The sequence below is a fragment of the Pelodiscus sinensis genome, chromosome 20 (genome assembly GCF_049634645.1).
Source record: "Pelodiscus sinensis isolate JC-2024 chromosome 20, ASM4963464v1, whole genome shotgun sequence".
NCBI lineage: Eukaryota > Metazoa > Chordata > Testudines > Trionychidae > Pelodiscus > Pelodiscus sinensis.
Genome location: NC_134730.1, coordinates 29,750,162 through 29,868,255, shown reverse-complemented (window position 1 = coordinate 29,868,255; position 118,094 = coordinate 29,750,162). Strand labels below are relative to the sequence as shown.

At 58.5% G+C, this 118,094-nt stretch overlaps 5 protein-coding genes and 3 long non-coding RNA genes across 8 annotated transcripts; 5 read left to right on the top strand and 3 right to left on the bottom strand.

Moving 5' to 3' along the window:
* Positions 1 to 5,170: 5,170 nt before the first annotated feature.
* On the top strand, positions 5,171 to 12,092 carry LOC142819157 (uncharacterized). Its single transcript, XR_012896940.1, has 3 exons — positions 5,171 to 5,309; positions 9,264 to 9,464; positions 11,991 to 12,092. It is a non-coding gene; the product is annotated as an uncharacterized LOC142819157 (long non-coding RNA).
* A 683-nt stretch (positions 12,093 to 12,775) lies between these two features.
* Positions 12,776 to 19,408, top strand: PYCR1 (pyrroline-5-carboxylate reductase 1). Its single transcript, XM_075904207.1, has 7 exons — positions 12,776 to 12,968; positions 13,895 to 13,965; positions 15,167 to 15,346; positions 16,314 to 16,535; positions 17,102 to 17,194; positions 17,557 to 17,720; positions 17,843 to 19,408. The coding sequence occupies exons 1-7, from the start codon at positions 12,902 to 12,904 to the stop codon at positions 18,003 to 18,005; spliced, it is 960 nt and encodes a 319-aa protein (XP_075760322.1). The 5' UTR covers positions 12,776 to 12,901; the 3' UTR covers positions 18,006 to 19,408.
* Positions 19,409 to 30,581: 11,173 nt separating this feature from the next.
* On the top strand, positions 30,582 to 41,300 carry MAFG (MAF bZIP transcription factor G). The gene is made up of 3 exons (XM_075904206.1): positions 30,582 to 30,748; positions 37,203 to 37,264; positions 37,345 to 41,300. The coding sequence occupies exons 2-3, from the start codon at positions 37,229 to 37,231 to the stop codon at positions 37,795 to 37,797; spliced, it is 489 nt and encodes a 162-aa protein (XP_075760321.1). The 5' UTR covers positions 30,582 to 30,748; positions 37,203 to 37,228; the 3' UTR covers positions 37,798 to 41,300.
* A 9,640-nt stretch (positions 41,301 to 50,940) lies between these two features.
* LOC112545074 (uncharacterized) lies at positions 50,941 to 53,406 on the bottom strand. Its single transcript, XR_012896938.1, has 2 exons — positions 53,278 to 53,406; positions 50,941 to 51,224 (listed from the first exon to the last, which is right to left on the bottom strand). It is a non-coding gene; the product is annotated as an uncharacterized LOC112545074 (long non-coding RNA).
* Positions 53,407 to 53,466: 60 nt separating this feature from the next.
* On the top strand, positions 53,467 to 61,571 carry SIRT7 (sirtuin 7). Its single transcript, XM_075904204.1, has 10 exons — positions 53,467 to 53,629; positions 53,719 to 53,856; positions 56,985 to 57,089; positions 58,238 to 58,308; positions 58,456 to 58,528; positions 58,987 to 59,085; positions 59,543 to 59,779; positions 60,032 to 60,112; positions 60,366 to 60,472; positions 60,997 to 61,571. Exons 1-10 carry the CDS (start codon positions 53,534 to 53,536, stop codon positions 61,217 to 61,219), a joined length of 1,230 nt encoding a protein of 409 aa, XP_075760319.1. The 5' UTR covers positions 53,467 to 53,533; the 3' UTR covers positions 61,220 to 61,571.
* An 852-nt stretch (positions 61,572 to 62,423) lies between these two features.
* On the bottom strand, positions 62,424 to 65,896 carry LOC142819156 (uncharacterized). The gene is made up of 2 exons (XR_012896939.1): positions 62,758 to 65,896; positions 62,424 to 62,662 (listed from the first exon to the last, which is right to left on the bottom strand). It is a non-coding gene; the product is annotated as an uncharacterized LOC142819156 (long non-coding RNA).
* A 1,454-nt stretch (positions 65,897 to 67,350) lies between these two features.
* On the top strand, positions 67,351 to 93,441 carry PCYT2 (phosphate cytidylyltransferase 2, ethanolamine). Its single transcript, XM_075904205.1, has 13 exons — positions 67,351 to 67,508; positions 81,404 to 81,492; positions 83,352 to 83,513; positions 85,495 to 85,561; positions 86,235 to 86,319; positions 87,060 to 87,104; positions 88,041 to 88,179; positions 88,764 to 88,846; positions 89,038 to 89,115; positions 90,204 to 90,269; positions 90,538 to 90,603; positions 91,028 to 91,116; positions 92,399 to 93,441. Exons 1-13 carry the CDS (start codon positions 67,441 to 67,443, stop codon positions 92,514 to 92,516), a joined length of 1,155 nt encoding a protein of 384 aa, XP_075760320.1. The 5' UTR covers positions 67,351 to 67,440; the 3' UTR covers positions 92,517 to 93,441.
* A 21,318-nt stretch (positions 93,442 to 114,759) lies between these two features.
* NPB (neuropeptide B) lies at positions 114,760 to 117,605 on the bottom strand. The gene is made up of 2 exons (XM_075904203.1): positions 117,073 to 117,605; positions 114,760 to 115,790 (listed from the first exon to the last, which is right to left on the bottom strand). Exons 1-2 carry the CDS (start codon positions 117,286 to 117,288, stop codon positions 115,665 to 115,667), a joined length of 342 nt encoding a protein of 113 aa, XP_075760318.1. The 5' UTR covers positions 117,289 to 117,605; the 3' UTR covers positions 114,760 to 115,664.
* Positions 117,606 to 118,094: the final 489 nt, after the last annotated feature.

The following is a 118,094-nucleotide window of genomic DNA, read 5'->3' as shown; positions in this document are numbered from 1 at the left end:
GAGTTCTGCACTGAGTTCAGAGCTGTTAAGTAGCCTTCCTTCTCTTTTCTATGCTACATACATACCGAGGTAAGAGAAGAAAAACTGATCGGTTGAGAGAAGAGTTGGAACAATAGAGAACAAAGCATCAAAAGAGGCATTGAGGGACACTACTAAGTCATCTGGCACAGAAATGGTGGAGATTAGAGCTGCCTAATAACATCTGTGGTACCAAAAGAGCCTGGCTCAGGCACTGGTGTGCTGAGAACAGTGCTGGGGCCTGAGCACCACTGAACTGGCCTACAGAAGCACCAACATGCAGAGGAAAGCACCAATTCATGAAAAAAGAACAGATATCAAAGTGTGAAAACAGTGCAGAGCACCACAATAGTGACATCAGAAACACCATACACTGAATCAAGGCATTTTCCAAATTAACTGCAAACATCACCCAAACATTTCATATTGAGGAGTAACCCAGCATCAATGCAACAAAGATTCATTTATAATTAATGTATAAATAGCAGATTAAAAGATGGATAATAGAGGCTTTTACAGCTACATACAGCCAGCGTTCCCTCTAATATTTTCCATCCGTGTAGAATAAATGTTATGTGCACCACCAGTAGAAACACGTTACCAGCTGTGGGTGCTCTGCTAATTAGCTAGGCAGCGTTTAAATCTCTCATAGGTGGTTGTCCACGCTCTCAGCTTCCAGAGAAGCTGGCAAGTAGCACATCTTTTACAGATTTTTGTCCCTAGATAGTCAGTGAACTAGACAAAGTAAATTTTTCTAACATTGTCAGTAAAGAAGAATCCAAAATGTCCATTAATGTCTAAAATACACTTTACACTTTTTAAATATTCAACTCATATTAAAAGTCCATGTTTAATCTAAAATTAAATTAAAAATGTGTTGCTAATTTCCAGGAGGTCCCCAACATGATTTGGGGGTCAGTTCCGGCAGATCCAGCCCTGAGGTACAGTTATTCCTTTTAGTACATTGCAAAATCTCCACAGTATAGCTCTGACATATCAGTATCAAGGATTTGATGTATTTAAGGCTCTGAGATCAGATCTGGTTCACATCTGATCTGTCATGGGGAGAGTTTTGTAAATAGATAAGTCAAATTAAGGTTAAAACATGGTTTTCTCTCCAAATTGTTTTGTGAAATCTGAGCTGGAGGAAATGTGCTTCATATGACTGGAAGACAGGATGGCATGTAGAAAGAATGAACAGGTTTTCTAACACATACAATTTCTTCATCTGTTTCCTTTACAAAGGTCTCACCTTTCATCATGTAGCCACATTCTAAAAAACTGACAGCTGAGTAAAAAGATTCCACTAGATTAAAATATTCCTGGAATGTGGAGCATGAACACATGGAGCTGACTCCTAAATTGCCTCTGCTCAATCCAGAAAACCACCACAATGTGCCGGAACATTCCGAACTGTTTTCAGCCCTCTACTGACTAACTGCAAATCTCCACAACCAATTTCTACTCATCCTGGAGAAACTCCCAGAGATAGGGCAAATTTAGTGGGAGACTTTCAAAAGAGCTCATTTCCTCGGGATGCCTAGAGGAGTGCTGAGTTCTTCTGAAACTCTGTTTCTGTGGAATAACACCCAGATTCCAACCCTACACTTCTCTCCTATTTCAACATATGCACAGTCTCCCGCAACACAAAAGCCACAGGCCAGGAAGTGAGAAACTCCTAGACCAAGAGTAGTCATGTAGCTGTATAAGATGCTGTTATTAACAGGACTTGATTTACACAATCAAGCAACTGTTTGGAGCAAACACAAAAACAGCTTAATCACAATGGTTCCCTTCATCCATGTGAGTCCAACGTGATGTTATGGACTAGGGCAGAGGTGGGGAATCTTTTTTGAGTCAGGAGCCTCTGACCTACAAAATAATTAGTTGAGGGCTGCACACAAGTGAGAAGCCCCTGACCGAGAAGGAAAAAGACACTCCTCACATTCCCCTCGCACATCAGAGCCTGGGGGGGCCAGGCTACTAGATTTTGTGTGCTCCAGCCCTGTGGGTAGGTGGCAGGGGATGCTGGAGCACCAGTGCAGGCTCCCTAAGGTGGAGGATCCTAAGCCTCGGGGGTCAGATCAAGGCAAGCTGGGGGCTGCATCTGGCCCCTAGGCCTGAGGTTCCCCACCCCTGGACTAGGGGTTCTCAACCATTTTCTTTTTGAGGGCCTCCGAACATGCCATAAAACTCCATGGCTCACCTGCGCCAAAACTGCCTGTGTATAAAAGCCAAGGCCTGCATTAGACAGTAGCAAGTAGGGCAATTGTCTGGGCCTCACACCACAAGGGGCCCTGCAAAGGCTATGTTGCTCAGCCCAGTGCGACTGGGCATGGGGCCCTGGGCTGCAGTTCTACATAGAGAGGCTTTGGCTTCTGCACTAGGCCCCGTGCTTGGAGGACCCCCAAACCTGCCCACAAGGGTCCCAGCCACTGGCTGAGAATCACTGCCATGGACCAAACACTCTTCCATTTCAGAGACTATATTTAGTCCATTTTCATTCTCAACTGGAAGTGTCATCCTGCTCACCTCCAGGCCAATACAGACTCGACTCCCTCCCCTCCCCTCCCCACGCTGTCCCCTGAGCAACCCACAGCAGGCATCTGTCTGCTGCTCTGACAGTTTGTCTGAGCCCATATTTACACTCACCTGATCAAACGACCCTGCGTGGGCAGGTGAAAAGGCAAATGGCCGCTGTAGTCAGCTGCGCTTTAGGAGGGGTAATTAGTTCAACATGCAAAAATCGTTCTTTTAAAGAATGCATACAGCTCACTCTGATTAAGGCCTCTGATGGGAGGGACAAAGGGGGGCAGCTGCCTCAGGGACTGGCAATTTAAAAGGGCCCAGGGCTCCCAGCCACCATGCTTGCAATCTCAGTAGCGGCAGCAGCAGCCAGAGCCTCAGGGCCTTGACATTGCTGTCAGAGCCCCAGCAGTGGTACAGGAGGGCGGGCTGGCAGCCCCCACCCCTTCTGCCTGAGGCCCTGCCCCTTCTGGGGGCCGAGTTGCCTCCTTCTTCCCCCCTTTCCCAGCGAAGTCTGTCCTCAGCCTTGCTTCTGGCAGTGGCCAACGCTGCATGTGTTGGAAAGGGCACGACCCCTCCCGGTGACCCAGATATAAACACTACCCTTTCTATGAGGAGGAGGACGCCTGTGCAGGGAGGTTCCTCACCTGGCTCTGACAAAGCTGCTGACGAGCTCATTCCCTGGTGCACAGGGTTGGGAAGCCACTGTATCGATGTCCTCAGCTGTGAGACCCTTGTGCCTCCTGAGCCTGACCCACAAGGACACAACCCCTTACTTCTTCAGCTCCCAGGCCCACCCATGCTGCGAGACCAGGCCCCTTCCCGTGTGCTAGCAGAGCACCCCGCGCAACGGGGCTCCCATCTCGACTGGGGCCCGCCAGCTCTGCCGCGACACGCTACCCGTCACACTGTGCTTTCCTAAAGGGGCGCAATGCACATGTTGCTCTTAGCTGCATACGCGTCTAATGGTATTTGGTAAGCCTGCCCAGCTCTCGCCTTGTCGCGCTGCATGCTCTGATCCGCAGCCTCCTCAGACTCGCCCCATACCGCTCTCTCCTGCTAAAGAGAAGTCAGACAAATGTTCGTGGCAGCAACTTCGACTGTACAGTCACAGAGAAGGTGTCTTAAGCATCTGAGGGTGTCAAGGGTAAGATCCCTACGGAGATAAACGCTTGGTTTGCAAGGTCTGATATTATAGGGGATCTCTGCTAAAATCAAAATGGAGGAACTGTCATCCATTTTGTGAAACAAAATGAAAGACAAGCCACATGCCCTGGGTCTGTCAGATCATGATTTTCCCGCCTTTGGCAGAAAACAGGTAAACAAGTTCCAGTTTAAACTGGATTTACCAGGGGCCCACGCTGCGGGGTCTCCCTAGAGGGCGGGGCTGCAGGGTCTCCCTAGAGGGCGGGGCTGCAGGGTCTCCCTAGAGGGGCGGATGCTGCGGGGTCTCCCTAGAGGGCAGGGCTGCAGGGTCTCCCTAGAGGGGCGGGTACTGCGGGGTCTCCCTAGAGGGCAGGGCTGCAGGGTCTCCCTGCAGGGGCCCACGCTGCGGGGTCTCCCTAGAGGGCGGGGCTGCAGGGTCTCCCTAGAGGGGCGGGCACTGCAGGGTCTCCCTAGAGGGCGGGGCTGCAGGGTCTCCCTAGAGGGGCGGATGCTGCGGGGTCTCCCTACAGGGCAGGGCTGCAGGGTCTCCCTAGAGGGGCGGGCACTGCGGGATCTCCCTAGAGGGGCGGGTACTGCGGGGTCTCCCTAGAGGGCAGGGCTGCAGGGTCTCCCTGCAGGGGCCCACGCTGCGGGGTCTCCCTAGAGGGCGGGGCTGCAGGGTCTCCCTAGAGGGGCGGGCACTGCAGGGTCTCCCTAGAGGGCGGGGCTGCAGGGTCTCCCTAGAGGGGCGGATGCTGCGGGGTCTCCCTACAGGGCAGGGCTGCAGGGTCTCCCTAGAGGGGCGGGCACTGTGGGATCTCCCTAGAGGGGCGGGTACTGCGGGGTCTCCCTAGAGGGCGGGGCTGCAGGGTCTCCCTAGAGGGGCGGGCACTGCGGGGTCTCCCTAGAGGGCGGGGCTGCAGGGTCTCCCTAGAGGGGCGGGTACTGCGGGGTCTCCCTAGAGGGCGGGGCTGCAGGGTCTCCCTAGAGGGGCGGGCACTGCAGGGTCTCCCTAGAGGGCAGGGCTGCAGGGTCTCCCTAGAGGGCGGGGCTGCAGGGTCTCCCTAGAGGGGCGGATGCTGCGGGGTCTCCCTAGAGGGCAGGGCTGCAGGGTCTCCCTAGAGGGGCGGGCACTGCGGGATCTCCCTAGAGGGGCGGGTACTGCGGGGTCTCCCTAGAGGGCGGGGCTGCAGGGTCTCCCTAGAGGGGCGGGCACTGCAGGGTCTCCCTAGAGGGCAGGGCTGCAGGGTCTCCCTGGAGGGGCGGGCACTGCAGGGTCTCCCTAGAGGGCGGGGCTGCAGGGTCTCCCTAGAGGGGCGGATGCTGCGGGGTCTCCCTAGAGGGGCGGGCACTGCAGGGTCTCCCTAGAGGGCGGGGCTGCAGGGTCTCCCTAGAGGGCGGGGCTGCAGGGTCTCCCTAGAGGGGCGGATGCTGTGGGGTCTCCCTAGAGGGGCGGGCACTGCAGGGTCTCCCTAGAGGGCGGGGCTGCAGGGTCTCCCTAGAGGGCGGGGCTGCAGGGTCTCCCTAGAGGGGCGGATGCTGCGGGGTCTCCCTAGAGGGCGGGCACTGCAGGGTCTCCTTAGAGGGGCGGGCACTGCGGGATCTCCCTAGAGGGGCGGGTACTGCGGGGTCTCCCTAGAGGGCGGGGCTGCAGGGTCTCCCTAGAGGGGCGGGCACTGCGGGGTCTCCCAGGCAGGGGCGGGGCTGCGGGGTCTCCCTGGCAGGGGTGGGCACTGCGGGGTCTCCCTAGAGGGGCGGATGCTGCCGGGTCTCCCTAGAGGGCAGGCGCTGTGGGGTTTCCCTAGGGGGCAGGCGCTGTGGGGTCTCCCTACAGGGGCAGATGCTGAGGGGTCTCCCTAGAGGGGCCGACAGTGCGGGGTCTCCCTAGAGGGGCCGCTGCTGTGGGGTGTCCCTAGAGGGGCAGACGCTGTGGGGTTTCCCTAGGGGGCAGGTGCTGTGGGGTCTCCCTAGAGGGGCGGATGCTGTGGGGTCTCCCTACAGGGGCGGGCGCTGCGGGGTCTCCCTAGAGGGGCGGGCGCTGCGGGGTCTCCCTAGAGGGGCGGATGCTGCGGGGTCTCCCTACAGGGGCGGATGCTGCGGGGTCTCCCTACAGGGGCGGGCGCTGCAGGGTCTCCCAAGAGGGACGGACACTGCGGGGTCTCCCTAGAGGGGCGGGCGCTGCAGGGTCTCCCTAGAGGGGCGGGCGCTGCGGGGTCTCCCTAGAGGGGCGGGCGCTGCGGGGTCTCCCTAGAGGGGCGGGCGCTGCGGGGTCTCCCTAGAGGGGCGGATGCTGCGGGGTCTCCCTAGAGGGGCGGATGCTGCGGGGTCTCCCTAAAGGGGCGGATGCTGCGGGGTCTCCCTAGAGGGGCGGGCACTGCGGGGTCTCCCTAGAGGGGCGGATGCTGCGGGGTCTCCCTAGAGGGGCGGATGCTGCGGGGTCTCCCTAGAGGGGCGGGCACTGCAGGGTCTCCCTAGAGGGGCAGGCGCTGCAGGGTCTCCCTAGAGGGACGGACACTGCGGGGTCTCCCTAGAGGGGCGGGCACTGCGGGGTCTCCCTACAGGGGCGGGCGCTGCAGGGTCTCCCTAGAGGGACGGACACTGCGGGGTCTCCCTAGAGGGGCGGGCACTGCGGGGTCTCCCTAGAGGGGCAGGCGCTGCAGGGTCTCCCTAGAGGGGCGGATGCTGCGGGGTCTCCCTACAGGGGCGGGCGCTGCAGGGTCTCCCAAGAGGGACGGACACTGCGGGGTCTCCCTAGAGGGGCGGATGCTGCGGGGTCTCCCTAGAGGGGCGGATGCTGCGGGGTCTCCCTACAGGGGTGGACGCTGCAGGGTCTCCCTAGAGGGACGGACACTGCGGGGTCTCCCTAGAGGGACGGACACTGCGGGGTCTCCCTAGAGGGGCGGATGCTGCCGGGTCTCCCTAGAGGGCAGGCGCTGTGGGGTTTCCCTAGGGGGCAGGCGCTGTGGGGTCTCCCTACAGGGGCAGATGCTGAGGGGTCTCCCTAGAGGGGCGGATGCTGCGGGGTCTCCCTAAAGGGGCGGATGCTGCGGGGTCTCCCTAGAGGGGCGGGCACTGCGGGGTCTCCCTAGAGGGGCGGATGCTGCGGGGTCTCCCTAGAGGGGCGGATGCTGCGGGGTCTCCCTAGAGGGGCGGGCACTGCAGGGTCTCCCTAGAGGGGCAGGCGCTGCAGGGTCTCCCTAGAGGGACGGACACTGCGGGGTCTCCCTAGAGGGGCGGGCACTGCGGGGTCTCCCTACAGGGGCGGGCGCTGCAGGGTCTCCCTAGAGGGACGGACACTGCGGGGTCTCCCTAGAGGGGCGGGCACTGCGGGGTCTCCCTAGAGGGGCAGGCGCTGCAGGGTCTCCCTAGAGGGGCGGATGCTGCGGGGTCTCCCTACAGGGGCGGGCGCTGCAGGGTCTCCCAAGAGGGACGGACACTGCGGGGTCTCCCTAGAGGGGCGGATGCTGCGGGGTCTCCCTAGAGGGGCGGATGCTGCGGGGTCTCCCTACAGGGGTGGACGCTGCAGGGTCTCCCTAGAGGGACGGACACTGCGGGGTCTCCCTAGAGGGACGGACACTGCGGGGTCTCCCTAGAGGGGCGGATGCTGCCGGGTCTCCCTAGAGGGCAGGCGCTGTGGGGTTTCCCTAGGGGGCAGGCGCTGTGGGGTCTCCCTACAGGGGCAGATGCTGAGGGGTCTCCCTAGAGGGGCCGACAGTGCGGGGTCTCCCTAGAGGGGCCGCTGCTGTGGGGTGTCCCTAGAGGGGCAGACGCTGTGGGGTTTCCCTAGGGGGCAGGTGCTGTGGGGTCTCCCTAGAGGGGCGGATGCTGTGGGGTCTCCCTACAGGGGCGGGCGCTGCGGGGTCTCCCTAGAGGGGCGGGCGCTGCGGGGTCTCCCTAGAGGGGCGGATGCTGCGGGGTCTCCCTACAGGGGCGGATGCTGCGGGGTCTCCCTACAGGGGCGGGCGCTGCAGGGTCTCCCAAGAGGGACGGACACTGCGGGGTCTCCCTAGAGGGGCGGGCGCTGCAGGGTCTCCCTAGAGGGGTGGGCGCTGCGGGGTCTCCCTAGAGGGGCGGGCGCTGCGGGGTCTCCCTAGAGGGGCGGGCGCTGCGGGATCTCCCTAGAGGGGCGGATGCTGCGGGGTCTCCCTAGAGGGGCGGGCGCTGCGGGGTCTCCCTAGAGGGGCGGATGCTGCGGGGTCTCCCTAGAGGGGCGGATGCTGCGGGGTCTCCCTAAAGGGGCGGATGCTGCGGGGTCTCCCTAGAGGGGCGGATGCTGCGGGGTCTCCCTAGAGGGGCGGATGCTGCGGGGTCTCCCTAGAGGGGCGGGCACTGCGGGGTCTCCCTACAGGGGCGGGCGCTGCAGGGTCTCCCTAGAGGGACGGACACTGCGGGGTCTCCCTAGAGGGGCGGGCACTGCGGGGTCTCCCTAGAGGGGCAGGCGCTGCAGGGTCTCCCTAGAGGGGCGGATGCTGCGGGGTCTCCCTACAGGGGCGGGCGCTGCAGGGTCTCCCAAGAGGGACGGACACTGCGGGGTCTCCCTAGAGGGGCGGATGCTGCGGGGTCTCCCTAGAGGGGCGGATGCTGCGGGGTCTCCCTACAGGGGTGGACGCTGCAGGGTCTCCCTAGAGGGACGGACACTGCGGGGTCTCCCTAGAGGGACGGACACTGCGGGGTCTCCCAAGAGGGACGGACACTGCGGGGTCTCCCTAGAGGGGCAGGCGCTGCAGGGTCTCCCTAGAGGGGTGGGCACTGCGGGGTCTCCCTAGAGGGGCGGATGCTGCGGGGTCTCCCTACAGGGGCGGGCGCTGCAGGGTCTCCCAAGAGGGACGGACACTGCGGGGTCTCCCTAGAGGGGCGGGCGCTGCGGGGTCTCCCTAGAGGGACGGACACTGCGGGGTCTCCCTAGAGGGACGGACACTGCGGGGTCTCCCTAGAGGGGCAGGCGCTGCAGGGTCTCCCAAGAGGGACGGACACTGCGGGGTCTCCCTAGAGGGGCGGGCGCTGCGGGGTCTCCCTACAGGGGCGGGCGCTGCAGGGTCTCCCAAGAGGGACGGACACTGCGGGGTCTCCCTAGAGGGGCGGATGCTGCGGGGTCTCCCTAGAGGGGCGGGCGCTGCGGGGTCTCCCTAGAGGGACGGACACTGCGGGGTCTCCCTAGAGGGACGGACACTGCGGGGTCTCCCTAGAGGGGCGGGCGCTGCGGGGTCTCCCTACAGGGGTGGGCGCTGCAGGGTCTCCCAAGAGGGACGGACACTGCGGGGTCTCCCTAGAGGGGCGGATGCTGCGGGGTCTCCCTAGAGGGGCGGGCGCTGCGGGGTCTCCCTAGAGGGACGGACACTGCGGGGTCTCCCTAGAGGGACGGACACTGCGGGGTCTCCCTAGAGGGGTGGGCGCTGCGGGATGCTGCGGGATCTCCCTACAGAGGCGGGCGCTCTGGAGTTTCCCTAGGGGGCGGACTCCTTAGAGGGGCGGACGCTGCAGGATCTCCTACCTAAGAGGGCATAAAAGTCCAATAGCCAGACAGTTCGGGGCTGCCCATCCTAGTGGCTGTGTGCGCGGGGTTTTCCTTACAGATCATCGGACTCCAGAACAAGACAGCTGCTGCAGCCATACAGAAGACTCCACTGAAGACCATCGCCAGCCTCCCTGGCTGCTACTCACCATCATCACACAGAAGAGGACTCCAAGGGCTCTCCTCAGTGCTCCTCTCTCAAAGCTCTCGGTGAGCCGCAAGATTTGAGGTCCTGAGCAACCGTCTGGGAACTATCAAGAAGGTTGCTATAAACTTTTGTTATTATACGTACCATACCAATTGGACTCAGCCAAAATGTTGCTTTTCCTTGTGGGTTTTGGGCAATTGATTACTGTACCATTTATTGTGTGTTTTTTTTAATTACTATTACCCCCCTGCCCCAAAATCCCCTAATTTGTAAATTTACCCTTCATAAATTGGTTATTGTTTGGTTCACCTAAACTGGGTCCTTTGATTAATTAAAACATGCCACCAGACAATAGATGCTGGCTGTCACAGGACTCAAACAGAAGGTCTAGTATCCTTAGGGAACCCCTCTGCAGCCTTATCATTTCTCCCACTTAACAAGGGCACTGTATATAAGTGGTAGGATCTGGGTGAATGACTAGCAGGTTCTTCCTCCTCTAGTGTTTCAGCAAGTGATGGGGTGAACATATTGAGGATCCTTCTGGCACTAGCTCCCTGCCAAGCAAAATTGCCAAAGTGCTCCCAAGAAAGATAATGTCCAAACAGGGTGTCAACAATCTCCTTTCAAAACTGCTAATCACAACGAATTCCCGAGTGTCCAAATATGAGATGACATGAGTCCTGGTGTGGGCCCTTGCCCTCATCATAGTAAGAGTCTGGGCTGCTGCTCTGACCAAGTGTAGCTATCCCATATTTACACTCACCTGATCTGCCTAACGGTTGACCTTTTCTCTGTCACATATTACAGCATCACCCTGATAGCTGTGTTCAACTGTCCCTCTCGGTCTGAGGTGCCCTGAGCCAGGCCCTCCCTGCATCCGTCTGTCTAGACCCACAGTGGCCTGAGCAAGGCACTGCCTGCATCCATCCATCCATCTAGACCAGAGGTGCCCTGAGTCAACTGTCCTTGTGTTCATCTGTCTGTCTAGACCTGAGGTGCCCTAAGCAAGGCCCTCTCTTCACCTGTCTGTAGGGTTGCCAGGTGTCTGGTATTGTACTGGACAGTCCGGTATTTGCACGCTCTAGCCGGTAAAAAAAAAATCAGAAAATACTGGACATGTGTAATTTTCTGATTGGCTCCCCGCCGGCCAATTTGCTCAGCCCCACCCTTCCCGGCCGGCCGGTTCTCCCCAACTTCCCCTCCTGATCTTCCCTGGCCAGCCCTCCTGCACTGCCCCCCCAGCTCGGCTTTCCGCCGGCCTGTTCCTCTTCCTTGTCTCCCCTGGCCAGCGCCGCTGCATCTCTCCCCACCCCCGCCAGCTGTGCTTCCCACTCCCCCTTCCTCCCGGCCACCCTCACGGCCCCCGATCCCACCCAGCTGTGCTTCCCACCCCTCCTTACTCCCGGCCAGCCCCCCCCTTCCAGCTACTCCCCCCATATCCCACGGCCAGCCCCATTCCACCCAACAAGCCCTGCTTCCTGTTGGCCCCCCCATCTCTCCCGGCCAGCCCTGTTGCTGCCCCCCCGTAGCTGTTTCCAGGCCCCCCCCCTTCCTGGCTAGCACAGCTCCCTTCCTGGATGCCCCCCCCAATGAAGCATGTTCGGGGTTTTTTTTAACGATTACCTGGTAACCGCTAGCAGTGATCCAGGTTCTTGGAGATTGTTGGGTTTTTTTTTCTCAACAACTTTGGTCCCCCCCCCCCCCCCGGGGTGGGTTGGTTTTTTGGTGGAGGGGGAGGGTGTTTGGTATTTTTCTTTCAGCCATCTGGCAACCCTACCCATCTGTCCGTCTAGACCCAAGGCACCCTGAGGCAGGCCCTCCCTGCACCTGTCTGTCTATCTAGACCAGTGTTTCCCAAAGTGATCCAGAAAATTACTTTGAGAAACCTGCTAACTGGCCGCTCCGGTGTGTTTACTTACTGACACTGCAGCCACAGAGCCCCACAGCTCCCATTGGCTCAGTTTTGCCATTTGTGACCAAGGGGAGCCACAGGAAGCAGTGGCCCGTCTCAAGTCGCTCCCTTTGACCACAATGGGAGCTGTGAGGCTCTGTGGCTGCAGTGTCAGTAAGTAAACGCACCGGAGCAGCCAGTTAGCAGGTTTCTCAAAGTGGTTTCATGGACCACTTTAGTAAACACTGGTCTAGACATGAGGTGCCCTGAGCCACCTGTCCCTGTGTCTGTCTGTCCATCTAGACTGGAGGTGGCCTGAGCCAGGCACTTCCTGTGTCTGCCTGTCCATCCAGACCTGAGGTGGCCTGAGCCAGGCTCTCCCTGTGTCCATCTGTTCAGAGCCACTGAGGCCCCCTCGCGCCTCTGTGTGGAGGCGTATCCCCATGACGCACCCTGTGTGCGCTGGCCAAAGGCGGGAACACTATTGGAACGTTCCAGAGCCTGTTGGTGCTGTTAACCCAGGGGTGGGCAAGAGGCTACCAGCAGGCTAGATTCGGCCCTCCAAACCACTGGATCTTGCCAACACGCCTAGGCAAAGAAAAGCTCACACTTTAAAAAGCCAGCTGTTTTCCATTCTGGACGGATGGGGAGGGAGAAGGAAAACTTCTCATGCTGTTCCCAACCCCAGCAAAATCTCTTAGCTCCCAATCTCTCAGTTTCCATCCAATAGGAGCTGAAAATTTTTGCAGGGAGCAGGGGCAGTGTAGGAAGCCTTCTCTCTCCCTTCCTCGCGTGCCTGGAGCAGAGCCATGTGGAGCAGCCTGCAGCAGACAGCCTGCCTCAGGTTTCTGCTGGTAAGTGCCTCCCAGCCAGAGCCTGCCTCTGGTACCCCAGCCCCTCCCTTTCCCAACCCTCTGCCCCCTCTTGCACCCATACTCCCTCCCATTTCTGGCACGCCAATCTCCTGTCCCAGATCACAATTCCTTCTTGCCCTAGGTCACATCCCAGAATCCTGCACCCCAGTTCCCTGCCCTAGGTCACAGCTGCCTCTTTCCCCCAAACTCCCCCCACCCTATTCTTCTTCCTGCACCCCAATTCCTTCTCCCAAGCTCCCTTCTGCACCCATCCTCCATCCCTGAAGTCCTCCATTAATGTGCTGGCCCTCCACCACTTCCCAAAATCTTGGAGTGTATTCCCTCCCCGCCCCCCGAATGTATTGCCCACCCCTGCGTTAACCCTCGGCCACTGAGCCCTCCCCCGACACTACACTTCCCAGAAGGCAGCTTGTGCCCAGGATGCGCCTCATAGGCTGCTCAGGTCCTACGTCAGTAAAGCTAGAGCATTGCATGCCGGGACACAATGACCCCTCGCGGCCCTCGTAGGAAGCGAATGATGCAATTGCAAACAAAGGTTGCCCCAATGGGTGGCGCGGACTGAGCGGTGACTCCGCCTCCTCCTTCCGATTGGTCAAATGTCAGGAGTGCCACCACCCCCTCACGCATGGATTGGTCGGCCTCAGCTGCGTCGTCCCTGCGCCACGCGGCTTGGGGGGGGGCAGTCCCTCCGCCTTTGCTGGAGCGGCCACGTGGGCGCCTGGTTGGGGCCGCTGGCGGGTGCGTAACGCGGCTCCCCTCGGGTCCCGCCGCCGGCTGCGTGCACCATGAGCGTGGGGTTCATCGGAGCCGGGCAGCTCGCCTTCGCCCTGGCCCGGGGCTTCACCGCGGCAGGTGGGTCCGGCCCATCCCTCTGTCCTGGGGTAACAGCGGGAGCAGGGCAGGGAATCTGCCGAGTGGCGGAGGGAAGGTCTGGGGAGACCCCTTGACGGGTGCGAGCCCTCCAGGCAGTGCAAAGACAACTTGGAAAAAGCCGTAAGCAAAACTTAAATCTGACCCGTTAGTGTCAAAGTATCCCCGTGCGTGGTAACAGAGAGGGGTGAATTAAAACTGCCTTCTGTAGCTAAGTGGTAGAAATGCAGCCGTGTTAGTCAGGTGTAGCTGAAACAAACTACAGGACTATGTAGCACTTTAAAGACTAACAAGATGGTTTATTAGGTGATGAGCTTTCGTGGGCCAGACCCACTTCCTCAGACCAAATTGTGGAAGAAAACTGTCACAACCATATAGACCACAGGATACAATTAATTTTTTTTAAATTATATCGTTTGGTATATATGGTTGTGACAATTTTCTTCCACAATTTGATCTGAGGAAGTGGGTCTGGCCCACGAAAGCTCATCACCTAATAAACCATCTTGTTAGTCTTTAAAGTGCTACATAGCCCTGTTTTTTCTTCATTTAATGCAAATGTGTGTATTTCAGCTGAAGGCACAGGGTTCTTGAGAATGCAGATGGTGTATTAGTAGAGAGCCATTGGGATCAGTCGGTGTTTTTTTTTAAGGGTGCTGGGGTGGAGCTGGCATTGCTCTTTTAAGAGACACGGCCCAGCCGACTCTCAGATATTTGCATACAGAGGTACCAGTATGCTCCAGATAAGCTCTGACCGGAGGTACCGGTACTGTGTATGAGACAGTACTGTCACACAAAAAAACACTGGGGCATGATCACCTTCAGAATAACTTGGATAAATAACAGTTATGAAGCTGTGGCGTAAGCAGGATGCGTGGAACCTAAGCTGAAGTTATCCCCTTTTCTAGGGATCTTGGCTGCTCATAAGATCACAGCAAGTTCCCCAGACACGGATCTCCCAACTGTATCTGGACTGAGGGTAAGTTTTAGGGTTTGTAAAATCCAAATGCCTACCTACAGAAATCCCATAAAGATCCCAACATGTTTGCAGTGGTCATGAGTAGGAGTACAGCATTCAGTATTGCATGTCTTTTTCTCTGCTTGGCTCAATCAGGCAGGGTCTGATTCTTCTTGCCTCTGACTTGAATACTGTGTACAGATGTAGTCTTCTCATCTCAAAAAAGATATTTTGGCCTTGGAAAGGGTTCAGAAAAGGGCAACTAAAATGATTAGGGGTTTGAAACAGGTCCCATATGAAGAGAGGTTAAAACGACTGGGACTTTTCCGTTTATAAAATTGGAGACTGAGGGGGGATATGATAGAGGAATATAAAATCATGAGTGGTGTGGAGAGGGCGGATAAAGAAAAGTTATTTATTAGTTCCCATAATAGAAGAACTAGAGGACACAAAATGAAATTAATGGGTAGCAGGTTTAGAACTGATAAGCGAAAGTTCTTTTTCACACAGCATGTAGTCAACCTGTGGAACTCCTTGCCAGAGGATACTGTGAAGGCTAGGACTATAACAGAGTTTAAAGAGAAGCTAGATAATTTCATGGAGGTTAGGTCCATAAAAGGCTATTAGCCAGGGGATAGAAGTGGTGTCCCTGGCCTCTGTTTGTCAGAGGCTGGAGGAGCATAGCAGGAGACAAATTGCTGATCATTGTCTTCGGTCCACCCTCTCTGGGGCACCTGGTGTTGGCCACTGTTGGCAGACAGGCTACTGGACTAGATGGACCTTTGGTCTGACCCAGTACGGCCGTTCTTATGTTCTTATGTTCCTGCCACTGGCAATTGGGTTCAGTTATTTCCAGCAGTGGACACAGAGTCAGGAAAGGTGGGTGGTTCCCATCTTTTGGGCAAAAAAACTTTGCCACAAGAAGCCAATGCAGAACCACTGTGGGCATCTAAAGGTACAACTAGAGTCAAGAGTTGCATGTTCCAGGTGTGAGACTGCACTACAGTGAAAGTGCCATGTAGAACTGATCAGAGCCAAAGGCTGGGGATGTAACTTTGTTTCTTTTCCCTTTGGTAACTAAAAAAACAAACTGTCCTGTTCTTACTGGATTACTGCTGTGCTCTCTCCTGAGCTAGTCTGGCCCTGTGTTTCTAAGAGCCGAGAATACAAGGCAGTTCTCGGAATGAAGTGTTGCTGCTGTGTAACTTTCAAATCATTCCAGAAAATAGGTGTAAACTTCACTATAAGTAACAAGGAAACAGTTAAAAACAGCGACGTTCTGTTCCTGGCTGTGAAACCTCCCATCATCCCCTTCATTCTGGACGAAATTGGCTCAGACATAGAGAATCGCCATATCGTGGTCTCATGTGCTGCTGGTGTCACTATCAGCTCCATTGAGAAGGTGAGAAGTAGTGTGCTTAGCAGCAGTGATGGTATCAAAGGGCGGGAGGTTAGGACTACAGGCTACTCATGCGTTGTGATTGATGTGCACCTGAAGCTTCTTGAAGTCAAGGTACTTCAACTCTAGAAAGCTTTCCCCAGAGAGAGTTGGGGCCTCTGGGTGCCTGGCATTGAGACTGGCTTGTTGAATACAGTTTTTATTTCTGGCACGGAGAGCACAACAGGTCCCACGAAACTCCGGCCCATTCCTGGGCTGCAGCCGTTTTTTAGAGGAGCAAAGGTTGCACTCAGCCACGTTTCTCTCTCCTGATCATACCCTGGATAAGCTAAAACAGTCTCTGACTTTTGCCCCGGCTGTAGTGAGCTGTAAGGAGCAGTCTGGATAGTCATAGCCAGAGTGCTATGGATTCCAGCTACACCGATTGAATGTCCCTTTCCTGCAGAGGGCTCTAGGGCTGTCCGGGCCTATGACCACCAAAGAATCCCCCTTACTCCAGTAAGGAGACCCATCTGTTTTCCAGTCCCTCTTCTGCTGGACTGTCCTAGAATGCCCGGGTCTATGTCAATAGGACCTTGGCATCGTCCGTCCCTGACCATTCCCATAATCATATGAAACCTGAATGGGCCTTTTTTTCCCCTGCTGAAAGCTGACAGCCCCTCTGTATTCAGGGAGGCTCATTATACTATAGGAGAGAGCTGCCCCATGGAGACCACAGGGGCTGGACTGTGTGGATGATGCTGCTGCTAGCAAGGGATGGGCAGGCTGTGTCCAGTGCTCTAGGGGACGTTGCATTAAGGGTTTGTCCCCTTGGCAAAGGCTCAGCAGGGAATCCTGATGTGCATCCTGCAGAAGTGCCTAGGGATGGGGTGAGGACACGGTACCTCTGGCTTCTCCAGATGTAGAGGTGCTGACTCTGGGTCTGTCTCTCTTCCTCCCTTTCTGTCCCCCAACCCTTTCCCATCCGAAGAAACTCTCTGCCTTCTGCCCCACCCCAAAAGTGATCAGGTGCATGACTAACACACCTGTGATCGTGCGAGAAGGTGCCACCGTCTATGCCACAGGGACTCATGCAGATGTGGAAGATGGGAAGCTTCTGGAACAGCTGATGGCCAGCGTGGGCTTCTGCACTGAGGTGGAAGAGGACCTAATCGATGCTGTGACAGGACTCAGTGGGAGTGGCCCTGCTTATGTAGGTGCTGCTTCCTTGAGTCAGGCCAGTTGAGTGGAGAACACTGGGGCTGGGAACTTGCCCACAGCTTCCATTGGGATCGGTTTAGGCTGCAGACTTGACTGAGGGTGTAGATTTGAATGTGTGATCACCTGGATTGCCAGTAACTTGCAGGTGTCTCCATTCAAAGCTAGGCCAGCTCATCAGTGAGTCTAACAGCCAGACTGGGCTTGGCCTCCGAGTATCGAGTGCGGGTTCTGTCCAGTTCCTAGTGGGCATGTCACCAGAGCAGGTGCCGGGTGGGCTACTTGTCAGCAGGTTCCCTGAGGTTGAGGGTGGAATAGCTGGGCCCTGTAGGCTGAGGCCCTCTTGGGGGGTTTGCAGCATGTGCTGGGGAGCCTGAGAGTTCCCGGCTGCCCAGTCTGGCATCGTCACTTGCTCAGAGCTTGTCCTGAATGAGCAGAGATTTGTAGCAATCCCAAGTGGTCCCAGAGCCTTGGGCACTCCTCCCCCCCCGGAGTGCCGCAGCCTGACAGACACACCTCGGAGCCAAACCTCACAATCACTGTCGGGCTTTCTCCTCTCAGGCATTCACGGCCCTGGATGCTCTGGCAGATGGTGGGGTGAAGATGGGGCTTCCCCGCAGGCTGGCTGTCCGACTTGGAGCCCAGGCCTTACTGGTCAGTATCTTCTCTTCCAGACTTCGTTCAGTTCTCGTCTGGCCCAGCCAGGAAGCACCGAGCTCAGATCAGACCCATGCGGGCAGCGGATTCACGTGACTCTTTCTGGGTGGAATTGCCCTGAGATTATTGGTGGGGCTGATGACTCGGGGGAGGGGAAGGGAAGAGCAAGGCCTTTGCTCCTCTACAGACTGGCAGCTCTGAGCTGGGTTTCTGGCAGCCCCGCAAATGTGAGAAAGGGCCCATTGCCCATAGCAGCCAAGCAGCAACGGGGACGGGAACTTGGCTCGGGGGGGGGGGGGGGGGGGGGGGAGGCTTCCTGCTCCTATTTCTGATGCGCTTTCCCTCCCTCCCTGCGGCAGGGCGCTGCCAAAATGCTGCTGGACTCTGAGCAGCACCCTGGGCAGCTGAAGGACAATGTCTGCTCCCCGGGCGGAGCCACCATCTATGCCCTGCACTTCCTGGAGAGTGGAGGCTTCCGCTCCCTGCTCATCAACGCCGTGGAGGCCTCCTGCATCCGGACCAGGTGAGCTGTGTAAGGCCTCGCTGGTGTGGGGTGGCTAGGAGGCCTGTGGGGCTCTGCTGCCCCGAAGCTGCTACTGCCTCTGCGGTTCTGCTGGGCCACTGACCACCAGGCTCTTCCTGCAGGGAGCTGCAGCACCTGGCGGACCAGGAGAAGGTCTCCCCGGCAGCCATCAAGAAGACCCTTCTGGATAAGGTGAAACTGGAGTCTCCCTCCGTTTCCATGACCTCTGCCAACAAAGTCAGTCTGTTCAGCAGCAGCCGGGCGCCCAGCAGCAAGAAGAACTGACAGGATGAGACTGCCAGGCACCGGCTCCCTCGCACGTTCTTGCTTCTCACTGTGCCGGGGCAAGCTCTAGCCTGAGGTGCTGCCAGCCCCTTGCCTGGCTCTGGGCCTGCAGCAGCTCGGGGGAGCGGGAACAAAGCCTGTAGTGTCCAGGTGGGGGTGGGCCACTGGCTCTAGCACTTCCTGCCCCGGGGAGAGGGCTTGCTCTGGCGCTGGCACTGCTGGCCGTGGGGGACGTGCCAGCCTCCCCCTTGACAGTCTGTTGGGAGGGGCTTATTGTAAGGGGTATCGTGCTGCTACTTGGCTCTGAAGCTTTGAGCGGGGCTTGGGCTCCCCATCTCCTTTTCTTCTTCAACCAGAGAGGAAGCTGCCCCTCTGCATGGGGCTGGGCTTGGGCTGAGCGCTTCCTTCCACAAGGACCCAAGGGAGCAGCTGCCCTGCTTCCACCGTGGGCAGAATCCTCTGCAGTAGCTGCCTGGTGCAGCCCTTGGAGCAGGGGTCTCTGCCTGTGCCTGGCGGGACTTGCAGTCCAGGCCACCTGAACACCCCCTGCTGAACGCTGTTGGGGTCCAGCCACTTCTTCCCTTTCAGCCCCTGCCGGGGTGAGCTGCTCCAAGTGCCCCAACACCCGCCCACGCAGGGTCCGGTCCCGGCACTGCCCCCCATCAGCCTGTGTCTGAGAGGCTTTCCCTCCTTCGCATGCCCTAAGGTCAGAAAGGGGAAGGGGGCCTGAAACCAGGTCTGACCTACATGAGGGTCCCCTGCAGGAACCACCCCCGTCCTAGGGAGACTCTGGTACTTGCATGGGGCCTGCAACAGCCCCTGCCCTCCCTGTGCCTGGTGCCTTGGAAGCCAGCAGGCCCGGCAGTGACCTGAGCGGACAAACGTGCGAGGCCATTTCTTCCCTGGATTCCCGGGGGGTGTCTGCATGCGCCAGCGTTGTTCTTGCTCTGGCTGATGAGCCTGGCACTGATCAGGCTGGGGTGATGGCAGCACTTCACGCACGGGGTGGTCTCCTCCCCCGGCCCTTGGCTTCTGTCTCAGGCTGAGGGTTACAGTCTGGTGTTGCGGAGCCTCCTGGGCCAGGCTTCGGTGCACAGACCCGGCGTGCAGGTAGAGCAGAGGGGCCTCTGGAGAGAGTTACGCAGACATGGCTCAGCTCAGACCAGCCCACCCTGCTGCGACTGAGGGGAGGGGGCTGGGCTGAGCCTCAGCAGGGATGTCTGCAGAGCGCTGGGCCCGGCTGGGCACCTGGCAGAGATGTGCTGGTGCTGTTACAAGGACAGAGGCTTTCTTGCTGCCCTGGCTCCTGCTAGCAGAGCCGTGTGGGCTGCTGTTGCTGAATATCACATGCTCCTTGTCCCTCTTCAGAATAAACTTTGATCCTCTGCCTATGGTGAGCATGAGCTGGGTGGATTCAGTGTGTCCCAGCTGTCACCAGCCTCCCCAGCTTGGCCGGGGGGCGTTTGCCACAGGGAGGGTTTCTTTTCAGTGGAGGCTAATTCCTAAGGTGGGAGATGGCCAGCTCTGCTCTTCCCCTGGCTCCTGGGCCCTCACAGGTTCATTAGCTCTGTCCTTAAGGAAGCCCTTTGGGCTGAAATGGGCCAGGGTGGGGCTTTCAGGTGAGCATCTGGCCCAGGCTTTGTGCCGGTAGCTGGCCTCGCAGCCAGGGAGCAGAGTGGCGGGGGGGGGAGCACAGGCAGAGCTGGCTGCATGGTGGAAGGGCAGCAGTGCAACCTACCCCGTCCCTGTGCGTGGCCATCATAGGCCTCGGAAAGGGGTGTTCCAAGAGGCGCTGCCCTGTGGGGGAGCCCTACTTAGCCTGCGCTGGACGTTGGCCTGCTCCCCACAGAGAGGTGCCCCCCGGCCCCGTTCAGAACTTTGGCTGGGTCTGGCTTAATTGTCCCCCTCCGCCTGTGCAGCTACTGCTGGCTCCCCTGGGTGGGAACATGGCCGTCATGCTTTACCCAGCACGTCACCCCCATTCCTGCGTGTTGCCGTGTCCCTCCCAGCCTCTTCCGCCAGCACTGCTGGATTGGAAGTTCCTGGGGCCGGAGCCCAGGTCCTGTTTCCGCAGCACCCCCGGTGCTATAAAACATCCGGTTCCAGCCAGTGCACAGGTGGCTGCTGGGCCAGTCAGGGGAGCGGCACGTCACAGGCCCCACACTCCGCTGGGACTTGCTTTAGCACCAGCACAGGCACCTACACCAGCAGCAGCTGCAAAACCCTCTTTCCTGTGTCAGCGTTTCCTCCCTGCCGTCTCAGCAGCTCTGAAGTGTGGAGCCAGCAAAGCGAGGCTGCTGAGGAGATGCTGGGGCGGGGGGGACGCCTCGGAGAGAGGACTTGTGTGGCAAGGCACGTTGTACAGTGTGGCCGTGGGCTGGGCTGTCGATGGCGCCCAATTAGCTACAGACGGGGCAGTGCTCTGATGCAGTGCGAGGTGGCCAGTCCCTGTCTGACCCTGTACATCTCGCACACGCCATGCGAATGGGTCTTACAATAGCCCTGCTCGCCCAGGGCCTGGGTGTGAGCTGATTATCCCTGCACAAGACGAGACGTTCTCAGGGCCCTTTTATCACCAGCCCGTCCCTTCAAGTGAGCAGCTCCCCAAAGCCCCTTTACTTGTTTGGCTTGACATAAATCGCCCACGCTCTCCGGGGGAGGCGCTGGCTCCGGCTGTTCCCACCACTCCTGCGCTGTCTAGCAGCGGGACCCACAGCACAGCAAAAGCTGTGAAGTCAGTAGCTGTATGTCAAGGCAAGTACCTGGGCCCTGGACAAAGAGCAGGCGCAAGCGCTGAGCCCCCCAGGCTAGGATAGAGCTCGTTTCCTCAGGAGAGTCCTGACTACAGGCCCGAAGGGCCCAGCGTGGGTGACTGAGTTTCTGAAGAACGTCCTAAGGGGGGGAGGCCGGGCTCTGCAGAAAGCCTGGCAGTGGCAAAGGGGCTGAGATGCCACATGAACACTGAGCCCAAGCCAGGTCTGGTAGCCCTGGGGCTCCGGTAGGGAGGGAGGGTTTCAGTGTGGCCCCTGGGGGATTGACTGGCCAGCAGGGTAGACCCTTGCACCCTGCCTTCGCGGAGCACCGTCCGGCTCACAGGTGGTGCTGCTTGGGGCAGGTTGCCTGATGGTGAGAGAGGTACTGGGTGGGACATGATGGACAGAGCCTTCTGACATGGGGGCAAGGGCTTTTTCCCTGACTAAGCTGTTACCTAGAGATGTGCTGGGCCCGGCAGGCCCTTGGAGAGGGGGATGAGCAGCTAACTTGAGGGGCCAGGCCATGGCACAGAGTACAGTGCAGGCACTAGGCCCCGGCATCCATGGAGGAACTGCTAGTCATCCGAGACGGTGCCCAGGCGTTAGCCGGGTGCCCTGCAGAGCTGAGCAGAGGCAGTGAAAAAGGCAGCTCATTGATTTGCACTGCTCAAATACAGACACACCCTGATGGTCCCTTCATTCCCCGTGAAATCTCTGGTGCCTGGTCTGCACTAGGGGATGAGTTTGAATTTAGATCTGCAGCTTCAGCTACCTTAATTGTGTAGCTTAAGTCGAAGTATCTCAAGTTTGGTGCAGTCCACACTGGGAGTACACTCTCCAACGTCCCTGACTCCTTGTAGCAGCAGGACGACCGGCATCAATGGGAGCACACCCTCAGTTCGAATTAGTGCGTCTTCACTAGACCTACTAATGCAAATCCTGGGAGATTGACTGTGGCTGCTTCTACCTTATCTGTAGTGTAGATGTGGCCTGGATGATTGCTCCCCACCATCGGCTATGACACACAGGGTGCGTCTACACAGCGCCCTTACCTCAAAAGAAGCTAAGCAATTTGTGCTACACAAATTGCATAGCTTATTTCAAGGTAATTTCAATATAAAGTGCTATTCTGACAAATCCCTTAACCCTCATTGGCTACGTCTAGACTGGCAAGATTTTCTGGAAATGCTTTTAACGGAAAAGTTTTCCGCTAAAAGCATTTTTGGATCAGAGCATCTAAATTGGCACAGACGCTTTTCTGCAAAAGCACTTTTTGCGGAAAAGCATCCGTGGCCAATCTAGACGCGCTTTTCCGCAAAAAAGCCCCGATTGCCATTTTCACGATTAGGGCTCTTTTCTGGAAAACAAATCTCAGCTGTCTACACTGGCCCTTTTGCCCGAATGGGAGCAGCGTAGCATTTCCGCAAAAAGCACTGATGTCTTACAGTAGGAAGTCAGTGCTTTTGCGGAAATTCGAGCGGCCAGTGTAGACAGCTGGCAAGTTTTTCCAGAAAAGCGGCTGATTTTCCGGAAAAACTGACCAGTGTAGACACAGCTGTGGAAGGTTACAGGGATGCCAGAATAGCGTGCCCATTATTTCAAAATATATTTTGAAATAATGGGCGTATTTTAAGACACAAGAATTGCTATTTCGGGATACTTTTGGTATCCTGAAATAGCGCCACTGTGTAGACGTAGCCACAGTGCCTCAACAGCTCAGAGAAACAGCCTGAGGGGAGGACTTTTCACAGCAGGATGGTTGGCCCCATGTTGGATTATCATGGGAAAGGGGGAATTCTGACATTCCCCCCACACCAGCTTTCACTTTAGAATCTTTGTTTGCGGGGAGGGGGGAATGAGTCTAGAAGTATATTTGTTAGTCTCTAAGGTGACACAGGACTAGTTTTTAAAGTTACAGACCTAACATGGCTCCCCCTCTGCAACGTTTACAATGTGCTGAGCTGCTGCACTGTCCCCGTGCCCTAGGGAGAACGCTAACGTGCAACAAGTGTCTTTCCACTCCCAGGACAGTACCACCCACTTGGAGGGGCCGGGATCACAACACGATGCAGAGTAAGCAGGGTCTGAATCAATGCTTCCATTGCAGCCAGCTGGAATGGGAGAGGAATTCTGAGTGTGGTTTTGTCCAGTCTGTTGCCAACTGTTATGTAAATACAATTCACACTGGAATGGGAAAGAAATCCTGGGTGTGGTTATGTACCTATAGGTGCTTGGGCCTGCTAAATATTCAATTGTTAGAATGGTGTTTTGCCCATTGTAACCAATTTGGGTGTTGTGAGGTCACAAACCATGTTAACCCTAAATGTAGGAATTGTAAAATATGACCACCATTGGTTGGAGTTATTGGGAATGCAGAAAAGCAGACTATGTCTAATTCAGATGCTCTCTTTGTGAAGAATCTCAGATGGACAAGGCTTTCTATTCCAAACTCTGTGCAATCAATTAGGGGGGAGGACAGAGCTCTGAACCAGCAGGCTCCATGCCCTCCTGATACAACCTGTTTCTCTTCCCACCACCCCTGCCTTGGGACAGAACTAAAACAGACTGCATAAGGAGTCTCTTTATTATTTTAAAATGTTATTCCAGTGGATGCTGGAATCTTTTAGCTGGACTGTACTGTGGGCCAAGAGCTGAAATCACTGAGAAACTGACATCGCAGAATTGAAATCACTAGGTTTGGCCTAGAGCTAAATCCATCACAAGCCCAGCTGGCCAAAGCAGGTGACTGGTGGGAGTGGCCAGCTGGAGCAGGTGGCAAGTGGCTAGCAGGCAGCCGGCAGGAGTAGCATGTAGGTGGCATTGCCACATGCTCAACAAGTGGAGACATCATGATGCTGTACCTATGGATGCTGGGTGTCCACCGACTGGACGGAGCCATGAGTGGGGTGTTTGAAGTGGGGGGAAACCACACTATATGAGTTGGGGGTTGGACTAAAGATCTTTAAGCAAAAGACTCTGTGCTGCGGATGCCAGGAATGGTACCTTGCTTACGGGTTTTCTTTGTTTATGTGTGTGCCTATCATTTGGTGCTAGATTATCATTATTAAACACACTGGCTACGTCTAGACTGGCATGATTTTCTGCAAATGCTTTTAACGGAAAAGTTTTCCGTTAAAAGCATTTGCGGAAAAGAGCGTCTAGATTGGCACGGACGCTTTTCTGCAAAAGCACTTTTTGTGGAAAAGCGTCTGTGCCAATCTAGACGTGCTTTTCCACAAAATAGCCCCGATCGCCATTTTCGCCATCGGGGCTTTTTTGCACAAAACAAATCTGAGCTGTCTACACTGGCCCTTTTGTGCAAAAGGACTTTTGACCGAACGGGAGCAGCATAGTTTTTCCGCAAGAAGCACTGATTTCAGACAGTAGGAAGTCAGTGTTCTTGCGGAAATTCAAGCGGCCAGTGTAGACAGCTGGCAAGTTTTTCCTGAAAAGTGGCTGATTTTCTGGAAAAACTGGCCAGTCTAGACACAGCCTCTGTGTCTATCTTCAACTCGGTGTTTGTGAGGAGGGAAGAATTGCCTCCAAAGGTGCCTAGTGGGTAGGTTGGAATTTTCCCAGTTTACTGGGTGGGGGCTTAAGCCAGTTTGTTTAGCTTGTTGAAAGAACCCGCCTAGATACTGAACCCGCCCTTCTGGCTGCTGACTGCTCCTGGCAGAAGGGTTATGGCAGCACAAGACACAAACTCAGCTCACCCACTTTTTACCAGAGGTTCATGCTGAGGGGCCCTTTGCACATCTCCTCCCCAGCAAGAGCTTCCTGTCACTCAGCTGCCTTGGGAAGAAGGCTGGAGTTCTTTCTGCCCTCAGGAGGCTGAAGGCTCAAGCCATAATCTGGATTAGTGCACACTGAGGGAGGCAGGCGTATTACCAGCAGACCTCTCTCAGTGCACATCATCATCGTCTCTTGCCACAGACCTTCAGGGAACCCATCCCCCAGACCCACCGTGTGGTTCACAGAAGGGGCAAGGCAGATGGAGGTGAGATGCTGTGACAGCGCTCGTGGCACAAGTCTTGTCTCAAACGTTCACTGACTCCTCCAGCATGGCTGTGTGGGAGAAAAGCAGAAAGCGGGTTTCCTGTGGCAAACGTTAAGCTCTATTACTTGCCTTTGAGGCAATTTTAAGGAACTACAAAATCCACTAAATTCCACTTGTGGGCCAGAGATTTGCAAAGGGGCAGGTGGCCCTGGTCTCAGGGGCGTGACGTGGTGTCTATGGACTGGGTCTTGTCACTTATGGGACGATATGAGGTTCCCAGGGGAGTGTGGAGAGTGAGACTGCCCCACGCCCATCCTGGAGCATCTCCGTCCCACGGGGCTGGGCCTGCCTCCCTGCACCAGCCCAGTGTCTCTTGCCACAGCATCCCATGATACATCTCTGTGAATGGGGGGGGGGGCGGTTTCCCCTCACAACAGTGCCCCGTTCCTGGCACTGGTGGGGATCACCTGTACTGAGCTGGGCTGCCCCTTGCCCATCATCCCTGCCAGTGGTGATCGAAGTAGGCAGTCGGGCTCTGCAATGCTGGATGATCCCCCTCTTCCCCAGGCTCTCACCAGCAGGGCAAGATGTGTGGTGTGACTGCCCTCCAGGGGCAGCTTGGTCCAGGAGGTGCCCAGGCCAGAGTGTGGCCCCAGGTAGCTGTGAAACCTATGTCAGGTTGGGGGCCACCGGACAGCATATGCCTAGCTCCTCCCACATTCCTGGCAAGGGAAACCCCTGTGCTTGGCTGCCTCCCACTTCCCTGCCTTCTGGGGGGGGGGGGGGGGGTAAGCAGCCAATCAGCATGTCTGTGAGGAACTGCCCCAGATTGAAGTGTCAGATCAAACACTAAGAAGTCCCCAAGCCCAGATGGTATTCACCCAGGAGTTCTGAAGGAACTTGGATAGGAAATTGTGGGAACACTGTGTGTGGTGTGTAACTTACTGCTTAAACCAGCCTTTGTACCAGATGACTGGAGGATCGCTAATGGGACACCCATTGTTTAAAAAGCCTGCTCCAATAGGCTTTGCAATCACAGGCTGGTAAACCTAATATCAGTACCAGTTGGATTGCTGAAATTTAAAGAAAAACAAAACCTCCAGAATTATCAGACACATAGATGAACATGCTATGATGAGGAAGAGTCAATACAACTTTTCTAAAAGGAAATCAGACCTCACCAATCTATTAGAACTCTAGGAGGGGTTCAACAAATATGTAGACAAGGCAGATCCAGTGGATGAAGTACAGGCAGTCCCCGGGTTACGTACAAGATAGGGACTGTAGGTTTGTTCTTAAGTTGAATCTGTATGTAAGTTGGAACTGGCGTCCAGATTCAGCCGCTGCTGAAACTGACCAGCGGCTGACTACAGGAAGCCCGAGGCAGAGTTGCTCTGCCCCGGGCTTCCTGGAATCAGCCGCTGATCAGTTTCAACAGACTGAATCTGGACGCCAGTTCCGACTTACATACAGATTCAACTTAAGAACCCCAGGAGTCCCCAAGTCAGCTGCTGCTGAAACTGATCAGCGGCTGATTCCAGGAAGCCCAGGGCAGAGCAACTCTGCCTCTGGCTTCCTGTAGTCAGCGCTGGTCAGTTTCAGCAGCGGCTGACTTGGGGACACCTGGGGCAGAGCAGCTGGGGTGCTGCCGGGTTGGTCCAGTAGCGCCCAGAGCAGCACTGCGGGACCAACCGGCAGTGTCCCAGCTGCTCTGCCCCAGGCGTCCTGATTCAGCCGCTGCTGGGGAATCAGGATGCCTGGGGCAGAGCAACTGGGGTGCTGCTGGGTTGGTCCAGTAGTGCCTAGAGCAGCACTGCGGGACCAACCAGCAGCGCCCCAGCTGCTCTACCACAGGCGTCTGGAGAAAAGCCTGGTCTGCTGGGGGTGGGGGGTGCACTAGCTGCGCCCACCCCCCAGCAGACCAGGAAGACGCGGGCAGCGGACCGAGATGCACCGTGGTCCCGCCGTCCGGGTCCTCCGTGGCTTTGCTCCGTGTCTCCCTGGTCTGCTGGAGACCAGCAGACCAGGGAGACGGGGAGTAAAGCCTTGGAGGACGCTGGCAGCGGGACAGCCACCAGCAGACCAGGGAGACGTGGAGCAGCTTTTCTCGCCCTGGAGGACGCGGGCGGCGGGACCGTGGCGCATCTGGGCATCCCGCCACTTCCATCCTCCAGGGCGAGAAAAACATAAGTCGGATCCGCGTAACTCGGGGACTGCATGTATACCTAGACTTTCAGAAAGCCTTTGACATGGTCCCACATCAAAGGCTCTTAAGGAAACTAAGCAGTCATGGGATAAGAGGGAACATGCTTATGGATCAGTAACTGGTTACAAGGTAGAGAACAATGGTCAGTTTTCAGAATGGAGAAACTAGTGGTGTCTCCCAGGATGGGGCCCAATCTTAGTCAACATATTCATAAATTATCTGCAAAAAAAGATAAATAGTGATCTGGCAAAATATGCAGTTAAGACAAAAACTTCTTGAGATAGTTCAGTTCAAAGCTGACTGGGAAGTCTTACAAAGGAGTTTCACTGTACTGGATGATTGGGCAACCAGATAGCAGAGGACATTAATTGTTGATAAGTACGAAGTAATGCACATTGGAAAATATAATCCCAAAGAGAATACGTACAATATGACAGTCTAAATTAACTGGAGCCATTCAAGAAAGAGATCTTGAAGTCATTGTGGATAGTTCTCGGAAAAAACATCTTCTCAGTGTACAACAGTGGTCAAAAGAAAGCCAACACAATATTAGGAAATATTACAAAAGGGAAATATAATAAGATACAAAATATCTTTTGTATACAAGAACAAGGAGCAATGGTCTCAAGTTACAGTGGGGGAGATCTAGGTTCTTCTTCACACAGCGTGTTGTCAACCTGTGGAACTCCTTGCCAGAGGAGGCTGTGAAGGCTAGGACTATAATAGAGTTTAAAGAGAAGCTGGATAAATTCATGGAGGTTAGGTCCATAAAAGGCTATTAGCCAGGGGATAAAATGATGTCCTTGGCCTCTGTTTGTCAGAGGCTGGAGAGGGATGGCAGGAGACAAATCGCTTGATCATTGTCTTCGGTCCACCCTCTCTGGGGCACCTGGTGTTGGCCACTGTCGGTAGACAGGATACTGGGCTAGATGGACCTTTGGTCTGACCCAGTACGGCCGGTCTTATGTTCTTATGTTGTATAGTAGGAAAAACTATTTCCCTGGGAGGAGAGTGAAGCACTGGAATGGGTTCCCTAGGGAGGGGGTAGAATCTCCATCCGTAACTGTTTTAAGTCCCGACTTGACAAAGTCCTGGCTGGGCTGATTTAGTTGGGTTGGTCCTGCTTTGGGCAGGGGGCTGGACTCGATGGCCTCCTGAGGTCTCTTCCAGCCCTAGGATTCTATAATCACATGGTCTCTAAATAAATCCATGGTGCACCATACAGATGTGCATTAGATACAATAGAACTGGCAAAGGTTCAGAAAAGGGCAACACAATTTATTCGGGCTTTGGAATAGCTTCCATATGAGAAGCAATTAATAAGACTGGGACTAATCGGGTGGGAAAAGAGATGACTGGAAGGGACATGATAATGTATAAAATCATGACAGGTGTGGAGAACATAACTAAAGTGCTTATTTGCTCCTTCACAAAACACAAGAAACAAGGATCACACAACAAAAAGTATTTAACGCAAGACAACTTGTGGAACTTGTTGCTGGGAATGTTGCAAATGGCAAAATAATAACAGTCTTTCAAAAGGAATTAGGTAAGTTCACAGATACATTAGAAACCAGGAGAATGTGGGCGAGGTCCATGGGTGGCTATTAACAACGGTAGCCAGGGATACAAGCCTATGTTTCAGGTGTCCCTAACCTCTGCTGCCAAAAGCTGGAAGTGCATGACAGGCAAGGATTACTCTGCTCACCCCCCTCACGCACCTGGCACTGGTCACTGTCCATAGCCCGGCTGCTGGCCCACGCTCGCCTGGTTTCTTCGCTGACCATTCTTATTACCTGTCCACCTTGAACATACACTCTTCAGCCTTAGTTCATCTTTGGGGTTTCTTCCATGTGCCTCTGTCTACATTCTGCTTGCCTGCCATTCTCCTTAGGACAGTATTTCCTGCCAGCTCTATCTTCTTCTCCTTCAGCTCTATCAGACCCAGGCGAAGACAAACACGCAGAACATGCACTTTTCCTTTCACTTTGCACATTGCACAATACACTTGCCACCTTTTTTGCTGCAGCACAGGGGGCTCTTCTACATTCTCTAGGTCTGGCTATCATGTCACTAAGTGTACAATGCAGATCTTTCCTTCTAGCTTGGTGTCTCTCCTGCAACTTCAGTCAAGATTTCTTCTTCCGACTTCTGCACGTGTGCAATGCAGTGTTCTTTGTCAACAAGTGCAGTCCTGTGGCACCTTAGAGCAGGGCCGGCTCGAGCCATTCCTGTGCCCTGGGCAGCAGGCGTACGATGCATGTGCAGCTCCATCCCCGGGCACATGGCACATGCACAGCCCTGCCCCCCGGCACGCTGCGCACCTTACAGCAGCAATTGGGCTCGCGGAGCCTGATGGCAGCTTTAAGGGGCACGGCCTCTGGCCCTGGGTGTGTGGTGCCCCCCATAGGTTAGTGCCCTGGGCAGCTGCCCAGCTAGCTCCCCCCCTTAATCCGGCCCTGCCTTAGAGACTAACAAATGTATCAGACCACAAGCTGGGTGGGACAAAACCCACTTCATCTGGTGAGTTGGAGTGGAAATAGCAGAATCCAGAATACAGTAATTACTTGTTTAACATGTGCCCGCTTAACTCGTTTTCGCAATAGCACGATTTTTTTGGGGACCTTTTTTCAAATAACATGACCGTCCCCGAAATAACACAAAAATAATCAAGTAGCAGACTACTTCACGCAGCAATATAAGTTGGTGAAAACAGTGGTAATATGCAGGGCTCGCCAGCCGTGTGGTTCTGCACTCTGCGCATGCGCAGATCACTCTGCACTGGCTCTTCCGGGTTGTAATCTACTCGCCATGGGTGAGTAGATTACATTATTTGTAGCCCTGGTAATATGCTTGAGCAGATGAATACACGTGATCACAGTGCTTCTCCGCTCACTCGTGTTTATCTTTGTGTTTTAACAAACCAGGCGACTTGTGGTGCTAGATACCTAGTGCTGACGTTGCCGACCCAGCACCAACAAAAAATTGACTTTGCCACCACCACCTGAAATGCAACCCCCACCTTTTCCATTCTTTTTAATGGGAAAATTGACTCCATAGCACATTTTTGCTCAGCATGAACATTTTCAGAAACAGTGTTTAGTGTTTAATGAGGAATTACTGTAAGCAGAACCCACCTGTCAAGCGCAGGACCCAAGCTAATGATGCTAATTGGATCATAGAATCATAGGCCTGGAAGGGACCTCGAGAGGCCACTAACCTGTTCTGAAATATCTCCAGAGAGGGAGATTCCACCAGCTCCCGGTGGGGGGGGGTGTGTGACTGAGTCCCCCGTCACGGTGTAACTGCAGCTAGCAAGGCCGGGCCCCCTGGGCTGTGTGTGCTGCCCCCCCCGCTGCAGCTCTGAGCTGGGGGGCAGCGCAGGCCCCGCCTCCCGGCTCCCACCTAAGCCGGGCCCCGCCCCCGGCCCGGACACGCAGCGACCCCGCCCAGCTGCCTCGAGCCGCGTGCCCCCTTATGCGCCACGTGGGGCGGCCCGGCTCAGCTGCTCCCGCGCACGCTGCCCGCAGCACGTGGCCAGGCGAGCCGAGCCCCGCCCCGCCCCCTTCCCTTTAAGGCCCCGCCTGCCCCTTGTCTTTTTTTTACCCCGACACTAATGGCCGCAGCCTCCTTCCCTTTAAGGCTCGGGGCGGTTGCGCCGGGCGCTTCATGAATGGAGCCACGTGACCCAAACATCACGTGACGTGTCCGTGAGCGGCGGCGGGTGGCGGCGGATCTCGGAGTCTCGGTCCCTCCCAGCCCCGGCCCCGGCCGCACCGTGAGGCGGGTGAGCGCGCGGCGGGGCCCGGGCCATGGGGGGGGCAGGGACCCCCCCCCGCCTTTCCGGGGGCCCCCGCTCTGCCCCGGGCCTTGGGGGGGGCAGGGACCCCCCCGCCTTTCCGGGGGCCCCCGCTCTGCCCCGGGCCTTGGGGGGGGCAGGGACCCCCCCGCCTTTCCGGGGGCCCCCGCTCTGCCCCGGGCCTTGGGGGGGCAGGGACCCCCCCGCCTTTCCGGGGGCCCCCGCTCTGCCCCGGGCCTTGGGGGGGGGCAGAGGCCCCCCCGCCTTTCCGGGGGCCCCCGCTCTGCCCCGGGCCTGGGGGGGGCAGGGACCCCCCCGCCTTTCCGGGGACCCCCGCTCTGCCCCGGGCCTGGGGGGGGCAGGGACCCCCCCGCCTTTCCGGGGGCCCCCGCTCTGCCCCGGGCCTGGGGGGGGCAGGGACCCCCCCGCCTTTCCGGGGACCCCCGCTCTGCCCCGGGCCTGGGGGGGGCAGGGACCCCCCGCCTTTCCGGGGGGCGGGGGAGAGCGCCGGGAGCCCCCTCGGGAACGTGGGGGGGGAAGGAGGAGACCGCGGTGGGGAAGAGAGCGGGGCGCCCCCTTCCGTGGAAAACTGGGGGGGGGGAGAGTAGGGAGCCCCCCTTCCGGGGGGGAGCAAGCGGCGAGCCCCCCCTTCCCGGCTCGCTGGGGCGGACGCGTGATGCCTGCTCGCTGCTGTTGCCCCGCGCGATGCGCAGGCAGGTCGGGGGCCGCTGCGGGTCGCGCCGGGCGGGGGGTTCCGAGCTGCCGGTGCCTGCCCCGCGCCCCCCGCCCCGCGCCCCTTGTGCTTGCTGAGCAGACGCTGCTGACTCATCAGCATGAGGTCACCGGGTAGACGGTGCCAAGGGGGCGCTCGGCGGGAGGGAGGGAGGGACTCGTGGACCAGGGGCCGGCGTGTTGGTCGGTCCGTGTCTGCAAATGGATGGGGAGGGCGTCCGAGGCTGACACGCTGACTCATCGCCGAGGGGGGCGGTGTCATGGAGACAGGTCTCCCCTCGTGTGCGGCGCTGCCGGGAGGGGCTGCGGGCAGCAGGGCGAATGGGGGAGTTACAGACCGTAGGTTTGGGGGGTGAGGGGCGTAGAGACGGGCGGCTGTGCTGGGGGGGCATAGTGCGGATTCTGAGCACACTTCCAGGTCAGAACCAGCCCTGGGGCTGGGCTCCTGCTGTGAGACCAGCAGGCTGCTCTGGGTACCTCTCCCATGCTTGTGTGTACTTGGAACACCCTGTGCTCCTCTCCTGCCTCACTAGTGTTCCAGGTGATTCAGCTGCTAGGGCAGTAGTCTTCCCCTAGTCACCCGCAGGGCCCCAGAGCTACATATGCTCCTCATACCCCTAAATACAACTCTTTCAAGGGCTGGTCTGAGGGGGCTAGCATGCCCTTAATGTAAGCATAACGGGGAAAGCTGTGCTACAGATCTACTCAAAGTGCCCAGAAATCAACTAACCCCACCATTGTGGGACACCAGGGAGCCTTGGGTAATAGCCAAAAACTCTGTGTGCAACAAGTGCACCATCTCTCCCTGAGCAAGATTTCTGCTAAGGCTGAATGCTGAGGCCACAAGGCAGAAGAACAAAACAAGTGGGGTCAGGCCTGACACCTCTGGTAGCTATGCCCAGGGTCAGGGGTGCCTTTGCTTTACTAAAGGCCCTTGACCAGCTCTGTCAAGGGTGCATCTGAGTTTTACAATAACAGCCAATAATTGCTACAGAGTAATTTGAAGGATGTTTTGTGATTCTCCAGGACGTCTTGCCAAAGGCTTTAAAAGCACATGGCAGATACTTGCCTACTTCTAGGTGTATGTGCAGTGCCTATAGGAATTCAGGAATGGCCAGACTGGCTCAGGCCAGTGGTCTGTCTAGTCCAGTCTTTGACAGCAACCAGAACCAGTTGCTTTAGAGGAAAGTGTGAGAAATCCTTCAATGACCAGCTGTGGAATAAGTAGCCCACTGTGGTGTGTTCTCCTGCGCCTGACTGTAAGTGTAGACAAGTCCTAACTCCATTTGCGTGATCTTTAAAAACACATTGCCATAGAAACAGAGTTGACACAATGTCAGCCATTGTGTTAAGTTTCCCAGCCCACACACAACTTTTCTAAAGCTCCTACCTATCAAACCGAACCGTATAGTAGTAGCAAGACATTTATTCATAATGTCAGTTAGTACAAAACGTTAATGAATTAAGCTCCCAGCTACCAGGCAAGCAACCTCGCACTGCAGAAGTGGAAACACCCCCAAAGCCACACAGTAAGTGCAGAGCCAAGAGGAGGATTTGGGTGTTTTGCTTCCCAGTCCTGTGTTCAGAATGCTAGGTCACGCTTTCCAGTATCGGGGTGAACCCTCATGTTTGTTGCTTTGAGTGCAGTAGCCCCTAAAATGCACCAGGCACTTCCAAGCCCTGCAGAAGGCCTGTTTCCTGACCTAAACATGCTCAGAGTTTGAGGGAGCGGGGGAAGGGGAGGGAGAGGGAGGGACAGGAAGGGTCCAGATAAGCATGGTCTGTTATTCTGGTGGATGGTTTTATTACATGTATGGCCTCTGCCCCAAGTTATCCTACGTGTTGGGAATTTACTAGAATGTTAGTCTTTGCAGCATGTGCTCTCCCTCTTATCTGGGTGGTCAGCAAAGGTGCAGGCTCCTGCTGGCTCTCCCAGCTCCCCTGGCTGGGGTAGGTGTGTGTGAAGAGCTGCCTGTAGGATTCCTTTGGCTGTGAAGATGTACGCTGCAGGAGGACTCTGCTAGAGCCAACGAACCTGCGGTGTCCCACAGTCTGCTAGCCAGTAATTCCACTGCAATGGTATGGGGCTCTGAGCTGAGAGGTGATGGCTGGGCTTGCGTGAGGTGTCAGTGAGACCTGACAGGACTTTCTTCAGTCACCTCAGAGGCTGGACTGCTTTCGCTTTGGCCTGCCTGTGACCATAACTGCTAGAGAAAAGGACAAGCCAAGAAGCTGCATCCCTCCTGTCTTTCTCCTGAACATTTGCTTGTCTCTGTGCCCCAGGGACCCGACTTGGGCTGCTGTCTCCTGTTTTCACTTGGGGTGAAAGCTTCTGTGCTGGGGCAGCTGCTGCACATTGTGCCACTGGGGGAGAGTGCGTGTTTGTTCTGCATTGCTGTTGACATTTCCTTGGGGGAAGGGCTTAGCGGCACTGAGGCGCACTGCATCCTACAGTGGGGTCTAAGAACTGGACTTTGGGGGCTTTCCTGAGCCCGGCCAGTGGCCAGGTTTGAGGGAGAAGTGTGAAGCAAATGCTACTTATGGAAAGACGCGCTGCTGGCTGATGCTTAGTCCCCTGCCCAGAGCTTCAAAAAGGAGCTAGATAGATTCATGGAGGTCAGGTCCGTCAATGGCTACTAGCCAGGCTGGGTAGGAATGGGGTCCCTGGCCTCTGTTTCTCTGGAGGTGAGTGACGGGAGGAATCACGAGATGACCTGTTGTGATCCCTCCCTCTGGTGCATCTGGCATCGGCCACCGTGGGCAGGCAGGACACTGGGCGGGATGGACTATTGGTCTGACCCAGTCTGGCCATTCTTATGTTCTTAGCAAGGTTTGGAGGGGTTGAGGGGGTTTAGCTGCTTGCGGTGGGAGCAGAAAGTGCTACTGGAACCTTCCCTGTCAGGTTTCAGGGCAGACTGAGGGTCCTGCTTAGCGCGGAATTGCTCTCCCTCCTTGTGGCCTGGCATTTCCTCTCCTGGGAGACGGGCTTCTCAGGCGGCCGCTTATTCCATAAAGGTTTGCTGCTCGAAGCTGGGAAGGCCTCTGCTGTGCACTGTCTTGGGCCCCTTCCTCTTCCCCTTCGCAGCAGAGCTGTGCGTTCAGGAAGGGGCGAACGCGCTGGGCAAAGGAGTATCGGAGACTCGGCTCCGCTGTGTTCGCTACACTGCAGAGATGCTCTGGGCACTAGTTCGACGTGGGCTCATCTGCTGCAGCATGAGTGGGGGGTGATGTGAAGAAATGAGAAGTACAGTCTCCACTTCTGCTTGTCCAGTCAGAGCGAATATCCCAGCAGGGCCCTGCCTGCCTGTGGTCACACCCCTGGACAACTGTGGCTGCCAGTCCCCTGCAGAAGCCCTCACTGCGTCGCTCCGTCGACGTCCCTTGTGGATGGGCCTCCCCTGGCGGAGCTGTCTCCAGCTGGCTGCGCTGCTGGAAGGGGTGACGTCAGCGTGTTTACACTAGTTTGGTGGCACAGTTCTGTGAATCGGGAATGCTGAGAATGGGGCCTGTGTTGAATCATGCGTTCTGCTGTCAGCTCTGCTGTGCCGCTTTTAGCTGAGGAGAGAATTGGCTGTGCTAGTGCTGAGTTCAGGCCTTTGGAGTCCTGGGGAAATGTGTTGAGGCTGCATTTTCCCCTTGGAGCCGACGCGCTTGGCGCTCTTCCGGGTGATTGTTCTTCAGGAAGCCATTGAAAGGCCAAGACATTGGCAGTCTGGGACCTTGGACAAGCTTGTTCTGAGTGTCCTGTCAGTCTCCCCGCAGGCCTGCCTGGGGCCTTCCTGTCAGCCCTGGCAAGTGGCCAGCCAGCCTTCCCCCAGTCTCCGTGCCTGAGGATGGGCACCATGGCCCCTCTTGGGGGGGGGCGGACTCATCAGATGCTTTCAGCTGGACTCCTGTGCCCCGGCAGAGGCGCTGGGCTGCGCTGGAGGCCTGGCAGATCGGGTCCCTTCTGTTTGAACCGTTTAACTCAGACACAAGGAAGAGTTAACTGTTCTCAGCGGCTCCTTGGCACCTTTCCAAGCTGTTGCTCTTTCTCCCGCCCTCCCACCCGCAGTGCTTGGGAGCACCCAGCCACTGCCTCCCCCTCCCCTGGGTCCTTTCAGCTCCCACCTGCCCCTAACTCGTCTCAGGGTGACTCTCCGGCCTGGGACCAGTTGTCCAGGGATGTGAGATTTCGGGAGCTCAAGGGCCAGGAAGGATTATAGCACCTGTTCCTGGGCCCAGTGCGTTCAAACAGCCTGTCCGCCCGCGGGGATCCTCTGGGGTAGCAGGAAAGGGGCATGTGGAAACACTGCCCGGGACAGACTTACCGGAGAGCTGAGGGGCCTTGCTGGGCAGCGTAGACCCTGCGAGTGCGTGAACCTGTCTGTCTCCTGCCTCCATTAACACTCTGCTTGGGATTATCGGCAGGACAGTCAATGTTCGGAGATCAGTGCCAAGACTGAATTCAACCCGTGTGTTTGTATGGGCTGCAAATGTGAAAGTGCCTCCCCTGCAGTTCTTGCAGCTCCTGCCAGCAGGAGCCTTCCCCCCCTCCCCCCCCCGAGTCCATGGGGGGGGGAGGCAGAGAGATTCAGGGCTCCCAGCATGAGGAGGAAGGGAAGGACGCATTGCACGAAGCAGGTGCCGGTTTCCCATCAGACCGTCCTGCCAGGGCCTGCTCTTTGTGCAGCAGTTTCTTGCAGAGCTGGGCTGGCAGAAATGACCTTTTGTACCAGCACGGTTGGCATCTGGTGAGTGGCGAAGGCTCTGTCCTCGGGGCACAAGTTCCTTGCCATGTAGAAGCACCTGTGCCCTGCCTGTCTGCCAATCTCGGGGCAGGCCGAAGCCTTTCTCTGGTGGTGCTTGGCTGGATGTCTGAGCTGCAGTCGCTGGAGTTGCCATGACTTGCCATTTGGTGCCGTGTGTGTGTCCGATTTTCAGCCTGGGGTCAGTGTTTTACCTGGAACAAGCTAGATCCAGGCTACAGGAAGGATGCAAAATCCGGTGAATCAGTCAACCGGTGAAACAATGGGGCAGATGGGGGGCCAGCTGGACTGGAGTGGTCCCACCCTGACCGGGCTGGAGCAGCCCCCTGCTGAGGGCCCTGCAGAGTTGGAGCATCCTCAGGATGCTTAGTCACTACGTGCGGCAGAGGAGTGGCCTGTGGGGCAAGAGGGACAGTGCAGGTTGAGGGTGGTGACTCGTGCTGCCCAGCCAGGGATTGGAGCAGAGCCAGTGGCTTGTGCAGTCCCCATCCCTTGGCCTTTGCTGGCCGGCTGCCCTGGACTCCCTGGCCCCAGCCGGAAAGGGTTACGGGTGAGGGAGGCCACTGACTGAGGCGGGGTTGGTTGTGCTCGAGGTGGCAGAGCGGCTCAGAGGTTGCCAATGTGCTGAGTCAGCATGACAGGCTGGGAGCAGCCATGCTCAGGACCCAGCCTGCTGCCTGCCAGGCTATTTTTAAAGATGTGGCTTCCTTGTACTGAGACTCCTCCCCTGTTCTTAATCCCCCCCCCCCCCCCGCCCCTGCCAGCATTTGGCTCAGGTCTGCGCGGGTGCTGGGTGAAGAGGAGAGATGAGCAGCGGCAGGATCTGCGGGGGTGTCTGGTTGGACTGGGAGGCAGGTGCCCACTAAGACTTTGCCCAGGTCCCGGGGTGCTGGGCAGGGGCAGGGCGCCCTGGGGAGCAGATGCCACGGGCCAGGCTCTGACCTTCCCCTCCTTTCTTTCAGATCCTGACCGACAAGGCTCTCGTGTTATGACGACCCCCAACCAAGCAAACAAAGCCTTGAAGGTAAAGGGGGCCCCGGGGCCCGGGTGACCCTGCGGGCGCTCTGCGGGGATGGCAATAAGCATGTGTCCCCCTTCCCACAGGTGAAGCGGGAGCCGGGCGAGAATGGGACCAGCTTGACAGATGAGGAGCTGGTGACCATGTCTGTGCGGGAGCTGAACCAGCATCTGCGGGGCCTGTCCAAGGAGGAGATCATCCAGCTGAAGCAGCGCCGGCGCACGCTGAAGAACCGAGGCTACGCGGCCAGCTGCCGGGTCAAGCGTGTCACCCAGAAGGAGGAGCTGGAAAAGCAGAAGGCGGAGCTGCAGCAGGAGGTGGAGAAGCTGGCCTCCGAGAATGCCAGCATGAAACTGGAACTTGATGCCCTCCGCTCCAAATATGAGGCGCTCCAGAACTTTGCCAGAACCGTGGCCCGGAGCCCGGTGGCTCCTGCATGGGGCCCCATCACGTCCAGCATGGGGCCCCTTGTCCCTGGCAAAGTCGCCACCACCAGTGTCATCACAATAGTGAAATCCAAAACGGACGCCCGGTCTTAGTGAAGCGAGTGCTGCCTGGGCTTGTCTGTGCAGAGCAGTTAGGCACAAAGCTAACCCGGCACCCCCGAAGCACAAGCCCCTTTCCTCGTGGGTCAGGACTCCCTCCTCTCTGCTCGGCCGGCCTGCTGACCACTCCAGTTCTGTGTCGTGTCTTGTTCAGATTGCTGTGCCCAGCGGCAACACCCCCTCCTGCACAGCGCGCCTCCCGCCTAGGGGTCCACAGCCCTCTGGGGCGTCCTCAGGACAGAGACCGTGGTGCTCTAGCCAAAGAAATTCCACCCTGCATGGAGGAAGGAGGGTGACTGGGGCCCGTGCCCCTTTCCAGTGGGATGGGGCATGGGAGGGCAGAGAGGTTCTGGGGCAGGGAGTTGGGATCCCCGGTTTCAGTCACTTCCGAAGGATTTATTCCACTAGACTTCCAAGTCGCGTATCTCGGGGCCTGGTTGCCAGGTGTTCAAATCTGCTGCTTGTGTCTCGCGTCCGCGTGGTCGCCGTGGGGAGGAGTTTGTGTTCACTTCTAGCATCCCACCTGTGTCTGGAAGGCAGGCTTCCTTGTGATGCTCCCTGTGCCAGTCACACCCATGATAATTCGGGGGAGGGAGGAGACTGCAGTCCCCTGGGTCTCTGCTTTGTGGCCGGGGAGGGAGGCGAGCCAGACGAGGGCACTGTGGGGGCCAGCAATGTGGGGAGGAAGAGAAACCCTGGTGACTGCAGGCCAGTTTTGTGCCTAACATGCTGCACTGAACAAGACCAAAATCCCTAGTTTCTCCTAGCTGTTGAGGGTATCGTGTGTCTCCCGTTTGGTTTACACAACCAGTTTGTGCTTAAATAGTCCTGTTGTTTAAAGAGAGAGACATTCATTTTAAGAGTTCTTACCTTATCAAAGTTTAAAAATCAGACAGAGGGGAGATCATATTTATAGTCAGCTTTTTTACCAGAGCCAGCGGGAATATTTGACCATATAAGTGGAAAAATATTCTCAGACTCTGCTAGCTGAAAAGTAAATAAGACAAATAATTTTCAAGTTTCTCATGAGCCTCCTGCCTGCTCTGAGGCTCCGAGGTTCGTTTTTATACAGAGTTCTCAGACTTTATTTATAAAACGTAGAAAAAGACAAAAAAAGGCAAGTCCTGTTTGATACCTTTTTTGCAATTGTACCAAAAGTGACTTATTCTTGCACTTGCTGGCTTCCGCCCTGTTCCCACTGTGCTGCCTGGCCGTGCTCTGAGCGCTCGTGTGGTGCTGCGCTGTGATGGTGCCAATTGCTGCCTTGCTGTCCTGTCTGCGCTGCCTTCGCTTCCCAGGAGGGGCTTGGGCCCTGTGCTGGGCCCCCAACCAGCGAAGATCAAGAGCCTCTAACGGGAAGCCAGAACAACTGGCTGGGGGTGAGCCAATGGTATCCGGGCACCTCTCCTTCTGCACAGGGCTCTTGGACAGCCCTGCTGCCTGTCTCCCTACCGGGAGGCAGCCAGCCTCCTCAGAGGCCCAGCTGCTGCTGGGGTTCCTTGATAGCTCCGGTACCAGAACGCCGCAGACTCTCTCCCCTGCTTGGAGCAGGGGAAAGGAGGCTGCTCAGGAGGCGACTGGGAAGTAGCTCTGGGCTTTGGTTTCCTGTTGGGCCCTGAGATCAGGACTTGACGTGCTGGCCATGAGCCTCACTGTGCATTTGAGCAGGGCAGGAAGTTGCATGGGGCATGGTGCTGGACTCTTGCTGTCGCGTCTGCATAGTACTGAGAGGGAAGCCAGGGTACCGCTCCCTCGTGCAGCTTCTAGGCGCGACGGGTAGGTCGGGCGGGCGGCGGGTGACGCGACAGAACCACCGTGCTATCCCACGTCTGGAGCCCCCCCACCCCAGGAAGCCTGTTCCCCCAGGCAGTGGGGAGAGACCAGCCTGACAGGCTGCTCTCTGGGCTGCTGGATGTTGGCTGAGTGCAGGGAACGCAGTAGGTTGGTGCTGGGCTCAGCTGCAGCGCCAGCTTCGGGGCCTGTTCATGGTGCTGAGCTTCTCTGGCTGGGCACAGAGTTCATGCCCCCCATGGGCAGAGATTTCAGAGGATTTTCCGTTCAGTCCACCCTTGCTCGAGAGCTTGAGGGTTTTTCTGCTTTGCTCTAGTCGGGGATCCAGGAGGAAGCTGTTCCCAGTGGGTTACATGGGGCAGGGGGGTCTCCCATGTCCCCCTGCCAAGCCATGGGGTTTCCTCTAGTCCTCATGAACAGCTGGGACCAGCTCTCCAGAAGGGCTAGTGGCTGTTCTGGGTGCAGCGTGGCCCCTGCGGATTTCACTCCCGGCCTTCTGGCGCCTTTCTCCTGCCACCACTCACAAGGTGCTGACTGCAGGGTCTTCAAGCGCAGCCCCCTGAAAAGAGCCCGGAAGACCCACGAGGTCCGAGCAAGCCTGGCATTGCGGGGGGGTCATAGCAAGGTGGGTGCTGTGCTCCACCCCCAGCTGGCTTTGCTTTGAGGAGGCCCCATCAGGCTTTGTGCAATGGCAGGCGCAGGTGGCGACTCTCTGCTGGGGAAGGTGCCATGGCCAGAGCGCCCCGGGAGTGGCTGCCAGTCCCCTTCTGTCCTCCAACCCTGATTTAACAGCCTGGCACGTCCCTCCCTGGCTGACCCCTCGCCCTTCCTCCGTCTTCAGAGGCGGCCTGAGGCCTTTCCTGGGAGGATCCTTTGGGGCTGGGCGCAGGGAGCGCTGGCTCAGACTCGGCTCTTCTTGAGATTTCTTTTTACTGTGCTGCTTAGTCTGCCACCCCAAACTCCCTGGCTGTGACGAGCCTATTCAGTGATGTCACATCTCTGCCCAGGGGGTTTAGGTGCAAAGACACAAAGCTGTAGCTGTGTGATGTGGAGCAATGAACTGAGTGCTAGGAGCCAGGACTCCTGGGATCCCCTCTTGGTGTGGCCACGGGCTCCAGGTGTGACCTTAGGCAAGTTGCTTCCCTCCTCTGGGCTTGCTGCTCTGCCCTGTCAGTGACCGGCGTGGCGGAGGGGCTCCGGGCGGCTCCAGGGCTGGCCTCTGCCCTGTCAGTGACCGGTGTGGCGGAGGGGCTCCGGGCGGCTTCAGGGCCGGCCTCTGCCCTGTCAGTGACCGGCGTGGCGGAGGGGCTCCGGGCGGCTCCAGGGCCGGCCTCTGCCCTGTCAGTGACCGGTGTGGCGGAGGGGCTCCGGGCGGCTCCAGGGCTGGCCTCTGCCCTGTCAGTGACCGGCGTGGCGGAGGGGCTCCGGGCGGCTCCAGGGCTGGCCTCTGCCCTGTCAGTGACCGGCGTGGCGGAGGGGCTCCGGGCGGCTCCAGGGCTGGCCTCTGCCCTGTCAGTGACCGGTGTGGCGGAGGGGCTCCGGGCGGCTCCAGGGCTGGCCTCTGCCCTGTCAGTGACCGGCGTGGCGGAGGGGCTCTGGGCGGCTCCAGGGCTGGCCTCTGCCCTGTCAGTGACCGGCGTGGCGGAGGGGCTCCGGGCGGCTCCAGGGCTGGCCTCTGCCCTGTCAGTGACCGGCGTGGCGGAGGGGCTCCGGGCGGCTCCAGGGCTGGCCTCTGCCCTGTCAGTGACCGGCGTGGCGGAGGGGCTCCGGGGGGCTCCGGGGCTGGCCTCTGCCCTGTCAGTGACCGGCGTGGCGGAGGGGCTCCGGGGGGCTCCGGGCTCGGCTGTGCCCTCAGTGACCAGTGTGGCGGAGGGGCTCCGGGCTGGGCTCTGCCTCGTGTCAGCCATTGGCATGATTTGGTTCTTGGCTTTTAGTGAAGTAAGAGTCTGAATGTTCAGGGAATCCCCACTAACGCTAACGGGGGTGCCCCCACCCCAGCACCAGTCAGCTTGTGTTTGTGGATTGCCCCACTGTGAGTCGGCCCCAGCCCTTCACTTGATTCTCACTCGCTCTCTCCTATATAGCGTGTCAGAGTGTGGCCGTTCTTGTTTTCCAGGTGCTTGTTCATTTGGTTTCCTGCTGTGAAGGGTGTTGTGTTTTTTCTCCGTCCCCTGGTACCTCTCTGATGCAGCGGGTGGGGGTTTTGCTCCTAGCCTGGCTGCAAAGCGAACCCGTGAAGTGTATCCTCCCTTGCACAGCTGGGCGTGCACAGGGACTTGTGTGTGTTGTGGTGAATTGTGTAAAGTGATCTCTTGGCTTATGCAACATTGATGGATATTTCTCTTTAGGGAGAGGAAGAGGCAGACTGCAGTGTGCAGGCAAGAGCTAGGACTGCTGGGTGGTGGTGGGGGAAACGCAGAGCACTCCCTGTGGGTTGGCTGGTGTGTGCATGTGACATCCTGGATGGTCACCACTGTCCCTGTGGCTCTGGTGTAAAATGCATGGGGTGGGGGGTCGCCTACCTTCTCCAACCTTTAGTGAGCGGAGCTGCCCTTGCCTTCCTCCTACCCCCCCGCCTGAGGCCAGCGGGGAATGGTTAGATGGGGGCTGTGGCCCATCCTTCACCAGCCTGCTGGGAGGGGACTGTGCTCTTCCCGAACAAAGCTTGTGCCTCAGGCTCTGGTTTCTCTGGCAGGAACAGACACTAATGCTCTCACCTCAGAGGAAGGTTCCCTTCCTGCCAGGGCATGCTGCCGCCTCCTACCATAGTAAAGGGAAGGGTGCAGGGGCCAATTTCCCTCTAATCTTTTCTGTCCAGATGTGGATTGTTTCCATCTGTGTGGAATAAATTATCTGCACTGAGGCATGTGTGGATGTGCACCAGCCGGAGAAACACAAGCCTACCTGGGAACCCGGGGGGGGCCTGTGGGTGCAGTGAGACTCCTTCCCTGCTCAGAGGTGAGGTGGTAGAGGTGGGCCCCGTTGAGCTGCAGAGCTGGCAGGTTCCTGGGGCAGCCTGGTGGGGACTACGCTCTGCTCAGTGGGTGGCAGGGAGCTGTCAGGTGGGCTGTCTGCAGGTGCGAGTGAGCTTTGGATGCTTGTGTATGAACCATCTGGCTGCAGCCTGTGCGAAGGATTCTGCAGCCGCTGTTCCTGCCTGGGGCTTCCACAACACCCACTCCTCCGTGGAGGGCAATATTGTGCAGCCATGAATCCCAGCACCTGCTGGTGGGGCTGTGGGAGTGGAGTCCTTGCCCTGTTGCAAGGGAGAAGCTGTCAGATGCTGAGCCCTGCCTTGAGGGTGCCCTCACTGCAGTCTGCCCGAGTTTATTACACCCTTGGCCAAACTGGAATGTTGTTGGAGAAATAACCTGAGCACAAAGTGCCGGAACAAGGGGCTGCCGCCCTGCAGTGTCAAACGTGAGTCCTGGGCCTGCCAGGCTCAGGGCTGAATCATGAATTTGCTTCTTTTCCGTTTTAAAAATACCCTAAAATGGAAACTATTTTATTAAACAGAATCTAACTTGTACAGATTTAGAAATGGGGTGTGATCTCTGTGACAGGGGTGTAATAAAATGTTCAGACCAAGGCTTTTCGCTAACAGAGCCAAGTCCAGCTAATAATCAGTATTTATTACTAAATTATTGTCCTTTAACCATCTGTAGATAGGTATCTGTTGATAACTGTCGGGGATTTGCTGTCGCGGCCCCTTTGGAGGTGGTGTTAATTTATTTCTGTATATAGTGTATGTTTGTTGATATGAGGCTTTCTTTATTTTGTATATGACCAATAAACATCTTTTAAAGAGACCCATTCCGGAGCATCTTTCCTGGGGATGTGGCGGCAGCTGGTGGTCAGGTTTGTTCCTAACTCTTACGATGCTCTGCTGATTCTTCCACTTGGCAGACGCTGATTTGTCAGGGGTCTGGCTTATGCAGCTTTTATACCAGTTTCACTGTTGGGCAAGTGGTGACTTATTTGTGGGAAATTAAGTTGTACATTGCACCTCCTGGGGTCACAGTTCTTGAGATAAGATCCCTTATCTTAGCCTGGGAACTTAATGCCATAGCGCCGCTGGACACTAAAACCATGGATTTAACAGACACACTGACTGGTGACTCACTACAATAATTTTTAACATAACCCTTAGTTGTGTCCACTTCATTTTATCAGGGTAAGTGGTCTCCTACGGCAGGTGTGAAGCACTTATGTGTAACGATTTGTCTCCCGTTGGATTTAGCTATTTCCTCTGCTTACCTTCCCCTTGCCCTGAACATAAGTTCTGTGAACTCTACAGCTTTTTCCTTTCCACGAACATCCTGCATGTTCCTTTATCACTATGGGTGCATCTAAACAGCACTGTTGTGTTTGAATAATTTATTTCAAAATAACGAAGTGCGTGTCTCCACACCAGCAGTTACTTTGACACAATGTTGAAATAATGTCCAGCCGGAGGACTCCTGGAACCCTCGTTTTACGAGAATTGAGAGAACAGGAAGTCGGAGGAAGAGTGCTCTATTTTGAAATCAGTGCTGTGTAGATGTGCCCCAATTCAAAATAAGCTATTCCAACTTGAGCTACGCTAATTGTGTAGCTCAATTGCGTAGCTTATTTTGAATGTAGCCCTGCTGTGTAGATGCACCCTAAGGTATTACCTCATGTATCTCCCTTATACCACTAGCCTTTGTGCCTATCCACTTAGGGGAATACACTCTGATGCTATAACTGTCTAGAGGGCAATGTTCCCTCTAATCTTTTCCATCCATGTGTGAAATAATTTGTTTCTGGGTACACTGAGGCATTTGACTGTGCACCACCAACCAACACAAACCTACCTGTAGATGCTCTGCTAATCATCTAGGTGTCATTTGAATCTCTGGAGGGTGGCTGACCGACTGCTCTGTTTCCAGGGAACACTGGTTGGCAGTTGGGCAGCAAAAGGAGAAGAAAAACCTAGAGCACAAGCTCCAAGATGCAAAGAATCAAAGCCCAGAATTTCACAGTATCCTTTTGCCCAGTTCTCATTCTGAACACTGACTAGTGCCTGAGCTATGATGATGGGGGCGGAGGAGGGTTGGGGTGGTAGTGGGGACAAAAGCACGGGGAGGGCAAGGTGGCCGAAGACACAGGCAAATTCTATCCAACTTAGAATGTGCCCATGGATTTGTGAGCTTCACTGAGCAGGCAGGGTTGGCTCTGACCTATCCCAATCGCAAATACGCCATGAGGTGCCTGCAACTCACTGCTGCCTTTGGTTGCATAAGACTATAATGGGGGCATACGAATAGCCACACTCCCCTAAGCCAGTGGCCAACGGCAATAGAATTACCAATAGCCATAGATCATTGGTCTACCTAGCCAAGTCTGCTGCATCTGCCATAAACTGCTGAGAAGATTTCAGAGGGAATCAACAGAAGAGGCAATTTATCCAGTGATCCATCCACAACCGTCTGCCTGTCAGAAGCTGGGACTAGTGTGCGGTTGGATCCTTGCCCACTCTGGCAAGTGGCCATTGATGGACCCATTCTCCATGATCTTGTCAATTCTTTGCTGAACCCAGTTATACTTTCGGCCTTCAACAGCCCCTGGCAACCAGTTCCACAGGCTGACTGCACTGGGTGAGGAAGTACTTATGTTTACTTTAAACCTGCTGCCTACACATGTTGTTGGGTGAGCCTGGTTCTTGTGTTATGATGGGATAAAAAACCCTTATCCAGTTTCTCTGCACTATCCATAGACTTTCACATATCTAGAGTGGGAGCTCTTGTATTCCTCAGACATTTCTTTTCCAAGCTGAACAGTTTTTTAATCTCACATGGAAACTCTTCCATACCGCTAGTCATGTCTTCCTTTCTGTATGCTTTTTCCAATACTAATATACCTTTTTTCAAGATGGGACAATCAGAACTGCATGCAGTATTCAAGGTGTTGGTGTACCATGGATTTATATAGTGGCAATGATAGTTTGTCATCTTATTTATCTTCTTCCTTATGGTTCCTAACACTGTTGGCATTTTTCTGACTTGCCATTGCATACTGAGCAGATGTTTTCAGAAAACTATCAATAATGATGCCAAGATCTCTCTAATGTAGACTCCATTTTGAATGCGTAATTGGGATTTTCTAATGTGCATTACTTTGTATCTAGCAACAGTTAATTTCTTCTGCTATTTTGTTGCCCAAGCACCCAGTATAATTAAACCCCCTTGTAATTCTTCAGTCAACTTTGGACGACTTATCTTTGGGAATGTTGTATCTTCTGCAAACACTTCCACCTTGCTGTTTACCCCTTTTCCATGTTATTTATGGCTATAGTGAACAGCACTGGTCCCAGTACAGATTTTGGAGGAACACTGTTCCTCATTCCACTATGAGAAATTACTATTTACTGCTACTCTTTGTTTTCTGTCTTTTAATCAGCTATTGATCCCTGTGAAGATCTTCCCTCTTTTCTTACAACTGCCTACTTTACCTAAGAGTCTTTGGGAGGGCTCTTGCATTTAGGTTTTCAGAAAGTGTTGGTGCTATCCACTGGTCACTCTTGCCACGGACTTGTTTATCCCTCAAAATTCTCTCAGATCGGTGAGGGACGGGTACAAATGCTATGGTGGTTCTTCACTAACATACTTCTTCAGCTGTGTATTGGAGAGTTCTGCTTTTCACTATACTTCCAGTGAATTTAACTGATACTGAGATTAGGCACACAGGCCTATACTTGATAGGATCACCTTTGGAGCCTTTTTTAAAAACTGGCATCAAGTTAGCTACCCTCCAGTCACCTGGTACAGAAGCTGATTTCAGAGGTAGTTTGTACCCCACTAGTTCTGCAATTGAAAATATTTAAGTTCCTTCAAAATACAGGACTATGTAGCACTTTAAAGACTAACAAGATGGTTTATTAGGTGATGAGTCCCTTCTGACCCCGGACCAGGATTGTTCTATCTGCTTCCCAAGATCCATAAACCTGGACACCCCAGACGTCCCATCATCTCTGGTATTGGCACGCTCACTACTGGTTTATCCAGCTATGTAGACTCTCTTCTCAAACCCTACGCAACCAACACCCCCAGCTATCTCCGAGACACTACTGACTTCCTAAGGAAACTACAAAACATCGATAACCTCCCCAATAACACCATCCTTGCCACCATGGATGTAGAAGCTCTATACACCAACATCCCACATGAAGACGGATTACAAGCAATTAGTGGTGTCCTCTGGGATAGTGTTTCTGCCAACCTGATAGCAGACCTATGTAACTTTGTTCTCACCCACAATTATTTCCAGTTTGAGAACAATTTATACCTCCAGATCAGCGGCACAGCCATGGGTATACGCATGGCCCCACAGTATGCTAACATCTTTATGGCTGACCTAGAACAACGTTTCCTCAACTCCCGTCCCCTTTTACCCCTTCTCTGCTTACGCTACATTGATGACATCTTTATGATCTGGACGCATGGCCAAGAAATACTGGAGACATTCCACAGAGATTTCAACAACCTACACCCCACCATCAATCTCAGCCTGGACCATTCTACACGAGAGATCCATTTCCTGGACACCATAGTACAAATCAGCAATGGAAAATTAGACACCACCCTCTACAGGAAACCCACTGACTCATACAGTTACCTACGTGCTTCTAGCTCCCATCCAGAACATACCATATGATCCATCGTTTATAGCCAAGCCCTTCGATACAACCGCATCTGCTCTAATCCCACTGACAGAGACCAGAAGCTTCAGGATCTCTACCAAGCATTTATAAACCTCAACTACCCACCCAGAGAAATAAAAAAGCAAATTGAAAGAGCCAGATGAATACCTAGAAACCATCTACTTCAAGACAGACCCAAGAAAACCAACAATAGAACACCACTTGTCATCACCTACAGCCCCCAACTTAAACCTGTCCAACACATTATCAATAAACTACTGCCTATACTGGAACAGGACACTAAACTCCAAAAGGCTCTGGGAGACAGACCCATAGTCTCCTATAGACAACCACCTAACCTCAAAATGATTCTTACCAATAACCACAGGACATACCACACTAATACCAACCCTGGTACCTTCCCTTGCAACAAACCCCGTTGCCAGCTTTGTCCACATATTCACTCTGCTGATACCATTATTGGACCTAACCAAGTGAGTTATAAGATCAAGAACACATATTCCTGCGCATCCAGAAATATAATTTATGCTATCATGTGCCGAAAATGTCCATCTGTGTACATTGGACAAACGTCTCAGACACTTCGCCAAAGATCAATGCCCACAAAACAGACATTAGACAGGCTCACAAAGAGAAAACAGTTTCTTGCCATTTCAACCAGAAAGGACACTGTCTCAACGACTTAATTACCTGCATCCTGCTTCAAAAGCCTTTCAAGACTGCACTTGAAAGAGAATCCTCTGAACTGTTATTCATGCTTAAATTCGACACTTTACGTCTGAGCCTGAATAAGGAATCTAATGATCTTACCCATTACAAAGATAGCTTCCCCAGTTATCACCTCTAATATCATTAGCTCACAGACATTTACCTTCCTCCCTCTCCCCATCCCCCTTCTGTTCTGAAATTTGATTTGTCTTTCTCATATGTGTTCATTTTTTTTTTTAATTGTATCCTTTGGTATATATGGTTGTGGCAATTTTCTTCCACTATTTGATCTGAGGAAGTGGGTCTGGCCCATGATAGCTCATCACCTAATAAACCATCTTGTTAGTCTTTAAAGTGCTACATTGTCCTGCATTTTGTTTCAGCTACACCAGACTAACACGGCTACATCTCTCTCGCTATTTTAAGTTCCTTCAGACCTCGTGGCTTATACCATCTATTCCTGGAGACATTTTATTAAGCAAAGACACATACCTTCATTTGTTAAATAACGAATCCAGGGGTCAAGGGTGGGTTCCAGAGAAAACAAGGAAGCAAACCTGGTTAAAAAGACTATCGGTGGCACCCGCATTGTCCCAGTAATAGGGGAGGTATTTAACACCTCAGAACAGTGGTCCCCAACCTTTTTACACCCAAGATCACTTTTTAAATGCCCAGGCAAGCCAAGATCTACCCCACCCCTTCCTTGAGGCCCTACCCTCTCCATCATTTGCTGTCCCCAGCCCTTACTCATTCTCGCTGGGTTGAGACAGGTGTGGGAACAAGGGATGTGGGTGTGGGAAGGGGTGAGAAGTGCAAGTTCTGGGAGGGAACTGGGGTGCAGGAGGAGGTGGAGAAGGGGATGCTGGCTCAGGGAGGGGGCTCCAGGCTGGAGAGGGTTGGGGTGCCAAACAAGGCTTGTGGATGTGGGAGTGTAGGAGTTTGGGATGGGGGTGTATGAGGGGCTCGGCAGGTTTACAGTGTGTGGATGGTGTAGGAATGTTGAGGCAGAAGAGTGGGGATGTGGGGGTGCAGGAGTTTGGGGATGAGGCTCAGGATAAGGGGTTCAGCTATATGAAGGACTCAGGTTTGAGGTCGGGGGGGTACAGGAGTGTTACGATGCTGTGGCCAGATGGGGGCTGGCCCCAATTAGGGGCTGGTTGGCCAGGCTTCATTTTTAAATGAAATCTGTCAAACAGAACGTCGTTCTTTATGGGAGGGGCTGGGAATCTGTTTTGGGTCAGTGATCACTTACCCACAGAAAAATCAGTTGAAGACCACAAGTGAGATCTCCCTTCTCTCCCCCCACTCCCTCCAAAAAAAACCCCATCAAGTCTCAATGATCTGGTCCCAACTAAGATACCTCACTCCAGCCCCGGTGCAAGGCCTCAGGCCAGATTAACTCTTCTGGGGTTCCAGGGTTGGAGGAATTTGTGGGCCCCTCTACATTCTGAATTGGGGCCAAAAATGAGGGAATCCAGAGTGCAGAACAGGACTGCCAGTGAGTGGAATAGGCAGGGCTTGTCAAACAATGTAGATTACACCCCCAGAAGAGCCAGTGCAGAACCACATGGCTGGTGAGTGGGGTTCACTGCTGTTCGGCAAGCCCTGGGAATAGGGATGGGGTGCAGAATTTGGGTGGAAAATAGGATTCAGGAGCAAGCTGGGGGTAGGTGTCTAGCCAGGAGGGAGAGGGCAGGGTGCTGGTGGGTGTCTGGCCAGGGTGCTAGTGAGTGCCAGGGCAAGGTGCTGGGGCAGGTTGCTGGTGCGGGTCTGACCGGGGGAGAGGGAAGGGACAGCACAGCTGGTACCTGGGGATCCTGTGGCTGCATGCTAGGTCTAGATCTGGTGTTTCAGCAAGCACGTGTGCTGCTCCTCCCCTCCTCAAACAGCTGGCGCGCTTCCTGAGAAGTCGGATCTGGCACACAGCTGGGGACTTCCTTCCTCGTGCTTCCTGCCTTCCTTCTTGTGCGGGCAAGGGTGGGGAGGAGGCGGCCTGGGACTGCACACCAGCTCCAACTTCTCAAGGAGCGTGCGTGCTGCTCCTCCCCATGACAGCCAGTGTGCTTCCTTAGAAGTTGAAGCTAGCGTGCAGTCCTAGGCCTCCTTCTCCCCACCCCACCTCCCACGCAGGAAGGAAGGCAGGAAACACGGGGAAGGAAGTCCCCAGCTGTGTGCCAGATCCAACTTCTCAGGAAGTGCACCAGCTGTTAGGGGAGGGGAAAAGCAGCCCACGTGCTTCCTGAGACACCGGACCCGACGCACAGCTGTGGGACTTCCCTTCCCATGCTGCAGGAAGCCCGTGCTTCCTCCACTTTCCCAGGAGGTAGTGTGAGCGCAGACTATTTCTTGGTGGTGAGGGAAATGAGGGGAGGGGGGCCTGGAACGCCTCACGATCGACTGGTCATATCCCCGCAATCAACCAGTTGACAGGTTGGTGACCATGGACTTAGACTATATGGCTGTGTCTAGACTGGCAAGTTTTTCCGCAAAAGCAGCTGCTTTTGTGGAAAAACTTGCCAGCTGTCTTCACTGGCCGCTTGAATTTCCGCGAGAACACTGATGATCTCATGTAAGAAATCAGTGCTTCTTGAGAAAATACTATGCTGCTCCCGTTCGGGCCAGCGTAGACAGCTCAAGATTTATTTTGCGCAAAAAAGCCACGATCGCAAAAATGGCGATCAGGGCTTTTTTGCGCAAAAGTGCATCTAGATTGGCACGGATGCTTTTCTGCAAAAAGTGCTTTTGCGGAAAAGCGTCCGTGCCAATCTAGACGCGCTTTTCCGCAAATGCTTTTAACGGAAAACTTTTCCATTAAAAGCATTTGAGGAAAATCATGCCAGTCTAGACGTAGCCTATTTGTCCTTGGGGGCACCACCCATAAAGTAAGAGTTTTTGTGTCTGGCATAGATTGTAAGTCCGTGGGTGGAGGAGGCCTCGCAGCATGGTTCTGTCCTGGGTCATTTTCTTACTGGTGGTTTACTTGAGCTGACAACAGAAAACAAAAATTAATCCTGGTGCACCAGGTAAAAGAAGTTAATGCTTCCCTTGAGCTGGTCCCTCAGTGAATTGCGTCGTCCAGCTGGGATGGCTCAACTGGGGTATAAGTGATGGGTGTTTAAAGCTCAGTCAATGTGACCTCGAGGGCACCACCCATAAAGCAGAACAAAATTTTTCTCTGGCATAGTTCGTGAGTCCATGCGGGGGGGTGCGGTCCCTCCTGCATCCTCTTCCGTCTGATGGTCTTCCTGAAATAGCAAAAAAAAATGATCATAGTCAGGTCAATGCTTCCCTTGACCTGTTCCCGTGTCAATGTACAGGGTCCAACCGCTTCGTCATCCCTTGTCCTCCATCTGGGGCAGCTCTTCCTGGGGGTAGGAGATGGGTGTTTAAAGCTCAGTAAACAAGTGTCCTCGGGAGCGCCACCCATAGCACAAGGCAGAGTCTTAATCTTTAACAAAGTTCATAAGTTCCTGGGTAGGGTGTGCTGTGATGTGGTCCGTCCTGTGCCCTTTTCAGTCTGTTCATCTTCCTGCTATAGCATGGTCCACCAGGTAAAAGGAGCCAGTGCCCTTGACCATGTCCCCTGACTATGTCCTTCATTGGTTGTCACTGTCCCTCCTTCGTCTGGAGTGCAGTCCTCCATCCTATCCCTTGTCAGTCACCTGGGGTGCTGTTCAATTTGTTCCAAAACCTATTATGGATCCCTCAGTTTAGGACAATTCCTCAGGTTTGTCATCCAAAAAGTAATGGCTCAAGTGTGGGACTATCCCTCATGTCCATCAGTGTAGAACGCTGCAAATAAATCCTTTGGCTTCTCCTCAATAGCCTTGGTTTCCTTAAGTGCTCCTTTAGCACCTCAGTCGTCTAGTGGCCTCAGTGATTTTTGTCAGGCTCCTTGCTTCCCATGTAACTACAAATATTTCTGGTTAGTTTGTGTCTTCTGCTATTTGTGCTCTCCATTCTTTTTTTGGCTTGCCTTACTGTATTTTTATACTTGCCAGAAGTTATGCACCTTTCTATTTTTCTCAGCAGGCTTTGACTTCCACTGTTTAAAATAGCTCTTTCCCTCCTAACTGCCGCTTTTACACTGTTCAGCCCTGGTGACTTTTTTTTTTAAGTCCTCTGATGAATTTTGGGTTTCATTTTGTGAGTCAATTATAGTGTTTTCAAGTTTCTATGCAGCTTGCAGGCATTTCTGGGTCGTCTTTTTCCCACTGCTCTCAAGATGCCAGCTGCAGGGTCTTCAACTACAGCCCCTGGGAAGGAGCCTGGAAGACCCAGTCCTGACCTCTCAGGACCAGCAGGACTGCTCACGAGGTCAGAGCCAGCTTTGCATATCTGTCCTGCCTGTGCCAGGGGCTAAAGCCACACGAGGCAGCTTGTTGTTCAGTGACTATATTTTCTGAACCAAAATTAGGGACACGTTAGCCTCACCTCTGGAGGTAACACTCGCAGTCAAAATGGACACGACTAGAAGTAAAAAGTATTATGCGACCCCTTCTAAGAACTTCTTCCACCATCCTTTTACCAACAGAGATAAGTTTGGCCCCCACCGGACCCCTCTCATGCAACTATCCTGCAATTACATTAACCCAATGTGTATCACATTAACTTGGGGTGGGGGAAGGCTGGGCGAAGTGGAATGAATTTTGTGTTGTGCACCAGTACGGAGTTCATGTGGCTTGTTTGGATGTGCCCCCCACATTACTAATAAATATCTTATAAATCTCTACCTTTTCCCTCTGCTGCCCTGTCTCCTCCCCTTGCTCCATCAACTCCCCTGCTGCCCTGACTCCTGCTCCAGCCCTTCTCTCCCCCCTATGCACACTCCTCCAGTAGCCCCACTCTAAGCATGTATATCTACCCCTCCCCTAACACCTCCCTCCACACACCTGCCCTGCCCCTCTCCTCTGGTGTTGGTCCCTCCTGTGCAGGTGTCTGCCCTTCTGCTTCACCCCCGAATCCCCTGGCACCTTCCCTTACCCCAGCACATTCCTGGTGCCCCCGCTTCCCTCAATGCCCCTGCCCTTTTCCTACCTGATGCCCCCCCCACCCTCTGCCCCAGTTCCCCCAAGCCCCTGAGCCCTCTCACATGACTTGCTCCATCCCCTTCCTCATGCCCACCCCGCCTGTCAACCCACCTTCTCCTGGCCCCCAGGCCCCCCCAGCCTCAGCCTGTCCCCTGCAACCGCCTCCCGCCCTTTCCCTCGGCGCCTCCACTTGGCCCCCTGGCATCTGTGCCCCCCCCGGGTCGCTGGGCTGGAGTCTGGTCGCCGCACCCGGCGCAGAACCACTTGCCGGGCCTGAGCGGGGCCGCCCGCGGTGCTAGTTCTAGCGCGTCCCGTACTCGGCTGGCGGGGGAATGAAGGGCAACGCGCACCGGAAGCGGCCCCTCACGTGACCCGGAGCGCCCCGTAACTGCGCCTACCTTGCCCGGAAGTAGCCGAGGTGACCCGGAAGTGAATGCCCCGCCGGTGGCCGGAAGCGGAAGTAGAAGCGCCGTGTAGGCTTGGCCCAGGACCCGGAAGCGGCCGGCGTCTCGCGGGGGCTATGGCGGCTGGCGGGAGCCTGAGTCGCTCGGAGCGCAAAGCGGCAGCGCGAGCCGAGATCCTGCAGCAGGAGGAGCAGCGGGACCGGCGCAGACAGGTACCGCCCCCCGCCGCGCGGCCCCGCCCCCGCCCGGCGTGACCCCGCCCCCCGGCCCGCGTGACCCCCGGCTCTGCTCCCGGCTGCAGGTGTCCCGCGTGCTGAGGAAGCCGGCGGGCGAGCGCGGCCCCGAGGAGAGCCTGCTGCTGGGCGAGTGCGAGGACATCGTGCGCGAGCTGGAGCGGCGGCGCAAGAAGCGCGAGGGGGCGCGCAGGCGGCAGCAGGAGGTGGGTGCGGCGCCCGGCAGGGCTGGCGCCGCGCGGTCCAGTCACTGATCAGCAGACGCTTGGAGGCGATTGCCACAGGCTGCACGCGCCCCCCCCCCCCCCCCCCATTGTCCTAGCAGCCTGGCTCAGTGGCGGCTTGTGCTGGGTCCGGGACCAGCCTTGCATGGGAAGGTAGCCTGGCTCAGGTCCGGGAGCTCAGCCCCGCCCTTTCCCCTGCACATGGCCCGCTGCCACCTCTGTATCAGAGGCAACAGGCAGCTAACAGACTTCCCTCGCAGACCAGCTCCTGCCTGGCACCCCATGCTGTTGCCTCTGATATACCCCTCGGGACTAGAGAATAGTCAAGCAATTGATAAGAATCCATGAGGTTAATCAGTTAGTCAATTAACCAATATTTAACATCCCTAATTCAGGGTGCATGGGGGAGATCTCTAGACTGGGGCAAATGATTGGGGTGTAGGAAGAAGTGAGAGCTCCAACTGAGGGAGGGACAAATTCTTAGGTGAGGCTGAGGGGCTTGGAGTGTAGGAGGGGGCTCTGGGTAGGAGGTTGGGGTGGGGGCGCAGAGTGTGGGTGGGGGCGAGGGTGCACAAAACATTCCTCAGGCAGCTCCCATTTCGTAGTACAGCAGGTCGAAGGCAGGCTCCCCGTCTGCCCTGGCCCTGCACCACTGCCTTGCTCAGAAGTGCCAGCAGCTTTAGCTCAGTGCACATGAGGATAAGGCTCAAAGCTTTCAGCCTATCGTACAGATAATTTAATCTGGCTTGCAGAAAGTAAGCAGGGGGCTGGAGATTCTCCACCCCTGATCTAAAGCAAAGCATGTGATTGATGGAGAAAGTCTCAGCTGAGAGAAGTCATAGGTGGAATGAAATTCCAGACTCTCCTAGTTGGTCTCAGGTGTAACTTTTCTCTTTAGCAAAGTGTTTCTGCCATAACTAGAATGACATTTGGAACAAATATATTTTCTACTAAAGAATCAAGTCAACTGTAAACAGCTTTCTATAATCAAAAAATGGGTGAGAGATACACTCTGGTAAGGACTTCTGTTTGCTTGTCTAAATATTGTTGCATGAGCTGAGATTGTAGAATGATGAGTGGCAGTAAAAACAACTGGAGTGTAGTGTTTATAATCTATAGAATTACAGAGGGAAATTGTCTGAAAATGGATCCAACTCAGTGGCAAATTAGTCTTTTTGGAAAGGGCATCTAAAGGTGTTGCTATCTAAAAGATTATTCTCCTGTCCAGGTTTAATAGTCCATGTCGATTCTTTTCTGTTCAGAGAAGAGATTGCCCCTGACTAGCTTTGTATGCCAGCTTGTCTCTCCTCTCCCTAGAATGACATGCCACCGCAGTATCCAGAGAGGCAGAAGGAGAACCATGTAGTTGAACTGATATTTATTTTGGTTTGGGTTCAGTTGTATCCAATGTGTTTGGTTTTGTTGTGGTTCAAGCCACCAAAAAAACCTTCAGCTATTGATTCAAGCTATAGGTTGACTCTCCAGCATCCTTGGGATCTGACCAGCATGGAATCAGATTATTTGCTGAACCACAGGAGGTTGTTATTGTCTAGTAGCATAATGAACACTTCCACTGCTTACTGGGCTCTTAGAAGACATTTGGGGTAAATTAGAGCTAAATAACGGCACAGAGCCAGGACTGGTAGATGTAAACCAGTGGTTCCCAACCATTTGAAGGTGCCAGGGGGCGTGGCCGTTTGCCTGCCAGGGGGCAGGGACACTCCCGCACCCGGGGGTGGGGCTGTGCATATGCCACACCCCCATGAGTCACGTACCTGGGGCCAGCAACCCTATGTGCTGCGTGGCCATGGGCGGGGCCGCCCATTTGCAGCAAGCCTGGGGCCAGCATCCTGCAGAGCCAGGCGCCTTGGGCCAGCACCGCCCTCCATAGCCGTGTGCCCAAAGCTGGCACTTCTCCTCCCCTCCCCCCCCATAGCTGCCTGCCCAGGAATGGGTATGCTAATTTGCCATTCTTCCAGGGCTGGCGCCCCCCCCCCCCCCATAACCGCACACCCGGGGGCCAAGGCGGCCAATTCGCCATGTGCTTGGGGCCGGTGCTCCCCATGCGCCGTGCTCCTGGGGAGCGGGCAGCCAATTCACCCCGGGGCTGGGGCTGCCCGTGCGCCATGTGCCCGGCTCCGGCACCGCACATGCGCCACGCGCCCAGGGCGTGGCCAGCTCTGAGCACTTGGCGGGTGCACAGAAATGACCCCGTGGGCGCCATGGCGCCCATGAGCACCGTGTTTGGGACCACTGATGTAAACAAACTTTGTGGGGCTGTGGGAAACTTGGCCACACCCATGATAAGTGGACATCCAGCTAACTCAGATCTTGTTGGACTAGAGAGGTTTAACCTGTAGTTCAGATCACATTTCAATTTTAGTATAAGTAATTTTTTTTAAAAAGAGGTGAAATGTGAAACTATTTTGATTAATTTTTATGAGTTTTTCTAATGTTCTTATGCTGTCAATCAGAATTATTTATTTATGAATAAATAGTATGTTTGGGTAAACTAAAATAACATCTCATGAGAGATCTTGTGTAGTGTTGGACCTGTGCAATGAGAGGATAATTTTGAGGCCTGTAAATGTTCTTTCACCACTCACGTGTTGCTGGAACTATCAGTTGATTCATATTGGGCATGGTATTTTTATGATGAGTCCAGTGTTTTAATGATAGCCTTCATAATGAGATGTGGCTCATCTGCAAATGAATCAAGGATTGTCTGGGTTCTTTTTTGAGCTTTTATTCATCTAGATGGGTATTTTTGAAGATTTATTTTTGTGTAGTTTATCATCCAGTATTTTGATTTCAGATGCATCTGACCTTGATTGTTACATCATTATTTTCTCACTGAAACATTTCCATTTTCATCCATGTTTTGTTTAAATTAAACTTTTGCCCTGAATTTGACCTCTCGTGACTGTAAGAATTAATATCTAGGGTCAAGGTATGCACATGAGAAAAGGATTTCTTTTTTTTCTAATTTTGTAATTAAGCCCATAAAGATTCAGTAAAAAAATAAACTAGAGGGCAGTTAACCAACAATTTGCATAGAGTGACATGTTGCACCTTAGAGATTGCTCTAACTTCCTTGTTTTCTCTTTTAGGTTTGTGATGAACCAGAGGAATTAAAGAGAAAGGTCATTGAGCTGGCTGCAGCTGTCCGACGTGCAAAACACCTGGTCATTTATACAGGAGCTGGGATCAGCACGGTAGGGTTGAATGGGATGAGTGTTTAAGGCTCCTGGCGCTCCTTCAGCAATAGTTTTATGCCATAAATTCTAGAGCTCTCTTTCCTGGCTAACGAGTGGATTGCATGCAGTCAGGGAGGTTTGTAAGCAAAGCATTCGGAGTCCTAAGATTCTGTAGTCAGACTGACATTTGCCCACCAGTAGGCAAATGTCAGGACACCTTCCTGTTTGTGTCTCAGGCCTGGTCTATGCTATGGGGCTAAGTTATGCAACTCCAGCTACGTGAATATGGTAGCTTAGGTCGACTTACTATGGTGACTACATCACGCTGTGTCGCTGGGAGAAACTCTCCCATCAACATACTTTATACATCATCTTCCGGTGGCTTGACCCCGATGGATCGCTGCTCCAGCGGTCAATCGCCACAGTACCATCCTCGGTAAGTGTAGCCATATCCTTGGGAAGGCAGTTGCTGGCTAGGAGAGGCTGAGGCTCTGACTGTGTACAGAGACAATTATTAGCTCTCCTGGGATAGCGTGAAATGCTAAGCATCAGCCAAGAATGCTGTAACAAAGAATATCCTTTTTGATGTGATGAGCAAGGCCACTCCTTCACATTTCTCTTCAAGACCTACTTCTGTCTGATAGCCCATAAAAATTGGCCAGTAATGATGGTTAGGTTGAAGGGCATAGGAGTCCATCAAACAATCCATAATCTTTAGGTTATAAATCTCTCTCAATATGGTCTGCCATAGTGGTTTCAGCTGGGAGAAGTGGGTATTGAAGTCTGCCCTCCCCCCCATGTCACTTTTGACTGTAAGCTGTTTGAAGCAGGAACCATATTTTTCCTATATTTTCTACAGCCCCTATTGAAATGGGGGCCTGGGCTAATTGGTTAACCCTCACAGTTGCATGCAGCCCCTTCTCCCCCGCACTGCTGCCTCTGTATTCTTTGTTTTATGAATGAACGCCCTGTGAAAGGATGACAACTCTGGATGAATTAGTGGAGTGAGCTAAGCAAGGAGCTCAACAAGTGAAATTGGGTGTATGCCTCCACGCGGGAGAGGGCTGACTGACTTGTGAGGAATGTGGGACGTGTGAATCAGATCAGCTAGCAAGGCTGGACTGCCCGTGTGGGGAGTCTTCTCAGCTCTTTCTCCTATAATTCAGGCAGCTTCCATCCCCGACTACAGAGGTCCTAATGGAGTTTGGACATTACTGCAGAAAGGGAGGAGTCTCAGGTATGACATTACCGAGCGTTTCCCTTGTGCTCTAGTGGGGTGATGGCCATAGCAGCCTCCCAAGAGTGTCTTTCTGGGCTGCACAGCAGGAGGTGAAGACTGAACGTGGGCCTAACCATTCCTCTTCTGTTCCTCTCCATTTGCCAGGGCTACAGATCTGAGTGAGGCAGAGCCCACGCTCACCCATATGGGCATTGCCTGCTTGCACAAGCACAGCCTGGTAAGCTCACTAGTGCTCTGGTATTGGGATCTGAGGAGAGAGACCAATTGCTGGGAAAGTGTTCCATGGGTTACTCATGGAAGGTGGCCAAATGTCCACATGGAAACAGGGTTTGTGCTCCTGCAAAAGCCAGGTGTCTTACTGTCGCTCTCTGTACTCATACTTTTTCCACACCTGCCTTCCCCCCGCCTGCCTCCACTTGTTAGTGGGGGGAGGAGAGATGGGTCCTTGTTATAAAAATAGCCCCCAGTAGTAACTCCTAGCAGAGCAATGCAAGCCTTTAACTTCTGTCACAAATGTGTGCTGGTTTCTGTGCCTCTCCGTTATTTCCTCCCACCCTGCTTGGTCTCTGCCAACTCTGCTCAGGCTCTGAGGCTGTACTGAGGTCAGTCTGTTTCCTCATTGGTGAGCACATGCAGAGTTCCCTGCCAGCTCAGCTCTGCTTCCTTTCTTCCAAGGTGCAGCATGTGGTGTCTCAGAACTGTGATGGGCTCCACTTACGGAGCGGGTTACCCCGAGCAGCAATCTCTGAGCTTCATGGAAACATGTACATAGAGGTGAGTAGCCAGGCCACAGGCTTGCTATCCTGTGGGCTCATGGGATTTTAGGCTGCTGGCCTGTCTCCCCAGTCCAGGAAGGGTTAAAAACCTCTGCACCCAGAGTCTATTCAGGCCTTCTTCATGGCACCATTTATTGGTTGTACTGATGGTCTTCAGAAAGTTCAGTATAAACCCAGCAGCTCTTCCTCGCTCCTCCTATAGCCAGTCTGCCTAAGAATACCCCTGCCACAGAAACTGCTTGCTTCCTGTAGCTCCCTCTGTGAGCCTTCAGCCTTATGGGAATCAGGTGTGTATCAGGCAGTCACCTGACCCCTTGTCAGCTGGGATGGAATTCCCTCCTATGCCTGTAGAGAGGCTGTGCTTGAAACAGGGCTAACTGATCCCAGGCCCCTGGCTTTTAAGGAGCAAACCTCCCTGTTACAGAACTGCATTTCCTTGCTTCTTTCCTCACAAGGTCTGCACTTCCTGCACACCCAACAGAGAGTATGTGCGAGTGTTTGATGTGACGGAGCGCACGGCCCTGCACAGACATCATACAGGCAGACTGTGCCATAAGTGTGGGGCACAGCTGAGAGATACAATCGTCCATTTCGGGGAGAAGGGGACCTTGAGGGAACCTCTGAACTGGGAAGCAGCAACAGAAGCTGCAAGCAAAGCAGATGTGATTCTGTGTCTGGGTTCCAGCTTAAAGGTAACTGTAGATGCTCAGTGAAGATTGTTAGCAGCATTCTCCTTTGGTGATACTCTGGCGCTGAACAGTCTCCTCCCAACACCCTGGTCTCGGGCCTCACCCACTACATGTGATAAATCCTAGTGCCGGGTAGACTCTCTTCCGACTCCTCCCTCGTGCCCTTCCTGGTAATGAATTCCACCTGCGCTCTCAGCTATATTCCAGCATTTACATCCACCTTTGGCAGCACTGACAGTCTCTATTTTATGCCAGGTTTTGAAAAAGTATCCACGGCTTTGGTGCATGAGCAAACCCCCTAGTCGCCGTCCAAAACTCTACATTGTGAACCTGCAGGTGAGATATTGAAAATATGGGGAAAGCCTCGTGTGAAATGATTCTGCACCAACACCCTGCTGTGCAGGGGAAGCTGGAATTCAGATCCACAAAGAGTCTGGGAGCTAGAGAGTGTGAATTTGAGCAGGGGACAGACTGGGACTGCCACAATACAAGGCCATTAGGTCTGGATAGGGTGCAGTGCAGGGATCAGCCATGGGTTGCTCATTCAGCCTGTCTGGATTTTTATCTACACTTCCTTGGCCCCCCACAGTGGACTCCAAAGGATGATATGGCTGCCCTGAAACTACACGGGAAATGTGATGATGTTATGAGATTACTGCTGGAGGAACTTGGTCTGGAGATCCCATGCTACGACAGGTGAGGAGCCTGAGGCCATATTCATCTATCTTAGAGAACTCCCTCCCTGCTTCACTTTCCTCTTACAGGGCAAATCACTTCTGTCCTCCTGCTCTTGGAGAGGGGGAAGCAAAGTGTTCGCTGGCACTGGGGTTGGAATGGAAGTTTTGTGCTGAGACTGCAGCCACCTGGGCCTCTTTGCTAAGAACATTCCTCTGCCAGTTCAGCAATACACTTTAATAGTTTGAGTGATTTTCATCTGGGGAGATAAGGACCCCCCAAGGCCTTGTCCACAGCTCCTGGCCGTGGCGGGGAGGAGGGAGATGTTTCAAAAGCCCTGCCTTTCAGGAGAGGGCACAAGAGGATTTTAGCTGCACAGACTCTTTGGACTGAGTAAACACTAGCTGCTTGCTGGCTACATCCAGGCTGATGGGGGCGGTTTGCAGCAGTGGGTTCACTTTTGGGGGGTGAGGAGGGAGAGTAGTGCTGAATTCCCCAGCAGCAGGACGAGGAGCCTTTCTGACACCTCTGTCTTGTTTTGGTAGAACAAAGGATCCTATCTTCTCCCTGGCAATTCCCCTTAGCCCCGATGAAGAAGGTAGCCACAGCCGGAGACCTGTGGCACCCCCATGGAGCCTGGAGGAGATGCAGATGCAAGAGCAGCAGCGAGAGCCGGCTTCTCAGCTCAGCCTCTCTCACTCAGGTGGCTGGTTTGGCAGAGGCTGTGCTAAAGGCTCCAAGAGGAAAAAAAGTAAATTGACTTTGTGAATTAGTATTTGAACACTTTATGGAACAGCTGTTCCCTACTGCCCTGGACTCCGCCAGGTTTACGGCTGTTCCAGATGGCTGTTCCCTATTGCCCTGGACTCAGCTCGGTTTGCCAGGGACTCCAGACACACTCTACGGGTCTGAGGTGGGGGCAACTGGCAGAGCTGTTTTTTCATACCACTATTCGCTGTGCGATGACAAAGCTCAGGATAGCTGGCTATTGGGAACAGGGGCTTGCAGTCTGAGCCCTTTCCCTTCACCTCAGCACCTCCAGGAGCATTCACAGGTTGGTGCCCTGCTGTTTTTCTGCCTTGCAGGTTCTTTTTGCTAAGTAAAGCCTGGACTCTTGGTGGTTCTGTGATTGGCTGATGTGGGTGATCTTGGGCTGGACACAGCGCATCAGGGATGCCCGCAGGAACCTGACTGTTTCTGGATGTGGGCTGGGTACAGGTCTCAGGTAGCCCTGCATGACTCAGGTGGAGGGGTGTCAGTCCCTGCTACGGACTGGGGGCCATGTGGCGTTAAGGCTCCTCAGGCAGGGCTGGCGTAGCCACAACTTAGCTCCACCCAGAGTGTGTGTGTGGGGGGAGGGGGGGGGACAAAATAGGCTGGGACTGGGGTTGTTTGATCTCAAGGACAGTGGAGGAGGGGGGTCCTGGGCCTGTCCCTGACCCTAGTCAGGTGACTGAGACCCCTCTTGCTTGCTATGGGGCATGGGTACCAGGATCCATCCAAGATACTAAGGAGTGGAGTGGTTGAGGTCTCTCTCACTCACACACTCACCCCCCCCACCCCCCCCCCGGGGCAGGCGTTGGCTGTGTCTGCACCTGGTGTGCGAGGCCCCATTAATTAGCAGATGGCATCATTTTGCCTGGGCTCCCTCTGCCTTGCCCTAGACCTAATGCTGCATCACCAGGGCTGTCCAGTGGCCTGGCACTCCTGAGGGTCAGAGCCCAGCTCTGGCTCCTCATCCCCCTTCAGATGCTGGAGCTCTGACATTCCCCACAAATCGCTGGTGCCTGGGAGCATGGAGACAGGCTATGACAAAGCTCACTTCACTGAAGGAAGCTTTGAGACCCCTGCCCGGGGGAGAAGGGGATCAGCCCTGTCTTACGGCAGTAGGTTGGCTGGTGCTCACCTCAGACTTCCTTCTGACAAGCTGGCCAGTGACTTGTGGGGGGAGAAAAGAATCCAATTTCCGGAGTGACCGGTAATCCAGGTATGTGTTATGAGTTGAATACATCTTATGGGCAAAACAACAGGTTGGGGATGGCTACTGTCTCTCCTCTCTCCTTCCGAGGCCATCCATTAGCAGTAGGTGCAGTCTTAGTCACCTGCAGTCTTGGTTGGGCTGATTTTGCTTTGACCATTTTCTTGGTGGCTGCTGCTGCATGTGCTTTTGTCTTGCGTTTGGTGAGCCTCACCTATGCTGGATAAGGCAAGCTAAATGGGAACACGATGTGATAGTGACTAAGTGGGAGGGCCAGGCCAAGAATGTTAATGATTTTAGCCCTAGGTCTACACCAAGAAGCACCTACCTTATTACAAGGACTCGATTTCAGGGAGCGGCCAGGCCTTGCATTCAGCATCGGCTGACTCCCCACAATCCACGCAAGGTGCTTAGCGTCGGGGAGTGCATCCCTTCAGAACCCCAATTCACTCACAATTCTCCCTCGGGTATGTGTTTGCAGTACATCTCTCGGGGGGGATGCAGAATCAATTTCTCAATATTGGCCTAGTTTTAATTAGGAAGGCTACATAAGTACTAGGGAGCAAACTAATGTTTAATGCAGGTATGTTTATACTGCTCTAATATTATCTGCTAACATGTAACTACAATATTTACATTCCAATTGATAACTTCAGTAAAAAAGTAATGTTTTGGTAAGTAGGGCTGTCAAACAATTAAAAATTAAGCACATGGTTAAACACGCTGTTAACTGAATATTGTTTAAATACTCTGTTTTCTACCTTTTCAAATATTTGTTACAACACAGAATATGAAGCATACAGTATTTGATTATAAATATTTGCACTGTAAAAAATAGTATTTGATTCCCCCATTACAAATACTCTAGTGCAATTTCTTTATCATAGGAGTTGAACTTACAAATACAGACTTATGTAAAAAACAAACCCTGCATTCAAAAATAAAACAATGTAAAACATTATAGCCTATAAGTCTACTCAATCCTACTACTTGTCCGCTCAGACAAACATGTTGGTTTATATTTGAAGGAAACAAAAGTCTGCTGCTTATTTACAAAGTCATCTGAAAGTGAAAACCAGTTTTTGCAAAGCATCGTTGCATCCAGCATTGCAATAGATTTACATGCAAGTTGTGCTTAAAGGTTCGTATGTCCCTTAACCACCATTCCAGAGGACATGCATCCATGCTGCTAACAGGTTCAGCTTGATAACAATTCAAAGTGATGTGGACCAATGCATGTACATTTTCATCATCTGAGACTGATGCCATCAGCAGAAGGTTGATTTTCTTTTTTGGTGGTTCAGGTTCTGTAGTTTCTGCATCAGTGTTGTTCTTTCAAGCCTTGGAAAGCAGATTCTCCACACGTTTATCCCTCTCAGATTGTGGAAGGCACTTCAGATTCTTAACTTTGGGTCAAGTGCTGGAGTTCTCTTTAAAAATCTCACAGTTGTACCTTCTTTGTGTTTTTTTACTGGAGATTTTACAGTGTTCTTAAGATGAACATGTGCTGGGTCAGGCTGCTATAAAATGAAATATATGGCAGAATGTGGGTGTAAAACAGTAGGAGACAAACAATGATCTTCCTCTTCCCCTCCCTCCAGCAGTTCAGTTACAAATTAACATTTTTTTAAATGAGCATCATCAGCATGGAAGCATGTCCTCTAGGATTGTGGCCAAAGCACAAAGGGCACATGTATGTTTAGTGTATTTGGCGCACATACCTTGGAACACCCGTTCTCACTTCCATGTGATGTTGTAAATGAGAAACAGGCAGCATTATGGTCTACAAATGTAAAACTTGTTTCTCTTACCAATTGGCTGAACAAGAAGTGGGACTGAGTGGACTTGTAAGCTCAAGTTTTATAATATTTTTGAGTGAAGTTATGTAATCTAAATTTGTAACTTGCATTTTCATGATAAAGCAACTGCACTATAGTACTTGAATGAGGTAAACTGAAAAATACGATTTGTCATTTTTACAATTCAACTATTTATAATATAACACTGTACAATGCTGTCTCTAATTGAAAAATAGAAAAACATTGAAAAATAAAATTCAATTGGTATTCTATTGATTAAAACTGATTAACTTAACTCATGTGATAACTTAAATTGTGATTAACTTTTTAAACTGCACTTAGTCAACAGCCCTAGTCCTAAATTAAGGTGAAACTGGAGAAATGCAAAACAAATAAAATGCGTTAAGGGGTACAATATTTCAGGCTTAGAGCAAGTGGTTGCATGTGCGAAAGGGGAAGGAATTACATCTGCTTTGTATGTACCACACCAACACTGGGCCATGGGAGAAGCCCCACTATACTGTTACTCCCTTGAGGGAAGGAGAGTTGGATGTTGCTCCCTACGCCGTGGTGCACTGTTATTCTTGCAATTAGGAAGCCACAAGTGGAGCTATCATCCACCCACCCAAGCCACAGCCAGAAGCAGCACATCCTCCTGAGCGGGGAGTGGGCAACACTGCCTTGCTCCCCAACACCACATGAAACCCTGGCCATGGGCAGTGTGCAGGCCCACACTCACAGCTGTGCCCCTCTTCACCCCTCCCCCGCTGGCCACTGAGACAGCCATCAGCTACCAACAACCTTAACAGACCTGATTCCCTGCCCTGTTTAATTGCCCCATGTAGTACTGTAGTCCCCACCAGCTCTGCCATAACACACCCACCCACCCCTCAACTTGCAGTCCCATCAGACTCCTCACCACCATGGGTGCTCCATCACCCTCACAGACTACACATAGGTAAGATTCTTTTTTTTTTTTAAGGGTGCATGCACACACCCCTCACCCATGCTCATGCACCATCATCAGCTATGTACCAGAAAGATTGAACATCTGAGCTTTTAACTTAAAACAAAAGCAGCACCAGGCCAATTAAGTCACGGGCATTTAGTGTGGAAGGGCAGAGATAGAAGTCTCCAAGTCTGGTTGGGTGCAAGCCAGATGGGCAAGTGTGTTATGTGCTGCTTGAGGGGGGGGGCTGATGTACCGGGGCTGATGGGGGGAAAATAAGTGAAAATCCAAAAGTCATGTGCTCCTAATGGCCAATGCCAAGGCCCCCATCATGCTTGCTAAGGCCCAATGCATCCCCAATGGCCCCCCTCTTCATTTTCCATCCATTTCCCTCTTCCCCCTCACTCTGGGGTCCCCTTCTGGTGACTTCTCTCCATACCCCCACAAGCTATTGCTAATCATGTCTGCCCCTCACTTTTCTCACCCCCTGCCCGCAGGTGCACTGTGCACCACCACCGCACCAAGGAGGAGGCCACCAGTGCCGAGACGAGCGTGTAATAATCACAATTCAGCCAAATAGAACAAGTGGGCCTGGCCCTGTGCACTGCCCGGACAAGCGCCTGGGGGTGACCGGCTGACAGGCAGCCAGGAGGCGGTGTCCCTCCTCCCTCCCCCCCCCCCCCCGCCACGGGGAGCTGCGGCCCTCCACCCCAGCTCAGCCAGGCCGCTCCACAACCCGCCCCCGCCGCTGCCCCCCATCCCCTCCCCCTGCCGCTACCCCTGCTCTCCCCCAACCCCCATCCCCTCCCCCTGCTGCTACCCCTGCTCTCCCCCCGCCCCCCATCCCCTCCCCCTGCCGCTACCCCGCTCACCCCCATCCCCTACCCCTGCCCTCCCCCCATCCCCTCCCCCTGCCGCTACCCCTGCTCTCCCCCAACCCCCATCCCCTACCCCTGCTGCTACCCCTGCTCTCCCCCCATCCCCTCCCCCTGCTGCTACCCCTGCTCTCCCCCCGCCCCCCATCCCCTCCCCCTGCCGCTACCCCTGCTCTCCCCCCATCCCCTCCCCCTGCTGCTACCCCTGCTCTCCCCCCATCCCCTCCCCCTGCTGCTACCCCTACTCTCCCCCCGCCCCCCATCCCCTCCCCCTGCCGCTACCCCTGCTCTCCCCCCATCCCCTCCCCCTGCTGCTACCCCTGCTCTCCCCCCCGCCCCCCATCCCCTCCCCCTGCCGCTACCCCTGCTCTCCCCCCGCCCCCATCCCCTCCCCCTGCCGCTACCCCTGCTCTCCCCCTGCCGCTACCCCTGCTCTCCCCCCATCCCCTCCCCCTGCTGCTACCCCTGCTCTCCCCCCATCCCCTCCCCCTGCCGCTACCCCTGCCCTCCCCCCATCCCCTCCCCCTGCCGCTACCCCTGCTCTCCCCCAACCCCCATCCCCTCCCCCTGCTGCTACCCCTGCTCTCCCCCCATCCCCTCCCCCTGCTGCTACCCCTGCTCTCCCCCCGCCCCCCATCCCCTCCCCCTGCCGCTACCCCTGCTCTCCCCCCATCCCCTCCCCCTGCTGCTACCCCTGCTCTCCCCCCATCCCCTCCCCCTGCTGCTACCCCTGCTCTCCCCCCGCCCCCCATCCCCTCCCCCTGCCGCTACCCCTGCTCTCCCCCCATCCCCTCCCCCTGCTGCTACCCCTGCTCTCCCCCCGCCCCCCATCCCCTCCCCCTGCCGCTACCCCTGCTCTCCCCCCGCCCCCATCCCCTCCCCCTGCCGCTACCCCTGCTCTCCCCCTGCCGCTACCCCTGCTCTCCCCCCATCCCCTCCCCCTGCTGCTACCCCTGCTCTCCCCCCATCCCCTCCCCCTGCTGCTACCCCTGCTCTCCCCCCGCCCCCCATCCCCTCCCCCTGCTCTCCCCCCGCCCCCCATCCCCTCCCCCTGCCGCTACCCCTGCTCTCCCCCCGCCCCCTCCCCCTGCCGCTACCCCTGCTCTCCCCCCGCCCCCATCCCCTCCCCCTGCCGCTACCCCTGCCCTCCCCCCGCCCCCATCCCCTCCCCCTGCCGCTACCCCTGCCCTCCCCCTGCCCCTCCACCCCCTCCCGCTACCCCTGCCCTCCCCCCGCCCCCATCCCCTCCCCCTGCCGCTACCCCTGCTCTCCCCCCGCCCCCCCGGTACCTGGGGCAGGGGCAGGGGCAGCCGCGGGCGGGGGGGCCGGGCCGCGATCAGGCCCCGCCCGGTCAGGTGACGGGCCGGGCCGGGCCCCGCACTCGCGCGATGCCGAGGAGCGGAGCGGCCGAGGCCGGCGCGAGCCCCCGGCCCGTGCGCGTCTGGTGCGACGGCTGGTGAGCGAGGCCCCGTCGCCCGGGAGACGCGCCCCGGCCCCCCCCCCCGCCTCTGCCCCCCCCCGGGGAGGACCCGCCGCGCTTCGGCTGCTTGGGGAGGTGCCGGACACAGCCCCCCCCCCCCCGGCCAGGGCCCCTCCGCGGGGGATGGGGCGCGTTGAAATGATTGGGGGGGAGCGCATGGCCTGAGGGGAGAGGGGCAGGGGGGGGGCGCATGGCCTGAGAGGAGAGGGGCGGGGGGGGCGCATGGCCTGAGGGGAGGGCGCATGGCCTGAGGGGAGGGGGCGGGGGGGGCGCATGGCCTGAGGGGAGGGGGCGGGGGGGGCGCATGGCCTGAGGGGAGAGGGGCAGGGGGGGAGCGCATGGCCTGAGGGGAGAGGGGCAGGGGGGGGGCGCATGGCCTGAGGGGAGAGGGGCAGGGGGGGGGCGCATGGCCTGAGGGGAGAGGGGCGGGGGGGGGCGCATGGACTGAGGGGAGAGGGGCAGGGGGGGAGCGCATGGCCTGAGGGGAGAGGGGCAGGGGGGGGCGCATGGCCTGAGAGGAGAGGGGCAGGGGGGGGGCGCATGGACTGAGGGGAGAGGGGCGGGGGGGAGCGCATGGACTGAGGGGAGAGGGGCAGGGGGGGGAGCGCATGGCCTGAGGGGAGAGGGGCAGGGGGGGAGCGCATGGCCTGAGAGGAGAGGGGGGCGCATGGCCTGAGGGGAGAGGGGCGGGGAGGGCACATGGCCTGAGGGGAGAGGGGCAGGGGGGGGAGCGCATGGCCTGAGAGGAGAGGGGCGGGGAGGGCGCATGGCCTGAGGGGAGAGGGGCGGGGGGGGAGCGCATGGACTGAGGGGAGAGGGGCGGGGGGGGAGCGCATGGCCTGAGAGGAGAGGGGGGCGCATGGCCTGAGGGGAGAGGGGCGGGGGGGGGCGCATGGCCTGAGGGGAGAGGGGCGGGGGGGAGCGCATGGACTGAGGGGAGAGGGGCAGGGGGGGAGCGCATGGACTGAGGGGAGAGGGGCGGGGGGGGAGCGCATGGCCTGAGAGGAGAGGGGGGCGCATGGCCTGAGGGGAGAGGGGCGGGGGGGGAGCGCATGGCCTGAGGGGAGAGGGGCGGGGGGGGCGCATGGCCTGAGGGGAGAGGGGCGGGGGGGGCACATGGCCTGAGGGGAGAGGGGCAGGGGGGGGAGCGCATGGCCTGAGAGGAGAGGGGCGGGGGGGGGCGCATGGCCTGAGGGGAGAGGGGCGGGGAGGGCACATGGCCTGAGGGGAGAGGGGCAGGGGGGGAGCGCATGGACTGAGGGGAGAGGGGCGGGGGGGGGAGCGCATGGCCTGAGAGGAGAGGGGGGCGCATGGCCTGAGGGGAGAGGGGCGGGGGGGAGCGCATGGACTGAGGGGAGAGGGGCAGGGGGGGAGCGCATGGACTGAGGGGAGAGGGGCGGGGGGGGGAGCGCATGGCCTGAGAGGAGAGGGGGGCGCATGGCCTGAGGGGAGAGGGGCGGGGGGGGAGCGCATGGCCTGAGAGGAGAGGGGGGCGCATGGCCTGAGGGGAGAGGGGCGGGGGGGGTGCATGGCCTGAGGGGAGAGGCGGGGGGGGGCGCATGGCCTGAGGGGAGAGGGGCGGGGGGGGCGCCTGGCCTGAGGGGGGCCGAGGGATTGGGCTTGTTCAGGCTGCAGAAGGGGGGGGATTTGAGAGCAGCCGGACGCTCCTGGGGGGTTGCAGAGAGGCTGTTCTCAGTGGGGCAGGTGGCAGAAGGAGGAGCAATGGGCTCAGTTGGCGGTGGGGGAGGTCCAGGTTGGATCTTAGGAAAGGCTCTTTCCCTAGGCGGGTGGGGAAGCCCTGGGCTGGGTTCCCTAGGGAGGGGCTGGAATCTCCCTCAATAGAGATTTTTAAAGCCTGGCTTGACAAAGCCCTGTCTGGGATGATTTCATTGGATTGGTCCTGCTTTGAGCAGGGGATTGGACTCAATGACCTGAGGTCTCCTCCAACCCTGTGATTCTCTGGGGTGGGGGGCGGATCCCATTTCTGATGTGACCCAGCCCAAATGTCCTGCACCAAAGATGCAACAGGTATGGGGCAGCTGTTGTCCGTGGGTTCAGGGGACAAAATGGCAGGTGAACAGGGGTAGGCTGCCATCGTCATATTCCTGGCTGGGTGGGTTTTTGGTGGCTTGTCACTCAGCAGTGTCCCTTTGGGGTGGTGTGGGGCCAGACCAGGCCTAATCTTTTCCAGATTCTCTGGTCTAAGGGGTAGCCATTTTGGCAAGAATAAGGAGTCCTGTGAAGTGTTCCCTGTAAGCTGAGCACTTGGGCAGCCACCCAGGTGAGATTCAGATGTTGAGCACCGAGCCCACAGCCATTGATTCTGTTGGTAATGTGCATCTGCACTTGCTTTGGTGCACATAACAAAATTTATTCCGCATAAGAATGGAAAAAATTAAAGGGAACACTGGTCCTGTGGTACCTGAAAGACTAAACAAATTAATTTGGCCATAAGCTTTGGTGGACTGCAGCCCACAAAAGCTTATACACATTAATTTGTTAGTCTTTCAGGTACACAGGACTCCTTGTTTTTGCTGTCTCTCACTGTAGTCTCATCAAGTGCTCCAAGGAGAGGTGCAGGAATCTATATAGCAGGCAATTATGGAATCATAGGCCCATACGTTAGGAAGAAACTTCCGTTATCAGGTGATTTATACCCTGGAGCAGGAGAGTTTGTCCTTTTTTTATATGCATATAAAGAGAGAAAAAACATAAAACCAGCTATCCTGAGTAATATAAGTGGGTGTTCTTGTTAGCCTGTGTCCTGCGTCATTCAGAAGGACTTTGGAACTTAAACGTGTCTGTAAACATCCATCTTCTTGTCGAGGCCATTGTGCATTCCTGGGCTTGTGGGCTACTCCTTCACTTTGAGAGGTGTGTCTCTATCTCCTCATTTCCCTAGTGCTGGAGCGCTTCAGGAGTCTTCTTCTAAGATGTGCTTATAAGCAGGGCTCAACAAATAATACAATCTACTCGCCACGGGCGAGTAGATTGTAACCCAGAAGAGCCGGGTTCGGGCGATCTGCGCATGCGCTTGTGCAGATCGCCGGACAGCGCAGCTGGCAAGCGGGGCTCGCCGCGGTTCGGCAAGCCCTGCTTATAAGGATTGAACAAAGACTGAATGGCTAGCCAACTACAACAGCAGTTTCTCCTCTCTTGGTGTTTACACCTCCACATCAGCTGCTAGAAGCAGGCCACAACCTCGCTGACTGAATTGACCTTGTTATCTCTGTTCTTCCCCTTGATTGGTACTCCTTTCTTTTCATGTGCCTGTATATTTATACCTGCCTCTGGAATTTCCACTGCATGCCTCTGACGAAGTGGGACTTTGCCGACAAAAGCTTATGCTCCAATAAATCTGTTAGTCTATAAGGTGCCACAGGACTTCTTGTTGTTTATGCAGATTCAGACTAACACTGCTACTCCTCTGATACTTATAATACAGTCCCAAAATTCCTCCCTTCTGCAGGCAGCTGCTGATGTAGCTTTGTGCTGGAGAACTTTGTGTAACTTTTTGGCCAGACTTTTAGTAGTTTGACTAGTTTTGATAAGGGGTAGCAACCAGCATCCCTACTCAGGAATATAAGGTGAGCTCTCTACTTTAAAGAGTTCATTATCTAAAATGACAGTTCACTTTCACAGGGCAGGGAAGAGGGATTCAAACAACTAAACCTGCTTTACATTCAACTTCTCTTGGATTATTTGACTACTGACTTGTAGGGATTTTAGAAGCAGTGGCCCTGGAGGAGGGGTTTCAAGAGAGAGGGATCTTGCGGATGAATTTGGGAAGTGTCCCCCTTGGGTGGAAGGGGCAGCATGGACTTCAAATGTGGGAGAAGCAGACAAGGGTAGTATTGGAGCATGGGAGTCTGGGGTAACATGGTATAAAGTGAGGAGAGACAGGAAAGGCCTGGAACCTAGCTGTGGTAGGTTTATTGTTCTAGGGCCATTCAAGTGTTCCTAGGCTGGATGGAGGGATTTGAAGTAAAACAATGTAAATAACAATTAGCAAGCAGGAAACCTTGATTTAAATGGCCAGTTGTAATTATTTGCTTGTACTACTTTGTAATTTTCCTAAAGAAGATTAATTGGTGGATAACCATTAGAACATGTTGATTTGTGTTAACCTGAAAGAGGTATTATATCTATATACAGGCAGTCCCCGGGTTACATACAAGATAGGGACTGTAGGTTTGTTCTTAAGTTAAATTTGTATGTAAGTCGGAACTGGTACATATTGTAGGGGAAACGCTAGCCAAACATTTCTCCAGAGCTCAGTTTTATTCTCCCACATCTCACTTCCCTCAGTCCTTTATTCTCAAGCTGAGGTGTCTGCTGAGAAAAGCCGCTCCGCGTCTCCCTGGTCTGCTGGGGGGAGGGGCCCTAGCTTCGCGTCTCCCTGGTCTGCTGGGGGGAAGCAGCTAGTGCGGGGTTGCCTCACCCTGTTTGTAAGTAGGGATCCGATGTAAGTCGGATCCATGTAACCCGGGGACTGCCTGTATATTGCTTAGAGCAGCAGTATTCAAACTTTTTTTCATTTGCGGACCCTTCAGAAATTTCAAATGGAGAAGTGGATTGGAAACCTTCATTGTAATCTGCGGACTACCAGAGGTCTGTGGATCATTGGTTGAAAACAATTAGTTTAGCTCAATTATATAGCTCAGTGTTTCCCAATTTTATTTGGCCGAGGAACCCTTTTCAGCTTTTCAGAATATCAAGGAACCCCTAGGTTTGCAAAACAAAAAAAAAAAAAAAAAAAAGGAGGGAGGGCGGGAGGAGAAAGGGACCCACCAATTCATGAAAATCACATTCCTTCCCCGAGACACCCCCTCCCCACCTCTCTTCCGTGAGGCCTCATCTGCTCTGTTCCCCTCTTCTCCATCACTTGCTATCCCCAGCCCTTATACCTGTCTCAACCTAGTGAGAGTGAGGTGTGGGGTGGGAATGAGGGATTTGGGTGTGGGAAGGGGTGAGAAGTACAAGCTCTGGGAGGGAATTTGGATGCAGGAGAAAGGGCTGTTGGCACGGGGAGGGAGCTCCAGGCTGGGGAGTGTTGGGTTCAGGTGGAAGGTTGGGGTGCTGAGCAAGCCAGGGCTTGGATGTGAGGGTGCAGGAGTTTGGGCTGGATATGTGAGGGACTCAGGGCAAGAAGGTTGTGAGTATGATGGGCTCAGGACACAGATTTGTGATGTGTGGATGGTGCAGGAGTATAGTGGCAGAAGACTGAGGATGTCGGAATGCAGGAGTTTGGGGATGTAAGAGGCTCAGGACAGGGGGTTCCAGTGTATGATAGGCTCAGATTTGGGGTCCGGTGGTACTGCAGTGAAATTGGGGTTTGGTCCCAATTGGGGGCTTGTTGGCCTGGCTTCATTTTTAAATAAAATATGTCAAACTCAAAAGGTTTTAGCGTTGTCTTTATATATGAGAGGGGTGAGGAACCTGTTTTGAGTCAAAGGTCACTGACCCACAGAAAAGTCAGTTGGGGCCACACAAGTGAGATGCAAAAAACAAAACAAAAACCCTCCAAAAAACCCCAAGCCTCACTAATATGGTCCCAGATATGCTGGTGGGGGTAGGGGACAGAGTGCTAATGGGTGCTGGGGCTGGGGAGAGGGTGCTGCTGGGTGGAAGGATGCTCGCTCACGTGGTGGGGTGCTGGGGCAAGGTGCTGGGACAGGCAGGTGGCAGGGTGCTGGAGTCAGCGACATGGTCCTGCTGGGCACTAGGGTGACTGGCAGGGTGCTGGGACAAGGAACAGGGTGCTGCTGGGTGCTAGCGTGGATGGCAGGGTGCTGGGGCCAGGGTGGTGCTGAGTCTTGGGGTGTGAGGCAAGGTGCTGGGGCCAGGGCGGAGCTAGGGTGGATGGCAGGGCTGCCAAGGAGCGGGATAGGGATGGGGTACAGAGGATCTGGGAAGGAGGTGGGGGGTGGAAGGGGGTAAGGTCTGGGTGATAGAAGCAGGCTGGATGTAGGGTGTCTGGCCAGGGGGAGGGAGCAGGAGCAGATTGGGGATAGGGTGTCTGGTTACGAGGAGGAGTGCAAGGAGCGGACTTGGGTAGGAGTTGGACCTCCCTGATCTGGCACCCTCTGGACCTGACTGGTCCCAGATGAGGAATTTTTGGTCCAGGGGAGGTCATTTGAGGACTCCTGGTCCCCCCCGTCCCCACTAGGCTTCTTTGCACCTCTATCCCCTGCAACCCAACTGATCTGCCCAACCCTGTTTCTTGTTTGCCTGCACTTCCTCCAAGCCCCGCAAAACTGCTGAGCCAAGAGCCGATTCCCTGCCCCTCACTCCCCTTGAGTCTAGCCCCGGTTTCCGGCACCTCCCTCCTCCTGCAGCCAAACTGACCTCTGAGCTCCACACACACACACACATCCCCCACCCCACAGCCCAGCCCAGCCCCCCAGACCTCCCCACTCTGCAACCCAGCTGAGCTCAATTTCCCTGCACCTTCCCCCCAAACCATGCAGACATGCTGAGCCAGGTGCTGATTCCCTGCCCCTGCCTTCCTCCCTCCCTTTGGCTGTGTCTACACTGGCACGATCTTGCGCCAAAGCGGCCGCTCTTGTGCAAAAATTTGCTGCCTGTCTACACTGGCCGTGTGTTCTTGCGCAAGAACACTGACATTCTCATGTATGAAATCAGGGCTTCTTCCGCAAGAACTACAATGCTCCCGCTCAGGAGTAAGCCCTTCTGTGCAACTATTCTTGTGGAAGAGGCCAGTGTAGATAGGCAACATGAATTTCTTGTGCAAGAAAGCCCTATGGCTAAAATGGCCATCGGCACTTTCTTGGGCAAGAGAACATCCACGCTGCCATAGATGCTCTTGTGCAAAAGCACAGCTTGCACATGGCAGTGTGGATGTGTTCTTGCACAAGAACTCTTGCACAAGATGTTCTTGCGCAAGAAACAACCAGTGTAGACGTAGCCTAAGAGTTTCCTCACATGAGCAAAATGAATTTTGTGTTGTGCACCAGCACTGAGTTCATGTGGCTTGTTTGGATGTGCTACCCAAGTTATTAATAAATATTTTTAAACCTCTACCTTTTCCCTCTGCTGCCATGTCTCCTCCCCTTGCTCCATCAGCTCCCCTGGTGCCTGCTGCCCCCCCACTCCTCACCCTCCTCTGCTGTCCTGACTCCTGCTCTTCTCACTGTCCTCAGCCCTCCTGCAACCTGCCCCCCTCCACCAGCCCTTCTCTCTTCCCTGTGCCCACTTCTCCAGTAGCCCCACTCTGATCATGTGAGCTACCCCTCCTCATCCCCTCTTCTAACACCTCCCTCTACAAACCTGCCCTGCGTCTCTCCTCTGATGGTGGTCCCTCCCCTGCAGGTATCTGCCCTTCTGCTTCACCCCCAGAATCCCTTGGCACCTGCACCTTCCCTTACCCCTGCACCCTCCTGGTACCTCCCCCTTCCCTCACTTCCCCTGCCCCCTTTTTCCCTGATGCCCACCCCTCACCACCCTCTGCCCCCATATCCCTCATGCCCCTGTGCCCTCACACATGACTTGCTCCATCCCGGCCTTCCTCATGCCCATCCCTTCTTTCAAGCCTTCTCCCAGCACCTCCCCTCACCTATCTAGCCCCCAAGGCCCTTACCCTGTCCCTCTCCCACTGACACCTCCCCTCCTGCCTTTTTCCTCATTGTCTGCACTTGGCCCCCTGGCATTTGTCTCTCCTCCACCCGTCCCTTTGGTGCCTTCCTCTTCCCCTTCCCCTTCCCCTCCGCACAAGCACCTTCCTTCCCTCTCCCATACCTTCTGCCTTCCACTTTGCGGGGCCAGAGTCTGTGCTTTGTCCCCGGACTCAACCCACAACTCAGCCATGCGGCGCAACACAGCACCCAGCAGGTTTAAAATCCTGGGCCGTGATGTTACGTCATGTCCGGGTGTCTCCCCACCCACTGATTTGAGCATGCTGCGCAGGGCAGCAGCAGCCTGCAAGGGGGAGCTCAGTGAAGGTTGCGCATGGCAGGGATGGGTCCGGGACAGGGGAGAGACGCTCTGGGGCTGGGGTGGGAGGATGCGCGGTGGAGGGGTCGGGACCTGCTCCAGCTCCAAATATTGCTGGAGCATGAGCACCACAAGCCCACACAACTCACCGCCCATGCCTCTGCTGGCTAGCCGGCTCTCTCTCTCTTTTCAGAGGGGGCGGGGGAGTGCTGGCTCCTTGCGGAACCCCTAGTTTTGCTCCGCGGAACACCAGGGTTCCCCGGAGCACCAATTGGGAAACACTGATATAGCTTAACTTTTTCGCTTGCCATTTGTGTGAAGCTGTATTTGGATAGAAATTCAAATACAATTAAAATTCACAAAAACATCCTTTTTTCCAAAATAAACTACCTTAAATGTGCTGGATGCAAAAACTTTTTTATCTAAACATCTTTCTATATTTGAAACTAGCTGCTTCTGTACTCAAAAGAAGAATCATTTATAGTTAGTGACTTGAACGGAATGTTTCTGCTCATCTTGTCCTTCAGTATTTTAGAACTAGTTGACCTTGTCCTCTCACCTAATCTTTATTCAGAGCTTTCCTGCTTTTTTAGCTCCAGGCAGTTTAACTTTGAATTAGTCAATGAATTGATCTACCTGAAGACACTGCCCTGAAACAGATACTCCCTCTGCACTTGCAGAAGAAGCTATAGCTCGCAGAAACTTAGTTTAGTACAGGCAGTCCCCGGGCTACGTACAAGATAGGGACTGTAGGTTTGTTCTTAAGTTGAATCTGTATGTAAGTCGGAACTGGCGTCCAGATTCAGCCGCTGCTGAAACTGACCGCCAGTTCTGACTTACATACAGAATCAATTTAAGAACCCCAGGCGTCCCCAAGTCAGCTGCTGCTGAAACTGATCAGCAGCTGATTCCAGGAAGCCTGGGGCAGAGCAACTCTGCCTCGGGCTTCCTGTAGTCAGCGCTGCTCAGTTTCAGCAGAAGCTGACTTGGGGACGCCTGGGGCAGAGCAGCTGGGGTGCTGCTGGGTTGCTCCAGTAGCGCCGCTCCTCGGTGCTACTGGACCAACCCAGCAGCACCCCATCTGCTCTGTCCCAGGCGTCCTAATTCAGCCGCTGCTGAAACTGACCAGCAGCGGCTGAATCAGGACCTGGGGCAGAGCAGCTAGGGTGCTGCCGGGTTGGTCCAGTAGTGCCCAGAGCGGCGCTGCAGGACCAATCGGCAGCGCCCCAGCTGCTCTGCCCCAGGGTCCAAAACAAAAGCCTGGTCTGCTGGGGGGGGGGCACACTAGCTGCGCTCCCCCCCCCCAGCAGACCAGGGACACGGGGAGCAGAGCCGCAGCGGCAGCGGGGTGCCGTGCCTCTGAGGCTTTGCTCTGGCAAAGCCTCAGAGGCGCGGGACCCCGCCGTGGCTGCTGCTTCAGTCCCGGTGCCTGTGGTCTGCTGGGGACCGTCCCCAGCAGACCACAGGCACCGGGACTGAAGCCGCAGCCGCGGCGGGTTCCCGTGCTTCTGAGGCTTTGCTCTGGCAAAGCCTCAGAAGCGCAGGAACCCGCCCGGTGCCCCTGGTCTGCTGGAGACGGTCTCCAGCAGACCAGGGCGTCTCCAGCAGACCAGGGGCACCGGAGCAGTTTACGAACGGGGCTTTCTCGCCCCGGAGCTCGCAGGTAGCAATCCGCCACCTTGACCTCCGGGGCGAGAAAGCCCCGTTCGTAAGTGTGGATCCGACATAAGTCGGATCCGCGAAAGTCGGGGACTGCCTGTACTTCAGTGAAGTGGGGTTCCAGATCTTTAGCCAGAGATTTCCAGCAGTTTAGTTCTTTGACACTCTTTAAAACGTGGCTGCAAAAACGTCCTGCCTGATATTCTTGTATTGAATTGAGATTATTGTAATAGATTATTATCAATTCAGAGCAGGGTCTCAATCTCCCGGCCCACAAGCCGTCCCTGGCTGGAGCAATTGTGCAATCCAGTCTGGGAGTCCCGGGAGGCTGAAGGGGGGGGCTTGTTACTGCTCCCCGAACCCTGCCCCTTCCTACCATCGCTCTGCCTCCTCCATGGCACACCGTCCCTTGAGGGACCCAGCCTCAGGAATTCCAGGGCGGAGGGGCCTGGTGTGGCAACAGCAGGGGAAGTGGAGCAAACTGGGAAAACGCATCTGCTCGGCTTCCCCAGGGCTCCTGCCGTTGTGAGGGACTGGGGGATGTCGGTGGTGGGAGGGGCCAAGTCTGACATTGGTAGCAGACATCCCTGCCCGCCTGCCAGGACTCCAGGCTGGAGTGCACAGTTGCTCCAGATTAGGGATGTTAAATTGCAGGTAATTGACTAATTACCTGCCTTGCTCCCAATCCATCTCTTTCCCCCAAGGGCTGCCCCAGCTTCATCCCCGCCTTTCCCCCTGCATCTCTTCCCCCAAGCGCTGCCCCAGCTCCATCCCCGCCTGCCCCCCTGCACCTCTTCCCCCAAGCAATGCCCCAGCTCCATCCCCGCCTGCCCCCCTGCACCTCTTCCCCCAAGCAATGCCCCAGCTCCATCCCCGCCTGCCCCCTGCACCTCTTCCCCCAAGCGCTGCCCCAGCTCCATCCCCGCCTGCCCCCCTGCACCTCTTCCCTCAAGCAATGCCCCAGCTCCATCCCCGCCTGTCCCCCTGCACCTCTTCCCCCAAGCGCTGCCCCAGCTCCATCCCCGCCTGCCTCCCTGCACCTCTTCCCCCAAGCAATGCCCCAGCTCCATCCCCGCCTGCCCCCCTGCACCTCTTCCCCCAAGCAATGCCCCAGCTCCATCCCTGCCTGCCCCCTGCACCTCTTCCCCCAAGCAATGCCCCAGCTCCATCCCCGCCTGCCCCCCTGCACCTCTTCCCTCAAGCAATGCCCCAGCTCCATCCCCGCCTGCCCCCTGCACCTCTTCCCCCAAGCAATGCCCCAGCTCCATCCCCGCCTGCCCCCCTGCACCTCTTCCCTCAAGCAATGCCCCAGCTCCATCCCCGCCTGTCCCCCTGCACCTCTTCCCCCAAGCAATGCCCCAGCTCCATCCCCGCCTGCCCCCTGCACCTCTTCCCCCAAGCAATGCCCCAGCTCCATCCCCGCCTGCCCCCTGCACCTCTTCCCCCAAGCAATGCCCCAGCTCCATCCCCGCCTGCCCCCCTGCACCTCTTCCCTCAAGCAATGCCCCAGCTCCATCCCCGCCTGTCCCCCTGCACCTCTTCCCCCAAGCAATGCCCCAGCTCCATCCCCGCCTGCCCCCTGCACCTCTTCCCCCAAGCAATGCCCCAGCTCCATCCCCGCCTGCCCCCTGCACCTCTTCCCCCAAGCAATGCCCCAGCTCCATCCCCGCCTGCCCCCTGCACCTCTTCCCCCAAGCAATGCCCCAGCTCCATCCCCGCCTGCCCCCCTGCACCTCTTCCCTCAAGCAATGCCCCAGCTCCATCCCCGCCTGCCCCCTGCACCTCTTCCCCCAAGTACTGCCCCAGCTCCATCCCCGCCTGTCCCCCTGCACCTCTTCCCCCAAGCAATGCCCCAGCTCCATCCCCGCCTGTCCCCCTGCACCTCTTCCCCCAAGCAATGCCCCAGCTCCATCCCCGCCTGCCCCCTGCACCTCTTCCCCCAAGCAATGCCCCAGCTCCATCCCCGCCTGCCCCCTGCACCTCTTCCCCCAAGTACTGCCCCAGCTCCATCCCCGCCTGCCCCCCTGCACCTCTTCCCCCAAGTACTGCCCCAGCTCCATCCCCGCCTGTCCCCCTGCACCTCTTCCCCCAAGCAATGCCCCAGCTCCATCCCCGCCTGCCCCCTGCACCTCTTCCCCCAAGTACTGCCCCAGCTCCATCCCCGCCTGCCCCCCTGCACCTCTTCCCCCAAGTACTGCCCCAGCTCCATCCCCGCCTGTCCCCCTGCACCTCTTCCCCCAAGTACTGCCCCAGCTCCATCCCCGCCTGCCCCCCTGCACCTCTTCCCCCAAGTACTGCCCCAGCTCCATCCCCGCCTGCCCCCCTGCACCTCTTCCCCCAAGCAATGCCCCAGCTCCATCCCCGCCTGCCCCCTGCACCTCTTCCCCCAAGTACTGCCCCAGCTCCATCCCCGCCTGCCCCCCTGCACCTCTTCCCCCAAGTACTGCCCCAGCTCCATCCCCGCCTGTCCCCCTGCACCTCTTCCCCCAAGTACTGCCCCAGCTCCATCCCCGCCTGTCCCCCTGCACCTCTTCCCCCAAGTACTGCCCCAGCTCCATCCCCGCCTGCCCCCCTGCACCTCTTCCCCCAAGTACTGCCCCAGCTCCATCCCCGCCTGCCCCCCTGCACCTCTTCCCCCAAGTACTGCCCCAGCTCCATCCCCGCCTGCCCCCCTGCACCTCTTCCCCCAAGTACTGCCCCAGCTCCATCCCCGCCTGCCCCCTGCACCTCTTCCCCCAAGCAATGCCCCAGCTCCATCCACCCCCCTGCACCTCTCTTCCGAACAGTGGAGCCTGGGGGCACAGATGGTGGTGAGCCCCTTCCCTTGGCGGCAGGAAGGAGTGGCCTGGCCCAGCCCACTGCGCTCCCCTGAGCTGGGTTCCCGGGCATGGCACTCGGGGGAGTGGAGTGGGCTGGGACCAGGGCTCTCTGCTCGCTGCTGCCGCCGTGAAACAAGCGGCTGGGTTGCTCCAACTCCTGCGGCTCCTGCTGCCACCATGAGTGCGGGCGTGGGCTCCGCATGCAGCCCTGAGGGCCCCAGCAGCCTTAGGAACGACAGCTCTGGCTGGTGCTCTGACAGATACGCCCTCGCCCACCTTTTGGCTCTAATATCCTGGAACCGGCCCGGCTACAGCACCCGCTCCACGTCTGCGCTGTCTAAACGTTCCTCTACGGAGCGGCTCAGCGCAAAGGGCCGTCTCGCCGTGGCCTGTTTTCCAGCAGGGGCCAGGGCCAGGAGCCCCAGAGGGAGTGACCGGAACCGGGAATCCTCCTGTCGCCCATTCCCAGCTCTCGTAGACAGAGGCCAGGGATGGGCCCTGCCCCGCGTGGCTAACAGCCATTGATGGGCCCGTCTTCTATATGTTTCTCGGGTTCTTTTTTGACCCCTGTTATAGTCTTGGCCTTCACAACAGCCTCTGGCGAGGAGTCCCCCAGGCCAGCTGTGCGCGGTGTGGAGGAATACTGCCTTTGGTTTCTTTTAAACTGCCTGCATGTTAATTACGCTTGGCCCCTAATTCTGAGTTATGGGAAGAAGTAAATAACTTTTCATTATTTATTTTCTATGCATCTGTCAGGATTGTATAAACCTCTGCCCTCCTCCCCCACGTTATACCCCTGCCTCCTTAATCATCTCTTTTCCAAGCTGAAAAGTCTCTGTCTTATTAATCTCTCCTCAGATGGTATTGGTCTTTATCTTGCCCAGTACAGGGGACTGAAGGAGGCTTCAGTGTATCACCAGCTCCTATGAAATTCTTTTCAGCTCTGGGATGTGGAAAAAATGGGAAGGGTCTAAGTCCCCTTTTCTTGCTTGAATCTTTGGGCATCCAAGAAACACCTTCTCTGATCCCGGGGAGCGTGGAGGGAGGAAATGAATTCTGGATCTCCTCCCAGATGTCACCAGGTTAGCAGGGTTCTCCAGCCATGTGGGTAGCAGAGCTGGCTGACGGAACATAGCCTCTGGTAACACTGACACCCATTTCTAAGCTGTGTATCCGGGAGTCCCACTGTGGGCTCCCTGTTCCTCCAGCCGATGTATTGCAGAGGGCGAGTACAGCTTTCTGGGACAGGCTAGGTGCCTAATAGTGATTACCAGAAGTTCAGCTGCTGGGAGACTTGAACCCTTTGAATCTTTTTTGTGGGGAAGAAGCGAGCGGATGGGTCTTTGACTGCTCTGCAGGAGGAGGATCAAATCACAGTGTTATGCAGCTGAACCCTCTTGATTGTCCATTCAGCCTAACAGTGACCCTTTGTCTTTCTAGCTATGACATGGTGCATTACGGCCACTCGAATCAGCTGCGCCAGGCTCGGGCCATGGGAGACTATCTCATTGTGGGCGTCCACACAGATGGTAAGAGGCTTTCTCAGTCCTGCTGCTGCTGCTAGGGCCAGCCAGCTAAATTGGAACCAAGGACGGTGAGCGGGATGCCCCGCAAATCCCCAGTTACAGCTTCCCTAGCAGCACCAGTCATCGAAGGAGGATTTCCCTGGCTAGTGTCAGAGCAGGGCTGCGCTCTGCTTACGGCGTGGAAAGCGCAGGAGAGAATTGCCCTGCTCTCCTCAGCTGGCGCCTGGGGTCCAGCTCGGCGTGACGTGGGCACACGGGAGAGCGTCCCAAGAGCACAAGAGTGCTCTCCTCGCCGGTGCAGGAAGGTGAAGACCCGGGTGTGTTCAGCCTTGCGAAGATGATTGAGGGGGCCTGATGACAGTGAAGCGCTCTTGCAAAGAGGACTCGCCAGCTGTTCCCCTTGTGCACTGACGGTGGAACGAGCAGCAGTGGAGTTAGTCTGCAGCAAGGGGCTGTAGGGTATTCGGAGAAACGTTCCGGCCACGAGGCTCATGGAGCTCTGGAGCAGGCTGCCAAGGGAGGTTGGGGGGTTAAGAACAGGTTGGACAAACGTCTGGCGGGGTGGCCGAGGGCTTCTTGCGTGCAGAGGTCTGCACTTGAAATCCTTCCAGCCTTACGTTTCTCTGATTCTGTGAAAGGCTTCAGAGTCCAGAGCACATGGAACTGTTTCTAGGGCCTGGCCTGTATGAGAAAACTTGCACCAGTGTAGCTTAGGAAATACCTGTCTCTTGCATGGCCCTTTTCATCTCTAAGCACTTGACAAAAGAAGGCAGGAGCATTGCCCCCACTTTAGAGAGGGGAAATCGAGGCACAGAAAAGGGACTTGCCCAAGGTCACTGGGAGGCCAGTGTCAGAGCAGGAACCAAGCCTGGGTCTCCTGGATCTGACCTTCAGGCTATGTTGCTCCTCCCAACAATTAAGTTTTGCCTAGTCACAGGTGCAAACCCCCAGCAGAGGCAGCCTTAAGCCAACATACAGAGTGTACTAGGTGGGTGGTGGACGTGTCTGTACTTGGGATCTGCACCTCTGTGTTCAGAGAGATTTTTAGTGTCACACATTTTCCTCCATAGACCAGGCCTTGTCCCTGAATGGGGATCACCCCTGAGTCTCTTACTAGCATTTGGATTCCCCTGACACCTTAGAAACTCTGCAGGGGTTCGCCATCCCTGGACTCTACAGAAATCCACGTTCAGAGGCCCGGGGCCTAAGCCCCATCCCTTGCGTGGGTTGCCAGGGATCCAGGCCCCTTCCTTTTCTAGCTGCTGAGAATGCAAGATAAGAGCAGGTAGCAGCTGAGGCTCCCCCGGATTGGGTTTTGGGAAAGGTCCAAGGCAGGGATAGGCCACCTAGGCTAGTGAGCGGTCCTCCTGCCTCAGCAGGCTGCAGCGCCGTTGTACCAAGATGGTCCCGGGACAGGGTAGTTTTGCTAAAATGTCCAGGGCTGTGCGGCAACTGTGGCAGCGCTTCGGCTGCAGAGGGAGCGCACGGCTCTCGCAGTCCCCACTGTGTGCAATCAGCATGCACCTCAGCGGAGAAGCCCTGGCGGCGGGCGCTCTGCTGATCAGCTGGGTGGCATTGGACTCGTGAGCAGCCGCACAAGCGCCCGGCCTGCAGGGAACACTGGTGCCCCCACTGGTCTAAGGTAAAATGCCCAGGCCCATGCTAGAATTGGTTAGAGCTCACCCTCCCTCTCCCCCCATGCCTTCTGGGCTGAGCTCCCACACACAAAGCTGTGGCTGGAGGTAATCACCCCAGAGTGGGAGCCCTCGGAAGTGAGGCTGCTGAGGGGCCCTTGAGGAGCCGGTGGAACTGCCTCGCCAGGTGCGCTGTGTCTCTAACTGACTTTGTTCTTTGTAACCCAGAGGAGATTGCCAAGCACAAGGGACCCCCTGTCTTTACCCAGGGAGAGAGATACAAGATGGTGCAAGCTATCAAGTGGGTGGATGAGATTGCTGCTGGAGCTCCCTACGTCACCACACTGGAAACCCTGGACAAGTATAACTGTGACTTCTGTGTGCACGGCAGTGAGTGTTGCAGCTGCGCTGGGGCCCTGGGAAGGTGGGGTCAGCTCCAGGCCTGCTGCCCTCAGCCCTTCTGCCAGATCATTCAGCACTTCTGTGTGAACAGGAAAGTCCCGCGCCAGCCCCGGGGCTCTGGCTTCTCCAGGGCTCAGGGACAGCCAAGGGACATAGGAAATACCCAGGCTTAACTAGAACCATGGCAGAACAGCAGCAGCTCTCTGGGCCTCCCTCCCCTTGCAGGCCAGCCTGGGAACCACCAGACAACACAGAGAGGGAGGGAACGCAGGGGAGACTTGCAGGCGTTCAGCTGAGCGGCCCTCCCAGCTCACGGGTTTGCCTGGGTCACAGGCAGCAGCACTGTTGCTGCAGGGGGCGGTCACTCCCTGTCCTGTGGGACCTGCGCTCTGCCTGGCCTGGCTTTTGGCTAGAGGCCTCAGAAAGAAGCAGAGTGGGATAGGGACGTTACATTTCGATTAATTAACTAATCTAATAGTCGAGGGGATTTCCATCGACTATTCAATTAGTCGATCAGGACTAGTGCGGCGTGGAGCTCAGGGCTGGGGGGAGTCCCCTGCTGACCCCGGGCTCCATGCAGCGCTTCCACTTTGAAATGCACAAGAGCCCCAGCGGGGACTCTTACACATTTCAACGGTGGAACACCGCCACTGTGCCCCTCCCCCTCCCGTGGAGCTGGAGCTGGAGGAACCAGCTTTTAAGCCAGCTGCCCCCCGTATCCTCTCCTCTTCCTGCCCCCTTGCTGCCTCTTTGTGAGAGAGGCAGCAAGGGGGGAAGCGACAAGTCGACTAGTGTGTCAGCTACCCACTAAGCTTTTGCTTATCAGCTAGTCGACTAGTCGCTTACATCTCTACACTGGGAATCCTGCGGGTGATTGAGAGGAACCTCCCCTCACATCCCCTGTCTGTGGTTGAGGAGGCTGCCTCTGGAATCCTGCGCAGAGCTTTGGTGGCCACATTTTTACAAGGATGCTGAAAAATTGGAGCGGGTGCAGCACAAAGCCGCAGCGGGTTTGAAAACGGTGCCAATGCCTTAGGGAATAGTTTTGCTACGGAGGGGAGCTTTGCTGACTGGCACTGGGCTAGGCTGGCCTATGAGTGACAGCCATCCCGCAAAGCTCTGCCTATGTTATTCTGGCTGGCACTGTACTCTGCTCCACAGTGAGCTGAGCCGCTCCGTGATCTTAGGGCGTGATGTCTGAGGTCAGTCTGTGGGGCAGGCTCCTCCCAGAGAGCAGAGGTGACTTGAGCTGTGTGTGTCAAGGACGCAGCAGGAACAGAGGCGGGCAGGGCTCCCATGTACAGTGTTACACACAAGGTCAGATGAGATGAGTTCATGAAGTTTAGACTCTGTGACCCTTCCCGGTCAGGGACATGGCAGCTCCCCGCTGTTCCCTGGCAGGGGAGAGGGCGGCTGGGTACGCTGTGGGTTCAACAGAAGCATTCAGCCTGTGCTCCTGTCCCTGTCCTGACTAGCATGGAATAGTGGAGCCGATAAGCAAGAGGCTCTAGGTTACTGCTACAGACTACGTGCATTCCCCTCCCCCGTCCCAACCAGGACATGTTTTAGCCGGTTGCCCAGCAGCCAGGCTCAGGACCCTGCGTTTAAGGTGGATTAGGAGACGGGCAGGCAGTCCGGGTCCAGGAGCTCGGACGCTGCCCCCGCAGACAGAGGCTGCTGCCATCCTGCCTCTATCAGAGGCAGCCGGTCCACAAGAGGAGCTGGTTTTTAAACTGGCTCCCCTCGGATCAGCTCCCACCAGGCACCCTGCACTGCTGCTGGCCCCACCCCCAGGGACTACAGACTAGTCCACTAACCGATAGGAATTCCTGAGGTTACTCGACTCTTCAGTTAACCGATACTTAACGTCCCGAGTCCTGACGTGTGCTGGTCCTGCTCAGCCCTGGCAGCCCACTGGATTGCGCAGGAGGGCTCGGGAACATTGATTGGTTCTTCTGTCCCTCTGTAGATGACATCACGCTAACTGTGGACGGCAAGGACACCTACGAAGAGGTGAAGGCTGCTGGGAGATACAGGTAACCCATTGCCATCTGACCTGTGTGTGCTGCTGCGTCAGCCAGAGGTGTGGCACCAGGGCCGGTCCTAACCAATTGGTGACCTCGGGCGACCGCCCGGCTTGCCCGTAGAGCTGCCAGATGGTTTAAAAAAAAATACCGGACTAAAATTTGTCAAGCAGACAAAGAGGGGGGTCGGGGAATAACCAGGGACACCTGGGAGGAAGATTTGGGAGGTTGGGCTGAAATGCAGTCGTGGCCCGCCCCTGAAACCAGCACTGTCCGCGGCCCCTTGAAAGTGGCAGCCCCAGGCAAGCGCTTGGCTCGCCCGCCCCAAGACCGGCTCTGGGTGGCAGCCAGCTAACGTGCTGGTCTTTGAGTGTCTGTAGCTATGGTTTGTCAGCTGCGTGAGTCGGCCTTCCTCCAGGCGGTGCTGCATGCAAGAGCTGGCTGGCCCCAGTGGGCCGTGACATGGACTGCAGCCATCCGTGGTGGGGTAGGTCAAGGGGAGTCTTACAGGAGCCACGCGCACTGAGGGGGGAGTGCCGGAGGTGCAGAGGCTCAGTCAGGCAAATGTTCTCCATGTGGGGTGGGGGAAGGGCCTCGCCCAGCCCCTGGTCTGGGTTTGGCTCCTGCTCATTGAGGGGATCCCGGCTTCTCTGGCCTCTTTTAGCCTTTGCTGCTTTTCTTCCAGGGAATGCAAACGCACCCAGGGCGTGTCCACCACTGACCTGGTGGGCCGCATGCTGCTCATGACCAAGGCTCATCACAGCAACATCGTGAGTCAGAGCTGGGGCCGAGCGAGCTCCTCATGGCCGGGCTGGGCCGTGTTGGGGCCTGGCGCTGATGCAGAGCGGGGATGGGTTTTGCAAGCTGCCTCGGGGCAGGGGCCCTGGGCAATGTGGGGCTTGGGTCTGGATCCCTGGCAGGGGCAGGCTAGTGGCAGCCAGCCCTCAGGGAGGCATAGACCACGCCACATGGGGCTCCAGTGGCGGTTTAAAGGGCTCAGGGCTCCAGCCACCTTTTTAAATGACAGGGCCCTGGTGCAATTGCTCCCTGTGCCCCGCCCCCGTGAGCAGCCCTGCCCTGCTTGCCGTTGCTCAGATGCTCGCTAGGGACTCGAGTGTTGGTCCCTCTGGCCCCACGAGGCAGCAGAGAAGGGAGCTCATGCCTCTTTGCAGGGACCACTGCCAGCGGTAGAGACACACCCTCCCATCCTTGCCTGGAGAACAGGGCCCCCTGCAGAGCCCAGGGCTGCTCCTTTGGGGGCTGTGCAGTCTGGGCAGGTGGCTCCCTGCCTCGGAGTGCGGTCGGGACGTTACTGCTGGGCAAGGGCAGGGCCGGATCCCGAGCCGTGCTCGGTCTGGCTTTTGGGCCAGGTCGCCGGCGCTCAGGGTTTGGCTGTTGAATGCTGATATCAAAAGCAGGCTCAGTATCTGGGGCCTTTGCTGGCAGCAGCTTGTTCTGGGCTGAAGCTCCACCCCAGAATCAGCATTCTGAGTCTGCCCTTCCTCTGCAGGACGAGGACCTGGATTACCGCAAGCACCAGGACAACTTTGGGAAGGTGAGTGCTTGGAACTTGCTCCCCTCTGGGTCTGCTGGAGCGAGTGGCTCGGTCTGCGGGTTTCACTGGTTTCAGCCTAGTGCTCTTCCAGGTGGTCTCCAAAGTGTCCCCTTCAGCACTGCTGGGGGGCTCCACGCTCCCGGGAAGCATCTTGGCCATGCAGGCCTCCTACCGACTCCTCTCAGCCTCCCTTCTGGGCAGAGTGTGTCCTTGGGCAGGGGCGGATATAGGGCAGGGCGAACAGGGCGGTCGCCCCGGGCCCCACGCTTCAGAAAGCCCCGCGGCAAAGGCGGGGCCCCGCGGAATTATGCTGCCCGGGGCCCCGCAAAACGATCATCTGCCCCTGTTCCTGGGGAATGTCCCTGGTCTGGGCCGAGTTCTCTGGGCCTTTTGGAACTGCAGAGTGATGCAGAGGAGCTGGTGTTTCAATCAGCTGCTGTTTCACCGTCCTGCCACACGGTGGGGCTAGACCCCTGGCTGGATGTTTTGCGGGTGGGGATGGCCTCTTCCAGTCCTGCCCTGCTTGGAGAAAGTCCCGCACTCACCTGCCCTTTCTGGTGGGTAGAGCTGGAGCTAGTCCCATTCCACTTACCTTTGCCTGCTAAACTAATATACTGGATCTGGGCTGCCCTGTTGCCTGTCCCCTCTCTCCCCATTTTTTCCAGCATCACCTTCTGGGGCTCTTGGTGGATCAGAGACTAGCTCGCAGAGATGGGTCCGAAGGGCCCAGGTGCGAATACGGGCAGTGGGCCTGCCTGAATACTGAGTCCAGGGAACCAAGGAATGCCAGCTGCTGCGAGCCAGGTTTCCTGCTGGCTTTTTGCCAGCATCCTCCTCCTGCCCTGCCCTTCAGCTGTCTCGGTCACTGGAGTGATACACATCTCCCATGCGAACCCTCTGTGCCATTGGGACTGAGCCACTGTTCTCTTTGCATAGGGCCCTAAAGGTCACAGCCCCTGGACTGGCGTCTCGCAGTTCCTGCAGACTTCTCAAAAGATCATCCAGTTTGCGTCTGGGAAGGAGCCACAGCCGGGAGACACCATCATCTATGTGGCCGGAGCCTTTGACCTGTTCCGTATCCTTGGCCTGTGTGCTGCCTGGACGAGGCCGTGGCCTCTGTCTCTCTCACATGTCCACTGGAGCAGAGAGCCCGGAGCGAGGAAAGGGAAGGGAAGGAACAGGGCGCTGCCGCGGAGGCTGAACAGGGCGCCATCACGGGGAGATGGATTTGAGAAAACAGCTGCAGCTCCCTTTTGGGGTGGATTTACACCTAGCAGGCTTGGGGCGGGGAAGGTGGCTGGGTTGTCTGAGGTCTCCTTTGTTCCCCCTTTTAAAGCCTCTTGTCACAGTGACCAGGTGAGAACTGGTCTGAGCACGTGCTGAGCCAATGCCATGGGGATATTTTTCTTTCCCTGTGCGTCTGTCTCCAGGGCTGGGCCAGTTGCCACAGTGCCCCTAAAGCCATTAGAAATGTTGGGAGGAGATCAAAGTAGAATCAGATTAACACAGGCTGGGGAGGTGCCCGGAGTTTGTGGGATGGGTGGGGGCAGAGGCAGCAAGTTATAAAAATTACTCAGGGCCCTCTCTCATACTGCAGCATCTTCGCTTGGGGGAGGCAGAGAGCGATGCTAAGGACTATGTCTTTAACTGTCGCCATAGACATTGGGCACGTGGATTTCCTGGAGAAGGTGCACCTGCTGGCCGACAGACCCTACATCATTGCTGGGCTGCACTTTGATCAGGTCAGGGTGGTGTCCTGCGTCAAGGTCAGGCAGAGTGCTGTCCTGGCAGCGAGGGCCAAGGTTCCTAGGTGGGCTCAGCAGGATGTCTGCTGGGAGCCGTGCTCTGAGCCACACAGATTGTGACGCTCCTGAGGGCTTTCAAAGAACAGTTCCCCTCTTGCCAGAAGGTCACTCCTGTGCTTTGCCCCTAGGAAGTGAATCGCTACAAGGGGAAGAACTATCCCATCATGAACATCCATGAGAGGACACTCAGCGTCCTGGCCTGCAGGGTGAGTGTCTGGCAAGAGCGCTGTGTCTTGAGCTAGGTGCTGCCATCCTGCCCTGCAGCCAGCGTGCCCTGGGCTGGGCAAACTGACTAGTCAAATATTGTCGCTGTCAAAACTGGTCCAGTGATTTTAAAGCATCGACGGACTTGGCCAGTAACAGGAGTAAGACTCTACGGCCTCTGGTAAGCTCAGCTTTAGACAGATGGATGCTCCTAATTACAAAGGTCAGGTTAATGGGGTTATTTTAACTCGGCAAGACGTGAAACGCAGTAAAACGAAGCCATAAAAACCGAAACCGTGGCATCGTGATGGAATCGAAAGGGTAGAGCACTGCCCCTCTCAGGGCATCCCTGCTGGGATATTGCCACGTATTGAAACCTGGCCAAGTCCTAGGTGGTGATAGAGCAGGCAGGCAGCGTTAACTGGCCGGCTTGACAAGCCTGCAGCGGGCTGTGTGCTCACGAGGTGCCCGAGCTAAGTAGGAAGCTGGTGTTGGCAGTGAGGTGGTTGGCACAGCTGAATCAGTGCCTCCGCTCAGTGCTAGAAGGGTAAAACCAGGGCTGTTCTCACTTGTCAAAGATCCCAGGGCATTCCCGTGAGCATCAGAGCGGCCACACTGGGTCAGACGAACGGTCCAGCGAGCCCAGAGTCCGGTCCGCCAACGGAACAGGCTGAAGGGCTGAGACAGCCCCAGTGTCCTGTACAAGCAGTGTGCTCTGTAGAAAGGGCTCCTGGAGAGCTCCCGAAACGCTTTCCCTGGCTCGGCCCCCTGTGGGTGAGCTGTGCCCCACCAGCCAGGATGAATGTAGCTCCTTTGGCACTTCGCTCAGGTGACGCACGCACTGCTGCCACCCGCCATCAGGCCCAGGGCTCGGGTGTCAGCCAGGCTGGTACAGACTCACCGCGTCTTGGCTCCATGATCGGGCCCATGCTTGTCAGACAAGCGAAGGATACTGGAGTCTGGGCACTGGCTGGAAGCCCCCCTTCAAATCCCCACACGCACACAGCTGAGCGGCAGGACTGGCTAGTGGGGAGTGGGTCCGACTCGGCTTTCCTGTGCCTGCAATCACACCTAGCTTCTCCTTCCTCAGTATGTGTCCGAGGTTGTGATTGGTGCCCCGTACGCAGTCACTGCCGACCTGCTGGATCACTTCCGGGTGAGCGTCTTGGCCGCGCGCGGGCCAGCAAAGGGGTGTGGGCGTCGGAAAGCGCTTGAGTGTGGGGCAGTGGGCACAGCACCCACCCCTTTGTCAATGTCCCCTCGGTGCTTTGGCCATCCTTTATGGGGTGAGCTGGTGGCGGTGGGGCTTCACCAGGCTGTGGGGCACAGGGTTAGGGGCAGGCCCCCCTCTGGTTCCGGGGTGCTGACAGGGAGAAGTGGCACTTTCAGAGGAGTTTCTGGCTGACGTGTGCTCATCTCTCCAGGTGGAACGTGTGTGTCATGGGCTGACGGAGGTGGTGCCGGACAAGGATGGCTCCGATCCATACCAGGTGAGCCTCCAGCAGCTGCCACTGGCTCCATTGATGCCTGATGGGGCATGGCTCTGAGGATGCTCCGCAGCTCAGAGTGCACGTCTGGTTGTGCATCGCCCCAAGAAGTTCTAGCCAGCAGCTCTGGCCTCCTTCCGCCCCAGCGTAGCTGCAGCAGCAGAACCTACAGAACACTCAGATCGGTTCCTTGTCCTGAGCTGTTTGGCTGCCTTCCCGGGAGAAGAAAGCCCTCCAATCTCAGTGTTGGGAGCCAGCTCACTTTCTGCCTTTGCAGCCATGCAGCTTGGTGGATTTCCTGTGCTTGCAGAGGGAGGATTCTGTGCCAGGCTGGGGGCCTCGGGACCTGCTCGTTGTTGATTCACTGGGCTTGAAATCCAAAGAGCTCCATGTTCCTCCCGTCTTAGCCTGCTGTGTCTCTTTGCAGGAGCCCAAGAGACGTGGCATTTTCCAGCTGGTGGACAGTGGCAGCAACCTCACTACAGACCTGATTGTGCAAAGAATCATTAAGAACAGGTTGGCTTCCTGGCCTCCGAGGGTTCTGCCCCATTAGCCCCAGGCTTATCCCATAACTAGCATCAGGCGAATCAGAGCGAAGAGACAGGAGGAGGAAGTCTCTGGCTAAACACTGGAGGCAGGAGACTTGGTGTCTGTTCCCAGCTCGCCACATTTACCCTGGACTCGGGAAAAGTCACTTGGGGCCGGATTTGTAGAGCTGCACATGAAAACGAGTGCCCTCCTGCTTACAGAACTCTGCAGCTGGGCACACAAATATCCACCTCCTGCCTCCTCTCCCCAGTGAATCGCGTGAGGCCTTAGCTCGTTCAGTCTTATGCCTGTCAGGGCCCTTGGCTGGATTCTCCGAAGCCTGCGTCTTGTTTGATTTGCTGTTATTAAATGCCAAGGGGTAGAAATTCCCCTGCTAGGTCCTGGGCCTGGAAACCCATTGTGCTGTCCCCTCTGGCCAGCTGTTGGCATTTTGCCCTTTCAAGCCTAAGCCGTTCTCCTCCGAGGACGAGGGCAAGGGCTATTGGTAGGTCCCAGGTTGGTACTTGGCGTCACCCAATAACATTCATAGGCAGCAGGTTTAAAATGAGTAACAGGAAGTATTTTTTCACACAACACACAGTCAAGCTGTGGACTCCTGGCCAGAGGATGTTGTTAATGTCCTGGTCTTCACTAGTTCTTTTCTGAACCCTGCTAAATTCATGGAGGACAGGTCCATCAGGCCGTTAGCCTGACTGGGCAGGCCTGTGCCTGGCCTCTGTTTGCCAGAAGCTGGGAATGGGCGACGGGACAGATCACTGGGTGATTCCCTGTTCGTTCCCGCTGGGGCACCTGGCACTGGCCACTGTCCGGCTGGACCTTTGGGGTGACCCAGCCTGGCTGCTCTGGCAGCGAGCCACCAGTTGGAGGAGAAGCTGGAATAGGGCCAGGCCGGACAGAGCTGTGTGTGGATGTCAGGCCCCTCCCTGTGAGCAGTATAAAGAGCCTGGTTCTTTTACCGTCCCACGGGGATGTGACCTGGATCTGCCCCTTTGTTTCCTCCACGTGGGCAGGTTCATGCGCCTGGGCTCTCTGCGCCAATACTGAGCGGCTGAGCGGAGTGGCATGGCTGGGCAGGTGACAGGCAGGGGGGATGGGCAAACAGCCCAGTGCAGTCTGAGTAGTGGGGTTGGGGCTCACCGGAAAGCTTCAGAAGTACCAGCTGGTCATGAGACTGGCCGGGGGCCCCTTGGTCTAGGCGGAGCAAAGGCTGCTGGGGAGAGAATTCCATGGGATCTGCTGCTTGTTGCAGGTTGGAGTTTGAAGCCAGGAACCAGAAGAAAGAAGCCAAGGAGCTGGCAGTGCTGGAGGCCATGAAGAAAATGGAGGAAGAGGGGCTTGAGAGGGGCCCGCAGAGCCAGGAGCACTGAACGCGGCTGTGGAGGGAAGAGCACAGCAGCTTCGGACCAGGCCTTTCTAGCGCCTGCCCCGAGGCCAGGACACTGCTGGTGGCTGCCCCGGGGCATCTCCCTCCCTCCTCAAACCCTACTGCACAGATTGCACAGAGGACCGGCTGGGAAGCTGCTCCCTCGCTGTCTCTTACTCAGCCCCCACTTCCTCCTTTCCCGGGGCGGGGCTCAGTTGCCCCTTTAAAAAGTTTTAATTCTAACGACTGTTTTAACCTGTTGTGGTTTTGCCTTCTGAGGCGTGGGGGTGCCCTCCACAGGTTGTGCTGCCAGGCAGCTGCAGGCTTCACACCTGCCTCGGGGCTTTCCTGCCCACCACAATTTTACAAACTGTAGCATTTGCTCCTGCCCAGCCCTTGGCCTGGGGCTCTGAGCCCACAGGACTTGCAGTGAGGGCTTGTGGGCGCTTGGCACCAGTGAGAATCATTAGCCAGTAGCAGCGTCCCTCGCAGCTGGTGCAGAGCATCAGCTGCCGTCTGCAGGAGCCTCCGGCCAAGGTCTGTGCTGAGCAGGTGCTGGGAACAGGCCAGTCCCTTCTGCCGGGCTCAGAGCTACTTGTGCTCTGGGGGTTTGGGTCAGACTGGAGAAGATGCAGCCACAGCCCCGCAGAGCCGAATGCATTGCCAGCAGCAGAGCGAGAAACGGGCTCGCCAGGGGGCCGCTAACTTTACTCACCGTGCTTTCCCTGGTCCCCTCTTCCGGTAGAGCAAGGGCCTTGGCCTCTGCTGGGGGCCTGCAGGAGCATGGGGGCTGCTGTGCGGGCGCGCTGCAGGGCGCTGGTCCCGCCTTGCGGGGCATTGGGCTGGGTGCACAGCCCTTCCCACCTGGCCATTGTCCATCTCCCGCTGTTGGGTGTTTGGTGGTGGTGTTAATAAACTGTTGAGCTCTGGGTGTCGGTGACTGGCTCTGCATGGGAGGGGCCCTCAGGCCATGGGGCGGTGCCCGTTTCCCTAGCAAGTGAGAGGCCAAAGGGGGAAGAACTGTGCCAATGCCCAGCAAGCCCTGCCCTAGCTTGGCCCCAGTGCCTGGGAGAGCCTGGGGCTACTCGGTCCCTCCCACTCCCCAGCCCCCCTGGGCTGCAGCCTCTGGCCCGCGGTGCTGAGAGCTGGGCAGAGCGTGGCCAGGTTTGAACATTCCTGGGCCCATGGGGCTCTACCTTGGGGTGCCTCGTTGAGCAGGAGAAACAGGAGCCTGGCACGGTGAGAATGTAGGTCACCCCACACCCGAGCTCCAAGGGCCTCTCCAGTCTTCCCCCCTTCGTGCCCTGCTCCCCAGTGCCAGGTCCCAGCTGCATTCTGGTCTTACCCCACAGCATCCTGGCTCAGTGCAGCTCTCTCCACCTCCGGCGCCTGGCTCTATTTCCGCCTCTTCTCCCCCTCCGGAGCCCAGATCCGTTCCTGGCCTCTTCCCATCCATGGCTGTTCCCTCCTCCTCTGTACGCCCCAACCTCCGTAACGAGGCGCTTTCTTGGTCCCCATCGCTTGCTGGCTCAGTCACACAGTTTCTGGCCTGCAGCGAATGGCAAAAATATTCTGATGAAGCAGATGAAAATTATCCACAGCCAGGGGCTTGGCTCGGAGGAGCTAGCAGACTGTAAGGTGACTCTAGAGCCTATACAGGCAGGACAGACTCCACCTAAACCAAAATGGAACCAGACTGCTGGCACTTCACATGAAAAAGTTCGTAGAGCAGTTTTTAAACTAAGGGCTGGGGGAAAGCCGATTGGTGCGGCAGAGCACTTGGATTGGACTGAGACGTCTCTTAGGGGAGGCTCTGTGTTCTAGTCAGGAGGGGAGGATGGAAGTATGGGTCAGATCAGATGAAACAAAAGAAAAAGTAACATCAGGAAATGACATTTATAATTTGTCACTATTTAAGTGCTTATACACAAATGGTGGAAGTCTAAATAGTAAGATGGGTGAACTAGAGTGCCTTGTTTTAATGTAATAGGCATCACGGAAACTTGGTGGAATGAGGACAATCAATGGGACAGAGTCATCCGGGATACAAAGTATATCAGAAGGACAGAGCAGGTTGTGCTGGGGGGTAGTGGCACTGTATGTGAAATAAAATGTAGAATCAAGTGAAGTAAAAATATCTTAAGTGAGCCAAAATGTTCCATAGAATCTCTGTGGATAGTATTTGCATGTGCCAATAATAAAAGTATAGCAGTAGGGATATATTATTGACCGCCTGATCAGGACAGTGATAGTGACCATGAAATGCTAAGAGATTAGAGAGGCTATCAAAATAAAAAACTCAATAATAGCGGATTTCCTCTATCCCCGTATTGACTGGACACACGTCACCTCAGGACAGGATGCCGAGATAAAAGTTCTTGATATGTTAACTGACTGCTTCTTGGAGCAGCTGGTTCTGGAACTCACAAGGGAGAGGCTATTCTTGATTTAGCCGTAAGTGGAGCATAGGATCTGGTTCAAGAGGTAAATATAGCTGGACTGCTTGAAAATAGTGACCATGATGTAATAAAATGTAACATCCCTGTGGTGGGAAAAGATACCTCAGCCCAACATTTAATTTCGGAAAGGGGCGATACACAAAAATGAGGAAGACAGTGTGATGCAGTATTAGTACCTTGCTGGCTGCCATGTTTGGGTGGTGGGCTGTGGGTGACCCCCCACTGGCAGCTATCTGCAGCATGGCCCAGCAGGACTGAAGCGCAGGTGGGAGGGAGCCCGCCTGCCACCCAGCCCCTACCACCAGGCCAGAGCTCTTGTCCCAGTTGACCCGGGCGGAGGAGGCTGCTGAGTAGACGGCTTGACAAGCTTCCACCTGCGCCATGTCGCCCGGGTCCTGGACCATGAGGAGCACGTCATCGGTGTACGCCAACAGGACCAGCCACGTCTCTGGCTCACGGAGCACCAACCCCGTCAACCTCTTGCAAAGGAGATGGAAGAAGAGCGAAGAGCTCCATGGCCAGAGTGTACCGCTGGCCTGACAGCGGACAGCCTTTATGTACTCCTCGCCCGAAGCTGATCGGTGCGGTCAGGGTCCAGTTGAGCTTGACCAAGCAGTCTGCGGAGGCGTACAGCACCTGGAGAAACCCCACAAAATGGGGCCCAAAGCCGAAGGCCCGCAGGGTGCCCAGGAGGTATCCATGGTCCATCCAGTCGAATGCCTTCTCCTGATTCAAGAGCAGGAGGGCGAACGACAGACTGTCCCTACACCCAAGCTCTAAGAGATCCCGGACCAGAAAGAGGTTGTCAAAGATGGTTCAGCCTGAGATGGTGTAGGTCTGGTCTGGATGGACCACGTCTGCCAGCACAGGCTTTAGAGAGACGGCTTTGGTGACGATTTCATAGTCCATGCTGGGGAGTGAGATGGGACGCCAATTCCTCAGATCGCGGAGGTCCCCCTTCTTGGGCAGCAGGCGAGCATGGCTCGCCTGCACAATAAAGGACTTGGCCCAGATGCTAGCAAGGTCCGGGCCAAGGACATCCCAGAACACACGGTAGAACTCCACGGTCAGCCCGTTCAGCCGGGGATTTATTGGTGGGCATGAAACAAAGGGCTTCCAAGAACTTGGCCAGAGAGAGAGGCAGCTCTAGCCAGTCCTGGTCGCCCGTGCTGACCGTTGGAAGTTCATTCCAGAGAACCCGGTGGGTGTCGGTTGGATCCATCGAGAAAAGGGAGGCATAGAAGGCATGAGCCCTCTCGCGCATCTCCACTGATGTGTGAGGGGGGCGCCATCCTCCGCCAGAAGGCAGGTGACGTGCTTTTCACCCCCCTCTTTCTCCAGGGTGTAGAAGAAGCGGGAGCAGCAATCCATCTCCCGAAGGAGATGGATGCGAGAATGAACAAAGGCACCCCGGGCCCACAGGTCCTCAAGGGCCCGGAGTTCCTTCCACCTCTCCCGGAACGCTCCACAGAGGGTGGATCTCTGGGACCGGTGGCCAGCCGCCTCTCTAGCTCTAAAACCTCCCATTCCAACTGCTCTATCACCGCATCTCTCCTGGCTGGCCTCCCAGGTGTAGTCGTGGCAGAAGAGCCGCGTGCGCACCTTCCCCACATCCTACCACTGCCGCACCGAGGGAAAGGCACATCGCTGCCCGCGCCAGGCCAGCCAGAACTCCTGGAAGGACGCTACGAAGCTCACGTTCTCCAGCAGGCTGTTATTGAAATGCGAGTAGGCCGGCCCTGGCCTCTCTGAGGAAAGAGAGGCCCGTACGGCCACCAAGCTGTGGTCCGAGAAAGGGGCTGGCCGAATGCTGGAGGAGTGGGCCCGGAAGAGATGATGACGAGACAGATAAACGCAGTCCAACTGGGAGTGGAATGACCGTTGACCCACCACCCGGACGTAGGTAAACGCCATTTCCCCGCCCAGGTGGAGGTCTCGCCAGACGTCCACCAGGGAGTGATGGTCTGTTATCTGCCTGAGGATGTCCGCGGTGGCCAGGCACTGCTCGGTCCCCGTACGGTCCTGCTCCGAGGATGCAGTTGAAGTCCCCGCCCAGGACTAGGCACTCACGAGGATCCAGAGCGCCAAGGAGGACAGACGCCCGCTGGCAGAAACGGAGCCTTTCCGGGCCGGACGTCGGGGCATAGCTGTTAATGAGATTTAATGTCAGTCCCTCCATCCGAACCTGGAGATGCAGCAGGTGGCCCTGCATGACCTCGGCGGTCCCCAGCACCTCAGGCTGCAGGTTTGGGGAGAACAGGTGGTTCTTGACGGGCCGACAGGTGGCTGAAATAAACCCTGTCCCCCCCACTCCAGCCTCCGCGGCCGGAGCTGTGTGGGTCTCCTGCAGGAAGAGGACAGAGTACTCCCCTCCCGGAGGAAGGAGAGCACCTGACACCTGCGGAGACCCAACCCACAGCCCCAGGTGTTTAGAGTGGTTAGATGATCAGCGTCATCAAGAGGGCTGGGGAAGATCCTCGCCAGCAGGGGTGCTAGTGGTCCCCACTGGGCCCCGCAGCAAACAGACTGTACCCGAACATGAGCAGGGCATCACGGAAGCCGCTGGTCAGGGAGGGGGATCAGGAAAAGGAGGAAGAGGGGAGGGATTAGGGAAGAGAAGTGGGGGGGAGTAGGAAGCGGGGTGGGAAGTTCAATTGGGAAATGGGTTGAACAGGGAGCAGGGGTGGGGCAGGGCGGTGGGCTCCAGCGCCACAGAGCGTGCAGCACCAGCCTCCCCAGCACCGGGGTGATGGGAAGCGATGAAGTCCCGCCTGCTAAGCGCCTGCAGGGTTTTGGCAGTCACGGCCGGGCCAATGGTCTCACCCTGGGGTGACAGAGGCCAGGAGAAGGGAAGGCGGCAGGTTGGAAGGGGAAGGAGAGGTTGGTTGTTGTCCCTCCCGAACATGATGATTCCCCCCCCCCCCCCCGACAGCCGGGTCAACCCCAAAGCCTCCCCCTCCTGAGAGAGGAAGGCGAGTCCGCTGCCTGCCACCAGGGGGTCGCCCTCAGCAGCGGCAGGGGTAGCGGCCGCCTCTTCAGTGGAGGTGGGGACGGAGGGAGCATCTTCCACGGACACCCCGTCTTGCGGGGACCCCGGCAGGGAGGTTTCGCCCGAGTCCCGTCGCTCTCCTCCGCGGGCCCAGCCTTGGTGGTGGCAGCAGCCCCCGCACGCTTGTCTGGGCCCTGCGGAACCCACGTGGGACTGAGGACGGCCATGGTTGGAGGAGGGGTGACCAGCGATGGTGGGGCCAGTGCCCTCCCAGGCATCGGGGGTCCCGAGTGCATCGCCGAGCCAGGCCAGTCCCTTTGGACAGAGAAGACACCGGGCCCCCCCCCGGTGTGGTACACCCGGTACCGGGCCCCTTGCTGGGGCACCAGAAATGACCCTTCTAGGGCTTCTCCGCCATGTCCCGCCAGCAGTAGTTGAGTTGTACCTGCCGGCGGAAGGAAAGGACGTGGCGGAGGGTAGGGGACTCAGGACTGACAGAGGCCTCCCCAGGGTGGAGAGGAAAGGCAGTAGGGCGGCATTGGGGAGGAAAGGGAAGGAACAGATTAAAAAACCACCACCCATACGCCCAGGTCCTCCAAAGGCTCAAGGGGAACATGGCCTCCCTCCCCCCACCAAATCCCACTCCACTGCCAGGAAGAATACCACCTTCCCGAACATCTTGGAGGCCGCCACCACGGACGTGGGCCCCACCACATGTGCCCACACCCACCCACAGGTCTCCACGTGGGGCGAGGCTGCCACCAGGACACAACGGACCCCGTACCTCCTGGTCAGGGTGGGAAAGGGGCGAGGCGGCTTGGGAGGCAGCAGGTGGGGGAGTGTGTGTGTGAGACACACAGCTACCTGGGCGAATGCCCTGGGGTCTGGGATACTGTTGCCCCCAGCGCTGGTGGAAGGAACAGGGGTGCGGGAAGGAGGGGGAGCCACAGCCGACACGGGCTGGGGTTGGGGAGTGAGCCCTCACCTCAGGAAGTTTTACCCTCCGGGCAGGGCTCTTACTTTTTGGTCCCCTGGCCCTTCCTACCCTTCAGGGGCCTTCTTAATGGTGGCTGGAGGAGCCGCGGCAGGAGCAGTCAAGGCCCCGGGGTCCTCGTCCATGTCCGCCCCCTCTACTGTGTGACGGGGCCCGGCAGCCTCAGAGGAGTTGTCGTTTTTAGGTAGGGTTGGCAGGTGTCATCGGACAGCCCCTCCATTGTGGGCATGGGCTGGGAGGGACGACAAGACAACCAGTTAGGGGAGGAAGGGGGTTCACCGCTCCCCCCGCTAGGCTGGAAGTGGGTGGGAGGGCGCCAATCCAGGAGAGGGACGGGGAAAGGGGGAAGGAGCGCAGCTCCCAGCACAGGCTGGAGAGAGCGGCTCCTCCGGCCACACTGGGGAAATGAGGGCAAATTAGTATTTAAAGCCCCTGGGGACAAGCGAAGCTGCGTGTGTGGGGAGTAACTGAAAAAGGGGGACGCTCAGGCAGCAAACAGAGGCCCAAAGGGGATGGGTGGGACAAGCAGTAGAAGGGAGGCAGGCACGGCCGGGGGAAGGGAACCCGTGTGCCCACAGCACCTGCTGCAGGGCCCAGCAGAGCAGAGGCGCGGGGCAGCAAGCAGCGGGGCCGAGAAGGGACAAAAGGCCCCTACAACAGGGGCAGGGCACCATCCCCAGCACCCCACAAGCCCCACCCAGGGTGCTGATGGAAGGCCCCTTAGTCTCCCCCCAGCACAGGACAGGCTGTGGGAAGAGAAAGCCCCAGGGGCTGCCCCTTACCTCCTCTGCCTCAGGGAAAGCAGCAGCAATGGTGGAGTTCAGGCCCGCAGAGGTGAAGAAGAAAAGGGGGGGCAAAAATAGGCCCCCAAGAAGATGGGAGGGGGCCTCCCCTCCCCCCCAGAGGCAGAACAGCAGAGACCCCCTCCTCCCTAGACCCAGCACCCTCAGCAACTAGCTGGGGGAAGGGGGACGCTGCCTGCGAAAAGGCAGGTGGAAAAAGGGGGCCTGGCCCAGAACATAGGGGTAGCCAGGGCCCACCTGCCAAAGCAGCAGCCCCTCTCCAGACACCCTTCCCAAGAAGGGAAGGGGGGAGGAGACAGGGCAGCACCCTGAGAGCAGGGGCCCAGATACAGGGGAGCTGGGTGTGTGGTTTAGGGTTTTAGAGGCTGCCAGAGACTGGCCCAGCAGTTCAACACCTGCAGCCCCTCTGGCATCAGAACACTTGTGGCCAGTTCAGGCTGATGGGTCCTCACTCAGCCAGGCAGGGGAAGAGGGGGGGCTGGACCAGAGAAGTGAAGGCGAACAGCCGCGACGGGACTGACCCAGGGCAGTCTGCAACGAAGCCTGACCCAAGGCATCAGGAGGAGGTACCCAGAGGGGGGCCACTGTTCAGTGGGGTAAGGGCCAAGCCTTGTGACCCACTCGGGTCTACCCCCCATAGGGCCCTGGGCTGGAACCTGGAGCAAGTGGGTGGGACCGGGTTCCCCCCAGCTGTCTTCCTGGCTGGCGGGCTGCCAGCGAGAAGCAGGGGAGGCGCTGTGGACAGTCAACCTGTGGAACTCCTTGCCAGAAGATGCGGTGAAGGTTAGAACTTTAAGAGGGTTAAAAAAAGAGCTAAATAGATTCATGGCTATTAGCCAGGATGGGTAGGAATGGTGTCCCAAGCCTCAGTTTCTCCGGAGGTGGGCGTCAGGGGAGGGATCATGTGAGCATTGTGTTGTGATCCCTCCCTCTGGGCCATCTGGCACCGGCCGCTGTCGGCAGACAGGACACTGTTCTAGATGGACCTTTGGTCTGACCCAGTCTGTGAGGAGTGTGGGTCCCCTCCCTTCTGCGTCCAGGTCTGGCTTTCCCTGGAGGCGTGGGAGGCCGGCCTGCATCGGGGGTCTGAGCTAGCCTGGGCTCATCTCTGCCTGGGATATCAGCCTGGCTGCCTTCAGGGCTGGAGCTTGAATCGGACAGGCCCTGGGGCCCCTCCAAAAGCCCAGCCCTCCCGGGGATGCGAGTGCAGCCAGCTGGAAATCCCGCTGAGGGCCTGGGGGGCACTTTCACCTCCGTGCTGCACAGGGTGGGAATTTCCCCCTTGGGACTTTCCTCGTGCCGGGCCGAGTCGTGCTCCCTCCCTGCAGAGGCGCCCTGTTCCGCTGGGGCCTCTCGGGCAGCAGCCGAGGCGGACGCAAGCGCGGGCAGCCCGCCCAGCCCACCCAGAGCCCGGGACGCGCTCCGGCCCCACGGCGGTGGGCTCGCTCGTGCCCTGGGAGAGGTCCCCTCCCACTGCCTTCACTGCATGCGGGACAATGGGCCCTCCCGCCGCCTCGGCTTCATGCCCCAGCCTGCAGGAAAAGCGACCGGCTCTGGCAAGGCCCCTCCGCCTGGGAGCGCTGGGTTCAGCTCCACGCTCCCCAGCCCTGGACACCGGGCAGACCGGGCTGCAGACGGTGGATGGGCTGGGGCAGAGCCGACTCCCTGGGAACAGCTGCGGGGGCTGCGTGCGTCGGGTGTGCGTGCGCCCTCCAGCAGCCGCCGGTCTGTGCAAACCCAGGCCGTGCCCCCGGGGCCAAAGGTCTGTCCTCGCCCCTGCGCCGATTGCTCCATGGCCAGAGCCCCTCGCGCCGGCTCCATGTTAGCAAGTGGTGCCAATGGAATCAGACCTGGTCCAGGCTCTGGGGACTGGGGGCACTCGCTGCTCCTGCTGCCTGGCCCCATTCAGAGCCGGCACGTTTTCCCTTCTCTCCGGAGCCTGCAGCGTGTGGCCAGTCCCCTCGGGGCCTGAAGTCTTGATTCTGCCCATCAGCCAGACAAGCAGCAGGAGCTGAGTAGCTGGGGGGAGGGGGGGGCACATGGGTCTGAGAGCCTGGGCTGGCGTCGGGGAAGGGACAGCGAGATCCCCCCGGGACAGATGCCAAGGGCTCCGTGGGCCCCATGTTCACTCTGAACTCCCTTTGGCTCCCATGTGGCTTCTCTCACCTGCTTCCCCCTCGCATCCTGCGCAGCTGGCTCCTGTCCGAGCCCTGGCTCCCTGGGGCTGGCCTGGTCTGTATAGTGGGGGCACTGAGGGCCACTGGACTGGGCTGTAACACAGGGCAGCCCACAGCAAGCTGGGGGGGGGGCAGCAGGCCTAGCCCCCTTGTTCCAGCTCCTCCAGAAGGCTCGCTGTTCCAGGGAGCTGGTACTGATCAGCCCCGTGGGGGGCTAGAGTTCTGGGGTGAAGGTGGCTCTTTGGGGTTGATCACGGGCAGGGAGCTGTGGGGCGTTTTACAAGGGCCCCGTCCCTGCGCCGGGGTGTCATCGTATAGGTGATGAACAGATTCACCGATAAACGTGCATCAGTGAATGCCGGAGACCACGCACGTTCCCCTACCGGTTCACGCTTAGCAGGCTGGCCAGCAGTGCAGGGCAACAGGCAGCCGGTGCATGGGGGAGCTGGTTTTTAACCCCCCGCCTGGCCCCCCGCGCTGCTGCCTCAATAGGGGGGCAGGAGCGGCAGGGGGGTCCTCGGGAGCAGGGCGGAGAGCACTGCCCCCCCGACTATCGGCTAGTCGAGTAACCGATAATGCATGAGGTGATGCGACGGCTCAGTCAGCTGACACTGCACAGCCCTGGGCCCAGGCCCCGTGCGCCCCTTCACTCCCCAGGTCTGCGCCCTGCGCCCGCAGCCAGGCCTGTGCACCAGCCACACCAGGAGAGGCGCCGTGGGAGGAAGAGCGTCCCGGAGCCAGTGGGACCAGGGCTTGCGGCGGGGGTGAGCAGGATGCAGCGTTGCACGTGTGTGGCCGGCAGGCAGCAGGGCCCCGCCCGACAGCGCCGTCCTGGCAGGGGCTTGCGGGTGGACACGGTGCAGGTCTGGGGCATGTTAGACCAGCCCTGGCAGACACAGCCCTGTGGTTCCGAAGCTGCCTTGTGGGCCCCCGGGATTGCCATGGGGCGTGTCCCCCCCCGCGCCGCAGAGGGGCGTGTGTGTGTCTCGTGCCCCCCCCCACACCGCAGAGGGGCGTGTGCGTGTCTCGTGCCCCCCCCACACCGCAGAGGGGCGTGTGCGTGTCTCGTGCCCCCCCCACACCGCAGAGGGGCGTGTGCGTGTCTCGTGCCCCCCCGCGCCGCAGAGGGGCGTGTGCGTGTCTCGTGCCCCCCCCACACCGCAGAGGGGCGTGTGCGTGTCTCGTGCCCCCCCGCGCCGCAGAGGGGCGTGTGCGTGTCTCGTGTCCCCCCCACGCCGCAGAGGGGCGTGTGCGTGTCTCGTGTCCCCCCCCGCGCCGCAGAGGGGCGTGTGTGTGTCTCGTGCCCCCCCCGCGCCGCAGAGGGGCGTGTGCGTGTCTCGTGTCCCCCCCCGCGCCGCAGAGGGGCGTGTGCGTGTCTCGTGTCCCCCCCACGCCGCAGAGGGGCGTGTGCGTGTCTCGTGTCCCCCCCCGCGCCGCAGAGGGGCGTGTGCGTGTCTCGTGTCCCCCCCACGCCGCAGAGGGGCGTGTGCGTGTCTCGTGTCCCCCCCCGCGCCGCAGAGGGGCGTGTGCGTGTCTCGTGTCCCCCCCACGCCGCAGAGGGGCGTGTGCGTGTCTCGTGCCCCCCCCACGCTGCAGAGGGGCGTGTGCGTGTCTCGTGTCCCCCCCCCGCGCCGCAGAGGGGCGTGTGCGTGTCTCGTGTCCCCCCCCGCGCCGCAGAGGGGTGTGTGCGTGTCTCGTGTCACCCCCACGCCGCAGAGGGGCGTGTGCGTGTCTCGTGCCCCCCCCCGCGCTGCAGAGGGGCGTGTGCGTGTCTCGTGCCCCCCCCGTGCCGCAGAGGGGCGTGTGCGTGTCTCGTGTCCCCCCCGCGCCGCAGAGGGGCGTGTGCGTGTCTCGTGTCCCCCCCACGCCGCAGAGGGGCGTGTGCGTGTCTCATGTCCCCCCCCACGCCGCAGAGGGGCGTGTGCGTGTCTCGTGCCCCCCCCGCGCCGCAGAGGGGCGTGTGCGTGTCTCGTGTCCCCCCCACGCCGCAGAGGGGCGTGTGCGTGTCTCGTGTCCCCCCCCGCGCCGCAGAGGGGCGTGTGCGTGTCTCGTGTCCCCCCCACGCCGCAGAGGGGCGTGTGCGTGTCTCGTGTCCCCCCCCGCGCCGCAGAGGGGCGTGTGCGTGTCTCGTGCCCCCCCCGCGCCGCAGAGGGGCGTGTGTGTGTCTCGTGTCCCCCCCACGCTGCAGAGGGGCGTGTGCGTGTCTCGTGCCCCCCCACGCCACAGAGGGGCGTGTGCGTGTCTCGTGCCCCCCCACACCGCAGAGGGGGGTGTGCGTGTCTCGTGCCCCCCCCACGCCGCAGAGGGGCGTGTGCGTGTCTCGTGCCCCCCCACACCGCAGAGGGGCGTGTGCGTGTCTCGTGCCCCCCCCACGCTGCAGAGAGGCGTGTGCGTGTCTTGTGCCCCCCCGCGCCGCAGAGGGGCGTGTGCGTGTCTCGTGCCCCCCCCACGCTGCAGAGGGGCGTGTGCGTGTCTCGTGCCCCCCCCACGCTGCAGAGGGGCGTGTGCGTGTCTCGTGCCCCCCCCACGCTGCAGAGGGGCGTGTGCGTGTCTCGTGCCCTATTGTGCGGGGGTGGGGGCCGGACTTCATCTCCCAGGCGATGCTCTGGCAGTTCAGGGAGGAACCTGCGGCCGGTGCCTCTCGCTCCTGGGGCCGGGAGCCCGTCCCAGGGGGGACGACTGACGCTTGAGGCGTGTGATGGGGAAGGCGGGGGGAGCTTTCCGGGACCCCCCCACCGCGCTGAGCCTTGGGGGGCGCAAAGCTGTGGCTTGGGGGTGGGGCTGTGGGAGGCTCCGCCCCTCATGCTGAGCGGAGGGTGACCTGGCCCATTTGGAGCCCTCCCCACCCCCTTGCCCCAAGCCCAGATGCTTCAGCAATTGCAGCTGGTCTGGGCCCTTCTGTCCCTGCCCCAGGTGCCTGCTCTGCGCCGTCCTGCAGCCTGGGCTCCCGGCTGGGCCTTCCCTGGGCGAGCTCGGCCCACTCCCCGAGGGGTGAGGCTGTGGATGGGCCCGGTAAGGCCGGGAGGGGGGCAGCGACCAGGGCTGGGCTGGGCTGGAGCGGCTGCTGGTCCTGTCCCTGGAGAGGGGCCTGGGGCCTGGGCTCGCCCAGGGTCCTGCAGGAAAGGGCGGGAGGTGCCGGAGCAGTGGGTCCTGGGCTGCTCCTTGCCCGGCGGGGGGGCCTCAAGCTGGGCTGCGGCAGCATTGACCCGGTGGGGGGGCTGCGCCGCGTTGGCGTCTGGCACCACCAGGCCTGCTGCCTGTTCGGGGCCTCTGGCGTCCAGCAGCTGCTGCCTCGTGCCTGCCCGGCCTCGCAGACAGCCGCTCTCTGGGCCCCGGACAGTGGGCGGGGGCGTGATCCCCGCTCGCCGAGACCTGTCAGGCCTGCCCCTGCACCGCCGGATCGCACGGCGTCTCAGCGGAGGCGAACGACCCAGGCGGGCGCCCGAGGCGGCACATCTCCAGAGAAAGCCGCTGCCCCGGGCCCCACCGCGCACACGGCTTATTAAACTGTCAATGCTGCTTCGTCTGCTCCCCGCGTGGCGCCTGGCTGCGGCTCCGGCTTCTCGGAGGGGCTGGAAGCGAGCGCGCCCGCCGGAGCCCGTCCCCCGCGGCCCTGCTGCCACGCCGAGCAGAAACCTTTGTCTGGCTCCGAGCCCCGCGGGGCCCCTCTGTCTGGTCTTGTTTGCTGGAGCCTGGCAGTCCTGGGGGAGGGAAGTGACTTGGAGTCGCGGGGGGGGGGGGCTCATGAATCCAAGCCTGGGCTTTGCGTGTTGCCGAGCTGACGCCAGGCGCTGGGGAGGGGGAGGTCCCCGTGGCCTGGCTCCCAGAATCCGCGCAGGTCCGGGCACCTGTTCTCAGCAACCGGGCAACCCCGGCGCGGGCCCTCCCTGTGCCCAGTCACCGTGTCCCTCCGCCTCCCATCCTTGCTCCAGGGCCGCGTCCTGTGGGGGGAGGGGGGAAGACACCTGCCCCACCAGTCGGGGCGGTTCCCGCAGGGCCACCTGCGTGGGGGGCTGGGCCAGGCCACTGTGTGTGGGGAACGCTGGGGCTGGAGAGACTTCGAGGCTCTTCCCTGCCAGGGCCTAGCCCTGGTCCCCCCCCACCCAGCACTGGCCAGGCAAGGGCAGTAGAGTGAAGTTGGTGCTGCTGGGGGAGGGGAGAGTCCCGGCCTGAGGACACAGCCCCTGGGTCTCTGCCTCGGCCCCTCAGCTCAAGGGCGCTTCCTGGCGAGCGAGCGCGGCCGGAGAAGGGAGCAGGACGAGCTCTGGGAGTTCTGGCTGCAGCCACAGACGGGGCCGGGGGGAGGGAGCTGCCACATGGGTGCTGGAGCCGGGACACCCGGGGCAGCAGCTCATCAGTGTCCCTCAGAATCAGACCCTAGAGCTGGCTGGGACCTCGGGAGGCAGCGAGTCCAGTCGCCGGCCCCCACGGCAGGGCCAGGCACCGCCGGGGCCAGTGTCTCACTCAGGGGCGCCAGGCCCTAGAGCTGGCCGGGACCTCGGGAGGCAGCGAGTCCGGTCGCCGGCCCCCACGGCAGGGCCAGGCACCGCCGGGGCCAGTGTCTCACTCAGGGGCGCCAGGCCCTAGAGCTGGCCGGGACCTCGGGAGGCAGCGAGTCCAGTCGCCGGCCCCACGGCAGGGCCAGGCACCGCCGGGGCCAGTGTCTCACTCAGGGGCGCCAGGCCCTAGAGCTGGCCGGGACCTCGGGAGGCAGCGAGTCCAGTCGCCGGCCCCCACGGCAGGGCCAGGCACCGCCGGGGCCAGTGTCTCGCCCAGGGGCGCCAGGCCCTAGAGCTGGCCGGGACCTCGGGAGGCAGCGAGTCCAGTCGCCGGCCCCACGGCAGGGCCAGGCACCGCCGGGGCCAGTGTCTCGCCCAGGGGTGCCAGGCCCTAGAGCTGGCCGGGACCTCGGGAGGCAGCGAGTCCAGTCGCCGGCCCCACGGCAGGGCCAGGCACCGCCGGGGCCAGTGTCTCGCCCAGGGGTGCCAGGCCCCTTGGGGGCTCTCGGGAGTCTGGGGGGAACGTTGACAACTGGCATTTGGAGCCCACTGAATTGTTGTTTAGTTTCACGGCGCTTGATTATTTTTGTACTTTTAACCCAAACGTTTCCGCGCCCGCCCGGCTCTGCGATGGGAGAAAAAACATTGTCTGAAAACTGCAGGGACTGGGGGGACTTTATTACACACAGGTTGGGACCAGCCCTGGTAGGCGTGTCCACCCTGCTCTGAAATATCCCCAGGGATGGAGGTTCCACAGCCCCCAGGCAACTCCCCAGTGTTTATCCCCCCTGGCAGGCAGGACGATTTGTGCAATGCCCAACCTCCCCTCCCTGGCTGCTTGGCCTGTCCTCAGGGCCACGGAGAACCACGTTTCTCCCCCGTCTTGTAACCGCCTTTAGGGGGGAGGAGCATGCGGGGTGGGGGGCCGGGCCGGCCCTGCAAGACGGAGGCTGGAAAAGGGCCCGTGTGCCGCTGCAGGTGGGGGAGGTGAGTCTGGAAGAGGCAGGCGGCCCAGGGGAGCCGAGCTCAGGAGAGGCCACAGTGTGGCTGCTGCCCGAGGGGAGGGCTGCAGCTGCCAGTGCTTGGTGGCGCGTGGGAGGGTTGCGGGCATGGGCTGGAGCCGCGTGGGCAACGCTGCTTCCACCGGGCCGGGACAGAGCCCTGGGCTGCAGCTTCAGGCTGGTCCAGGAGCCCTGCCAGGTCTGAGCGCCTCTGCCAGCCTCGCCCTGGGGCGTTTCTCCTCCGTGGCCTCTGACATCATGGGAGCCCCAGGCGGGGGGTGACCCGGGCGGGGCTGCTGCACCTTGGGCCCGGGCCCCACTCCGAGCGCTCAGCCGGGCAGTACCACGCTGCCTCCTGCTGGGGGTGGGCTAAGGCCTCCCTTGGTCAGTCAGCTGAGTCGGCGACGGGGAACCGCAGCGCGATTCGCCCCCCCCCTTCCATGTCGTACGAGCCCTGGCTGCCCCCCCACAGTAGCTCTGCCCCCCCAAGACAGTGCAGGGGAGCCAGTCTCAAGGGGGCCAGTGACTGGGCGAGCAGCGGGCGGCGCATGAGGCACTTGGCTAGCAGCTTCCATCTAGTCTAGGCTGGGCAGAGTGGCCATGTCTCCTCCTGGGCTGTGCTGAGGGCCCCCAGCCCTGCTACAGCTGCAGAGCCTGGAGTGGGGGCTGGACCAGGGGCTAAGGGAGAAAAGGGGTTCACCTGGTTTCTTTCCAGGGGGAGTGAAGCTGCCTTGAACCCCTGTGCGGGGGCAGGGCGATGCTCTCCCGGGCGTCCGTGGTCCTTCCAAGGCCTTGCGCGATGCCTGGGGAGGAGGGCTGGGCCCTCTGGCGAGGTGAAGGGGACAGGGGAGCAGGCAGGTTGGGTGCAGGGACGCCGGCAGGATCCCCCCTAGTCCCCACAGTGCCTCTGGGAACACACAGCGGCTTGTCCACCCTGGGCTGGGCTTCGTGTCCCGCTGCGAGCAAGAGGCAGTGCTGAGACCCGCTGTGGCCGAGGGCTCCTGTCCCCGTGGGGCGGCAGGGCAGGGAGGAGAGCGCAGGGCCAGGCCTGGGGAGGGGGAGCTGGAGGAAATGCGCCTGCTACCCTGACACGTTCCCAATAGCGATGTGACTGCGTGAAGCCAGCAAAGCCCCATCGATTTCCCATTAATCCCCCTGTGATTTATTAGGCACGTGGCTGGCGCCTGCCGCCCCAGCCACCCACGCAGAAGGGGGCTGAGTCCTGCTTGGGTTGATAAAGACCAAAATGTCTAGTGGGGGGGGGGGTGACAAGGTCGAGGTGTTTGGCACCGAGCGGGGGGTGTATCCGGACCCAGGTCCATGTGGGCAGGTTTCTGCCTGTCTCCCCCCCCCCCCCCACGCTGCATGACCTGCCCCTGGGGCAGCTGAGGCCCTGGGGTAGCCTGCACCTGCCCTCACTGAGCACTGCTCTGCGGCAGCCTGAGATGCCCACTCTCTGGGGTGGGCTGCGGGGGGGCCCTCGGCTGGGGGCCGGGCCGGGCGGTGCTGCTGAAGGCAGAGGCATTAGACGGGCTGTGGGCTGGCACCAGGAGCGCTGGAAGATTCAGGTCTCCCTCGCCAGAGACCCTGCCCTGAGGGCCCAGCCCCTGTCTCTGCGGGCTGGGAATTTCTTCGGGCTTTGGGTAGCGGCTCAAAGTCTGAGCATGAGTCCAGCCCCCAGCCCTGGAGGTGGCTGAGGCCAGGAGCCCCCGGCCCTGGGGAGTGCAGCCGAAGCCAGTTTGAAGCTCGCCGCTTGAACCCCTGTGCGGGGGCAGGGCGATGCTCTCCCGGGCGTCCGTGGTCCTTCCAAGGCCTTGCGCGATGCCTGGGGAGGAGGCATCCTGTCCCTGTGGTCCCAGCTGGCAGGGGCCACGCAGAGGTGCATCCCGGGGGAGCGGATCTCCGGAGCAACGGGCAGCCGGGGAGAGCCAGGCCCCGTGCTGCACGGACTCGGCACAACTCCCGGCCGGGGAATCGCAGCAGGCTGCCCCGTGCGTTCCAGTGATTTTCCACTGGCTCGTTTGCGCATCAGCTGCCACCTGGAGGGAGCTGATGGCCTGTTTGTCACTCGCCCAGGGGGGCACCTGGGTGCCGGAGCCAGTTCCGTGTAAATGGAGGGGAACCTGCCATCTGGCAGCTTGTGCTTTCCCCATAATCTCTCCCGAGCAGGGGGCAGGTTGAACGGGGTGGAGGGTGGCTGCTGGGCGCCCGGGCTGGGCCTCCAGTGGGGACTGATGGCTCTCCTGGGGGCCAGGCCGTGGGTCTGAGAACAGCCCCAATGACACATCACTCACCAGGCGCCTGCAGCGCATCCGCTGAAGATCAGTGAGGAAGCATTTCTGGGGAGCCAGGGCGTCCGGATCCCACTCCTGGCTGGAGCCCCTGTTGCTCCAGGCCGGGAGAGCCTGGCTCGGGGTGAGGGTGGCGCCGGCAGCCCCCTTACACCAGGGCGCTGGGCAGAGCACAAGGGGGCGCTGAGAGGGCCCGGGGGGCTTTGGCTGGCGTTGGCCGGGCAGTGCTGCTGGGTCAGTGCAGGCCCAGGGTCTCTCTGGTCATTTCCTCCCCCTCGGGATCGGCTCCGGGGCAGCCCAGCGCCTCTCTGAGCTACCGGCCCTTCCAGGCTGGCCCGGGGCCCAGGCGGCAGCAGGGCGCCAGCCCAGAGAGTCTAGCCCCGCTCTGGTGGGGGCGGCGAGCAGCAGGGTGGGGACTGGGGCTCATGGCCTCTTGCTCTCCTTGCGGGAGCCCAGCTCTGGGGCCTGGCAGCGAGGCCGTTTCTGGCCTGGGGCCGGCTCCTCGCCTGCTGCTGCTTGTAATGAAGAGGCAGCTGCTGCCGCCGCTAGGGAGGGGAGAGCTGGTTCTGCTTGACAGTGTGTGTTAGTGCTGGCCCCATAACTTAGCGCTCTCGCTAATTGGCTCATTTATTCCTGCTAACGAGCTGATTAATGAGAGTGGCATCTGCCTCATGAGCACTGGGTTCCTGCAGCTGGGGCGGGGGAATAAGTCCACTTCCTGACAGGAGAACCCGCCCGGGACGGGGACCTCCCTCCTCGGTGCCCCACGGGGGCATTGGGCTGCCCCTTGGGGAGCCGGCAGGAGCTTGTCTAGTGGGGAAGGCAGGCGATGGGGAGCCCTGCTTTGCTGCTGCCCTCTTGCTGGGCCCCATTTGTACAAGGGGGCAAACTCTCCTGCCCCCCGGGGAATGGCACCGCACCAGGCCCCTCAGGAGCCTGGGGGCAGCCGCTGCCTGGCCAGGTGAGCCTGTGGCCCGGGGAGGGGCCGCTTTGCTGCCCTTGTCTCGTTGGCTGGGGAGCCCGATGGGGCAGGCACCCCCCAGCTGTCTGCAGCACGAGGGCTCTGGCCCCGGCAGGGCTCTCAGACTCCCAGCACCCAGCCCGCTTGCTGCGAGACCCTGGGCGGGAGCAGGGACTCTAGGGCACCTGTGGGCTGCACAGACTAGGCCCAGCTGGAGCACGGCGCGGGAGAGGGAGCTGCCCTGAGCCAGCCCCGGGCAAGCCCCACAGCCTGGCTGGCATGAAGGAGCCACAGGGCGTCCATGGACCGAGCCTGCACCTGCACCGGACGGCTGGGCCATGGGGACAGGTGTGAGCTCTCCTCCCTCCCACAGCGAGGGGCTCGGGGAGAGCCCGCAGAGTGGCCCCTTTTCCAGGCTGGCGCTTTGCTGCAGGTGGAGCCCCAGTGTGTGACCGGCCTGCAGGGAGCAGGGCCCCCGGGTGGGGTGCTGAGCAGGAGGGAGCCAGGGCAGGGGAGGCGGGTGGGTCACTTCCCCTGCCCCTCGGGCTTTGTCTGACAGAAGCGTCTCGGGGATTTTTCCTGCTGCTTGGCCTGGGAGCAGCCACAGCCCCTCCCCTGCCTCTGAGTGCTGCAGACCTTGGCCTGGGGGGTGGCCGGTGGTGGGAAGTTTGGCTGCTGCAGCCTCCCTGTCCTGGGGCCTGGCGGGGCAGCGGGCGCGCTGACGCACTGCCTAGCCAGAGGCCCTGGCCCCGGTAGCAAAGCAGGGGGAGTAGTGTCCTGGGGCCATATCCTGCCCCTCGTCCTGCAGGGCCTGCCCATGCTGCCCCGGGGGTGGGAACCCGCCAGTGGGTGACGAGGGGAGGGTTTGTGTCCTGGGGGCACCGCAGCCCACACCTGTGCCCTGTGGCTGCTAGGGCCCCCAGAGAGCGTCTGCAGGGAGGCCCCTTTGGCTTTCCTCAGGACCCGGGGCCCCAGGGGACCGAGCCATGGGGGGCGGGAAGCTGGGCCTTGCAGCCGGACAGCCCTCGCTTCTGGCAGTCACTGCTCTGGCGCACGGGGGCCCAATTCAGCTCTGGGTCTCTAGGGCAGGTGCCGTGCGTCTCAGGCTCTGCAGCCCCCGTGCCTCTCCAGACTGCCTGCTGCGGCTGCTGGTGTCAGGCGGGAAGCCCGGGGATTTCCCAGGCACTTGACTCTTGTGGAAGCACGGGCGTTACGGAGCTTCGGATGGAAGCTCAGGGCTCCAAAGCCCCTCCCTGATGGTGAGCTCATCCCTGCCAGCTGCCCGGCGTCCCTCTTGCTGCAGCCCAGTCCTGGGTGTGTGCAGGCCCCCCCCTCTGGAAAAGCCCCCCCCCCCCCGTTCGGCCCGGTGTTACTCCCTAGAGCCGGGCCCGGGAGCTCCAGCGCAGCGCCGGGCGAAAGCCGGTGGGGAGACGGGCCTGGGGGCGGCGCCGGGCGAGAGCCGGTGGGGAGACGGGCCTGGAGGGGGGAGACGGGCCTGGGGGCGGCGCCGGGCGAAAGCCAGTGGGGAGACGGGCCTGGGGGCGGCGCCGGGCGAAAGCCGGTGGGGAGACGGGCCTGGGGGCGGCGCCGGGCGAAAGCCGGTGGGGAGACGGGCCTGGGGGCGGCGCCGGGCGAAAGCCGGTGGGGAGATGGGCCTGGGGGCGGCGCCGGGCGAAAGCCGGTGGGGAGACGGGCCTGGGGGCGGCGCCGGGCGAGAGCCGGTGGGGAGACGGGCCTGGGGGCGGCGCCGGGCGAGAGCCGGTGGGGAGACGGGCCTGGGGGCGGCGCCGGGCGAAAGCCGGTGGGGAGACGGGCCTGGGGGCGGCGCCGGTGGGGAGACGGGCCTGGGGGCGGCGCCGGGCGAAAGCTGGTGGGGAGACGGGCCTGGAGGGGGGAGACGGGCCTGGGGGCGGCGCCGGGCGAAAGCTGGTGGGGAGACGGGCCTGGAGGGGGGAGACGGGCCTGGAGGGGGGAGACGGGCCTGGGGGCGGCGCCGGTGGGGAGATGGGCCTGGGGGCGGCGCCGGGTGAAAGCCGGTGGGGAGACGGGCCTGGGGGCGGCGCCGGGCGAAAGCCGGTGGGGAGACGGGCCTGGGGGCGGCGCCGGGCGAAAGCCAGTGGGGAGACGGGCCTGGGGGCGGCGCCGGGCGAAAGCCAGTGGGGAGACGGGCCTGGGGGCGGCGCAGGGTGAAAGCTGGTGGGGAGACGGGCCTGGGGGCGGCGCCGGTGGGGAGACGGGCCTGGGGGCGGCGCCGGGCGAAAGCTGGTGGGGAGACAGGCCTGGGGGCGGCGCCGGGCGAAAGCCGGTGGGGAGATGGGTCTGGGGGCAGCGCAGGGCTCTCTGAGGACTCCTCGGTCGTGGTATCGCTGCTGGCTGCCTAGCACCTTGCCTGACCCGGGCTCCGGGCTGGACTGCAGCTGAGTAGACGGCCCCTGTCAAGGCCAGCTGGGGCCCAATGCACTGGCCATCCAGGGCAGCTGGGGACGTTACAGCCCTCAGGGGAGAGGATGGCGCATGAGACCAGGAGCAGGCGGGCCCGGCGCTGGCTGAGCCAAGCAGACAGAGCTGGGAGTGGGCAGGCTAGGGAGGTGAGGCTGGTCTCACAGTATGGGGCTCTGCTCTCCTCCTGGCAGGGCTGGGGGGTGGCACGCGCAGCTCCCACCGACTGGAGCCCCTTTCCCCTGGGGAAGCACCTTGTGGGGGCCCCTCCTGCAGCTACGGAGCAGGCCGGGCGAGCCCAGGCCGGAGGGCAGGTGCTGACGCTTGGCCTTTGGCCATTTGCCTGCTCTCTTCCTTGCCCCGGGCTAGGCCAAAGCTGCGTGGCCCTGGCTGACTGTGTCAGTGAATTGGGGTCAGCCTGGCCCCTGCCTGCTCCCAGCTCGGCTGCACCCACTCAGGGCCAATGCTGCCCCGGGCCTCTCCTGTCTCCTCCCTGCTGCTGCCCCAAGCCCAGAGCCGTGTCCTCCCGACAACTGTGCTTTCCTCACGGGGCTCACAGTGGGGTTGCTCCAGGGCAGGAGGCTGCCAGGGGGGCTGGCCCAGGCCTGCCTAGTAGAGTCTCCTGGGATCTGGTCCTGGCAGGGCACTGGCTCCTGCTTGCAGGGGGAGGGGCATCTACCGGGGGGGGGGGGCAGTCCATGGGGGGAGTTTCCATCTCGTGCCCCTTTATCTGCTCCGCTTTGGGTGCAGGCGGGGCCAGGGGGCTGCAGCCTGATGTCTTGCCAGACTTCCCATCATGACGCGGGACCCTGGGAAGCTGCCCTGGCACAGACATGCAGTGGGAGGGTGTGGGGCGCTGAGGGGCACCATCTGCCAGGAGAGCCTGGAGCAGCAGCTCTTGGTGAAGCGAGGGCAGGGGGGCGGGTGAGAGGGGCTGTTGAGGGTGAGGGGGATGGGTGAGGGGAGCTGGCGAGGGGGACTGCCAAGGGTGGGGGGGACGGGCGAGGGCGAGAGGGGCTGCCGAGGGCGAGGGGGACGGGTGAGGGGGGCTGTTGAGGGCGAGGGGGATGGGTGAGGGGGACAGGCGAGGGGGGCGGCCGAGGGCGAGGGGGGCGGCCGAGGGGGACAGGTGAGGGGGGCTGTTGAGGGCGAGGGGGATGAGTAAGGGGGGCTGGCGAGGGGGACAGGTGAGGGGAGCTGCCGAGGGCGAGGGGGGACGGGCGAGGGGGGCGGGTGAAGGGGGCTGTTGAGGGCAAGGGGGATGAGTAAGGGGGGCTGGCGAGGGGGACAGGTGAGGGGGGCTGCCGAGGGCGAGGGGGGACGGGCGAGGGAGGCGGGTGAAGGGGGCTGTTGAGGGTGAGGGGGATGGGTGAGGGGGGCTGGCGAGGGGGACAGGTGAGGGGGGTGGCCGAGGGCGAGGGGGGCGGCCAAGGGGGACAGGCGAGGGGGGCTGCCGAGGGCGAGGGGGGACGGGCGAGGGGGGCGGGTGAAGGGGGCTGTTGAGGGCGAGGGGGATGGGTGAGGGGGGCTGGCGAGGGGGACAGGCGAGGGGGACGGCCGAGGGCGAGGGGGGCGGCCAAGGGGGACAGGTGAGGGGGGCGGCCGAGGGGGAGGGGGGCGGCCGAGGGGGAGGGGACGGGCGAGGGGGGCTGCCGAGGGCGAGGGGGGCAGCCGAGGGCCAGGGCTGCTTTCCGTCTCGCAGCTGGGGCCTCGCTGTTGGGGTCCCCTGAGGTGTCTGTGCTGGGGGAGATGCTGGCAGGGCAGGAGTGGAACGGGGACGGGGGCTGCCCAGCTCCATCAGCCCGGAGCCTTCTCCTTGTCTGGGCTGGCTCCTTGCGCTTGGCTTCTGCGGGGCCAAGGCCTGGCCCACGGGCTGCCTGGTCCCCCAGGGCCAGGGCTGTGCTGGGCTCTCAGGGCGTGGGGGGGGGGCTGTATCTGGGCATTGACTCTCCCTGGCCTGGGGGGGGGGCTGGCTTGTCCTGTCCCCCTAAAGCCAAGGGGGGGCCTGGCCCCTGGCCCAGACCCCGGTGGTCAGTGGGAGCCGGCAGATGCTCTGCCCCCGCCCCCCCCCCGCCCGAGCCTGCTCCCCAGCGGAGGGGGAGGGGCTGAGCCAGAGTTCCCGCTAACATCCCCCTCCCCCTCCCCACGCAGGGTGGAGACAGACTGTGCCCCAGCGGCTGGGCCCCGCGGACAAGCCCCGGCTGCCGGCGGGGGCCCTGGAATCTCTCGTGGGCGGCGCCCAGGCCCCGTCCCAGGGATGCTGCCCCGCGGCCGGGAGAGGTGAAGAAACCTTTGCGGGGGGGGGGGGGGGCGGTTCCTGGACAGCGCGTGCGCCAGGGCTGTGGGGTACAGATCGGGGGGGGGGCTGGGTCCTGAATCAGCAGCTTCAGGGCTGCCCGGAGCCCCACCCGTAGGACCCCTGCTCCAGTCCCACTGACCGCCCCCCGTAATCGCCCTGGGGGGGCAGAGCGCTCCCGGCCCCCCCGCGAGAGGCAGGAGCGAGGCCGGAGGGAGTCGAAGGAGCCTTTATTGGGCGGGCTCAGGCGGCGCAGTCCGACGGGTCCAGGGACACGGTGACATCGGCCTCGCACTGGATCGTGCTGGGGACTCCGGGCAGCAGCTGGCAGCTCCGCAGCTCCGGGGCCACGTCCTTCACGCAGGGCGCCTGGGGCGGCAGAGGGCAGGTCACAGCCCGGGACAGCGACCCCCGGCCCGGCCCCTGCCCCCTTCCCCCCGCCCTCCAGCCCGGCCCCTGCTGCCCCCCGCCCCGGCCCCTGCCCCCTTCCCCCCGCCCCTTCTGCTCCCCCCGCCCTCCAGCCCGGCCCCTGCTGCCCCCCGCCCCGGCCCCCTTCCCCCCGCCCTACAGCCCGGCACCTTCTGCTCCCCCCGCCCTCCAGCCCGGCCCCTGCTGCCCCCCGCCCCGGCCCCCTTCCCCCCGCCCCTTCTGCTCCCCCCGCCCTCCAGCCCGGCCCCTACTGCCCCCCGCCCCGGCCCCCTTCCCCCCGCCCCTTCTGCTCCCCCCGCCCTCCAGCCCGGCCCCTGCTGCCCCCCGCCCCGGCCCCCTTCCCCCCGCCCCTTCTGCTCCCCCCGCCCTCCAGCCCGGCCCCTGCTGCCCCCCGGCCCCTGCCCCCTTCCCCCCGCCCCGCACCTTCTGCTCCCCCCGCCCTACAGCCCGGCCCCTGCTGCCCCCCCCCCGCCCCGCTCCCTGCCCCCTTCCCCCCGCCCTACAGCCCGGCACCTTCTGCCCCCCGGCCCCTGCCCCCTTCCCCCCGCCCCGCACCTTCTGCTCCCCCCGCCCTACAGCCCGGCCCCTGCTGCCCCCCCCGCCCCCTGCCCCCTTCTCCCCGCCCTACAGCCCCGCACCTTCTGCTCCCCCCGCCCTCAATCCCGGCCCCTGCTGCCCCGCCCCGTACCTGCCATCCCGCCCTACAGTCCAGACCCTGCCCCGCCCCCCCCTCAGCCCGGCCCCTACTGCCCCCCCCCCCCCCGCTCCCCTCAGCCCGGCACCTGCCCTGCTCCCCCAGCTCTACAGCCCGGCACCTTCTGCCCCCCGGCCCCTGCCCCCTTCCCTCCGCCCTCCATCCCGGCCCCTGCTGCCCCGCCCCCGCTCGGTACCTGCCATCCCGCCCTACAGCCCAGACCCTGCCCCGCCCGGCCCCTACTGCCCCCCCCCCCCCCCGCTCCCCTCAGCCCGGCCCCTGCCGCCCTCCGCCCCGCCCTCCAGTCCGGCACCTGCTCCCCTGCCCCACAGCCCGGCACCTGCCGCTCCCCGCCCCGCACAGCGACCTCCCGCCCGGCACTTGCCGCCCTCTGCCCCCAGCCCGGGGCTGCTGCCGCCCTGCGGGGGTCCCGTCGGGGCTGGGTCAGGGACCGCGGCTGGGGCTCAGGCCGGTCCGGCAGGCGGTTGCGGGGCTCCGGGCAGCCCCCGCACTGGCCCGGCCACTCACCATGCTCCGCGGCTCGGGGGGCAGCAGCGGGGCGCGGCTCTCGGGCTCGGCGCGGCGGGCGTAGGGGGCGCGGCGGAGCCCGGACAGCAGCCCCGAGGCTCTGCCCACGGAATAGGCGCTGGGCCCGGCCGCCTGCTTGTACCACGCCGCAGCGGGCGGGCAGAGCAGCGCGGCCAGGGCCAGGCAGAGCAGGGCGCGGGGTCGGGCTCCCTGCATGGTGCCAGCGGCGGCTCTGACGGCGGCTCTGCCATCGGCCGCCCCTTATAGCGGGAGTGGGGCGGGGGAGGCGCCTGGCGCCGCGCGGGGCTCGGGGGGGCGGGCTCAGCCGGGACTCTGCGGGTTGGGGCTGCCGCCCGAGGGGGAAATCGACCGCGAGGAGCCCAGCGCTGCGGGGCAGGAGCCAGACACCCCCCGCCCCGCACGCGGCAGGTGAGAGCCCCCCCGCCCCAAGCACCCGGGGGCCCTGGGCTGAAATCGGCTCCCCGGCTCAGCGCTTTAACCTGCCTAGGCTGGAACCGCTGCAAGCCGGGGGTGCAACAGCCCCTCAGCCCGCTGCCCAGGGAGCAGCCTCCGGGCCCCGCCACGTGCTTTCCGGAGCGCACCCCCGGTGTCCCGGGCAGGGCGGGGCGAGCCGCCCAGGGGCTCTCCCGGTTCCCCGCCAGCTCCTGGCGCCCCCTGGCGGATCCGAGTCCCGCGCGCTCGAGTCCCGCAGGGCAGCGCTGCACTAGGGCGCTTGCTGCATCCATCGTGTCTTTGGTTCAGCGACATCCCCAGCCTGCAGGGACACGCTGCCCCAGTGCCACAGCCACTGGGCCCCCACTCCAGCCAGGGCCAGCGCCACCGGCTGGGGGCTACTGCTGGTGCCCACCCCAATGGGCCCTTCTGGCAACCCCACTGTGCTCTCTGCCCCTCCCGTCACATCTCAGGAAGTCCTTGTTTTAGGCCTGGGAGGGGGAACCGTCAGCAAGCTGGTGGCACGTGGGTTTCCAGGGTTAGCGCTGGCGGGCTCGAGCGGTTTGCTT

Coding starts and splice junctions, on each gene's coding strand:
- PYCR1 (XM_075904207.1), top strand. CDS start 12,902: ATGAGCGTGGGGTTCATCGGAGCCGGGCAGCTCGCCTTCGCCCTGGCC. Junction 12,969..13,894: donor CCGGGGCTTCACCGCGGCAG/GTGGGTCCGGCC, acceptor CCCCTTTTCTAG/GGATCTTGGCTGCTCATAAG. Junction 17,195..17,556: donor TTGGAGCCCAGGCCTTACTG/GTCAGTATCTTC, acceptor TCCCTGCGGCAG/GGCGCTGCCAAAATGCTGCT.
- MAFG (XM_075904206.1), top strand. CDS start 37,229: ATGACGACCCCCAACCAAGCAAACAAAGCCTTGAAG. Junction 37,265..37,344: donor AAGCAAACAAAGCCTTGAAG/GTAAAGGGGGCC, acceptor CCCTTCCCACAG/GTGAAGCGGGAGCCGGGCGA.
- SIRT7 (XM_075904204.1), top strand. CDS start 53,534: ATGGCGGCTGGCGGGAGCCTGAGTCGCTCGGAGCGCAAAGCGGCAGCG. Junction 53,630..53,718: donor AGCGGGACCGGCGCAGACAG/GTACCGCCCCCC, acceptor TCCCGGCTGCAG/GTGTCCCGCGTGCTGAGGAA. Junction 59,780..60,031: donor GTCTGGGTTCCAGCTTAAAG/GTAACTGTAGAT, acceptor ATTTTATGCCAG/GTTTTGAAAAAGTATCCACG.
- PCYT2 (XM_075904205.1), top strand. CDS start 67,441: ATGCCGAGGAGCGGAGCGGCCGAGGCCGGCGCGAGCCCCCGGCCCGTG. Junction 88,180..88,763: donor CGGAGCCTTTGACCTGTTCC/GTATCCTTGGCC, acceptor CTGTCGCCATAG/ACATTGGGCACGTGGATTTC. Junction 90,604..91,027: donor ATGGCTCCGATCCATACCAG/GTGAGCCTCCAG, acceptor GTCTCTTTGCAG/GAGCCCAAGAGACGTGGCAT.
- NPB (XM_075904203.1), bottom strand. CDS start 117,288: ATGCAGGGAGCCCGACCCCGCGCCCTGCTCTGCCTGGCCCTGGCCGCG. Junction 115,791..117,072: donor CCCCCGAGCCGCGGAGCATG/GTGAGTGGCCGG, acceptor CTGCCGCCCCAG/GCGCCCTGCGTGAAGGACGT.